The sequence below is a fragment of the Myiozetetes cayanensis genome, unplaced genomic scaffold (assembly GCF_022539395.1).
Source record: "Myiozetetes cayanensis isolate MyiCay16 unplaced genomic scaffold, myiCay2020 scf5-8, whole genome shotgun sequence".
NCBI lineage: Eukaryota > Metazoa > Chordata > Aves > Passeriformes > Tyrannidae > Myiozetetes > Myiozetetes cayanensis.
Genome location: NW_026087742.1, coordinates 23,743,675 through 23,887,399, shown reverse-complemented (window position 1 = coordinate 23,887,399; position 143,725 = coordinate 23,743,675). Strand labels below are relative to the sequence as shown.

Sequence of the window (143,725 nt, the reverse complement as noted above, 5' to 3'; positions counted from 1 at the left end):
ACCCTCAGTCTTGCTGTATATAGGCGATAAACATAACAGAGCCAGCTAATGGTAGTGCAGATGGGAGGACATGGCCACTTCCTTTGAGGACCTGCCTTCCTAACAGGGTTAACAAGGCCTCTGTTAGCACTGTAGAGTCACTGTCCTACTCATGGCTATTCCAGACTCAGCTGTTTGCCCACGAGCCAGAAAAGTGACAGCTCCACAGTTGTCGTCTCCCACCACTGGCGCTTGGACTTAGCTGTTCTGAACTGCAGGCTAAACTCATCACATGTGTTCCTTCACTCAGGTAACATGACAAGCAACAGGTACTGCGGGGTGCTGCTGCAGCTTCCTGATCCTAGCACTGCCCTCACAGGTACAAAGTGCTATCCATCAGGATCTGAGTATCCCTGTGCTGGACAGATGAGAAGAGATGGGCAGCATAAGCCTCAGATATAAATAAAAGATGCTGACTCCAAGTTTTTATTATAGTTCTTCATACTAAAAATGAGTCATGATAAGAGTCAGTGGGTGTACCCTACCTCCCCAAAACTGACTCAGAAAGAGGTTTGAGGATGCAAGGGTAGTTTTTGGCTCATATTGGAGTGTGCCCATGAAGATGAGAACTGTGGAAAACACATCTGTCTTTGCTACCTTTGGCTAGGATCTGCAGCCATAGAGTAACTGGAGCTCCCTTATCCTAAAACCTTGTCCTTTTAGCGAGGCTGCTACTTCCTGCAGTTGCTTGGCTTAGGTTTCCAGGCTTAGGACTGCTGCAATTTCTGAACAGGGAAGGAAGCAAAGGAACTGAAGGATCTCCTGCAGCACCTCTGCAGAGGGGCACAAACACCGCTCCTCTACCTCACTTTTCCCCTCCATCCCCCTTGTGTGTTGCCACATCTATGTGACATCTGTGTAGAACAGACTGATGGCCCTTTCCCTTGCCCTTCCGCAGAGGCAAGAGGCTGTCAACTGGCTGTGACAGACGTGCAAAAGGACAAGGTGAACGTCACAGGCAGCACCAAGAAAATCCATCCGAAACCCTGCTCCATATGGGAAAGAACAGTTCCAGCTGTTCAGCCTTTAGCCAGAGTAAGCTGGCTCTGAAGCTGCTGCTACCCTGGCTGTAATGCTAGGCAAGCACAGCCCCATCAGAGCTGGTGCACAGGGGAAAAGCAGCAGGGGTATCAACATCACACTGGTACAAGAAATCTCGTGATGCTGTTGCTCCCCATGATTATGCTGTTAACAGCCATGCAGGGTGGAGTTTAATGAGCAAAGGTAGATGAGAAAAGGAAAACAACTGAGACAAATGATGTTTAAATGTGATGGCTCATTAAACAAAAGCTCTCTGCCATGTTTCTTTCCTTCATAGCAACAAAAGGGACAATGGCCGTAAGTAAGAGGCAACCCACTGACAACAGGAAGGATTTATAGAAAGTAACACACTTAATTTAGCAGCTCCAGCACGAATGAGCAGAGATATTTTGCATCAAGTAACTCAACTGAAGGGTTTTGCAATGTCTTTGCTTGAGGCAGAAAGCTTTTTTCTGCGCAAACCTTAGAGCATCTCTTTGAATATCAAGGACCAGTCCTGCTTTTCTGCATATCTGGACTCCTGTTGTCTCCAGCAGATGTTTCAGAATGCAAAAGTCAGTGCAGTGTGTGCTGAGGGTCTCATACTAATGCATCCACCATCTTGTCTGGCCTGGTCTAATGATGCCTGCCTGTGAGGCTTTGATCCTGACCAGATACTGTAGTTTTTACTGAACTGTAGGCTTTAACAGATTTTGAGAAGTTATCCTAATCAATCCCCCTCCAAAAGGCAGGAACAGCTTCATAGTGCCCTTCCTGCCAGCTGTATAACCTCTTCCTAAAGCATCTGAGTGGTAGAGGCTTTGCATCCCTCCAAATGAGCAACTATTCCAGTGTTTCATTGTTGTTATCCTCCTTGTCAGTATATTGCCCTATTCAGTCAGAATATGGAGGACAAATTATTTCCTCCATCTTTGCCAAAGCCCTAGTATGGATTTTGTAGTAGACTGCCTTTCAGTTTTCCAACAACATGCGAGAAAAGATCTCCATAATTTGCATCTGTCTTGCAAGGCAAATGGCTACTCTGCATTCATATAAATAATGCAATTGTGTGTGATTTTCTGTCTGAAAAAAAAGATGCAATCTATCATACAGAAGTTTCTATTGTGTTATTTATGAAACTCATGAAGGCAATAGTCATCAGACATGAAATACGTTATCTCCCAGGAGCCCCAACAGTAAGCTCTTGAGCTGAGAAGTTGTCTCTGCAATCCAGCAAGACTGGAGGATGAGGCCCTGAACTTCTTTGCTCATTCAGAATATGTCAGGAATGAGAAAGACTGAGAACATGGTTACTTCTGATGTTAGGACATCTCTGATGTTAGGACATCTTGGGTAGCAAGAGAATGATATCTTAACTGCTCTTCTCTTATTTTCTGTATGGGCAACTTGGCCTTACCAGAGATTACATTGTCCAGCACTGGAAAATTCAGTCATTTGGATGCTGTAGAAAGTATGCTGCTAGATCTCTCCATAATTAGAAAAAAAAAAACCTTAGAAGCAGACGCAGAGAGATGAGATTTAAACACCCTATTCACTGGCCTTTTTGAAGGTCACGTGCCAAGGGACTAACACAGATTCTAGTATTCCTGTTGAAATGGTGGTGCACAACAGCAGTGGTTTTGTTGGTTGTGTGCTGCACATGACTGCACTGACATCGAAAACCACAGTAAAACAGATAACTTTGTTCTGACTGGTCTAACAGAAGGTCTTCTGTCTCCCAAATATCATTTGATCCAAGAGGGATTGAACTGATTTGAAAGCAGCTTTCATCAACACCCTCGCTGTTCCAAGTGAGAAGCTTGCACCGCTGGAACTGTCCATTCACAAATCTCACAGGAGGACAGCCAGCAAAATACAGTGCCCATACGGAAAGTGCTTATTGGTTAAGAGATGGCATCTCTGTGGACAAGAGGAATGCTGCTCAGACAATTTATCTGCAGTGAAGAGTTTAAATACTCAGTTCTCACTTCTGTACCACTGCATCTCCTGTTTAGTGGATGTCAAAATGTTGCAGTTGAGCAACATCTCATTTTGTACATAGAAATCAATGGTCTGATTGATTGCCCTCAGACTGATTTTTGTTCAAAATTGCTGAAGCCCCATTACCTGGATGACATGAGTCAGAGAAATTAAAGTCTCACTGATTATGATGTTATAAAGCAACCTGAGTCTGCAAAAGAATAACCTACATTTTGATATCTGGGCACGTTGTGTTTGCAGTTGACACTTTGAAGGCAGATACCTAATGTTAGTCAGAGCAATCTACAAGAAAAACAGAACACAATGATAAGGCAAGGCCAATTGGGCATGCAGTGACTGTAGCATGTTTCACCTTAGAATCTGGCAGTGAGTGAATTTCCAAAATTTATTACTGACAGCAAGATTTACATCCAACTGCATTGCTTATGTGTGGGAATGTGGAAAGGTATGATATTGCAGTCAGCAGAGATCCAATCAATACAGGCAGTGTAGTTTGGAGAATTGTGTTGCTCTTCCTGAAGCAGACACAGCTGATCAGCTGGATGACTCTCCAGAGCCTGCAGCCTGCATTGGCTTGTTTCCTGTTGACTGCGAGTAGATGTTTGGACCAAGTTCACATGTAGGTACCCACACTGCAGACAGCCACATCTCGCACTGGCTGTAAGTACATGTGGTTTGTTTCAGTCCTGAGCTGCAAACCTCACCTTGGTGTGCACCGTGTCAGTCAATAACAATAGCAAGAACTCCTAAAAGATGGTTGCCAAAACATAATCTTCAACTCCCTGGGAATATCAGCTTAGTATTTAAGACTGGTCCTTCCACTTAATTTCACACTGTAGGGATGTAGAAAGTATTTGGAAACTAAGTCCTGAATAGGAATGTCTTCTGAAGGGTATGTTCACAACACATTCAGTCCCAGAAGTCAAGAATATATAAATGTGTATATATATATATCCACAGACAGAAATGTATTCTATATGTATATATAAAAATGTCTTTCTCTTAAACCTTTCACCCACTGTGTCTATCTTATAAATGACTTCTTCTCAAGATTTGCTCTGATGGATTTCCTAGAACTTTCTTAGTTCTTTCCAGGTGGCCTCTCTCCAGTTTCATATCTACTGATGTCCACATTTTCTTCCTGTATCTGTTGAAGGCAGTAACCACTATATCTTTTCCAAAACAACTCCCCATGGACAGACCCAGGGGACTTCTGATGACAAACAACAATTTGATGTTCATACACATTATGCTGACATGTAAACCCACTGAGGATGGCCAGAACAAATGGGACCTGTCTTCATAAGTTTCCTTAAGTGCCTGGTGGGAGGCAGAACATGCTCTTGCCAGTGACCTCTGAGACTGCAGTATAAAATTAACCTAAAGCATTTAAAAAGCAACAAGAGGGGAAGGATGTATTTTATGTCAATTCAGTCAAAAAGTCCTCAGAATTAGTTGCCTGAAGTGTTTGGGAAAGCTGGCAGAGTATAATAGCACAGAGACTATTTTCTTGCTTCTCAGCAAAGACAGCATTAATCGTCTGGGCTTAATATAGCCTTCCACATGCCAACTGGGTGCAAAATTATGGCTGGTATTAGAAAACCACTTACCATGTGGACAGGCTTAAAATGCAATAAGCTGTGGGGTGTGGATGCAGATGGAGTATACCTAAGGACAAACAGTGACCTTGAGAATTATATGCCATGTCTCTGGAGATATAGTGCCTCTTCATTATAAACCCTGACAGAGATGGAGCTCTTCATCAGTGGTGGGACAAGGAAGGACTTAGATTTGAAGTCAGGCTTGAATTTTACAATCCAGGTATATGTAGAGGTGTCTGAACACAAGAGATTTACTGGAATTGGTTGTATACACTGTTATAATACTGTATTCGTAATACATAGGCCACTATGCATCAGGAGTGTGTCAGAGAGAGAATCCACAGCTCTGGATGTTTGCAAGAACACCATGTATAGAAAAAAACCCACTGACCACCAAGCTTTCTCTGTCCTCCTCTATACACAGTCTGTCTTGGCTGGAGTATTTTCTGCCAAATAGCTATGCTTATTTTGATAAAAAGGGAGCAGAAATATGGCTGGGTATCTCATCTGAGAGTCTGTCTTAGCACTTGAAGAATGCAGATTATATCAAACAAGGTCAAACCCTTTAACACCCTGCATTGTAACATCTGTACAACACAGCTTAGAGATTGTTGTTCTGGTATTACTACCTAGTAAAATGGGCTCAATGGCACAGTGCTTATATAATACCCTTTTTTTTTTTTTTCTGAATTGTGTCTCAATCTTGTTTTTATCCCAGTAGATTTTCTCAAAAAGTTATCAATAAACAATTTTAACTAATAAGTTACAGGTTTTGCTGTGCATTCTTTGTCATTCTGTCTGTAGTTGGCCTCCTTTGTTATACAGCAATCCCTCTTGGTGGTCTGTGATGAGAGGATTAATTTTGAGAGCATAATAATAAATATACTGTCGTTGAAGCCTTTTGGACAAATGTAAATCTTTGCTAAAATTAGAAGATATTCAGCCAAGCATTTCTGCAGTTATCCAGACACTGACATACAACAACATCACACAGAGTGAGTTGAGCAGAAAGCTGATTCATGGATCAGGATTTTTGATAATCAACCAACACTAGTATTTAGGTAATTATGTCTGTACATGTTGTTATGACATCTCTGTCTTACAGGTAGTACCACTTACTGAGACAGCTTCTTTTTATTACTAAAATATACCTTTCCTGCCTTAAAAAATTACGATAATTGTGGGAATTTCTCTTATTACTGAGCCACCTGCTGCTTGGTGAAAGTGACAGAGCTCAGCTTGTGTGAATTAATGCTGAGCTGAAAGCACAGACTATCTACTGCTCCTCATCCGACTGCTGGAAGCATGAAAGGCATGGCAGCAGGGCTGGAATTGAAAGAGGAAACTAAAATGAAGAAAGGGAGGTGAGAACATCCCAGCATTTCCTGCTGTCATCTTCTGGCGTTAGTGACCATGATGCCACTAAGATCCACTAAGCTGAGGGGCTGATCCATGTCTTGCTTTCCAGCTGGAAAAGGGGCCCCTGAGAAATGGCTGGATACTGTGCCACTGCTTGGCTATTTCAGCCCTCTGGAGGTGTGAGCATCCTTTACCACTGCATATGCTCTGGTGCAAACCCCTCTCCTGGCCACAGTCAGGAATGGAGAGTTGGCTTCACAAGAAGCAGCTACTGTGCCCTTGTGTCATCATTACCAGGTGTGTTGGTTGTTAGTTATATAGCTGTGCTCCTCATTGGTAGGCCACCATTTGGGCTGTGAGTGGAGGGTCAGCCCTGTCTCCAGACCACAGACACACGTTGATCTCTGACTCTCTCATAGGCACCCTTCCAATAAACTCTGTCCCATGTTCAGGTTTGTGGAGAAGTAACCTTAATTGCCTGCCAGACCTCCAATGCACACCTTGCAAAATCTATTGGGTCTATCTGAAGGACTAAATAACAAGGTGCAAAGTGCTTGCTCTGAGGCTGGAGTCCTGTAGCTGTGTTGGTGTTCCTCTGACAGTTCAAGGCTGCTCACTGTGCTCTTTCTGCTGAAAGATGCCTCACCATTCCTGCTTCCTTTTCCCTTTTCCCTTCCATCCCCATGGCAGGAAAGAGTCCTTGGCTTTTAGGTGGGGGCAGGTCATGGCAGATGTGTGTTCTCCTTTGAGACTTGCCCACTGCTTGGCTTAATTAATCCTGACACATTGCAGTTGCTGTTACGGAAGAAATGTCAAGAGAAATTAGACCAGCTGGTAGCATGAAAACTGGGGAAGTGCAGTGCCTCACTTTCCTGGAGAAATTTGATTTGCTTTCCTGGCAGGGCACTGTGGGGGACTGGATGGCTGAGCAGAAGAGGCTGAGCTGTGTCACCCACTTTTTCCACAATTCCCTTTCAGTGAGATCCTCTGAGGGGACATCAAGGAACTATTCCCCAAACAAGCCAAGCAGGAGCTCTAACAAGCAGCAACTGGCATGGCTGAGCTTTCGTGAGAGCTGGGACAGCCCTGGGATTTGGCTGTGAGGAGCTCTGGGGCTTTGTCAAACTCCTCAGGGAGCAGAGAAGCACTATTGCTTCTTTATCTTCTTTTATTCTATCTATGAGCACCTTTAGCAGCTGTTTCTCACCGTTTCCTTCACCTTTATATCTATTGACTTGAATGTTTTCATATACCAATCAATTTTGTGGGATTTATCAGCAGCTGTCGTGCTTTTTTTTTTCCTTCAAGCAAGCAACCTTCATATTTTGATGTTCCATTAGACCATCATATCTGAGCTCTTTCCTTTCTGCAGTGATCTGATTTAATAAAATGAGAAGCTAGTCTAATAATACACAGTGCAGCTGCACAATGTGGATGCATTGTAAATGTGTATTTCCCCCTGTATAAACATCTTCTCTGTGCTCTCCTGTGGCACAGGAGCTTGTAAATCGGCAGATGCCACAGGCCTGGAATGGAATTGCACTTGCAGAGAATTGGCTTTGACACTTAAATATCACCCAAAGTTCAGGAGCATTTTTTGTGTTGTCTTGGGATGCAAGCAACTACAATTTCACTTTTGCTGGATGATTGGCAAAGGAATCTCTTTGTTCTACCACACTGGCACTTACTTGCCAAAGGGATGTTACTCATATTTAAATATTAAGAACAAGACCTTGCCATGGCATTGTGTCTCTAGCTTGAGAAGCTCAGGAATAAGTCTGGCTTCTAGTAGTATGTAAGGAATATATTTCTCCTGTTTTGGTGACACAGATTGCACATCTCGTTGCAGGTGTTGGAGATCTCAATCCTGATTTCTGAGCTGGATTGCTGCACTGATTTCAGTGCAGGAATGCTTCTCTGGGACTCCTCCAGGGAGCAGATCATGAGCTGCACTGCACCAAGAAGCAGAGAAGAGACCAGGGATTCAGAGAGGAGAATGGAGAGGAGGAAAAAGAAGGATGGTTTTGTGAGGGCCCTGCCACTCCACAACGGACAAAGGCCCATCTGCAGCAGAAGTTTTGGTAGCTGTGATGAAAGTAGTTGCTCTGCACTGCCAGGCTCTTTGTACTGCACCAGCAAGCTCCGAGATCAGGGGCTGGTCTAGGCACTGGGCTGCCAAGGGCAGGAGGTTATAGGAGGCAGCAAGACAGTCATGGTCTCTTGCCCCGCTATACCTATTCGTGCAAAAGAAAGCTGGTCTGTTGCTGGACGGTGGCAGCCCTTCTAATCTGCAGTAATCACACACAAGTGCACACAGGGCCCCTTGGTGCTTCCATACTGAGCTCCATCTTGTGTGTCAGAGTATTTACCATGCAAGCAGGTGAGATGCAGAAATCATGGAACTCATAGCTGTCTCAGAGCTTCTCAGCCATGTCAGCAAGATCGCTTCAGGGTTAAAGGACTGAGGCTAGACCAGGACTTTCAGGCAGTCCTGCCATTGCTGTAGTGTTGGAAGCATTCATCTTTTGTTGCCTTGCACGTGGACAAGTCTGTATCCTGAAAGTCCTCCTTAAGCGCAGCAGCAGGCAGCCTGGGTCAGTGATTTGGCTTAGGTGAAGCAGGCAGTGGGATCATTGTCCTGTACTTTGCACCCCTTGGTCCAGCCTACTTGGCTCAAGAGCCAGGCACTGCACCTGATGGAAGCCCTCCTTCCTGTCCCTGCTGTTAGGCTGGGCACAGCAGGTGACAGGGCTGCAAGTGGTGGGGGCTGTCATGGCATCCAAACAGGTTTTGGTTGGGGTGTGATGACAGATAAGTGAAGGCATCTGTACTGATGGAAAGAATGGCTGTCCCAGCTCACTGGCACTGCTGCCCTGCTGTGGGAGTTGCCAGCCCTGAACAATCTGCCTGGGAAGCTGTTCAAGTTTCCCTCCTTCATCCAAGAGGGAGGGAGAGGAAGCTGAGGTACATCTGCTCTTCCACTGGCATGGCTGAACTTGAGGGAAGGCATCTCTTGATCGCCTGAGGCCTTTCTCACCCACCGCCTTACCCTGGGTTAGTTAAAGCAGCACAATCCTCTCCTTGAGCTCTCTCATGTCAGTATAAAAGTGTTTTACATCTGCTTTTTAATTCATAACTTTTTTACAGACTTAACTTGGATCATCATAAGCTTTTCTAAATTCTATGGAGTGTGAGAGAAGGTGGGGGGCGGGGGTTGGGGCTTCAACTATAAATGCATGTTATACCAGCACAATTTTATGGGTGGGCAAGCTCTGAGCAACGTGACTAAGGCATGTGAATATTCACAGCCATTAAAGTCAAAATGAATACAGCAGGTGTCCTAATAGATTCAAACAGTGAACACAGTAGCAGGAACTGCTGTCAGTGTCCATGAAAAAAGAAAGACAAAGTTCATTCAAAGAAATAAAAAAGTACATTCACTCTGCATTATTCACCAACCACAGCCTCTCAGGGAAACCAAACTGTTAATGGCTGGAATGGGAAAAGCAAAGCAAAAAGTGGAAAAGAAATGGAAACCAAACAATTTTTCTATATTTTACATTTTGGGGCTAAACTATTAAATTCATTTGCTCAGGAGGGAAGGATGTGGTGTCTGTGAGATGTGGAACCCTCAGGCAGGAACAGTGACACACAGAGATACCCCCAAGACTTTTCACTTTGGCTCTGAAAGGTGCTCTAAGGATGGCTTTTCACTTGACCTCCTCAAAGGACCCTTCACTGTGGGTCTGCAAGATACTATAGCAATGCAAGGGTTGACACCTGGCTGGGTCTGGAGGGAAGGCAGGAGGGACCTGAACAGACTGGAGAGTTGGGCTGATTCCAACGGGATGAAGTTCAACAAGGCCAAGTGCCGGGTCCTGCACTTTGGCCACAACAACCCCTGCAGCGCTACAGGCTGGACACAGAGTGGCTGGAGAGCAGCCAGGTGGAAAGGGATCCGGGGGTGCTGATCGACAGGAAGCTGAACATGAGCCAGCAGTGTGCCCAGGTGGCCAAGAAGGCCAATGGCATCCTGGCCTGCATCAAGAACAGTGTGGCCAGCAGGACTAGAGAAGTGATTCTTCCCCTTTACTCAGCACTGGTGAGGCTACACCTTGAGTGCTGTGTCCAGTTCTGGGCCCCTCAGTTCAGGAAGGATATTGAGGTGCTGGAGCAGGTCCAGAGAAGAGCAACGAGGCTGGTGAAGGGACTCAAACACAAGCCTTGTGAGGAGAGGCTGAGGGAGCTGGGGTTGTTTAGCCTGGACAAGAGGAGGCTCAGGGGAGACCTCATCACTCTCTACAGCTCCCTGAAAGGAGGTTGTAGTCAGGTGGGACTTGGTCTCTTCTCCTAGGCATCTATCAGTAAGACAAGAGGGCATGGTCTGAAGCTCTGCCAGGGGAGGTTTAGGTTGGATATTAGGAAGAAATTCTTTACAGAGAGGGTAATCAGGTATTGGAATGGGCTGCCCAGGGAATTGGTGGATTCTCTGTCCCTGGAGGTATTTAAAATATACTGAATGTGGCACTTAGTGCCATAGCCTAGTGACCACAGTGGTAGGGGATCAAGGGTTGGACTTCATGAACTCAGAGGTTCTTTTCAACCTGGCTGATTCTATGATTCTATGAAGACCTGCTGTTGGTTCTCCTGTCCTTCTACTAATGCACTTGAATAAACCACTAGAAGTTAGCTATCATTAGTGTCTCAACAAATTACAAAAATGTTTGGGGACCAGCTCCTCTGGGCACTTTAGTAAACCTGGACCTTATTAGACATCTTCCAGAAAGTCAGCAAAGTCCATGCATATTTGCTTCAATGTTATTAATTTACAAGGGCTACTCAATTAGGCGAGTCCACTAACTTGTAAAACTTTACTTACTTACACTGTTTCTTGGAGACGGATTTTCTCAAAGCGTGATGATGATAAGCTTAGGCATTACAAATCCTCTTGCTGCTTTTGTCAACAGGCAGCCTGAGAGCATTAATCAGAGAGAAGCACGCTACCCGGCAGTGGCTTCGCTCCAGCTCCTCACAGCTTCCCTGCTACTGCGTACGGCCCTGTGAGGAACCAGCTTCCCTCCAAGTGTGGAGGAGCTCTGCACACCGGCATTATTTTTTACCAGGGCTGGATACCCCATTTGAAAGGCAGCAGCAAATCAGGATGTTTCTTATGACCCCTTTTTTGGTAGCAGGCAAGACAAGGCTGTCTTTGCCTCAAAAGCGAAGTGATCTCCCTAAGGTGTGCATTTCAGCTCAGGGCAATTTTCTCACACCATACACATCTCCACTCCATGAAGCTTCATCAGGGCAAGATGCAGGGTACACTTGGGCTTCAAAGCATGCTCTGAATCACTTTCCAGACAAGTGAAAATTGCAGTTCAACTTACTGCTGTAGAGAAGGGAAATGGGAGTGCAGGATGAAGAGGACTGGGAGTGTTGTAACCTCCAAGGCCTCCAGATCACCTTTAGAGGTGTCCCAAATGCTCCTTGTTTGTCTAGGAACCTCCAAGTGATTTCAGTCCAAGCCAGTTATGCAGCTCTGTTTTATTCACAGATGTGGTAGGTAAATGCTGCTGCTCCTCCTGGGAGGTGCTGGTATATGTTATTGGTATGAGGAACCTGAAATTATTTCTGCCCTGCCTGAGCCCAGGGTGTTATTTTTCCCTGTGTCACTCCTGCAAGTGAGATTTAACAAAGATGAGTTTCTCATTCATGATAGTTACTGAGATTTTGCTCTGGGTGCTTGGTGAATCCTCATCTGCCTGGTGTGCAGACACTGTTTGTGCATGAAGTGTGAAGTTTCAACTGACCTGGTGGACTGGGACAAGTCCTTCCTCCCTGATGGATTCACTGAGACGGTGCTGGGGAAGGTAAACCAATGGACTAGCTGGTGTTGGCAAGAAAGCTGCTGTCTTGGGCAGTGAAGAAAAAAGGGGTAGCATCCATCTGCCTGAACAGGCAGATATTAAACACATAGATAGTTTGACACAGGTTGTGTAGAAGAGAATTATTGCATGTGTTGACCCTTTGCCCACTCTCTGCCTGTCTGGCTACTTGGACTTCTTTATGTGTTATTCAGAGCATTATGCTGTGTATTGACGTTTGCCTTCTTTGAAAGCTGCAGGGAGAGGATAACCCACTGCTTTCTTACATGGAAAATGCCAATAATGAAATCGGATACAGTGGGTTCTTCCTTCACTTAGAGCTCCATGGTTTCACAAGCATGTTATAAGCATGTTGGTAGCCTTTGCTGCCATGAATGGGTTTGCTTCTTGAAGTAAATTGATTTCTCCTCCAAATCAACATAAAAGCGAAGTTTTTCAGCTCTGACTATTCTACAGGTGCTTGTGCAAAATCTAATATATGTGCTAATGTGCATGCGAGGATGTTGCTAGGAGACTTGTGAGAGCTAAATGAGGAAATGCTGTTATTAGAGACAAGCGATAGGACCTCAAAAGTCTTCCCTTGCAGTCCTGCTGATGATCGTTATTACATAAACAGGGCCAGCTGTGACATGGGGTTGGGTCTTATGCTGGTGTCAGTGGGTCTGCTTAAATAGCAGGGGAAAAAAGAGGAAAAAAAGGCTTGACTCTTATGGTGGGGTTTGGATGTGCTTCCCTCCTAGATAAGTTTTACTACACTCTCTGCTTTTGGGAAGAATGGGTAAGTGCTTTCTCCCTTGATATGCTGGTAAGGACTCTGCTCTGCCTTGCTTCACTGTGCCTATTTGACACTCACTGGTGACCAATCTGAACCAGCCTGTTGCAGACCTGTCTAGGCCCCACGTTGAGGCAGTGCTTTCCCAGTCAGCCTGAAAAGTTTTGTAGTGTCTAAATCACTGAGGGATGTGACTTTTTGCCATTACTTTTGTCTGTCTCCAGTGCCTCTTTGAGTTTAATTCAGCTCAAAGGTGTTCTTGAATGAGAGGTTCTCCCCCCGTCTTTGTGGTGTTAAGATGCCTGTAGAACCCAAAGGATGCAAAGTTAGCAGGGACTGCTAATATCTTACATTTGGAAGAGACCAAAGAACTTTCAGCTCAGGTTGCCTGTGTGCACACTTATTGCATGGTCTTCCCAAGTTAACTCCTCTTACCTTCTCCTCCTAAAGGCACATTATTTCTGTAACAGGTGTTGCTCTTTCTGCCATTACTGACCTTGAGAAGCAACACATTTTTCTTCTTCCAAAGGTTAAGGAGTGCTGAGCTTGTTCTCTTTTGGAGAAACATTAAATTGTGTATGTTATGTACTTTCCAACTGCTGTGGAAGTTAGGGCTGGCCAGCAATCCTGGCTTGCTCCAAGCTGAAGCTGTGACACTCTGCTACTTTAGCTTCTCTCTCAGCTGCTTCAGTACATAATAATACTTTTCTTCCTGTCGTCACTTGTTGCATTAACGTTTATTTTTTACTTTTCAGAAACAGCTATGGAAAAACCCCCCAAACAACTAAAGAAAACAACAAAACTCCATCAGCAAAGGTTTTCCTTGGATATAACCATTTGTCCCTCAGCTGAGAGTGACCTGAAGGTGCCTGCTGTTAGCTGGAAAGCCTTTGCTGTGGCATGATGTGTGGATGAGAGCAAGTTGCATGCCAGGTAAGCTTTTTTTGGAATGAGTTGACAAGGGAGTTGTTCCTAATGTGTTCTGAAGTACAACTTGTTTATGTGGCTCATCCTGAAGAAGCCATGATAACTTTTTAGCCTACTGCATGCCAACTGCTGGGGAAAAAAAACAACACTGAAATAATGTAGTGAGCTTAAAATGTTTTTTGGAAGAGTTCTCTTCTCCTTGGCTCCCTAGTGTTCAGAACCAGAGATTTATTATTATTTTTTTTTAATCTTGGAGGCTTTGAGTGCCTAAAAATTGTCTGGTATATTTTTTTCATCTCTTAGCTGATCTAATAAAAATTAATTCCTTTCCTATAAACTTTAAGCGACAGCCTAAAGCGTTCACAACTACAACAATACTACTACTGTGAGCAAAGTTGCCTCCATTTCAGTGAATCCAACTGTGTAGAAATCAAAGGGAATTAACTGTGCAACCATTTAAAAATTACTCAAATGCATTTCTATGCAGAAAAAGTTATAGCATTAAAATCTCGAGTCTTTTCAGGACATGTGTCCCCTTTGTGCAGCTGGGAATTACCTTTCCTTAATAGCATGAAGCTCCTATTTCTATCCCTTCACTATCATCAGGCATTAAAGATGAGAGGGGTTTTGTTGTACAGGGATTTAATGCCTAGAAAAGCATCACTCACCCAAGGCTGAAGCTGAATCTTGTCTGTCCTGTGTGGGGATAGTTTGGGAAGAAATGCTTTTGAAAACGATGAGTTATTTTGTAACACTGGAATACATCTCGGTGAAGAAGAATTAATGGGTAAAGTATAGCTGAGCTGGTGAAAGGTACATGATTAATTCAGTTTTGACAGGACTGTATAATTTATAGCCTGGATCACACCTTCAATTAGGCATATCACATTCTTTATTTCTACAACTGTAGAGCCTAGGAATACCATGACTAAATGTCAGCCATAGAGTGCTTTGTGCTGTACAAACATAAATAAAGGTACAATGTGAAAGAGGAAGAGCACACCTGAATGTTGTTGAGACTATTTTGGAGGGCAATACTGCTCACCAGTGAAATATTGGAAATATTAAGCTTTCATGCTTAGTGACTTCCTCGCTATTTCCATGAATGTCCCAGTTTCTGTCTTTGCAGCCTCTTCAGGGAGGCCAAGTTTGATTCCAAAGAGAAATAAGTTGAGAGGGCAGGAGAAGCATTGCAAAGGTGGGTGCCCAGTGATGCTGTAGATGATAGGTTTTGGGTGCCAAGGTCACTGGAGTTTTGCCTATGAGGAATGTGTGGGTTCCTGCCTTCTGGTGAGATGAAACTATAACACAGGGCTATAGAAGAGAAAGGGAATTGGCCTGTAAGGGAAGAGGTCTTTCCCAGGCAGGAACAGGTTACTGTGCCTTGTCATAGGCACAACCAAGGTGATGAGGAAATCTATCTGGTCTGGAGCTTATGATTCTTGAAGGGCATTAGCTGTCCTTGCAGTGGGCCAAACTCTCAACTTCAAATAGCCTAGGGAAAGCAGGCTTAAACTGAACTGCTGCCCCTTTACACTGTGGGAAAGGACCCCCTACCAAATGACTGTGAAGTGGATGTCAGTCAAAACTCCATGCTGCTGTTGTGGCACTGAAGACTGCTGTGATACATCTATCTATAGGATTTGCGAGGCTGTTGTAGGAGCTCTGCCATTCACCTCTGTGTCACACCTTGGGGCTCCTGTTCACTGCACAGCTTATGCTTGCCTTGTTAGTGATTTAGGAAGTATCGCTGCATAAATCAATATGCAGGAAACTAGCTTGGCATCTCTGCCAGGTGTCTGTTTTCCTGTAGCCTTCCCCAGTATTTCAGACTGGATTAGTAATGAGCAGAGAGCTATATTTGTGCAGAAGTGAGATGCCGGCTCCTTAAGGATTCATTTATTGGGCTGCAGGCCAAGGCATATTTTGGCCCTTGATTGCACAGTACTTGCTGCATTTACTTAATCAGATGGGGAAGCTTTTAAATTTTCAATCCAACAACATGAATGCATTATTGTACGGTCCTCTGATTTTCTTACTAGCAACAGGTCAGTAATGAGAATGGGGCCAACGAATAAGAATCAACAGTAGTTGATTCTGTTGCTACCCAGTAGTTTGTCTGAGTAGGTTCTGGGCTCCAGGTATGGGTGAGATAAGGACTGTGTTCTCGTCTCTTTCATAACACCAAGATCCATTTTATGAGATGCCTCAGAAAAATCTAGTTTGGAGCTGTTTGATTTCCTAGAGAAAGCCAGCTGCTTTTTACTCTTTTGGGAAGAGGATTCATCCTTGGAGATGACACCTCCTGGAAATCATTATAGAAAATAGTATCCGTGGTAACTGGAGCTGATATTTCTATACTCAGAAGAAATCTGTGCCGTCTTAAACTGAGAGTTGATTGGCTGGGGGGAGGATAACTTCAGAAAAAAAACCACTTTGATTGACTAGGGAGAGGATCGGAGTCCATGTGAGGTGCCCAACACACAAATGTAAACCCAGTCCCAAATTCAGTAGTACTTGCATCACCTTTCAAATGGCAGTGTGTCCAGACAAATCCTTTGGACCTCTTCTGTCCTACATACTCTTTAAGTTATTTAACTGTTTTAGTGCAAATGCTACTCTGACCAAACTTGCTTTTGTTAGCATGGCCTGTTATCAGAAGGAGCTTGCTGTCATCCTCTACTGATTAAACTGGATCGAGCTCCAGTAGTGTTGCAGTGATGTAGAGACTTCCAGAGGATTCCCTACCTTATATGAAAACAAGGAGAAACTGAGAAAGGTGGGCTTCTTCAGCCTGGAGAAGAGAAGGGATAGGGGAACAGGCTCCTGTTTTCCAATATGTATACATAAAAGTCATCAGAGGGGGCAGACCCTTTTTTTTTTTTTTTCCCCTGAGGATAATTAACCAGAGGAGAAGCTCAGAGAAGTTTTGGAGTTCTTGTAGGTTTTGAAGAATTGACTGGTCAAAGCTCCAAGCAACCTAGTCCAAATTGAATGTTGTCTCTCCTGAAATTGTTAATTTGCTAATTATTTTTTAAGTGAAGGATGGGGTTTTTTGTTCTGTTTTTTTTTTAATTACTTCATTTGCTAAACTTAGTTGCCTTGTAGCCAACACTTTTAATTCAAAACCTTAAGAAAAAAACCCTTTAATTTTTTCCATATTTGAGAGGCTCAAATATAGAAACTCAGCTGGAATCTCTTGACAAAAGATGCAATGTGAAATAAAAACTGTCTTGGTAAAAATTCAGTTGAAAAACTTGGTTCTGGTCTATGCTCACTTTCAGATGTGTCTAGGCAACGTGAATAACACTGGGGACAGTAACCAGAACTAGAATTATTTCATATTCATATTCCAGTTGCACCCAAGGGCCCACTGATAATGAAGCCCCCCATAGGTTGGTCCACATGCCTTTGAAGAACATGCAGATGAAGAAAAAAGTGAATTTTTTATTAAGGGCTTAAATTAGCTAAATTGAGTTGAATCTATGCTACCACACTGAAAACTCTGAATGATTTCCTAAAAGTCTGATCCTCTGTAGTCCTCCAGCTGACTGACTGACCAACACTCAATTACTACTGCTTTGTATCTTTTTCCGAGACCCTGTTTTCAAAAAGACAAACTCAGTGGAGGTCACCTAGTCCCTGCTACTCATGGTGACACAGGATAGGTAAATGCAGGCATGGTGCAATTACAGAGGCCTTGAAAGGAGGGACAGAGGATGCAGTGCAGAGAAGAGGCATGGGGGGATGAGGAAAGAGGTGTGGGATACCAGTGTAGACCCCAGCTGTATAAACAGTTCATTGATATCAAATAAAGAAATATGGACATGAGAGCTGGACAAAACAGGTATTAAAAAAAAAAATAAAAATACTCCATATGTAGTAAATTTGGATGCAGTTCAGACTTGCAGACCAAGGAAAGAGGAGTGAAATAAAAAATGTTGCTAAAAAAAAGTATAAATCCAGCTCCACACAGATATTAGATGGAGTAGGAAGAATATATCAGTATTATGTTCCTCCCCGCAAAGAGAAAGATGGAATGTTTGCCAAGAAGCGTGAAAACCAATTTCAACTGTATTATTACTCAGACTTTTCCCAGATAATAGTCTTTATTTTTTTACCTCTAATAATTAAGTCTAGGCAAATAACATTTCCTGATTTGACTGTTAGGATTTCAGTTGCACTAAAGTAAATTCCTGGGTTTGCATATAAGGCCTGTTTCTGTATTGCATGTAAGTAAGAATTTAAGTGCAACTGTGGCACACAGCAGACTCACAGAATCATTTAGGTTTCAAAAGACCTCCAGGATCAAGTCCAACCTTTGACTGAACACCACCTTGTGAACTAAACCACAGCACAAAGTACGGTGTCCGGTATTTTCTAGAACACCTCCAAGGATGGTGACTCCACCACTTCCCTGGGCAGCCCATTCCAATGCTTGACAACCCTTTCTGTGAAGAAATTCTTCCTGATGTTCAGGCTCCCCTGACACAGCTTGAGGCTATGCCCTTTCATCCTGTCCCTGGTTGCCTGGGAGAAAAGACTGACCCTACCTGGATACAACCTCCATTCAGGTACTTGTAGAGAGTGATTAGGTGCCCCCAAGCCTCTTTTTCTCCAGGCTGAACATCCCCAGCTCCCTCAGTCACTCCTCATGTGATTTACTCTCTACCAGCTCCACTGCCCTTCTCTGGACACACTCCAGCACCTCAATGTCTTTCTTGTCATCAGGAGCCCAAAACTGAACATAGAACTGTTGGTGTGACCTCACCAGTGCTGAGTACAGAGGGACAGTCACTTCCCTGGTCCTGCTGCCTAATTATTTTTGATACAAGCCAGGATGCTATTGGCTTTCTTGGCCACCTGGGCATGCTGCTGCCTCATACTCAGCCAGTGTTGACCAGAACCCCCAACTCCTTTTCTGCTGGGCAGCTTTCCAGCCACTTATCCGGCAGCCTGTAGCGCTGCACAGGGTTGTTGTGACCCAAGGGCAGGACCTGGCACTTGGCCTTGTGAGCAGGTGAGTGACAGCCATGAAAAAATAAGAAAGAAACAAGGAATGGAAGAAGTAATAACTCCTTAGGCCTCCAGTATGGGACATTCTCCTGCCCTTAAAACTTGCTGTACTCCATGAGACAAAGCTCCTCTTGTGATGTTTTCTGGAGAAGCCAGCAAGTGAGAGATATCACAGACGCAAGTCAATTGGCACGAGGTGAAATTTTTCTCTAAGGCAGGAGTCAAGCAGACTTTTAAATTACTGCCTCTGCTAGTCCAGTCCTGAACTCAGGGCCCTGCTTGCTGCATCTTTCTTTCCTTTCTCTTAATGTGAAAGGGACCCCGTAATGATTCCTGGAGACTTGATTTCTGCATGCAGTGGCTATGCCTAGCCTTGGCTGTACTGCAGCAACAGCTACAAAACCCAGAAATGCTTTTGTCGGTGTGACCTGTTCTGTCCCAGACCATTTTGCTAAAATAAGCAAAAAGAAAGGCAACTGGTGTAGCAGGTTTTGTACTGCTGAGAGAGGCACCTTGCTGAGAACACAGCTCTCATTTCTCATACTGTAGCTGAATTGTTGTTTAAAGCATTGCCATTCACCTTTAGGAGTTTAATTTGCATAATCATTTTACTTGCAAGGCTTCAGAATTGGCTGATCTGGACTCTCCACTTCAAAATATCTTAACTCTGCTTTTCAATATGCACACAATGCTGTGAGCTAGAACAAAACGATCTTGTTGTGTTACCATAGAGACATCCAGGGTCTAAGAAGGGTTCCTGCTTGAAATCGGACTGTTAAAGGGACAAGGGCTGTTAAAATTTGACAGAGAGCTTAATTCTGGACCAGACACTGGTATAAATCAGTGCCATCAGGGTGAAATGAACTGGCAGTACCAATGTAGTGCTTTACAGACAGCACTCTTCAGTCCACCTGGCCCAAAGAGGCTGTTGTCTTGGTAGATTTAGGGGGGTGGAGGGGGAAATAAATAACTGAAAGTGGTGAGGGAAGTGGGGGAAAGGTCCAGGAAATTAACTTGGAAATGCTAAATCACTTTAAGCTTTTCCTTCATTTCCCCCTTTCTTTTGATTTGAATGCTAATTAAGAAGCTTTCCTTTGCACTTAGACAATTCAACTTTGCTTTTTAAGCATACATTTTTTAAGCACTGCTAAATGAAGGCAGGCATGCGGGAAGGTGCAGGGCAGACAACTCTGGAGACTGAGGCACTGCATTCACAATTGAAAACAAGCAGTTGGGCTACAGCTTCTCATTCCTGTATTGTCCTGGAGAAAACAAGATTTGCACTGAGAGGACACTATTTTCTATGACCTTGTTGAGTTTTAAGTCTTGGTACTGTATTTGCGAGCCATAATGACCGTTCTATGTGATGGAGGGAGAAGAAAATGTTTTGCTATGTACATAAAGGGAATCAGAACTTGCTTGAGAGTAGATTCAGCAGTAAGACCTTCTGGCACTTATCTTTAATTGGGACTACAGTGTCTGGGCTACCAATGTGAGCATCAAAAGGCTGCTTAAAAATCCTACTTGCCAAATTATTGAAAAGCTCTAGTACAGAATGGAAAGAGGGGCTGTACCTTGCACAATTTTATATAATTGGAGTTGACCTTGGAAATATAATCCCTAAATGAACATTAGAAAAGAGCACTGGTGAACACGTCTTGTAAATACTCCTTTTGTCATTGTCTGACAGTGCTGGGAGATGCAAATCTGCCTTTTATTATACATGGAGCTATTCTCCTCTTCAATAGTGACTGCTGATTCAGGCTCTTAGGACCTCCTGGCTCTTGAGTCTGGTGAAGGCAGAGTTTAATCCTTCCTGCTGTCCTTAAATCAGCTCCGATTACTTCTTCCTCTTCTTCCTTAATTCCTGGCTCTGATGGCCTCACCTGATGACTATTTCATTTTACAGAGAGCATGGGAGGGTCTCACGGAGAAGACAGTTCTGGTCTCTATCTTTTTGCTGTGAAACAAGTCCTTCCTGGCCCAGGCTAATGTGAATTATGGACACCCTGCTTTGCATAGGCAGCCGTGGCATATTGTGCCAAAGCCATATGTTCAGCAGAGCTAAGTTTGTGCACATCCAAGATACTATTAACTCTTCAGGTGCCATATACTCTGATAAATACTATGTGGCCCATGGCTAGCACTAAGCAACACCAGGCAATGCTGTCAATAATAGCTTGGAAACTTGCATTCCTGTCAGCAGTGATTTAGACAATGTTTTAGACTCCTTAAGGAATAGTTGAAAGGGAGATCAGCTGGCATGAGCTCTGGGCAGATTCCCAGCAGCATAGTAGATGCTGCAACAAGGAGAGGCTTGAATCTTAACTGGAATATGGACAACTAGAAATGTTAGCCAACAGGTTATATCAAAGTGCAAGCTTAGTTTTGTTCTTGTGTTACTTTCTTCTTCTGTTATTTCTAAACAGAAGGCTTCAAAATCCACATGGTTGTTGAGATTTTGGAGGATTCACCCTTGGGATGCAGTTGGCTCCCTGTCTTGAAGGATCAAGTTAGACTCAGAAGATGCTGAACACTTGTCCCATGAAAGCACTGACACACAGGGTGAGGAGCATCCTCTCCAAAATTTAATGGCCACTTCAGTGAGGTGGTAATAAGTAACATCATGCTTTATAGGTGGGAAACCTTACTCAAGCTGATCTTTAGGGCAACATTATGTATCCCCCTAAACATTGCCTGGGGCAGCTGTCTCATCCATGGATACACTGCACTGTGGAAACCAAAGATTTCCCTGCATCAATCCATCAGGGATACTTTGCTCAGCTTCGGAGATACACAGACAGTACTCCTGTCCCTGAGCCAAGGAACCATTCTGAACTGGGAGCAGCCATGAATGTGTTAGTACTGACATTGCTCTCTCGGCATGACAAAGTTGATGTTTGCTGAATGTAGAAGTTTCTGTCCTTTCTCTCCAGCCTGTCCTGTATATCCCCAGGACCTTTGTAGGTAATTTATTGGATTAAAATTTATTTTTTAAAGTTATTGATACAGGAACCATTATTGATACTAAGATTAAGTAAAGTGGCTCTATATCCACTGGCACGAGGATTTTAGCCTCTTATTTTCTTGGGATTCCTTATTCATTTTTAGTCCTCATAAGAAAAAGCAAATAAGTAGCCGAAAAACATTATGTGTGGTTATGAGTTGCCAATGAACATCAAAGAGTTAAGAAATGCAGAAAACTGCAATATCTTTTATTAGATCAGCAGATGTAATAAGGAAAAAAACAGATTAGTTTTCAAGCATGGAGGTTCTTCAGGTCAATGTGCCCAATGTGTGTGTTGGTATTTTCAGCTACATCAGTTGGTCTAGTAAAAGTTATTGTCTCTCTGTAGAAGTTACTGCACCCTACATATCTTTAGACCATCACAGCTGCAGCAGCACTGCTACTGAACAAGATTCTCAAGGACCCATTTTGTATCACAACTGGAGGAATATGTCCACATGAGTCCTAACTTTACTGTATTTCTTCTCAATTTTGTCATCTATTTTCTGTCACAGCTGTGTGTAATAAATTTCTTCAGCACTTCTGGGGGAAAAAAAGGAAGACTGATTGATTTCCATTTTCTGAGCTTTATGGGATGTGCTACTTATAAGTGTTGTCATTACCACCATTTGCTGGTGTTTAGTGAAAGATTTAATTCACCTACTGTAATGATTTGGCGAAATCTGTCAATGTACAATTTAGAAAGTTATTATGTAAATGGCAGCATTATGAAATGCTTTTATGTGGATGCAGCATCCACTCTTTGCTAACAGGGGTGGCAGCGTGTCTCTGACAGGATACAATGGACAGTTGTTAACCACAGAAAGAACACCATGTCCAAAGAAAAGATTTAGGAGAAGCCTTGGGGAGCAATTTGTTCCAAACATGTCTGCATGGACTGGATTTGGGAGTGAGTGGGAGAGATGAAGGATTTCAAAATGTTGAATAACAAGCTTTGGTTTTGTAGACACACATTAGAACACAGGGGGACTCTGGGCAGGAGGAAGAGGGAGAGGAGAAGACTTTGTAACTGAGTAGGTTTGCTGTGACTGTGGGAGCAGCCAAGGAAAACTCAGATGATGTAGAAATAGGCTGAGACTTGACAAGACTGTGGATTAGCTCAAAGTGCATTGACATGCTCCAGGATAGTCAGAAATTGAAGAGGTGGGGTGCATAGAAATGTATTTATTCCCCACGCTACTAAGGAAAGGAGCACCTTTTGGTGCGCTAAGGAAAATCAGTGTGTCACAGGTACTACAGGCACTGTGATGAAGAAACCAGACAAATCAGTGTGCCCGTGAGGGTGGAAAGGTCTGAGGGAAGCAGTCTCTCAGCCTAGGTCCTGGGTGCTTGTGGAGCTTGGCTATATGGCTCCCTGAAGTGGGGACAGCAGAGAGAGATGACTCTGGAGGTATGGGTAAAAGTGGCCTTGGAAAAAGAAACAACGTGGTGGCCTACTTCAGTGCTGAGAAGTTTGAAAGTACGCCTAATCCACCCAGGTTTCCATGGACACATCCGCTTCTGCCATCTGGCATCGAAGGAGTGCGGAAATTTGCTTGTTGTTTCAGGGCTGGTTTCACTCAGATATTCCTGAGGTATCACTACATGGGTGGCATGCAAGCACAGGTCATTGCTGTGACAGGGATCAGATTATCCTGACCCACATACGGACAGTGCTTGCCCGAAAGCCTAAGTTTTCCACACTTTGGATTCACAGAACCTGCACTGGACTGCACCTGAGACTAGGCAGTGAGGCAAATGAGAGTAAACTAATAAATATCCACCTCTCCTAGTGCTGATGCTCCTGCTTGTTCCAGTATTCAGGCTTTAAAGAACACAAATCTTGGGACACATTCCCACATAACCAACCCTTTGGCCAGGAGAAAAAAAATCTTCTGCAACAGATGAGTTGACAGGGGTAGCACTGTTTCTTCTTCTGGTTAGTGACCTCTGTTTTGTATACACAGGTGTTCAGTGAAATAAATCTAGGGGTTTGGTTTAATTTGTTTTATTGAAAAGGTACAGACATAGTTAATTGGGTGTATCTTTGAATGTCTGTCATATTTCTTCTCAGATAAGATTAAACCAGTTCAATCTGCAAACTCTATTTTCTCTGTCAAAAGGAGATAACCAATTCCACAGACTGAGGTTATTAATGATCAACTGAGTGAATTTTATCCATCTCTTTATATCTTGGAAGGACACCTCACTGAAGCTGATTTTGATCAATTTGTAAGCAATGTCACCTTCAATAAATTCCCATCTGACAGTAGATAACCCTGTAACAAGCTGGGAGACAGCAAAGGTGATGTAAGACTTGGCACCTATTGTAGTTCCTGAACCCAACTGCATCCCCACTGAACTTTTAGAGTCGCATCAAGGGAAAAGGGGGGAAAAAGTAGCATCATCCAGGAGAATAGCTTTCTTTTCAAATTTGATTCACAAAGATGTTTTTCCTTGAGACACGAGAATTGCATTACTTATCATAATTCTTTAAAAAGAAAAAGGTGGGAGTGGTTTCACGTTTTTTCCCTGTCCTTGCCCAGCCTAGCGCACACAGTCTTGGAAGTATCTTGGCCATTTAGTTTAAGGATCCTGTGTCTGTTCTTCTGAGCAATGTAACACAACTGTGACCACCTGCCAGCATCTGATGCTTGGGATATTGCAAAGCAACATCTTCTCTATCCATAATAGGTTCTCTTGGTGCCAAGGAAAAAGTATAGACACTCACTGGTGGGAAAACAGAGTGCTAGAGCAGCAAATATCTCTGTTCGTAGCTCTAGCATTCAACCATCTGGAGTGTGCTGCACTCGCTGAATAAATGGTTGGCATAAGCCTAATTTTTTGGGGAAGGCTCAAGGGCAAGTGAAGTAGAAATTCAGAGTTCCAGGAACAGTATCTCCTTGTCCACATCCTTTCTGTACAATCTGCAAGCTATTTTTGGAAGTGGTGATAAGGTGAAGAGGGAGCCAGAGTGAGAGGACTGACTGGTGCATCTGAAGATTATTATTCCCTGTGGCTGCTCCATCCTTCTGGAGTGTGGCCACAGATTGTTCTTTCAATTGCTGCAAGAAGCAGCTAAAGTCACTTGCTGTGTCACTGTGGTTTGTAGGTATGATACAGTATCTGCTGTGGTGACCAGAACCAAAAGCTGATTAAAATACTCCCCCCTGTTAGCAGCTTGCATCAGAAGGGAGTGATTTGAGTCCATTTTGGGCAGAAATGCTTTCTCTGATCACCAGGATCTAGATTCACATTATGCTCACTGCACTTTTTAGGAAGCACATTAATTCAGCCACTATACAGGGTGAACTGATCTTTGCTGTTTACCTGCCAGCTGATGCACAGCAGGATACAGGGAACAGTCCAAAGTGAGCTGGGGATGGCATTTGCTAAATGCACTGTGTCCTTATACTAAAAAACACACTCATTTCCATTAGGTCAAGACAGCTTCCAAGTCTTGGCAGATCAGGAAGCCACTGCAGCAGTCCTAAGGAGAATACACAATTTTTCTTATTTTCACTTGATTTGTCTTTGCATCTTTTCAGTCTTGGAAGTTATCTTAAGGGGTAAAGCCACTGGCAGGCCACTGTGCCCAGTGTGCTCTGTGCTCTCTGCCCTTGACTTCGGTGAGGGAGATTATATTTGGTAAGAAGCATTCATGGGCTTTCATTATAGGTAGACATATCCATATGTGTGGACATACCCATTGTATTCCTGCAGGTGGTCACTGTATGTACCCACAAGGATTGGAGTTTCCTAGAACTGCTTCTGATCAGTAATATCATTGTGTTTCTCTGTGCTTTTGCTAGAAGGAAAATACAGCAAGTCAACTGGAGGAAAGAGAAGTGGTCTGAGAGAGCGTGAGAAAACTTGAATTCCCATATTTCCAGAGAGTGAGGTAAAAAGCTGGGCTACGACTCTCCCTTCTATGCTCTTCTGAAGTGTTATGCTTCAGCTGCTTGAGCTTTTGCCAAGAGCTGGCACCTTAATGGAGCAAAACTCTTAGTCTGCCTGCCCATGGCAGGGCTGGAGTGGAGGGTGTTTTGCAAGAGTGCTAGAACTGTCAGGTATCCACATTGTCAGGCTTCATGCCTGAGGACATGCAGCAGGCACCTGACAAACCTGGAAGGAAATTGGGGGTACAGCCCCTGCATCCATCACCATCTGGTGCCTTCTTACCCCTCTGTGCCACCACTTGCTCAATGAAACTGCAGCCCATGAGGTAGTCAGCAATTTTGCTTCCTGATAAGGACATGTCAACCATTGCTCCTTATAAATAGAATTAGTAGTTTGTTTGGGTTTTTTTAGAACAAAAATAATTGGTAAACGTGGACTGCTGGGGTGACACTTTTACCTGGTCCTCTATTAGAAGTGTGCCAAAGCTTGATAGCAGAGCTAAACCTCAGCTGGTGAGATGGTAGCTAGTTTGCCACATACTGTTTTCATGGATACCAGCTTACTTTTTTCATGTTTCTTATAGTGGTTTCTCTTCTGCTACCCCTGATAATTTTCCTTGTCGTCCTGACTCCCAGATACAGCTTCCCCCCACCTCCTTCACAGTGGTAGTGCAGCCATGTAAAGGGTCAGTGCATCTTTTGTGGCAACTGAGGAGGCAGAAACCTGAGCAGTGCTGAGTAATAGGGTAGGCTGGGCATGGGGATGCTCCCAGACACTCTGACTGGGAAGGGAGGTAGTGAGAAGCTTCTGCCAGCAAGATGCAAAGGCTGCATGGCTGTGATTTGGTGGGGAGAAAACTTTGGGTAGGGAAGTGAAGCAACTGGACATTTGGCAGAATTGTTAGAGAATTTTCCTAGTGAAAATGCTTATTTTCACAAATCAAAACTACCATGGTCAGACTTGGACAGGGAGATGGATATGTGTGAGGAGTCAGTCTGTGTGAGTTTTCTGCTTCGATCCTTTCCCCAGATGACCACCCTAAATTCATAAAAGGCCCCTTTTCTCCCTTCCCACTCTCTACAGACATACTTGTTGTGTGCTGATTTTCAATTGATTAATTTTTCCATGTAGCCTTAAGGACTGCAATTACTTAAGCTTGTGACACAACTTGTTGGCGACTCTTGCGTTACACGGTATTGCAGTTCCCCAACTCCAAGAACTGCCTTGCTCCCTTCAGAGATACCTTGGTCGGATTCTTAGGAGAGCTGAATACCCGTGTTTCCCAGCCTCCTGAATGGCAGTTAGGGTGGCTCATACCTTTGCAGTGTTTATACTGTGCGCTGCAGCAATGACCGGTGCCATGCAGCCCATCTCAAATGTTTTGCTGTGGGCTGCTGCTGTCGTCTTCAATGCAGCTGTAGGCAGGCTCTGGAGAGAAGAAGCCCCCACGCTGCCGCGATGATCCGTAGAAGCAGTGGGGGTGCAATCTCCAGCCCTGTGCTGGACCGCACCTCCTCACCCTGGCCCGTGTTAGCATCCTTACGGATGCGGCGGCACCGGGTTGGCGAGGAAGGGGAGGAGGTGGGGGGGGGAACCCCCAGTTTGTGCGGAGAGAGGAGGAGGGTGGTGGGACGTGCCGCTGCGCGCCGGGACGGTGCCGTGCGGGGGGTGACAGCCGCAGCCCGGCGGGTTGCGGGGGCGGCTCGGGGCCGCCAGGCTGCGCTCTCGGTCCGGCCGCCGCGCCTGCCGCCCTCCCCGGGCGACCGGGGCTCGGGGCACGGCGGAGCCTCGCCGCGAGCGGGCGGTCCCGGGACGGCGGCGGCGGCGGCACCGGCGGCGGCACCTGCGGCGGCGGGGACAGGCAGGGCTCGGCGGCCCGTCCGCGCCCCTCGCCCGGCCCGGCATGACGCGGCGGCGCCCCGGCGGCGGCGGGAGGTGGGTGCCGGTAGCCCTGGCCGCGCTCCTGGCCCTGCGAGGTGAGTGCTGCTCGGGTGGAGCGGGGCGCGGTGCCCACGGACGGCGCATCGCCGTGCGGCCCTGGCTGGGGTCGCCCGCGCCGGTCCCGCGGCGATGCCCCGTCCGTGGGTAAGTTTTGATTGCGGTCCCGCCAGTGATGCTCGGGAATGCGGCGGCGGGCGAGTGCTTTTGCAGGCAGACGTGGGGAAGGAGCGCTGCTCCGCTCGGCTCCTTTTGCTGCCTCCGCTGCAGAATCCTTCCTACTGTTATTATATGTATACATATTTAATTTTTTTTTTTTACAGTGCTGTAAAACTTGCTTTAAACTGGGCTTCACGTTAGGCTCAGTTGTCTGGGCCTAGCCCCTTGGTAAGCTCACCTGGGTGGAAAACTCTGGTCTATCCCTCAGGCCCTGAGGCAGCAGGGAACTTTCTGCAGAGATGGTGACAGGCTGCCCGGAGCCCTCTGTGTCCCCCGAGGGTCCTTCCCTCTGCCTCCTCCTTCCAGGCGCACGGCACACTGCTTCATCTCTAAGATACGTGCCTGCCCCTGGGAATGCGGAGACGCACAAATCACTTCATCACCTCCCGCCCCCAAAGCCCTTCCGAAATAAGGTGTGTACCCTGGTCCCTGTGTGGAGAGGAAACAAATTGCATGTGACAGATGCTACTCACATCACTTAGTGCATTGCCGAAGAGCACCAGGAGGTGCTGTGATAAGGGCAACAGAAGAAATTACAAAGTGCAAGATGTTCAGACTCATCTGTTGATCAGGTGGTAATGACTTCTTTCAAGTAATGCCAAACTTTAGAGGAGGCCTGCTCGGTTATGGTTTACTGAGGTCTATAGGGCAATTTTCTGTTGATTTATCCAGAGCTCGGCTAAGTAGTTCTGCAGAGGTCTGCTCCGCAGTCTGTCTCCGCACAGCTTTGAGACAGCTGAGCACGGCTGCTGGCCACCTTCACTACTGGGACACTGTGGGACCTTCTGCAAGGGATCCCTGAGACTGGGAGGACAGTAAGAAATTACGAGATCTCTCATGAGAAGACCAGAGATGTCTCAGCAAGGTCTGGATGAAACCTCCTGACAGTCTGGATCTGGGTGGAGTCTGCTGCTTGGGCAGCTGTGCCTAGCTGTTACTGCCCTGCGAGGCACAACAGGCTATTCCCCTCTACCCAGGACCTACTGAGAAATAAGTCTTGTGATGGATAAGATCAACTTTTCACACATGCTTCAGCTTCAAAAGCACCCTGCGTCCTGTCCTCAGAAAATGTTTGGGACTCTGAGTGAGATGTATTAACTGGAAATTGCACCTGCTGGCTTCAAAGATATAAATTATGGGGGGAAAAAAATTGTTAGCATTTAATTGAAAGAAATCACATCAGCTTCCTTACTTCACACTATTTGTTTGCGTTTTTGTCCTTTTCTCATTTTGGAAAGGGAATTCAATTACTTTCAGGTTCTCAGTGCTACAGATTTTTTCTGCAGACATTGAAAAGGTGTAAATATCTAGAACGTTTCTGTGCTTACTGGATTTAGAGGCTTGTAGGTGGTGAAGTGCTTCTGTTGATGTGATATTGCTGCAAAAACATACAATGGTGATCAGATTTAAGGTTAAAATTAAAGGAGCATTTAATTATCTTTTTAAGCTCAAAGATTGACTCAATATCTAGTTTTCATTTTTGGTTGAGGGCATACGGGAGCAATGACATTGGACACAACTAGTTACGGAAACACACTTTTCCATTACATATTTCTCTGCAATAACGTAATGCTTTTTCTTGCACTTTCCTTCAAGACCTAAAGATTACCCAAATGAAACACTTGTGTCTCGAGCTTGGCTTTTTTCTTTTTGTCTTAGGAAAAGTCTTTAGAAGTTGGTGGTAGATGAAAATACCTGTGGTACACAGTTATTTCTGTGTTAGGTAGTGTGGTCATATTTTCAGTGGCTCTTGAATTTGAATAGAAAACCCTGCTAAGGGATAAGGAACACACACTCATGAAAGTTGAAATTAAATTGGGAGAGTTTTTTCCTAAACAACGTTTGCAGAAGGTTAGTAAGTATTTCTGCTCTGGGCTACCAAGCCTGGCTAAGAGAGGTGATTTCTGGTGTTTGTTTTGGTTTTTTGTGGGGTTTGTTTGGTTTTGTTTGGTTGGTTTTGGTTTGGGTTTTTTGTTTGTTTGTTTGTTTTTAGGTTTTAGATTGGTTTAGAATATAGAGAAGAAAAATGATCATATGCAAAGTGATATCTAAATGAAAGGCTTAAAAGTTAAAGGATCAGAAACTGTGAGAGTGTATAATCAGACAAAATACTTAATGCCAAACAAATGAAAAGTGTTGGGGAAAAAAGGACCTTTTCAGAATTCTCACACTTTATACCTATTATAAAATACAGTCAGACTTCATAGCAAAATTTAGATCAAGTATTACAGTCCCATTTTCTTATCTGCTTGTGCAATTTGTAGAATAGCAATGGTTTTGTAACTGGCACTAGATGTCTGCTTTCTGGGCCTGTTAAATCCATGGTTAATGGTCCTGGGGCAGGGGCAGCATCTATGTTTTCCCTCTAAAGCATTATGAGCTTAATAACTTTGGTGGAAATTTATATTTTTTCAAGCTCCCTTGGGAAGTTTAGGGAAAGATAGGAGGGAATTCTGTTTAGAGCTTTGAAACCAAACCTGTGAGTGCTAATTAATCCTGCTATGTAGCCAGAAATAGCATACTGCAAATTGTCAAATGTGGTAGAAATCACACATTGGGTACAGTTAGACTGCAGAACTGACTTTTTTTTTTTTTAACTGCATGATGTTTGGATCCTGTGACATAGTATTGCAACAGGGGATATTTCAGTGTGATATGGTCTGCCACAGCTGGATCTTGCAAGAGCAGGGTAGGGTGTGGGGGTGAGGGTGCCTGGCAGTAGTGTATTAGTCCAACAGCAAGTCCACAACTTTTCACATGACTCTTCTAGTCTTCACCTGAAGTCACCCTCCTGTCAGTCTGAGGTTCTCACAGCTGAAAGTGTTTTGGCCTTGCAGCACCCTTGTGCTAGTCCGCATATCCTTCCCAGCCCTGCACCAGGTCCTCAGCCCTTAGCAAGAGAATACTGTGTCAGTCCCTTGCCCTTCCACGCTTATGCAGTTTTTTTGGAACAGATTGCCATTTGTGTCAAGCTGTGTGGTTTTGTGACGTGTAGATAAATCATTTTGCTCACGACCTGACCTTGGTCCCCAGCGGTAAACACAGATGCATTAACTACTTCTTGCATCTCTGAAGTGGGCATCATTCCTTTATTCTGGAAACCGATGCTTTATCTCTATTTCTTCAGTATTGCCTAAACCACAATTTTCTTTTATAAGATTCCATTCTCAAGGGATCTCAAAGTGCCTCAAGAGCAGCTATATTTAGTTTCTCGGTACTAATATGGATATACAAAGAATGGTATAAACAACTCTTTAAGAAACTTAGGAATCCTTTTTCCTGACTTCATTGTGGAGTAGTGTTTTTATTCTTATATCAATCATACAGATGGAGAAAGTGAGACCCAGAGAGACCTCGTGACCCACTGAAGGTCAGCGGGTGCTGGTAGTAGTCTTGAGTGTCTTGGTACAAACTGTAACCACAGGAGAATGCTTAAATTTATGCAGCAGGTTAAGCAATAATGTAATGGTCCACTTTAGGGATGTTCACTACTAAATTGTGGTGAGTCATCTATATTTAGCAGGATGCTACTATCATCGTGCTTTTTAAGTAAAGTGCTTTTAACACAGTTATTTCAAGGAGAAGTGCATGCACTGAAAATCTGTTCTTTGAAGTTTTTTCCTTGTGGAGCACTAATGCTGCCTTCCCTTTTGTAAATGTTCAGAGAGAAATTTAGCTCCTGGTTGTTTAACAAATAGTGGTGTAACAAAGACTGTTCCCTGCTTAATACTACCTTGTGTTTGCACAGTCATTTACGAACATTAACTAATAGAGAGTCTCCAGACTTACTTTGTGAGGGCAGTCAGTTTGATTAATAGCACGGAAAACTGATGTGTGCAGAGATGAACTGATTTTCTTGCTGTCAGGTAGGGCATCTGCCTAGCCTCTCCTTTACAGAAGTCACAATTACAGGGCTTCTAGTCGTATGCCTCCCTACTTTTTTCTCACAAGTGTTTCATGTCTTGTGCACCAGGGAGAAAGCAGAGCATTTTTAACTGTGCACAGGGAACTCTTGTTTTGTTTTTTTTTTCTTACAAGTTTTCATCTTTTTGGTTTTGGAGGTCACTTGTGTCTTTTCTGGATTCTTCCTTTTTTTTTTTTCACTTCTTGAGCTGGGCTGAGAACAAATGCTCTGTTTCATCCGGATTGAGGAATTTGGCTTCATTCTAAACGGAAATAGAAGTCAAATGCTTTGATGGTTTTGAAAGGAAATTTTTTTAGAGAAATTCCATCTTAGGACACTGATAATGTGTCTCTTTCTCGAATTGTATTATTACAATACAGGAAAGTACCCTAAGCAAAAAGGTATTTTTATGTGAAAAGTCAAACTTTTCATCCCAAAGATGCTTAGGTTGGATGTTTCTGTATTTTTTTTCCCCGTTTTTTCTTTTGAAACATAGTTATGATTTTACAAAACATCCTATGTTTGATAAGTTTTGGTTTTGTGGAAGTTACTGCAGTAAAAGCCTTAGTGGTTGCTACTTTTTATTTCTATGGGGTATTTAAAAAGATTAGTGTTAAAAACCAACTTGCAATGGTAGTAGTGCACAGGCTCTGCCCATTATTTTTGCCATCTTGACACATCTGCAAACACCATATACATGTATGTGGAATTGCTGTTGTCCTTTCCTTATTCATTGTGCTGTAGAACATTGTCTGTACCAAAAGAGGCAGTTTATGGCATATGAGGTAAGGAAAGTTTCTATTTAAAAAATACAGTCCACTTGTTAATCTTTGTTTCCCCTTCTGAACAGTCAGTGCAGAAGTCAGTGCAGAAGTCAGTACTAGCAGTTCAAGCTCAGTCTCTTGTTATTAGTGCATGTGCAGAGCCACAGGTCTCCTCCTAGCAGCATAGCATACTTGTGCATTTGCATCTCTGCATGCAGTTAATTTCAAATGCAATTTTGGTATTGGACTGATCAGATTGCTTCCTCAGGGACAAAAACTTGTGCATTTATTTTCTCATACTCTCGTGAGCCAACCTAGCTATGAGAGCATGACCTTGTGTTTCACGAGTATCAGTGGGAGAAAGCCGATGTTGGGAGTTCACTTAGTTACGTCTGGGGTTCGGTTTTATTCGGAATGCTGAAGCCAGGAGTGTTGTTTGTGGGGAGGTGATGACACACTGTTTGCAATATGTGATGCATTTCTGCAGCAGCCTGTCTAAGGAGTGCTGGGTCAGGTCAGACCACTGGTCTGTGGTGGCATGGCAAAAGCTGGATGCTTCAATGGGAGGTGCCAAAACCTCCAGAGAGAGCAATTGGTACCAAACATTTAGCAAGGAGGAATCTGGTGTCGTGCCAGAGCCACAGGAATAGGCTGGAATAGTGTGTATTGCTCAGGATTTCAATGCCTACACAATTTTCTCTTAATTTCAGGGCATGTCCATACTCCACTTCCTTGCCATAATATGAATTAGGTCATATGTATTCCTTCTATCAATGTAAAGTGAAAAAAATGTCTGTGCCCTCCCCTTTCCTCAGAGAAGCCTCTTCCACTTGCAAAGCAAGAGACATAAAACTTCCCCCCTTGCCAGGAGCCAGGTTCAGCTGGGCTAAACAAGCCCCTTCTTGCAGCCTGTTCAGTTGGTGTTTGGAAGGGTTGCTGTGCAATCCCACTGGGCACTAACACTTCAGCCTCCCGAATAGAGTGAACTGCAGGCGGGCTGTCCATGTTTGGCTCTTCCTCTGCCTGACATATTAACAGCATCTGCCAGGAGCGAGTGGGTTAGTACACCCTCTCTGCATGCCCAGTGGGGAGACTACTTCCTAATCCCCATTAATTAGAAGTTGGCTAATGCCTAGAAGCATAAGGGTATAGTGCTGCTATGCTCTTTTCTTTCTATTTTTTCATTTTCAAAAAAATTTTCATTCTACCTGACATATCTGTGGGTGTTTCCAGTATCCTTATAAATGCACAGGCCTCTATGATTTCTGCTGAGCTCTTGACTTTACGATAACATGGACTAATCACTCCTGCTAATTAATTATTGCTCTATTTAGATTAAGCAGAAAAAGTAAAAACAGAAAAGGAAAATAATATTTTCATTACATCCAGTCATGTTTCCTGCTCTTCAGTTATGTTGAACAACCTTTCTTTTTTTTCTCTTGAAAAAACAAACAAACAAAAACATAGAGAAGCACATGTTTCACTTCTTCATTCCCATTTGATAATCTCTTTCTATCAAACTTGTCTCTAAATTTAATTGTCCGAGTTTTAACTGTGCTTGACCACTAAGTGTTTTTGACAAGTGAATGATGAAACCTTTCTCTGCCTTCTGCATTTTCAAAATGTGCCATCCAGAAGTAACCACAGCAGTTCCAGCTGAGGGTACACTGTCAGCGTTCATGGCGGCATTTGAATACTTCCAGCGTCCTTTTCAGCCTCCGCCTTCAGACATCCTAACAGCTTGCTTGCTTCTTTGACCACTGTTATATGTTGAACAGATGTTTTCATTTAGCTGTTCACAGTGATACCAAGATATTTTTCTCAAGTGATTACATTTGAATTAGAGCCCCATGGTATGTGAGTAGTTCAGATTATTCTCTCAAGTTCTTATTACTGTCCGTTTGGTAATGTTGAATTTCATCTTGCATTATGCTGCCCACTTGCTGAGCTTTGTCAGATCCCTTGGAAGTCTATCTCAATCTTCTTTTGTCTCAGCCAGCCCAAATCACTTTGCCAGCTTCCTGTCTCTCTTCCAGATATTAAGGAATAGATTAAACCACTCCAGAAGTGGTATGAAACCTGGGGGTAATCCTTTGTAATCAGGGACAGAGCAAGGACAGGGGGAGAGGGCTCCCACGCCTCTGAGCCTGGGCACTGAGTGGTGGGGCAGAAGCTCTGGACTCAGTCTGACCCTGAGTGGCCTGAACCCCACTGAGCGTGAAGCAAGGGGAGGAGTTCCCACACCAGGCAAGCAGGGGACAGGTCTGGCACTGAACTGGCATCCTGCCCAGAACAATTTAGCAGGTGCACTTTGAAGTGGCAGAAAATTAATCACTTAGTCCTGTCCTTTTCCTTCCAAAATTCAAGTGGATTGAAGGTTCACAAGTTCCCCTGAGCAGAAACCAAGCTGGTTTGTCTCCTGTTATGTACTTTTTGGGGCTTAGGGTATTGTCGTGGTTTAACCAAGCCCTGCCACAACTTCCAGGCTACCCTCTCTTAGGGGGAACATTGCTAACTTCAGGAACCACCGACTTAGAAAGAGCTTGCTTGTCTTTGCTAGCAGTACAGCCACTTGAGAAATTTCATTCTCCTCCTGTTCAGCACTTCTGGACCTGTCCTTTAAATGTACTGAAAGGGTTGTTTTTTGACTTTTGCTCTCAGTCCTACCTACCATTTTATGAAGCAACTGCTTAGACAGAATCAGTTCTTGTTCCTTTTGTTTGGCCACACAATGTGCTCCCTTGCTTTTCAGCCGTTTTTTGTTTAGGGGCACTAACTACCTTTTCAGTGTTGATGCTGAGATAAATTCAACACACCACTGTACAGAGTGTAACAACTTTAATTTTACTGCTTTTGGAGTTAGGTTGTTTTGACTGTTTCTACTTGTAATTGTTTTTTTCTAATATTCGAGAGGCACAGTGCAAAGTTCTGGTACCATTTTTCTCACAGGGATGTTAAATTTGATTATGTAGCAGTCTCTGTTTCTTTGTGTCTTTGCCACAGTTGCAGTTTTCATTGCTTAGCATCTTTGCATCAGTTGCAGTGGTTTAGATTCTGAGTGTCCTGGGACAGGTTGTTCCAAGTCCTACCTACATTCTTTAAGATGTTGCAGAATTGTAACCTGCTGTGACGCTTAGCTAATTCCTGAACATGTTGCTGAAGTCACTATATATTTGTTTACTTTGACTTTGTTCCTTCTCTCTCGCTCACATGGTGCAGTAGATATTCCTTACCTGATCAGCAGGCCATTGGTAAGTCCAGGTTGCTTTAGTGGGATTTGGCTTTTAGTTAGCTTTTCTGCCTCTTCAGCCTTGGCTATCTCAATGGGATTTGTGTATCACCCATCTTGCAGGTTGATGTCTCTGCCTTTTTACCCACTCTGGATTTCCAGGTGGGTCATTAGTCTGCGATAAATTCTGCAGCTGTGGGCACACAGACTACAAGACATGCTGGACACTGTTTTGGTTGGTTTGGCTGTATAAAGTGGATGTTGCCTCATGTCATAGGGAATGGTTCACTGCAGGCTTCAGCATCAAAACTTAAATGCTCCCTGGAGCCTTTTGCTCCAGCTTCACAACTGCCTGCTCTGACTTGTGTTCACATGTGGTCTGTCAGCATTAGCTGCACTCTATGAAATGTTTGGTTTATAGAAATGATATCTCAGAAAGTACAGCCCTGTTTCTTGGTTAAAAAGTCTTTGGGTGCTCCTGCAGGATGTGCTCTGAGTCCCTCCAGTTCTTGTGCATCCCTAGTTTTGCTGCCTCTCACTGCTTGTGCCAGTGAGTGGGGCCTGAAGCTCACCATGATCTTTGGGGAAGGAGAGAGGGGTGTGTGGAAGGCCCTGGTGTTTTAGTGAAAATGCATGAGAAAAAGTACCAGAGGGCTTCTGCAGGGCACTGCTTGGCTTGTGTGGATTCTGGGCTGCTTCCACAGCTGAGTGTGTTTCACTGTTTGATGGGGCTTGATGTCTGGATGTCTCCATTGGTTGTGGAGCTGCTAGGCTGCAAGCCTGCTTGGCTTCTGGACTGTGTGTTGCAAGCTAGTGGCTCAGAGAGGTTGGGAGGACCTTGGCTACTTGGCAGAGGGACAGAATAGCCTCTGTCTGTCTGCAAAATTATTGTGTCCTTGGCTTGTCAAGGGCAGCCCTTCCTTTTGCCCCTGAAACAGCTGGTGTGCCCTGGGCCCTTATTACGGGACTCATCCGCAGTCAGCGCCTCCCTGTTTTGCACTGAAAATGCCTTGGATACAGAGAGTAGGCTTGTGTTTCTCAGCTGCAGGGAGTTGCAGCAAGGCTGTGTTTTGCTTGTTCTTTGGGGAATGCCGTTATATTAGTTAGCTCTACAGTAGCTTTTTTGCATAGTTTCATCTGTTCTTGCTGCTTTCATCCCTATTCCCAGTGGCTGCTTTTCTTTTTTTTTTCCCTTTGTGAGACTGTATTTCAGCTGCCACATTGACAGCAGTTGTCTGTTTATCCACAGAATAGGTACAACGCAGGCAGGTTTCCCCCACCCCCTTAGTCCCCATCCTCCAGCCCTCCTGGACTACATCCCCCGTCCCCCACTGCTTCACCTTCACTGGGAGCTCCAGCTCTGAGCCAGAGGGCTCCAGTGGAGGGGACTGCTGCCGGTGAAGGGGGGGAGATGAGGCATCCCACCGCCACCGGCTTGTGTTGCATCCTAATTGCAAATAGCCCTTCCGGAGTCAGCAGTTTGTGGGAATAATTGACAGGAGGTGCCGGCGAGGTGCTGAGTCAGAGCGAGGTGTGCTTGCCAAGTCACTGCAGCAGAAGGAGTCCGCTCGCTTCGCGTGGAGGGAAGCCAATGGACGGTGGGTTTCCTAGCTGCCTTTTGGGCCTCTTTCTTTCCTTTCTCTGAGGCTGCAACTCAGCAGCGATGATGCTATGCATGTAAGGGAGAAACCAGGGGGGCGGGCGAGCTCTTTATTTTTTGCTTTTTCCTTTTTGTTTTGTTGGTGTTTTTTTGGTTTTTTTGGCTGTGAGTGCTGAGGATTAGGAAATGCGGGCTCCATTCCCACCTGCTGCCACTGGGTCTCTGTGCTGCCATTTCTATGCTTCAAACAAGTAGAAGGGGTAGAAAACACATATTGGGGTTAGAGTCGAGTGAGTGGCCCTAGTGAAAGACTGATCCCTCCTGAGAGGAAAAGCAGCATGTGACACCCTTAGCCAAGCAAGGGGGATAGCTATGCAGGCCAAAAAACTGCAAAATAAAATGACTGAAAAGATGTTTTGTCCTGTCCTTCCTGAGGGTTACTTCTGCTGCAGTGTCCTACCATTTGTTTAGGGGTTTGAAATTACTTGTTTGACATGCAGGAAGATGAGTGCTTGTCCTATATACGTCTAGCACCTGATGGACCTCGAGGTCAGGCTCGTGAGAGCTTTGCCATTTATTCATGACCTTCTTGAGTATGGCTAGCATCAGTGTTTATACTAGAGCTGAATCTGTCCCAGAGATCTGGATCCTTTCCTTGTTTCAGGGTGACTTCAGATGTCTTTGTCTTTCTCCCCCTCTATACCACCGGCTACCATGGACAAAAGTTGGTGTTCATTTGCACAGTGATCTAAATATATGTATCTGCTCTGTGCTGCCTTTGTAGGGAGAACATATTATTTTTGCTTTTAGCAACCACTCTGTAGAAGGAGATGAGGAGCATGAAGACAGAGGCCCATGTATTTTTCAGAACCTTTCATATCTATGCTTCACTCCACCCACCCACGTTTTTAATGTTAATCTTTGTATAATCTTTCTCTTCACTGACTCAGGTAACAGCCATGTTATCTAGATCATCATGCAGCTGATGGGGAAAACTGAGGCCCAGAGATGGGAATCTCCTGAGTGCCACCCCATGCCTTTCCCAAGGGACCATGCTGCCTGTCCACTGATTTAGTTAGTGGCCTGCTGAATAGTTTTGATCCTGAGTTTTTATGGCAGTGGCTTTTGAATGGTTATCAACTCTGAGCCTTTAAAGAAAATCTGCAGTGACTAAATTGAATGTGGCTCTTCCCTCATCCTTGTCTCGACCACCTTCATGATGAATATTGTGGACAGGACCCCCAGAGAGGTGGCCCTGGGGTCACTGGGGATGATGTCTCTCTTCCTTTACTCCACCTTGCTACCTATTCACATACTGGGTGCAGTCTGTAACACTGGTGGCAATCTTAAACCATCTGTGCCTCGAGGACCCTTTGGAGGAAATCTTTCCCCACTGGGTTCTTCTGTGAGATCTAGGGATCTTGATCTAAGGGATAGCTTAGAACTCAGGGCTGGTTTGGGAGGCCCAGGATGCTCTGCTATATGACTGGCCTGCCTTCAATTTGTGTTTCTGTGTGAGCTTTGCAATGGATGGTGGAGATGTGCTAGCCAGAGCACTGCTGTAGAGGAGTGGATCTGGTCCTCATGCATTTTGAATTGTCTTCGTTGCTCAAGGAAACTATAGTTTCCATCTGGTTTAACGCAGCCCTCTCTCCTTATCCACTTTCTATCCATGGTGTGGCTTCACTCTGGAAATGGAAAAAAAAAAATAGAGCACTGTCTGTTACAATTGGGATTTTATAAGGTACCTATGGGAATTAAGCGCTCAATTCCCCCAGGTTCCTTTTAAACAGCCTAGCTGATGTGAATTTATGTTGAAAATAAGCAAGGAGTGGAAGCAGTCTTGTCAGCAGATCCACAGCTATTCTCCCTGTGTTTGGCGTAGCAACTGCCATGGTAAAGCTTATTTAGATTTTAAGGTCTCTGGGTCAGGACTTAGGACTGGAGTCTTCAAGAGGTGTCTGATGTGAATGGACCCTATGTCCTTGCCTCCTCTGGCCCTGAGCTGAGGGTCTTTTAAAACACTCATAAGTACTGTGGAAATACTAGTGTGTAATAACACTGTGTGTAGGGCCTCTGTGCTGTGCTCGGGCTTGACAAATGCACCTGACATCCACTGGACTGAGTCTGCTATGAGTCAGTCCGGAATGGTGAAGCTCTGCAAAACCAACCCTTCTTCCATTTCCAAGGAGTAAAAATGTGTATGGATGGTGAGGTGTAGCATTTCATTGCAACTCACTGCAAATAGCAGCAATAGAATTCGCTTTGCAGATAAGAGATTCTTTCTACAACTGCAAGAATCTTTTTTTATTCTCTTCCTCCATAACCAAAGAACGACGCCTTGCATCAGCTTTCTACAAATGGAGAAATTCAGTGACAATCATCATACTTTTAATTAAAAGTAAACAGTTATGATATTAAGAAAATAAAACAACTGCTGGAGACCAAACAATTAGTGGAGCATAGCTGTCACTTAGAACAAGGCAGGACACAAACAAGATGAAAAGGCTGCCTTCATCCTTGCTTATGAGTAAGAATTCTTCATGGATTTTGTTTTCATGGCTAAAATGAATTTCATAGAGTATTTTAGGTTTTTTTCCTGGAATTTGTTGCTCTGGCCATATAGCCAGGGCACAGGTGGCAGCTTGTCTTGTACCTTCAGAAGGGGAAAAGTGATTCAGGTGGGTATGCTGCCGACCCTGTGAGCCAGTGCAGAGCCAGCAGGTCTCAGAAAGCCACTGTTTTCCCTTAACAGTGATCTTCTTCTAGATCTTCCTCTTCCCTTGGCTCTCTGATGCATCTCCTGCATCTCTCACCTTTATGAAAGAGTTCAATATGTTGCTTGATGGACACAAAGAAATGTCCAGCCCTCACTGTGAATTTATGTGAAATGGGCCCAAGTTGTGTAAATCTCATTAAATTAGCCAACTGTGTAAGACTTCCATTTGTTTTGGCTTTGCTCAGAGAACAGCTTGGTTTGTTCTCTCAGATTTGAAGAGTTATTCAGCTTTGGAGCTCAAAATCAAATCACGGTCTAAAATCAGACCAGGTCTCCTTAGCTCAACTTTTAAAACAGAAACGTATTACACTCAAAGTCCATTAAAGTCAAAAGGCTGTCTTAGTGCGTGTGTATATATATAATATATAATAATGCATATATAACTCGGCAGCCAAAATAAAGCAGCACTGGGAAATGCAGATGTTAATGATGCCTTGTTATGTATCCTCTATCATTTATGGCACGAATCCTGTATCTTTTATGGAATGAATTTTATAGTCTAAGTGGTAGTAAGATTAGAGGTAGGTGAATAATTTATAGCAAATAATTTATTTAATGAATTCCTCTTCCATTTCTATTTGCAAATTGTTTGTGAACATCCTGTGGTTTCTTTGCATTTTACTTATTTGAGATTACTTACTGAATAGCTTCTACAAATAATATTTGACATACTGCAAGCTTGTGAGCAGGTTTGGTGGTTTTTTTTACTGTTTGTAGGAGGGGTAGCAGCATTTCAGCTCCAGGTTTGGTTGCTCAGCAGTGATACAGAGCAAAAGTTCATGCCTTAGTGTTTCACTATCCTGACAAAGTAATTGTTAGAATTCAGCAGTTTCTGAAAGGTATCAAGAATAAGCTATTACTTTTTAATAATTATTCAGACTGTTTGCATGGATAGGCAAATTCAAAATTCACTTTTGTCAGCGAGTGCTAAAATTGCTCAAAATGTGTTACTTCCTTTTACATTCACGTCACTGAATTAGAATAGTTGCAGAAATGAACAGAACGCTGTAAGGTCCACAGTGTGCTGTGCATATGCCTGACTTCAGGCATATTCTTGAGTAGATGCATAAGTGGTAGAGTGGCAATTCATGAACTTCAGCATATGTTTAAGTGGTTTTCTGAACTAGGGACCAAAATAGAGGAAAAAAACAAATTTATCTTTCATGAAAGTGAACATGCAAGAGAATTTTGTTTCCTCATCTGCAATTATGGGGCATGGCATCTTTTGGATGGGGAAGGGGGGAGGGGGAAACAATGATTTAAATACTGCATTAACTTGCAGTATTTCTGATTTCATCAAATACAAGGCAGTTAATCTGAAGTTTCCCACACATGTCATTTTGAGTATTTTTCCCCCTTAAATATTGGAGGAATTAACATGAAGAATTGAAAAAAAACCCAAACAAATAAAAAACCCTCTCCCAAAATCCTCAGCCATTAGTTTCAGTTGCTATTTTATTTATATCTTAATTTTTAAAGATTTCTCATATTTTAGAATATTTTCCATGTTCTTTTATCCACTTATCATGACTCTAAAAAAATCATTTGGAAATATTAAATATTGTTTGATAAAAGTGACCATCAGAGACACGATAACTTTGTCTGGGCCTGCAAGGAACAGGTATGAGTTACTCTAACATCTTAAAGAGCTGCCATAACAATGTAAACTGCTAAAGGTTTACATTCTTCTGTACAACTTTTGAAAGGTACACATTGAGGAAAGCAGCTTCTGAAGTTGTGTGATACATCCTTCAGCTTTGTAACACAGGTGGTGTTTCACTGGCCTGCTGGAAAGACGCAGTTGAAGAGTTGATTTTGTGGGTTTGTGAACCAGTGAGACCTCATGTTCTTCCCATTTGTGCCTTCAGGCTGAACTTTGTGGGGTCTCTTATGTCTAACAGAGGGTCAAGCATAGCACTGAGTACCTCCCCTGTACCTGCCCATCTAATTTCATGAATCCTATGGAAAGACAAGTAATACCTTTAAGGCCTTTTCTCTTCTGTTAGAGGGATGGGTGCAGGGGCCTTGTGTCCCGAGGAAACAATCGTTTCTGGGCCACAATGCCCATGAACATATTGAGTCTAAGTAGCTAGCAGAAGACCAGAGATGGCTCAGGCCAGTGTGGTCTGGAATCTGGGAAGGGAGAAAGCCATCTGTAGGTGATGAATGATGTGTGGGATGCAACTGCAGAAAGAGGCAGTCAATTTTGGTTGAAGAACAGTGACTGTTCCTGCTGACTTGCAAGGGCTGAAACGACCTCTTTGGAGCAGAGAGTCAAAGGAGTAAGGTGTTGTTTCTTATGCCAGTGATCAGAAATGCACCCAAGCCATGCTCTGCACCGAAGCCCCAGACGAGACATATCACAGGGACAAGTCTGCAAAACGTGGTCATCGATGTCCACCAATGTTTATATCTAAGTGACTTGCACCATGTACATGAGAAGAGGGCTTTTCCCAAAAGGAGAGTTTTTGGACCTCTGTACACGTCTTGCCCTTTAGGAGATGGTCTAGATCCCAAGCTTGCACACATAGAAATCAACAGCTTTGTGTAGCTGGGAAGGTGAGGAAACTTTTGTCAAGAAGAAGAAAGGAGTGCTGGAGCTGCACTAGGAGTGTGTGCTGCAGGGAGGACTGTGGAGTCCCTGGACTGTGTGTTCCCCAATCTATATTACTATTTATCGATCCATGCTCCTCACCCACTGTCCTCCTCCATGTTCTGTCCTGTGATTCCAGCCCCAGGGCTGGAGAGCATCCTGTAAGGAAAAGCTGACAGTGGAATTCCAAATTTTGCACCAACAGTCTTCTTTCCTCTTTCTAAGGCTTTCTGAACATTAATCACAGAAAATTTATCCATGCTTATTGCTCATCCTTGGCACCTTTTATGACCTCAGCGATGAACACTGTGAAATGGTCCCAACAGTCTGCCACGTTTCCTGTCACACTACAGGAATGCCTTTAGCAGCAAAACAAGTAGCACTGCATTAGGTTTAAAGGGGCAGTGATGCTATATCTTGCAAGGGCTGTGGGTACTTGTATCTATGACTGGAAAAGCATCAACAGACTGACTACTTGAAGTAATTCCATCCTCATTATTTTGGGATCAGAGCCTGGTCAGCTCAGGAAAGTGGGAGATCAAAGGTTGCTTTTGAATTTAGCTTGGGCTCACTTTCATAGAACCTTGAGATGAAAATGGCAGAGGAGGTTAGTTTGCAAAGAAGTGTGGCTATGTCTCCATCCAGTGGCTAGTGCCACTGCTAGTGAGTCAGCATCCCACAGAAATCCAGCTTTATTTGGGGAACTGTCCCAAAAGAAGGATGTGGCAGAGGGGAGGCTGTCTTCTTAAAACTGACTTTTATACAGGTCTAAGATGTGTTTTATCTTGTCTTGTGCCTTTCTGTCATCCTGTGTCCAGTGTTATAGACATAGACTTATTGATAGCATCAATAAACATATAATATTATAATATAATAATAATTATTATTATTAACTATTTTACACTAGCTTGGGAAAGATCCTGGCTATGCCAACTGGTTCTGCTGTGATTCCAATGGGATGGTGCACAGTTTCATACCTAAATGGCTGTGGCCATACATCAGGTTCACTCTCTGTCTCTCACAGTCAGCCAGGACAAGTTGAAACAGGCAAAAGGAAAGAAAATAGACAAATTTCCGCATCCATAGCAGCTGGAGTGAACGCCAAACAGATGGGCTCTTCCACCCCGATTATCCTAACCTCCTAAATATAGAAATACAGGCTTTTTTTTCCTTCTTCTCTTCTATTTTTTTTTATAAATTTAAATTACCCGAGGGGGTGGTGTTAGCTCACGCTAGGGCAGTGTTAACGAGTGCAAATAGAAGTCATCTGCTGACAGAGTCAGATCATGGCTTCTGCTCATGACTATCCCCTCACCCTGCCCCCACACATTTTTCCCGTTGGTAATGTGGGGGTGAGTAGGGGCTGAAGCCATTATCTCTGTGGGGTAGGGAAATTTGTATTTCCCTATGTGCATGAACCAGCCCTCATTTCAAATCCTGTCTGTGATTATGCAGATACACAGAGTAAATGAGCACCAAAGAAAATGGTTAAGAACTACATGTCCTCCTCACCTCCTCCTGCAGATGGTTTGATAAGTAGATGGGGCAGCTGTAGTCAAGTCACTGGAGGAGTTCACAGCTATTTTGGTTATCGTTGCACAAGCACGCTGATAGATGTAGAGTAGAAAGGTGCAGGGTCTGCTTTTTGTCATGTCCCAACCTATGGTTTTATGGAGCGTGCAGAGAGATTGAAGGGATGTCTTCTGGCAGCAGGCTGGTTGTGCCTGAACAACCTCACCCTTTTTGTTCTGCAGTGGTTGACACCAGCAAAACAACAGCAGGGCAATGCTTTATGTGATTTCTTTGGACTTCTTTTGCTGTACTGAGGGCTTGGGTAGGAAAACTCTAGTATTTTGGTTTTTTCTCCAGTGGGGAAACACAAGACCTCACCAGTGCTGTGTTTTCCATTCATCTTCCAGATAACTTGCGCTCTTTCTTGCCTGGGGGCTGAATTTCCTACCTGTTTTCAGGCTTTTATTCCCTGACCAGCCTTGGGAAGCAGGTGGCAAGAGGAGGTGCTGCCTGCATAAAGTGGCAGAGGACTATAAGGCTGTGTGTCTTCCCCCTGCTATCTTTTAAACTTGCACAGTGGAGAGTGCGTACACCTGGGTCTTGCTTTCCCCACCTCTAGGAAGGGAATGAATGACAAGGGTTTGTCTGAGAAAAAGCATGTGGGTGCTGTATTACTGTTCCCACCATAACCATGAACTAAGACATGTAAAGAGGATAAAGGTTAGGAACAAAACTGCACTGACTTGGGGCCCAGCCAGGCAGAACTGCGATGTTTTTCCCTTGTCATTATGTACAAGGGTGTGTTGTGCTCTGTGAATGTATCTACGCTGCCATCAGTGCAGATATACAAATAGACCATGTATAGACTTCAGAGACTCTGTGAAGAAGTTCTTTATCTTATGGGCTGCTCTCCATGTAAGGATGTCTGTAGTTTATTAAAGCTCTCAGGGCTCATTTTGCTTGTGTGCTCACGCTCTCCTGCAGAAACTCAAACAGTTTTATCCTTAACCCCAGGTGCCAGAGTGCCATATGTACTCTTGGCTTCTATAGGATCTGCATCTTCCTTGGAGGTGTCTCACATGCAGGAGAGGTCGACAACTTTTGGAGGAGGCTGGCTGGGGAAGGTGTGGAGTTTGCACAGTGGAAGAGGGCCTCTAGGAATAAGTTCATCCAGCAGCTGGCAGGGTGACAGAACTGCAGGAAATCCTGCCTTGAGGCAGGAGGATGAAGCTGGTGATTTCCTGAGGGTTGCTGTGCAGGGAATTGTTACCTCTGGTCTTTCCAGGGTAGAGTGCTTCTCTTGTTACACTGAGGTCATGCAGAGTAGCGTTGTCTGGACCGTGAAGCACACAGATGCTATAGATACTGGGTAGTGAGGCGAAAGCGAATACATCTGGAAGCTTCCCCTGGAAACAGTCTGTGTTTGGCATGGCAGGGGTCATTCCACCGACAATAAGACCTCCTGGGGCCATGCTTATATTTGCACTGTGTTCCCCAGAGCCTGGGTCAGGAGAGGGCTTTGCAGCCTGGACGCAGCGCCAGACCTGTGCTAGCTTCCATGTTTTTCCTTAGGAGTCAGGATGAGCTCTCGCAGATACTGCATATAATGGATCACAGTGAAGAGGCACCTAATTGGCTTTGCAGGAGAGGAGTTTTTGGCATGGTTTATTCACTCTGATTCACGAGTGGCTGTATCAAACCTGGCTGGCACAGCGCAGGGTCACTCGAGCGTCTCTGTGCTGTGCACTTGAGTACTTCTGACCAGCAGCAGCTCAGGGGTGCAGGCACACCCGTGCTGGCTCCTCCACACGCTGCCTGCTTGGCAGAGCTGCCTCACTCAGGCTTTGAGCCACTGCGCGCCTGATCCGCCTCTCGCAGCGGCTTCGCCTCATTCATGCTGCGCAGAGCCAGGGCTCGTCGGCCAGCCGGACCTGCATAACCCTGACGGGAACCACCACCGTATTTCTGCACCAACATCACGGCTAATCGACAACCTGCTCAGGTCCTCTCTATGGACACTAACAGTATTTTTAGGATTTAAAAGAATAGTGATACCTCAAGGAGAGACTGGTTGTGGTGCTCGTGTTTAAGGATGCCTGGTATTTTCAGTTATGCTTTTCATCCTTTCTTGCCTCAGTTTTACTTTTGGTAAATGGGGGTTAACAATCCCCCTGATTACAGTTGTTGCCCCCCTTAGTAACCATGGTAGTCATTATTGTTGTCCTATCTTTGCTTTGAGACACTTAACTATCTTGCCAGGTTTGAAAGACATGGCCTGGAATTTTCCTGTCCCTGGATTCTAGTTCAGACTGGCTTTGGATGGAAATTTTTACCCTCTTCTCTCCTACTTTTGAGAATAAGATTGAGGGGGAAAATGGGTTCCTGCATGTTTGAAAATGAAAATATTTTCTTTTGAATGCTGTCTTTCAGCCATGTTGTGCAGCCAGACCTCGAAATGCAACAGATGAGTGTTCTGTGTGACATAGGTGTGCCTTCTGTCACCTTTGAGAAAATCTACCTGAATTAGGCTAGATCAAGAGCCTTTGAAAAATCAGATATGATCATCCACATGCTCAGCAGAGGCAACAGAGAATTCAGCAATGAAAAAGCCCTTGATTTTTCACCCTTTGCAGCTTGTTTGTGTGCTAGGGACGTGCATCATGCTTCCCCCCAGCACACAAACCATGCTGAGAGGTACTGGGACAAAGCCAGTGCTCCCCTGCAGATGCCATGAGCTGAGCTAGGGCTGATCTTTGTCAGTAGGAGCAGGGTATAGGTCTGGGTCTCCCTTACCTGCCGAGGGGATTTCCTTTGTCATACTTGGAGGTGATGGAGAAGCAAGCCACCTTGTTCATGTTCAAGGAAAGAGGGAGCTGGTCAGGGAGGTGACCAAGGCAGGGGTGCCTGGGGATAAAGGGGCATGATGAGAGTGGGAACACACCAAAGAACTGGGGGTGGGAAGAAGAGAGGAAGTGGAGCCATATGGGACTGGATGGAGTGGACTCACTGGGAGTGAGTCACGTTAATGGGCTGCCCCCAAGCCTTCTCTTGTTCAGGCTACACTAGCTCTCTCAGCCTCTCCTGTGGGAGACAATGGTCACGCAGACGGATTAAGACTGGGAGTGGGTTCTTCTTTGTGAGGGACCCTTTGGCCTGATGATGCTCAGAGGATAGGGATATGATGAGATAAGACTGGCTGGGCAAGAAGACCAGTGTCCCATTCCAGAGAATCTGAAAAACTAGAAGAACTGAGCACTCTAAAACCTTCCCCAGGGATTCAGCAATTCTATCTTCTGGCTGGGACTTGAAGAAATACCACAAAGATAACCTGCAGTCACACATTTAGTGTAAAGTCAGTAAGCCAGAGAATTAAATATATGCTCAGTTTCTGTCTGTCCTGGAGGTCGAAAGAAACAGGAACAAAGTGATTTATTTATTTGTTTGTTTGTTTTAGTACATGATCAGCAGTGCCAATGGATATGACATCTGTTGCTGTTGCTTTTCTGGCAGCATCTGGGCTGAATACCTGAGCTGTGTTGATACTTGAGTGATTAGACAGTGTGCTTATAAACTACCTTGATGAAGTCTGGTACTTGTACAACAGGGGTTTAAAACGAGATGAATTAACATAATAAGAAGGTTATAACTATTAATAATTGCTATACTAGTAACAATAAGCAGCAATTAATTTTAAAAATCTGGATAGTTTAAATTTCTGCTAAGTAGATTACCCCTTTCTCCGTTCCTTGCAGGTATGTTATGTTTCTGAAATTTCTCCTGTCACTTCTGTGTTGAGAACTCATTGGTGTGGTGACCATTCACTGTTTTATGTTTCCTGCTGTTCCACTGATGAGGAGAAGAGTTTTAGTGCAGGAAACATCCAGGAAAACATGGTGTGGGACTTCTGCAGTAAAAGTATTTCATCATCATTGCTGGCAGTATGGGCATAATCTGTTTCTTCTTTTGGGAAGAAAACTGAGATGGAAAAGGAGAGAGATGATTCTACTGTAAAGTAAATGGCTTCAGTTAATGATTTAAAATGTAGAGAGGCTGCCAGACAATAGGGATAGGCACGTAATTTCCCCAGGAGTTGCACATGCTGAGCAGCACACATTTGTTAGCCAAGTGGGGGAATTGTAGCTGGAGTCTCTGGCAGCAAGGATTGCCAGGAGTGATGGGTGAGCTCACATATGCCATGTTACCTGCACATCTAGTCTCTCCCCACCATGGAACCATCAGGGGAAGAGGAGCCGCTGAGTGAAGTGGGGACACAGCAGTCAAAAGATGCTTTGGGGGCAATAGTGCTCTGCCCTGTTTTTGTTAGTATTCAAAAGAGTGGAAGTTGAGGACAAAATGGTCTCTTGGCTGAATGTGATGTGTATTTTGTAGAGGCTGTCTAACTCAGCCTTTTGCATGGAAGTGGCTCACAGTACCTGAACTTGGGCCCCTGACCCACACTAACTTAGTAGGTTTTTGCTCAGCAGCCATCACTCAGAAACAAGTTAAATGGTGGTGTTTTTCAGGGCTTGGGCAGAGAGATATCTGTATAGCATGAGGGACCAAACAGGAGGGAGACCAAAGTTCCCAGAGCACCTCCCTCCCGTCTCTCATGGTACCTGGCATTGCAGCAAGTTGACTGGAAGGACAAGGTGAAGCTGATCAAACATGGTGCTAATAACAGTTGATGGCGTAGCTTTCTCCCTCCCTTCCCTCTTGCACTTCTCCATCGTAATGGAAAGACACTAAGGCCTGTCAAACGTATGCCAAGATCACCATGGCTTATCAGCTCCAGTGAGCTGGGTCCTGCTGCAGAGTGGGGTTTGTAAATACTCCTTATTTGCAGTGAAGCTGTGGGGTTCGGCTGTCCTCATCTGCTTGCTCCTAAGTCTTTGTACAGGCAGGTTCAGTTGCGTAAGTGTTTGGGAGATGGCTGTTTGCTGCATGGGCATTCCTGGGAGCAAGTAGGAAAATTTTCTACATGGATTTTCTGGTTTCTTGCTCTCAGGTTGTGACAACACACAACAACACCCTGTGGTGTAAGTCACTGGCCACATGAAGAGCTGGTGCAAGCAGACTCTCTCAAACAGAAAGGGTTTCTTTCCTTAAATCATTCACCAGGTGATTGCAAATAGAGAGTAAATCATTTTCAAATGGATCATGAATTGAGAGTAAATAATTTTTTTAACCATGTGTTGTGAAGCAATCACAGATAAGTAAGAGGGCTGAAATGGACACAAGGCATTGCCTGGAGAGTAACTGAACTGCTTTCTCCTACAAAAATCAATGGCAACAAGAGAGCCTCCTCCCTTTCCCTGCCCTCTGATCTCCAGGTGTTTTACCTGCGGAAAAGTATCTACTGAATATACGAGTGGTGTTGTGAGAAGCCTGCAGGTAGTGGCTCTTAATTCCTAGGGGTGATACACATCTGGAGAGAGGGTTCATTTCTCTGCAAAATGTGTTAGTCTTTCCCAGTGTGGAAGTATAGCTTTTTAATTAAAGCAATCTCCCTCCCACCTTGGTGATCCTTGAAAAGATGTATTTCGTTCTGTCTGTCCACAGCACTTTGTGCTTTATCTTAATGGTTTAGATACAGGTTTCCTTACCTTCTGGGGCAGTTTGGAGACTGTCAGGTTTCTGGGCAAATGAAGCCTTCCCGTGTTTCTCCATAGTTTTGTTTCTAAGTATGTTCCTGTTTTCTATTAGTTAAACAACAGAGCAAATGAGAAATACTGTGAGCAATTACTTTCTAAAGTGAGGGGTGAAGGTGGGCAGGACACACACGTTTAATTTTTTCCTTTGTTCCTTTCATTTCACACTTTTTTTCTGGAATACTTTTGCTGTGGATGACTCAGGGGGTTCCTGGGAAGCCCAGTTAAAAACAAAGTCCAGTGTATAATTTCTTTTTTCTTGTCACCTGTGATCTTGCCTTGTAATAATTGAACTTTGGAGTAAGTCCCAGTCAATTACTCTGAAACTGCAGCTTTGTTATCCCATTAGCAACACCAAAACCCAAAACCAATCCCCAAGTTTTTGTTTTTTTCTCCCGCTTGAGAAAGGAATATGCCAACTAAAGGTTGTTTTTAGGTTCTGTCTTTTTCCAGTGCCCTGCATAGACAAACCATGTGTGGGAAAAGGATGCCATTAAGACTGGGGGAAGAGATGTTTCCCTTCCTGGTCAAGCCTGATCCAGGCTGGAGACTGGGATGAGGAGAGAGATCTGGACCTCAAGTGCTGGGCTCTGCAGGGCAGTTACTGTTTCCCAGGCTCTTGTTGGGGTCGTTCAGCCTGGAGAAGAAAAGGTTCCATGGAGACCTTATAGCACCTTTCAATACCTGAAGGGGGCTAAGAAAGAACTGGGGAGAGACTTCTTACAAGGGCACATAGTGACAGGACAAGAGGCAATGTCTTCAAACTGAAAGAGGGTAGGTTCAGATAAGATGTTAGGAAGCAATTCTTTACTGTGAGGGTGGTGAGGAACTGCAACAGGCTGCCTAGAAAAGTTGTAGATGCTGTAGATCCCTGGAAGTGTTCAAGGCCGGGGTGGATGGGGCTTTGAGCAACCTTGTCTAGTGGAAGGTGTCCCTGCCCATGGCAGGGAGACTGAAAATAGATAATCTTTAGGTCCCTTCCAACTCAAACCATTCTGTGATTCTACCTAGAATTAATTTCAGTTGAGCACCACAGGGTAGCAGAAGCACAGCTGTGAAAATAAAGCCACAGGTCGATTTGTAGAATTTCCTGTGATTGAAGTCATAATGTCTCCTCTTAATTAATTTAATTCAGGTTTAATTTATTGAGAGTTTGCCTTGATTTATTCCACTGCTCTCTCAGACAGCTTGTGTGAAGAGCTGCTGCATTTTCTTGCAGACTGGAAAGGCGTGTTATCATGTCATGATCTAGCACAAGTTCTTGATGATACTACCCCCATCCTCTTGCCTTGTCCACCCCTCCATCAGGGGGAAAAGAAATTGTAAAGGAAGGGATGCATTCACAGGTTCTGCTGTTGAAAGAGGAGTGAGAAATTTCTTAGGACTTGATAACCATTTTTGCATGGCGTTATCAGCATGTCTTTGCACCAGGCTTGCTACAAGTCCCATGGGCACAAGTCCTTAATCCTCGGGGCTGTTATTTCTCCTTTTGTGGCTCATTTGTATTTGAGATGTCCTTTTGGGATCATGGGCATGTTAGACGGCCAGCCTTACCCAATTTGCTTTTCACCGGGCAAGTTACACTGAGCGCCTCCCTCGCCTTCGCTGGAAGGCTGGATTCCCTTTATTCCCCCACCACAGGGCTTTGTTCTCCCCCTTCCAGCATGCACTTGTGCCCTCTGTGTGCTGGAGAGCGTCTCCCCCTCTCCATCCCCTTCCCCCTGTATCCTTCTCCCTATCCAAAGTCTCCTAGCAATCTTCTTGTTGTTTGTGAGGAGACAGCAATCCTCCTCCTCCTTCTCCTCCTGGCTGGGTGCAAGGCCCTGATTTCCATTTGAATAGCAGGCTTTCTGCTGAGGCTTCCCCACCGCCCAGGCGAGTGAACAAGGAGCCCACTGTTCAGGGATGGGATGTTCAGCCAGCCCTGACGTCCCTGCTGTCCTCAATGCGGCTTTTCAGCCCCTCCACTGAAGCCCGGGGCGCCGGGCTGGTGGGGGACAGGATCCCGGCCCTGGGCAACATGCCACTCATTTTAAGCAGCCCCAGCCTGTTCCCACTTCGGGCTTTATGGTGTATCAGAGGCCTGTTTGAGTCGCAGCTGGTTTTCGTGCGGCACCAGGGTAATAAAAAAGGGAGGGATAAGTCAAACTGGAGTGGTAGCGAGGGATGGGGAAGAGATAGGGTCCTTTGCCAAAGGTTGAATGATGAGTGGTTGCCTGCATGGGGGTGACCACGCGTTGTGGCCAGGACTTCTGTCTCACTAGCTCATGCTGACACCTCAGATCAAAGCTGACCTGTGCCTTGTGCCTGAAATATCCTTCTAAAAAACACATCCTGCCATGCAGGTAGCTGTCTGTATTGGCATTCGTTTGCAGACATGCAGGTGCACCTTCCCATCTCCAGGGTTTCAAGGGTAAAGGCAGGACAGAGGAGCAACATCTAACCTCCTGCCCTGGGACTTCTGAGCCTGAGCAAATCAAACCCTCCTGTGCCATCCCACCACTCAGAGCATGTTGTGAGGGCTGACCCTGCAGTGAACTGGTTGTGTTTGAAGCACTGGAGTCTTGTTAATACAGTCAGATGTGGATGAGGGCTGACAGCCCTCTCTGCTAATTTTTTTTGAGTTTTCCCTCCAGATGATGCTGGTGCAGGTATTGTGACAGATTGGTCTCCACCATGGGGAAGCTCCCCTTTCCAGTGAGGTGTGAAGGAACTTAACTACTTCTACTGCTTTCAGCATCCAAGGGGCTCTAGGTGGCATGAGAAATCCCAACTGGCAAGCCACGAAGGAGCTCCTAATGTTGTGATGTGCCAGCCTGACTGTGGGTGCTTCTTTTCGGAACCAGTTTCCTTTTTTATTTTTTTTTTTCTGTGGGCAGAGGTATGGGACTCCGGGTTTGTTTGTGTTTTCCCCCAAGTAGTGTCACACTGATGACATTTAAATTCAGTGGAGCAGGCACAGAAGGGGCAGCAGCAGAGCAGGCTTCCCTCTCTGCTGCTGTAGGAAGAGCCAGCTGGAGCGTGGGGACAGTGATGAGGCCAGGCAGACCTCTGCCAGGGCTGGCAGCAAACAAAGCCCACTAAAACAGGTTACAATGTGTTAAATCGCTAGTTCACAGCAGACAAGGAGAAACCTTTCTCTTCTGTCAGTATGGGTAAATTGCTCATAAGAAAAGATAATGATTTCTTTTGGTAACTGCTTAAAATTTTAGTCTGTCTGCACCTCTTTTTACCTTTCTTGGTTTATCTGCTCAGTGTTGTTCATTTGTCACTTGGATGCTGAGCTCTTGCAGTCCTGATTTCTGTCTTTTGATGAATACATCAGTTCAAACAAGCTATACCCCTTGGCAGCACTCAGATAACAGAGCATGTACAGAGCCCTGGGGGTCTTGCCTTCACCTCCTCCGCTTGTATCTCAGCTCTGGCAGCAAGGTAGGACTGGTGGTGCGAGGGTGGCACTGAATCCTGCAAGCAGTGTGGGGCTCATTCAGGTTGGTGGTGGAGGCTTGGAGCACAACAGATACTGCTTCTTTACTGCCAACCAAAATCCAGCATTCCCTGTTCCCCGGGGCAGGTGCCCTGAATGATGCTCTTTGGCTACTCCAATGCTCTTGCCACAGAGTCAGCCCTGTGTGAAGGACAGGCTGTTGTGGCTTCCTGTTTGTGACCATGGGTGAAGGGGCAGAAGAGAGAGTAAGAGACAGATCTGCAGAGGTGTGGAGGCTCTTAGCTGCTGTTCTAGCCTTTACTGACTTTGTTGGGAATTAGGTACTGAAATTTTCTTGGCACCTGGACATAATAAGTGGAGACTTTGAGCAACTTGGTGGCAGTACCTGGGAGAGGTACTGACACCTTCCCAGCTCAGTGGTATAATCTCAGGATGATTCCTTCTCCTGCAAGCAGTCTCCTGGCTGCCCATATCAGCCCTGGGAATGTCATTGCACTCTCAGATTTCATGCACCTGTGACTAGTAAGAAGGGCTTTCTTTTTCCCAGCACACTCTGCCTGCCATGCTGGAGTGGGAACTGGGAAGCTCTGGTGGACTGGCCCTTCCAAGTATTCATCAGTAAAGTCAATTATTCCAGTAGAAGCTATTTCATTCCCCACAGCACTTTCCTGTCTGTTTTGCAGAGAGATGCTGTGGCAGCAGCCACAGCTGCACCTCGGCAAGTCTGTGCAGATAACTCGCAGCAAGTCACAGAAAATGTATTCTTTCCGCAGGGGTTTAATTGGGCGGGGAATCACATTAGCAGGGAGGGCACACTTACGGTGCCATACGGTGGACATCACTCAAGCTGGGCATGAAAGGGCAGGCACTGCAGGGTGTGCAGCAGAGACCGAGCCATCCTGACTCCGTTCCCTGAGACTTGCAAAGGCTGAATAAACACAACACTTACAGTGGGGCACCTCAACTGAGCCTGGTTGCAGGAAGCACTACCAGAACTGTGCAGGGACCTCCAGAGATGTGAGTGCTCTGGCAGAGAATCCTTGCAGAGGGGGCAGTGTGTGTGTGCCTGTGCTGCTGTGTGTACTTGTGTTGTGGCCAGGATGTGTTTTAAAGGTGTGTGAGGAAATGTTGTGTTGGAAATGTTGCTTTGACTCTGTGAGTGGGCTCCAAGTTGCCCTCTGAGCCTCTGTTGGAAGACTGCTAAATATTGTGCTGCTAAATTAAATTGCCTCATAAGCAGGATAGTGGGGATACAGCTGGGCAGGAAAGGGGGACATTGGCTGAACTATGTCTCTTTTCTTGCTCTTTACTTTGTCATTCTTCACAAAGAGTTGAAATTGGATGACAAAATAGGAATCCGATCCTCCCCAAAATGTCATCCTCAAACCTAGCAGTGATTGGAAGGAAGACAGTATGCATAAACTTAGAGTGTGCAGGAAAGGACCTGGACTGGTTTAGTCCATGCCTGAAGCCTGAGCAAGCAGCTGGTGAGTCAAATCATATACATGTGCACACACACACACACACACACAGACAAACATGGAGCTCTACATTTATCAGTAACAGTGGAATAGCATGGTCTCTGCATGTGAAAGATCATGTCTGTGCTAAAGGTGCATCATCCAGGGAGGGTCATGCTGTCAGGGACTGCAAAGGAGAAAATCATTGATATATATTGCTGGAAGACCTAAAAGGTTACAGAAGCAGAACTAACTGTGCTGTTTAGGCTTCTTTTTTACATTTTTATTTATTAAAATGCTCTGGATGCAGAGTAGCTTCTCTCATTATTTATAAGTGTCGCTACCGCCTTGAAATGGAACTGCAGGCACTTTGATGAATGTGGTGAAAGCTTGTCTGGTGTCCCTGCCACTTCTCTAAAGTGCCTCCTGCGTCCTCTGCTGAATTGCTGTTTCATCAGTTTGGACAGCAGTGTTCCTCAGCAAATTGCAGTAAAAGTCTGGTTGCATCATCCCATGCTAATGGAAATGGAGCAGGAGGGAGTGAGCGTCCTGTAAGTTCCAGGCAGAGGAGGGACAGGAGGAAGAAGACAGACCTGCAGAGCCCCACTCACTTCTCCATCCTGGGAAGTTTAGTGGGATAGAGGTTCCTGTTCAGTACTGCTGTGAGTGTGCTTCTCTTCTGCCTTGTGCTGACAGCTAGCAGTGGCATCCCTGTTCAAATTGCCTGTGCCACAAAGCAGAAATTAGGTTGCTCCAGCCTCAGCCTCTGCTTCTGATCATTATAATGCCTATGTCTGGGAACAGTCAACTGATGGGCTGTACATGGAGCTGTCCTGATAGCTGAGTGCAGGGAGCTTCTAAAGGGCTTGAGGAACTCCTTTGGGGTCACAGAAGGCCAAAATACTGACATGGAAAAATCCAGTGACCAAAATGAAGGGAGAAGGTTTGTTTACAACACACAAACAACCACCAGACTGACCAACAAAAAACCAATCAACAACAATAAAGAGGCAACCTCTCAAAAACCTTGACTTCTCCTTTGGGCAGAGGGAATTGCTCTTAGCTCATCTTGCTAAGCAGAAGCTGCACTTGCACTGAAGCAAGTGCCTGTCAGGATGATGAGGCAACAGAAAGCTTGTCTTACAAGGGGAGATTAGAAGAGCTTGGACGGTTTAGCCTGAGGAAAATGGTAGGGGGAGTATGAGAATGCTCTGTAAGTATGTCAGCAGGTAAACAGTGTGAAGCAGGAAGACTTTTTTGAGGCTAAGGGAAGATGTTTGCATCAGTACAGGCTCCTGTAAATCAGTTGATGGAATCTAGTCTAGGAATTAAAACACAATTTCAAACTGTTAAGTCAAGGAAGTTTGGGAAGCAGCTTCCAAGCAGAGCAACGGGATCAAAACTCCCAGATAGGCTTTAAGATGAGTCTTGATCTGTCTGTGAAGGGGATTGTATTAAGAGGGCCAGGCTCTGTGTACCAATGGCTTCTATTCCTATGCTGCTTCCTATGTTTCTAGTCCCACATTAACCATTCAGGCTTTGTGCATGAGATTTCCTTAAATAAGAATCATACATGAAACTGAATGGTTTGCAACTTCAAACTCATCTGCTGGTTTGTGGTGGTTTTTTAATTGTTTGGTTTTGTTTGTTTGGTTGGGGTTTTTTATGGCTCCTTTCAGGGTGTCCTTTTGACCTGAATATGCCGCAGCAGCATTTCACCCAGTGCCCAGGTTTCCCCTTCCTCGTCCTCAAGCCGTCTCACTTTTGTGTGAGCTGTTGCCACCAATGAATAGCACAACTCAGCACTTCTAGGGGCTGAAAGCTATTTACCAGCTAAGAGGGCAGGAGTACAAAACTATTTCCAGCACTGTGACCCACCTCGGCCAATTGGATTGTGTCTGGTAATCCTATTTGGTGGAGATGGGTTCACGTAACCTGAAATAGTTTCTACTCTTTGCCTTCACCTTCAGCTCCTGTGTCTACACAGCAACTGGTTTGTGGTGTCTGTGCTGTAATACCTGACCTCCAGAGGGGAGAAGAGCAGTGTGAGGGGTTGGGCTGAAGCTCCTGCTCCCTGTCAGGACGTTGCCCCTTTCTCCCCACCGATGCCCCGTAGCGCAGTGTCCTCATTCCACGATGTGAGGTTGCTCTCTACCCCTCTGGAGCCAGACACAGATGTGTCTAGCTCTGACTTTCTGATAACAGCCCAGGCACCAGCCTAAACCTTGGCTTGTACCTAAGGTTTTGGTGGGGAGTAGTACTTTGGATTGCCACTACAGCACTTTCTTTCTTGCCTGCACTCCCACCTCCTAATAGTCACGTGTATCCTGGGGTGGGCAGGCAAGGTTCAGGAATCAATTCAGGTGAAGAAAAAAACATCAATATTGTCTTATACAACTCACTTAAAATGTGTAAAATATTTCAAAGTCATGGAAAATCTATTGCTCAAATGAAGCCAAGAATGGAAAAGGCTGTTTAGCCCAAACTTTCCTTTCCAGACATGATTTGAAGCTCTAGGGTTTTTATTGGTGCAGTAACTAAACAGTGAACTTGCAGGATCCATTTTTTAGCCCAGTTTTACTGTGAGGAAAGAATTGTGAAGCTGCACTGTCTACTTCATCCTTATAGCTTTGTAGCTCGTTGGCCAGTTTTAACCCTGTTTGACAGGAGTCTCCAAAATGCAGCATTTGCCAGAAGTCATCAAAACATACAGCCAGATTAAGAAAGGAAGCCATACTAAGGAAAAGGAGGCCTAAAATGTGAATTTAGGTAGATTATTAGGCATAAGAAAACCCAAGCCAGCAGGGCACTGAATCTAGGCTTCAGTCCTGCTACTCGGAGATTCCTTGACTATTTGGGATCGGAGTGGGTGTGTACACTTAATGTCTCTGAGCTTGTACAAGACTGCACAGCAGGAATGTTGCTGAGTTTTGTAGTTACCCGTTATAGCTCAGGTCAGATGAGGCATTTTCTGGCCTTGATTGCTGAAACTTTCAGCCCTGTGACTGACAGAGGGTATCGTGCAAACTGAGCTGGGCTCACATGCCTGCCTTCTCTCTCATCAAAAATGAACAACTGTGGGCTAATCCCCTGGGCAGCCCCAATGGCAATGAGAGATCCTCTGCCCTCCCTTGAGGGGTAAGATGAGATGCTCCCTCTGGCCCCGGCACAGGACCATACCATGGGTCAGTGCTGCTTCTGGCTTGCGCCCTGTGCTCAGCAAAGCCATCCCACTTATTTCAAGGCATAAAACTTGGAATGGCAGAAGTATGTTCTCTGGAGGAGTGGAAGTAAGCAGGCTGTCTGAGGATGAGGTGCAGTCTGCTATGAGAGAATTTTGCATTTTCCTAGCAAAAGCATAAACTGGAGCTTGTGGTGTGTCATTAAACCCAGTATCAACTCAGGCATGGGTCTTTAGTTGCCATGGGTGCTGGACTGGGCTGAGCCTCACCCCCAATGCTGTGTGTGGTGAGCCTTTGTCTGCCCTGTGATGCAGAGAAACAGTTGGCAAGTGTTAGAAACCAGTGTATGATGCAGTGCTTTGCACTGCTTTAGACAGTGCTTTCATCATGGGCCATTGCAGACGCTGAGTTAAGCCTGGCAAGAAAGCCAGGAGGTGGGTCAAGTGTGCTACAAGCTGGGGGAGCATGTGGAGTCACACTTATGGAGTCACGGGATGGGCAGAGTGGGGTGGATTCCTGGCAGCCTTCCTTTCTTTGCAGCAGTCAAACTATCAGCATTCATTGCATGTTGGCTTGATCACTCCAACCTGCAGCTTCTCCCTCAGCTGCTCTTCAGGTCTGTGCAGCAGCAGCAGCTGCTGCATGGGAGTAAAGTGCTTTTCCTGCTACACAAACATCCAATGCTGCAAAATTAGGCTGCATTTTCTCCCTTTCACCCCATCCCAATATCCTTGTTCCTCTGTCTCTGAAGGGATGATGTGAGCTCTCCCAGAGATATTCAGCAGTGCCATGTGATTTATTGTGGTTTCTTTTTCTGCCTTCTCACAAAGTAAAACCTTTTTCTTGTTTCAGTGTTGGCAACTGCAGGGGCATTGGATTTGGATCCAGCACGAAGATGAGCAGCCAGCATAAAACCTGGGCAGGATTTTGGAGTAAATAATACACCCAATTCATCTCACTATGTCATTTGCACTAGGTGTCTTGGAAACAGGAGCCTCAGTTGGACAGGAAAGCCTGCACCAACTGGAGTTGAAAGGATCTTTCCAGCCTGAGTGCTGGCATCCCTGGAGGGATTTCCTTCTAGGCTTTCTCAGTTTACCTGGACAATACTCATAAGCTTAGCCTTTCTTGCACATGCTTTAATCTCATGTTTCAGACTGTCTGTTAGTCATCTGTAGGGTCAGTAGGGCATTTCTCCCTCTGATCAGCATGGCAGATCTGCTGTAATCTGGTTGGGTTTTTTCCTCTTCTCTATATTTTGGGTCACGCTTCCCTTTTTCAAATTACTGGGCACTTTTGCCCAATAAATTCTTCCCGATGGTGAAGCAGAGCCTTGCAGGGTGTTAGTGTCATGCTTCCTCTGCCTTCCTGTCCCTGGGCACTGCAGTTACAGCTTTGGGTCTCCTATTGTCAGGGGCACAGAGCATTGGGAGGAGGGTGAAGTTACTCTTCGTGGGACCTTTCCGTATCAAAGTGCCCATTGCCAGACTGCCAGGAATTGCAGTACGTTTCCAGTCCTTCCTTTCTGGAATCACTCTGGAGTGTGATTCATGTAAGGACTGGCAGGACACTTGCAGTCCATGGCGGGAATCAGGCTTCCTCAGTGACTGCCACAAAGTTTTTCTGCATCCTAATCCAAGTGCAGCCTGTGTCCTCATGTTGCTCAGATCTGAGGGCTGCTGTGCTCCTCCTCCCTCCCTCTCTCCCCTTTGAATTTTGTTGTTCATTTAGCTCAGAATTGCAGCAGTCGGGGTATTAAAAAAAAAAAAAAATCTATCAATAATCTGCGTTTAGAAACAGGGCTCCAGGGTGTTTAATTAAACCCAGTGTGATGGGAGGCAGCCAAAAGGCATGTGTGGTGTGTGTGTGCACAGACAGCTGGCCGTGGGGGAGCAAGTGTGTACGTGTGGGTGAGAGAGGGAATAAAAGATCTGGTTAAATAGATCCTTTCTATCCGTGCTCCAAATATAATGTTCTTAAATGTGTAACCCACAAGAAAACAGCAATCCCCTCTTGAAATATGTGGAGAGGCTTGTGCCAGGAAAAGGTCAGCAGCACAGCTTCGCATGGCTAGCGCAGCCGTGGTTTGGGGCAGCTGAGGGTTTTTGTGGGGAAGAGATGTCCCAGCCAATCCTCTCCTGGCATGGGGGCTGGATTTTCCTGCTAACATCAAGCTGGAGGGCTGATGACTCTCACCTAGTTTGAAAGAGACAAAAGGCAGGCCCAGAGAGGGATGTGTGGGCTGCTGTTTTACAGCAAGGAGCAGGTGCATTACTTTACCTAGGCATTGGATGCTGACAGAGAAGGCGTGAAAGGTGGAATGGAAACAGTGTTCTGAGTTTCAGCTCCTGTTTTGTCCCTAGCATCCATAACCTTTATGTCTCTTTCCTTCATGAACTAATTACCACATGGATGTCATAAGGAACTGATTTTATTTTCTTCCTCAGTTATGTTGGAAGAGAGGAACAGAGAAACCTGGGTGTACTGGAGGAAATAAATCAGTGCTAGTAGACCTGCCTTTTCTTTTAAAATCATTTTCGCGGAATCACCTATGTGCTTTGTCCATTTTTTTCTGCTTGAGTTCTCTATTTGCCAAAAATACTTGGCTTCTCCTTCCCTTTCATTGCCCTGCGGAGTCCCTCCTCATCTCCCTGCCCCAGAAATGGGAGGTGCAGGACTCTGGTGCCTGGTAGCTTTTCCCAGTGAGCAGGCAGGAGCCCTCGAGCACAGCTGCCCTTTTCTGGGCAGCTGAGCATGTAAACGGGGCATGTGCCTCCCTAGCTGAGCGCCTGCCACAGTGGGTCCCTCAGCAAGTGGTTTTCCTGCTGCCAGTGGTACAGGGTGCGGGTGCTACAGCTGTGTGCGAAGGCAGCATCATTCTCGCGTGCCTGGTGCTCGTTTAAAAACAAGGGGACACAAAAAAAGGCTTTCTGTTTTCCAGCTGAAATCGTTTCAACAAGTCACGGGCACCATCCCTGTAAATGCCACTGTTGTCTGTGGCCCCAGGATGACTGACTCTGTTGTGCTGGTCCCCAGGCGGACGTCAGGCCTACAGGAGCTCCTTGGAGCTGGGAGCTGGCGACAGCCACAAGATGTGGTGGTGGGAGAGAATCACCACAAGTGTGGTCTGTCTCCCTTTGCAAATAACCCAGCAGCTGAGAGGTTTGCCGTGTATGAGGTGTAGCTGCTGCTGCTGCTGAGCTTTTTAGCCATATAAGAGCAGTGCTTGCAGTGCTACTTGAAATAAAAGGAATACTGCATCAAGGTGTTACCCAACAATGGTAGCTTTGCAGTCTGTGATGCCTGCAGTCCTGTATCTTCCCTGAAATTCAGGATGGTGAAAAGAATTAAGGTGGAAGGGCCCATCTAGTCCACCCACAGGCAGAGCAGTGCAACATGTAACTTTACTTTAAGGACTTTCAGCTGCATTTTTGCTGTTAGGGTTGGTGACTGCACTACCTTCCTCTTGGTTTCCAGTGATCTCTAGATGGCCTCAATGTGTGTGGAGCTGTTGTATGTGTTGGGCCATCAGGGGAGAATGGCTGCTCTATCAGGCTCCTGGTTCAAGCTGCTCCTCCATGATGGCATTTTTGTGTCACAGCAGGTCATGCAGGTTCTCATTGGCTCTGATTAATGCTTCTGGCAGTGATGACAAGTGGCCCACATGAGTGTAAATCTAGTTTAAGAAGACTAAGAAGCCAAAAGAAAAAAAAAGAAAAAGAAAGCCTTCTAACCTGATCATTATGCTCAGGCCAAAGGATCAGCAAAATGATCAAGTGAGGAAGAGAAACAGCTTCTGGCTACTAGATTTTGCATCCCTATCCAGGCCAAGTGCTGAGGGTAACTATTAATGATTGTACCACAGTGAACATCAATCTTGTAACAAGCTTGGATAATACCTTCTGGTGAATTAACAAGGACTGCTGATATCTAAGTGCTTTTCAGCTGTGTGTTGCCAGGAATAAGTCTCAATTCTGGGGGGCCTGAGTCTCTCCTCAATCTGAATTTAATTCCCTCCCATCTGCTGTCTGCATTTCCCGACGATCCTCACCCAAGTAGGGCACAGCGTGCGTTTTGAGGGGAGCAGGGACATGCTGAGCTCTCTATAGGCTGAAATTTCCCAGGCAGAGGATTTCTGCTGTGTGTGGGTATCCAGGGTCTGTTGTGGTCTTTGTGCCCCCGCATGAGCAACAGGGTGCTGCCTCAGCAAATTCATCCTGGGAGCCTCCTTGAAGGTGGCTCTGCTGATGGAACAAAACTGTCTGAGCTGGTGCAGTCTGGAGTAGTGGACAAAGGCGGTCTCATTCCCACCATTGCTGGGAATAATGGGGATAATTGTCTCATTATTCCTGCAGCCTCCACAGCTCCCAAAGAAAGAGTAGCTGGTGTGCAACAATGGCTCTGCTGTAAATAACGCCCTCAGCACATTCCACTGAAGCAGAAGACAGAGGTATAAAGTGCTGTCTGCCCTCAGACCACGCTCAGATTCACCACTTGGACTTTGGTCCACTGAGTTTTAAGTTTTGGGTTGTTTCTTTGTTGTTGTTTTGGTTTTTGTGTGTGTGTGGTTTTTTGTTTTGTTTGTTTGGTGGGGTTTTTTGTTTGTTTGGTGGTTTTTTTGTTTGGTGGGTTTTTGTTTGTTTGGTGGGTTTTTGTTTGTTTGGTGGGTTTTTGTTTGTTTGGTGGCTTTTTGTTTGTTTGGTGGCTTTTTGTTTGTTTGGTGGCTTTTTGTTTGTTTGGTGGGTTTTTTGGTTTTGTTTTTTTTTTTTTTTTTAATGGGGGCAGGAAGAACTGTGTGGGCTTTCTAGTGTTTTATTTATTAAGTTAAGGACATGGAGGCATGTTTGGTTTGCAATTGTTGGTGCAGGAAGCCCGCTGCTGTGCAAGAAGCCTGTGTCAACCTTGTCCTGGACGTGACTGGCAACATCATGGAGTGGGCAGGAAGAGGGACTTGTGTCCTGTGCAAAATTAGGGGGGTTCACTTGTTCCTATCTGAACCTATCAAAATAAATTTTCATCTGTAGGCCTCAAAAATGTCCCCAAGTTCCTTGTTTGGCAGCAGGCAAGACTAGGGGGTAGGAAAGAGAGAGGTTTTATCAAGGTTTGTGCAGCCTGGAGAAAGCCAAGAGCAGAAACAGGTGCCATGACTACGATTTATTCACTTTGCCTTGTTTAAAAGGTGTCACATAAAAAGAAAAATATGCTGCCATTAGAAGCAGAGAAGTTTCTTTTGTCAGACTTCTGCATGTTTCACTGATCCATTGCTGGTTTGTAGAGGTTACTGCAGTGCTGCTGATGCCTGTGCCATTATCCATGGGTGTCTGAAATCTCCTGGAGTACGTTTTTTCCTCAGCTTGATATTCACATATGAAATATCAGGAAGCTGTCTCCCAGGTTTTCCTGGAGGGTTTCTGAAGGATTGGAAAGGTGTATCATGAAGTTACTTCATCCTTCTCTGAAAACTGCATTGGCTTTCAGGAAAACAGTTTTCTCTCACACCATTTGTCAGGCAACTGGTTTAATTAAGTGTTAACATAAAGCAGAGGGTGAATTTTCAACGGTTCTTTCAGTTTCCTGGCTCAAGCTTCTGTTCTGTTTCTTGAGATGTGACTATTTCATTTGCTCACTGGAGATGTCTTTGGCAAACAAAAAAAGGAAACTAATATCTCTAATGTGTCTTTAAAAAGAACTGAAAGAACAGATGTAAAAAAAAATCCATATGTGAATTTTCACCTAAGTCTCAGTCGATTGCAAACCTATGAAAACAAAAATCCAAACACCGAAGCATCCTTCTCTTGCAGCCCCCCTAGGAATGAAGCTGGTACTGGCTGGCATATGAGCTTTCTCTGTGCCACTGCTGGGCCCCAGCTGGGCTCAGAGCAGGGGCAGAGCAAGAGGGGTGTGGTTTGTCCCAGGTTCTGACTCTGACTTGCTGCAAAATTTGAGTGTCTCCTTTTCCAGCACGAAAACTGGGAAGGGATACAGTTGCTTGTAGCGAGGGGAGGCAGTACTCAAATTAATAGGGGTTGTGCTCGTGCCTCTGGAAAGTGCTGGAGGGATGTAGAATGTCTTTATTCCTGATCTGGTCCCAAACCAAAAGCCCTGTGAGGCTGTGCAAAGGAAGGATCCCTCTTCCTTGCAGCACATCTGCAAACCTTCCTTCCAGCAGCCTCTGCTGCTCCCACACTGAGCCAGCATCTCACTGGGATGGTGTGGCTGACTGGCCCTGAGCGAGTGGCGGCTTACACGGGGGTGGAGCTTTCTGAAATCCTGGACGTAACCTTGGGAAGTACAGGCTGCAGCCAAGCAATAAGACTTCTCCTTCTTTGCAACACCATCTGTCTCCTCGAACTTTCTGTAATCCTTCAGCTGCTGGATTAGAAATTATCACTGTGCAGTGCTGGGCTAAATCTTAGGCAGGTTTCCTGCTTCGAGTGACTCAGGAGAGGAAAGCCTCACTGAAACGTGATGTCTTTCCCCTCCATCTCAGGGCCCTACAGGGTTGCCACCTGGCCAGCTTGGGGCATCCTGGAGTGGTAGAGCTGGATTTCTGCTTTGCATCTTTTCATCTTCTTCCATGTTGAGGTGTACAGGGGATGGCACTCACAGTTTAGCGGGATCAGTGTTGGGAGAGGAGCACAACTGCTTGTTCCTCCTCTAGTCTTGTCTTTGCTAAACAACGTGTTCAATGCCAGTGTGTATGTAGGAGAAATCCTGGGTCCTGACTTGCTCATTATCGGTCCGATTCCCTGGAGACAAAGGAGAAATTCATCTTGCCTGTGCATTTTTGCAAGACAAAATGTTTTGAGGAGGGTGACAAAATACTCCTTCCCATGCACTGTTTCTCACATCCATGTTACCACTGTGGCATGCCTACAGTTGTCAGATGTTTCCTTGCTACTTAAAACGTTTCACCCCTTCTTCTGGCACTGATGGCATCATTTCCACGGCGGACACAAAATGAGGTGGTAAAGCTCAGCACGTAGTGACTGGAGCATGACGTTCCCAGTGTCACCCAGCCACTGGAGCAGACTCAGTGCCTTTGTGCCACCAACAAAGGCAGGGCTGTGAGACACAAGAAGGCATCTTTCCTGCTCTTATCTTAGTGTTGGTAATGTCAGTTTTAGCAGGGTGAGTGCTGTGAGCTTTTCCTTGATGCTTCCCAGTTGTATCTGGAAGAGGATTTAGGGACCTGTGGCTTAAGCATCTGTCAGTGACACTGAGGTTATGACACTTGCCTGCCTGCAGAAGTGCTGCCATGCCAAGGGGCACAGCACGTGCCCGGAGTCCATCAGTCTGAAGCAGTCAGTGTGCTGGCTGGATTGGTGGGGAAGGACGCAGTGAGCCATCTCACTTGGAGGACCTGGGGAGATGCCTGGTTCCTCATGCCACGGCATGATCCAGCAGCATTGTATAAGGGCTGCCTGGTGCTGCTGGTTGTAGGCAGGTTGGTTTTAGGACGTGTTTTATGAATGTTGAAATTTGAACCAGAAGAGGAACAGCTCAGTTGGTTATGCAGTACCAGAAGGAATAAGGAGCCATTAAAATGTATCTGGGTGAGCAAAGCTGGGCGCGTGGGTGCACACAGAGGCAGCAGGTCTCGGCAGTGAGAAAGGGGTCCTTCGGTAACAGCTATTTTTCTGACAGAAGCTGCACTTTTGTTGCTGCTCCATGAGGTGCAGTGGAGAAAGGATGACTGCCTGGAGGGTGCTCCTGGGAGGTGAAGCTGGTGCAGTTCCCTTAGGGAAGCAGCAGTTTCCTTTGTGAACCAGCCCTCTGTGGGTGTGCATGTTAGTGGTGATGAGTTGCCACTCAGTGTCATCTGTCCCTGCCTCCCAAAAGAACCTGCACTACGAAAAAGAACAGAGAGGGGGAAAAGGAGAGATGAGGAGCAGGGGATTTATAGCCTCGCAAGGGAGGTGATGTGGGCAATGCCTCCACGATATATTGCAGTCAGAAGTAAGCTCACTTGACCTTCTATCCGAGCCGGTGGATGCAAGCCAGCGCTGGTCTGAAAGCCATGAGATTGCTTCAGTGCAGCCCTTGGTATGAGCTAATGCACCTTGCCTCTCAGCACACTAACCACAGCTATGCAGCTTTATCCAGGCTTGCTTCTGCCTGCAAAACACCAGGTAAATGTACCCGTGGCTTTGCGGATGCCATTTTCTTCTTATAAACCCTGCTTCTCCCAAAGTGCAGCCTGCTTCCAACTGCATGTTTTAAGATAAGGCTGCTCAGTCTGCCCCCTAAATAAGTAAAACGGCTCTAATGTGCACCAGCTGGTCCCATCTCCTTCAGATGTAATTGTTTAATGTGCAGCAACTTGACAGTCATGTTGTGGTTCACACAAGGATTCCAAATATCACAATGCAACATTACAACATCACCATTAGTCTTGAACTGTACCTTTAAAAATAACAGTTAGTCTGAAGCTCCCAATTTCTGTTTCACCTCTGGTGTCCTAGCAGATGGCCTTCAGAGTGCCAATGTTTGGGAAGTCATTTGCTTCAGTGGTTGGAGGATTAAGTTGGGATGCAGTGATTTTGCCCTGAGGAAAGATTCCCAAAATTGCTGGTTTGGAGAGTCCCTTCTATACACTGTTGTTGTTTACGTACAAACCTATCTGCTCCTGGGATTTGCTGTTTCTATGGAAGAGAACAGATAAAGACTCTTCTGCAATTTCAGTGCAAACCAGGGAGCTTTTAGGCATGCAGAGCAGCTACTGGCCTCCCTGTCCCTCTACTGAAGAAATGGGGTAACTCCTGACAGAGATGTGAGGTGTCACTGGCCCTTTTCATCCAAGGGATGAAAAGCATTTTACAGGCATTTAAGCTTTAAAAAATCCCCCTGCAAGGTGTAGGAGGAATTCTTTAGAGATGGAGAAACCGAGACTAAATGCCTTGCTGCTTCTTGATCCATTCTTGAATTACTGAAAAAACTGGGGACAGAAGTTAGGACACCTATTCAGAGCACTGACCACAAAGTCCTCTCTCCCTGTCACCTTGGGAGGGACATAACCCACGCAGCAGCGCTCCTGGGAAGACTGTCTGCTTTGCTCAGGAGACTATTTTGCAAATGCATCTCTTCCATTCTTGCAACTGCATGGTGTCTGACCTATACTACTTATGGCTGTCTTGTTTAACCAGCATATTGCAGGTATGCCAGCCTATAAGACCCATCTGCTTGTCATTCCCCATCCCTCCTTCCTTTCAATCTATGCTAGTACATTGCTTACTTGAATCACAAAAACTCTCACCTTGTGTGGGCTTTTTTTTATCTCCCGGTGGCTTCATGCTCCCCCTTCCATGTTGCCTGCCAGCCATGGCGCAAACAAAACTTGTCTGTGGGGGAAGGGAGCAGGTTGGGAATGCCCGTCCTCTCGGGGACATGTCTGGTCCTGCATGTTGTGAATGAGAGATGCTACTCCATCCTCCCTTCCTCTTCCCTGCAGTGAGCTGACCATCTGCTTACCTTAATGGACTAGAGATTAGCCTGGGGGTTAAGTTATCAACATAATTAACCTAGATTTCTCCTCTACGGCTGAGGCAATTTTTACTTATGTACTGCTCAGGTGATGTTGCAAAATTCAGACAGCTCTCGAGGAACAACAGAAACTGGAGCAAGTGCAGGGGAAGACTTTCAAAGTTTGAAACTACCTTTAAGCCCCCAAGGCACAGAGATGAGAGATGATGAAGCTTGTGCAGTGTCACGTATGTTCTCAGCTATGAGAACAGTATTGCAGAGAAGTCTGATATATTATTAATATTGCCTGCTGCTTATTTGGAAGGCTTTTCAGATCTGTGTCTCAAACCAGGCAAGATTCATTTTCTCTGTTTTATGGAAATTTGTTACTGGAATGTATGCAGAAAGTCAACAAATTGAAAATATGACATCCCTGTGTTTCTGTCCGGATGACTATGGTAGTCTACCTGCAGGCATTTCCCATCCTGTGCTCTGGGATAAACCACTGAACCAGTGGTTCAGTGACAGGCTATTGCACATGATTGTGGTCATATAGCACTAGATTCGCTTTTCATTCTGACTTAGTATGCTAGAGCTAATGTGCCTCTACAGCCACGTGTGGGTGGCTTTTATGCTGCCTTTTCTTTGACAGTAAAAGACTGTAGTTACCACTTCAGAGCATCCTTAGCTGCCTTTCCTGCCCTAGATTCAGGCTGGATTTGGGGATAGTGCTTGGATTGGACTTGTGCACAGGCAGTCTTCCTTGGCAGGGCCAGAGATGGCAAGTCAGTCTCCTAAGTTTTAGAGGGCACGAAGTTCCTCCATACACCCCCTGAGACTCTTCTGTCTGTGGTCACGTCATTCAGGCCACGTGCCTTTGCTCTTGTATTCATTCAGCTTGCTGTGGGTGGACATCCCTTGCAGAGTTTGTGAGCGTGGGAGCACTGTCTGACCCATCCCTGCGGGCACTTCCCGTGCCAGAGGACATGCCACTCAAACGATCATTGTAATTACCGTCCTGAAAGCTTTTAATCCCTTGGTTAAATAAAACCAACAAATGATAGGGAGAGTAGGAAACTGCAGCCGGCTGGAGGACAGCCGCGCCAGGAGCAATGAACAAACACCCGCATCCTGCCAGAGACACCTAATCTTCCTAATGATGAAATTAGCATGCAGCTTCGGTCAGATCCCACCCACACCTCGGTGCTCAGCTCAGACATCTCATTGTCACAGAGCAGGCAAGTTAGAAGGAGTTAAAGAATAACAACAATGTTTAGGGTGCTGGAGAGGAGCTGAGATACGAGGAAAGATTAAAGCAACTAATTGTGTTTATCATGGGTAATTGGTAATTAAGAGGGGAAACCTAACAGTCTTCCTGTAATTTGAAGGGTGTGAACTAGAGGTAGAGGAGCTGCTCGGAGGGGTAGCAGGAGGTATATAAGTAGGAGTGATGTGAGATAGCTCAGGGAACGAAATGTAGGTAGAATATCAAGAAAACTCTGAATAGACATTTTTTGGTCTGGCTTAGGAATGATAATGGTAAGAACATAGTCTTTTGGGATGCATATATATACACAGAAAAATGCTGGATGAGACCCCCTACGGGTAAATTATTATGTACAAACAGGGCTTGACTGCCTGAGACAACATATGTTTTGTCCCCTTTTCTGCATCTTTTTTTTTTTCTTTACATATATATATATATATGAGGAAACAAACAGCACTAGCACTACTTGTGATTTTTAGTGGAGACATGTTGCAAATGTTACATTTTCCAGTAACACTTTACCCCACATTGTCACTGTTAAATCTGTCTGCTGTCAAACTGTAGTGGGGTGTCAGTACTCACGTCTCTTTGATAAAGTCTGGGAAGGATTTAGCGGACATTAGCAGCTCCAGAACACCCCCAGACTCTTCTGAGAGCAGCTGTCCTCAGTGAAAAGGGGGGAGCCCTTGTGGTGCTGAGTTGCTTGACGATAGAAAAGCCTCAGACTATGCCTGTGTTGATTTTGTATGCACTGCTTGGTGTGCACTGCCAAATCAGTGTGCCTGTCATGCTGTTGGGCTTGCACTCTGCTTTTCTATAAGGCTTAAAAATTGTAGACCTGTCCTTTTGGGTGGCAGAGCCCCAGTCACAGTGTAGGGAGGTTCTCCCTTATCTTGGGCAGGAAAGATCTGAGTTTCTTTAGGAGGGGTTTGCATACCCAGTCTGTGCTCTTGGAGGCATTCAGAGGACCTGTAGCTGAAGCACACTGACAATCATCTAATGTGTTTATCCTTTGTCCCATGGTTGTGTTCATGCAGAAAAAGCTGGTTCCGTTTTGTGATAGGCGAAACATCAACTTGAGTGATTCTAGTGATGGCTGTGCTGCAGACTTCTTACTAATTAATTATACCCCAACACCCCTCTCAGTATTAAACCTGCCTGTGTACTGGCTAGGGATTGCTTCCCATATATAGGTGATCCATATTCTTACACATCCACCCCACCTATACAGCTGCCTGCATGTTTTCCATAGAGTTTGCAGAGTTTTTGCTGTCAGGAAACGCTGCTTAGAATGGGTTCCAATTGCAAGCATCTCACCTCAATAATCTCCAAAACAATACGTTTACCAAGCTTTACCCATGGAGGCCTATCTGTAAAGCACAAAAATTCTTCACCTTTATCTGATCTGTTTTCCTGCTTCTTTCTGCCTTTCTCTCCAAACCTGCAAGACATCCCTCTGAATGTGTTCTGTTTCGCACACCAGCTGCCCGAGGGCTGTGACACCAGTACTAGCATGGCAAACACTGTGACTTAGTGCCCATGCTCTGCCGTGGTTCTTACCTGGGGCGGCTGCTCCCCATCTTTATCATCTTAACACAGAGTGACTCGGCTTGAATGCCCCTGCAGTAACCTGCCTGGCCATAAATTACAGACTTTTACAGCTGAAGGTTTGCCTCTAAAAATATTTTTTTGGCTTACTCAGTATAATCCTCTACTCTACGACTGCTCGCAGACACCGTTGCAAGTTTTGTTTCCAAAGCAGAGTGGATTGTAATTAAGAGGCCCAAAAATGAACTCAGCCCATCAATAACAAAGCATAATAAAATGAACTCCTAACAAGACTGATAGGAGAACAGTCAAGCTGTTTCAGCATTCACACAGACATTTTACCTGACAGAATAATAGCAAGTTTCTTTCAGCTGTAAAGTCCACCTTCTCTGTTGGAGTCTGACAGCAGCTGTCACCTCAGGAACCACCAACAAAGGGGTGCACCCTTGTCTTTCCAGGGAGGTGACAGCACCAGCTAAGAGGTAAATGCTTCCCTCCTGGAAGATTTCAAGGCACCTCTAGAGAGGAAAATCCTGCCACTGGCAGACACTGACCATAAAACCAAATAATGCAAATGATGGCAACTCCAGGATTGATCCATTGCCTCCTCCCTTCAGGCAGGTAATTCTGAATAGCTGCAGTCCATGACAGTAGCAGGAAATCAAGGTCTACAAACCCTGATGATGTTGGCATTATGTAGACAAAGACATCCAAATTTTGAGATCTGCTGTCTTGATAAATTAGAGGCATCTTTCTCTCAAGCAGAGTTCTATCAGCTATTTCATAGCCAATAGGTACTCGCTACCTACTACAGTGTTTGCTGACTTGCAGCAGCCTGTTGGGCTGGGGGCTCCCTCTCTCCATGTTATGGCCCACTTCTGGTACAGCCTGGTCTTAGCTTACTTCAAGACATATGATTGAGCTGCTGGTCCTGGCTTCAGCAATGCGCTCAGTCAGCTGGCCTGGACAAAGTTTGGCTGGGTCTTGTTACTGGGCCTTGCCTTCCTAGTCAGATGAGGTCTAGTGAAAAGCTGCTTGCTTGTCATCATGTCATAGTCATCCTGTGTCTATGAGAGAAGGCAGATGATTGCTTAAAGATCAAAGAATCCTGGAACCCAGCAAAAGTCTAAACTTTTTGCCCAGGCAAAGGTTGAGACTGTTTCTTGGAGGCATCCCAAACCCACAGGATCTTGTGGGACAATGTGAGACAACAGCTTGTCGGCTGACAGATGGTATAGAACAAGTGTAGTCTTTCCTCTCTGTCCAATCCCTTGTCAGCTCGGAGAGCCATTTGCTGCCTTCTTTGGTGAGGCTGGTCAGGGTGGTAACACAGCGGAGAGGACGTGTGTGTCAGCAGAGAGCAACCCTGGACTGACGCTGCACCAGGGAACAGATGTGCACAGAGACAGTCCTGCTCTGCTTTTCACCTGCTGCAGGAGATGAGGCAACTCCTTGACTGGGTCCTTCTTGCAGGCAGCTTCAGATGCAGGGAGTAGGTTGGTGGCTGGTGTCATGCCGGAGGGAGGTGGCAGTCCTGGCAGGGATGTGGGGCCAGGAGGGAGAGTTGTGTTGCAGGATAGTGCACTTGTGCAAGTGGCTGTCAGTCTCCTGGCATCTCCAGAGTGCTTGACAGCTGGGCAAAAAATGCAGGCACACTTATGCAAAAGGAAGTGACAGCAAGGAAATGGAAACGTCTGGAAGCATACCAGGGAGTGAAGCCTCGTCACAATATACCCCCAGGCCAGATCAGAATTACTTTAATGCAACGATACATTATTTTTTTTCCTCTGCTTTTCTCTCAATGAGAAGGTGCTATTGCTGAGTATGTAAAATGTCATGTTGCACAGTTGAAGGAGATACTGGCCAAGTAAAATACGATGCCTGCACAGAAGAGCTATCTTCAGTGCGAGTTTTCAGGATAGCAGAGCCTTGGCTTTTTGGAATCAGCTTGGCTTAGGGTTTTCTTAATTTTGCGGAAGGGGCCCAGGTACTCTGGGGCTTTGGCTGGCCAATGAAAAAGTCCAGGAAGAAGTTTTCCCTACCTGCTCATTTACCCATGTAAATTTACATTTGATATTGGGGGAGTTTGTACTTTCACCAGAAACAGACTGACTTTTTTATAACAATGTAGGATGTTGCCTTCCTTTAATATAGCCTGGATGCCATGGAGATGTGGTAGACCATCTCTCTCTTCCTTTTTACCATACTGAGAGAAAAACAGCATCTGCTATTGATTTTCACTTTGCCTTGAGAGGGAAGAGAAGAGATGGGAGGAAAAAGCACACTTGGACATGTATAGTGCCACAACTGCCATTAGGGAACTTTTGAGGCCAGTGGGCATCCCTGGCTGGTGGGTCATATCATGACTGGGGACCAACATTTGCCCACAGTGGTGCTATGACAGCCAAACAGCTTTTTTTTTTCATCTGCATCATGATCTAAATTAATCTCATAGAGCAGAAGGTAGTTATGATCATTTATCATTTGATGAGCTTCAGCTTTGTGTCTGGCAGATACTAATGGAGAAAATGTTGTCATCCAAACTTAAGAAGCCTTCAGCTGGATTTAAATTACAGCACTGTTAAAGAGCTCCAGATCTGAGACAGAAAATAATAACAGGTGGACAGATTATTAAAATACAATGGAGACAATACCTGGAGGGTAAATATAATCAGCTTTGAGATGATGATGAAATCTGAGGAGCATTTTGACAGCAGAGAAGACTGGTATACATGTGCCTTCACAGTGAGGACTTCTGGTTACACAGCTGGAGAGCTGATATCTTTATTTTAGCAACTTGTTTTCCATCATAGAGGAGTGCTACTTGTACGTGATATCTCACAGGCAGCCCGGATGCATCTTATTTTGCCGTGTTTCACAGTAGGCTTCCTGCAGCATCCCAGAAACCAGAAATATCTTGCTGCAAAAGTAAGTGTTGTGACAGGCATTGCAGAGATGAAACCAGCCCTGGGTTGCATGGCTCACCACTGTGTGGCTATGAGCACAAGCAACACCAGCCTTGCCCACCCCTTATTCCAAAGGAACAGTTTCACTTCTTTGGATTCGGGTGGCTTCTCTCTCCTGGTCAGGTGTGCTTCCTTCTCCACCTCACACAGAGGCTCACTGGCACATTCCCGGCCTCCTGCCCCATGTATCATGCAAGCTTTTTGCTCTGTCTGTCCTGCACGCGTTTCAGTTGTTTGTTCTACCATACATTTACTTCAGTAGGCTGTCTGGGGAAGACATATTCACGCCAATAAAACTGATAAATTGCCAGAGAGAGCGAGATACAGTTTTAGTAACTGGCATAACAGTGAATTTGCTGACCTGGCACAGGGAGGGGAAAGGGGAAGGCTTGTGAATTAATTACAGCACTGAAGCAGTGCTGAGGAGAGCCTGGCTTGTGTTGGAAGTGGTTCAGTTACTTGGCTTGAGATAGATGTCCAACTGTTGTACACCTGAGGAGGTAACAAATGCATGAAGCTGAGATTCAGGGCTGCACAAGGCATGGGTCTGTTTTGTGTAAGCTGTTTTGAGCCCATGCTTCAACCCTCTGCCTGCACATCCGTGACTTCCCACCAGCTCCCCTGGACTGGAACTTTAAATTGCACCCCAGGAAGAGGAGGAGCACTCAAACACTCATCTCTCAGCACTGCTGGTTTCTCTCCTGCCCTTCTTCCCAGGCACCAGCTTGGGGAAAACTACAGGGTTTGTGATGGAGTGTTGAATGAGGTGGCTCCAGTCTTCCCAGTTTTCTGAGAAATTTCAGAGAAATGTACAGAGGGTGAGCAAACTTGCTACCCTTAGGAGGCTTGGAGGCTCTGAGGCTCAGCAGTGGGTGAGATAGGCAACGTGTTGAACAAAATTTCCAGAGATTTCAAGTTTCATGAGTCTAGAAGGAATAGAGTCACTTCTGAAAGGTGTGACTAAAAGTAAAATAATTTTTTACTATATTGGTGTGATAATTACCCCTCATGTTTACAAATCCTTGTTGCCAAAGGAAAAAGATTTCAATACATTGTGAATACAGGTTGTCTCCTTAGGTGCCACCTAATCTGTGATGTGTGACTGATAACTTGGCCAAGCAAAGGTTATTGCAAGGAATAGACTTGACCTTTTAGGCATACAATTGATATTTGCAGCAGTAGAGAGCACTGCACTTTCTAAATGAATGTGTTAGCAGGCACTGAAAGCAGAAGAGTGTATCTAATTAAAAATGTATGTCAAAGAAAATAGATGGAATAATAGAAGATAAACAAATATTAGAAAAGATAAACATATTGTCACAACAGAAGTTAAAGCCAGCCAGCAGAGAGAGGGAAGAGTCCTATGTGGAACAAAAGCAGCCATTTTGAGAGCTATGCTTAGCATTAAATTGCAAAGAAATACAAAAATAAAATGCAATTATGACTATACAGCTGGAGGACAAAGCTATTATGATGATGGTGCAGAGCCATTGGTAACCGTACGATGAGAAAATGCAAAAAAAAATCTTTCTGCCATCTGGTCAAGGCTAGTACTTACATAGTTCTCATTGCTAATGGTCCTCACATCAAGTATGTATTGTAAGACTGCATCCTTAGCAATATTTTAAGGCTGGATATATAGCAATAGGACATATGATCAGACATGTAATCAAATGAACATAAAACTCTAAATTTCTCATCAGCTTTTTAAGAGAACATCCAGCCTGGTAGGCGGCTTAAATACTTTTTTTGCTTATCTGCATTTGTCAAAGTCTCTTTGGCTTCCAATACCTCTCAGCATAGTCTTCCCTGAGCTTGGCTTGCTGCTTTTGCTGTGCCTCCTCTGTAAAATGAATGTAGGTTATTGATCAAGTATTGGCTTACTATTACTTCATCCTTTGGAGGGGTAATAGGGGGATTAAGCTAGGGAGCATGTAATCACCTGAGCTAGAATTTAACCTTGACACTGGCTTATCACTTTAATATTATTAAAAAATAGGAGCACAGGATCTGTAATGGCTAGAAGTGGTTGGGTCCTCAGCTTTATCGTTGGCCTGAAAGCCCAGGTCTCCAAAGGCATGGCTTTTCTGTGGGAGAGGTTGCTCTGCCAGCCTGGGCTTGGCACAGAGAACAACCTTCTGACAACTCACCTTGGGCAGCTTTTTTTTCCCCATGAAGGTATCCTTGCTTTCCTATAGGCTTTTGACTGTTCAGGCTCAATGAGTATGAGAGCAGGGACAGCGGGAGCCTGGTTCTGTCAAGGCTACTAAGGAAGGGTGGTTATAGGTTTCTGGTGTTTACAGGGATGATAACTTCTGACATCTCTTTTGGTGCATCTCTGTTTGTGGAGGACTGGAGAGAGACATGACATCAGAGAAGAGAGAATTGAATGTGGGTTGGAGCAAAGCAGCTCTGTGATCTTGAAGGTGTTGTAACCCTTATTGCTGTTGTTAAGAGCTTTGAGGCAGAGCAGTGGTTGGTTTCAGTCACAGCATCTTTGTGTATCTCAGTGAGATGCCCATTCGCAGATGCACTATTCCCTAGAATGGTCTGACCTCTGCGGACCCTGCTGAAGAAGGCTGAGGGTGTGCAGTGGAGGGATGTTCTAGATCGTGTAAGCACTTTTGAGTCAAAGTGATGGTTGCCCAGTGGAAGTTAACACAAAAGTGCTCTCTGGCCACCATTGCCTCAGCTGTTCCCAGGGGTGTTGCGAAAGGAGGTGGATCGAAGTCATGTGTTCAGTCCACGGGTACCTGCTCTCAGCCTCAGCAGGTGCCCCAGCCCCTGTGGTATGGCAGGGGCACAGCTACTCTGAAAGGGTCACTACCTTCTCCTGCTGTGCTGGCAGCTCTGTCGGCTGTGTACCGGGGGCACGGGAGGAAGATGAACTAACAGTTTTCGTTGACAAGGCTGTCTTAATACCTGTGTAGATCTATAGGCAGAGTTGCCTCAGGAAAGATGAAAAATTAATGGGGACATTTTCACCCTGGCTGGCTCACATGCCATTTTAATCCTGCTACCAACATGATGGGCGTTTCTGCCTGAGAAGTGCTGAGTGAAATCCAAATCGTTTGACAAGGAGCAAAAACAGCTACTGATGGGGCCTGGGGCAATAAATCAGTTTGTAAACATTCTGCAGTTTGAGGATGGGCTATACACAGAGCTTGTTTCTGTGATATCTTGGGCCAAGGTCTAAACACCTCTGAGGTGTGGACTGTCTTCAACGGGAGGCAGTGTCTGCTGCAAATGGGGAGAAATGGGGTGGTAGTGAGGAACAGGCATAGCATTCGGGGAAGTCTGCTTTATTCCAGATGATTAAGACTTAGTCTACGTGGAGAGTAGTTCCTATGTAATGGGAGTTAAAGTGTGCAAATCTTTTGTCAGTTCCTTTGGTTGAAACTTCACCTTTGGTTGGTAGGTAGCATGCACAGTGACAGCTAATGTCGAGGGAAGCAAGGGCTGCTGTATTTCAGATAGAAATGCTGAACAATGTGGTAAGCTCAAAACCTGGGATGAAGTAGAGAATTAATTGCTTCTGGGGAGCAAGGACAGTGGGATGTATAGGTGCAAGAAAGTTAGAACAAGAATTATTAATTTATTCAAGGTTTGTCCAGGCTGTGCAATTCAGGGTCCAACACCATCTCCCAGGGTTCTCTACATGGGAGCTGTGGGGTGAGCAATCAGTGAGTGCACCTCAGGGCTCAGGATGAGAAGGGACGCTCTGCCATCCATGTAGTCCTCCAGCAGCCACTGCGTTATCACAACTCATTCTTTGTAAGCCAGGCAAAAGGACTCATCCTCTTTCTAGAGAGATCAAGCCTGACATGTAAAAATAGTCCGATTTGGACAGGAGCTTAAACCTAAAGTGATTACATGACTTCTATTAAAGCAAAAAGCAAACAAACAAACCCTATTTTCCACTGGTGATTACATAACTCACAAATCAGATGAATGGACAGTCTTCAAAGCTATCACCAGAGGAAAACACCTGTACAACTCAAACCCAGTGGCTGTGTGCTGTGAGGACTGGAGGCTAAGCTTCGGAAGCAGCATTCTTGCCCTGCACATACCTTGCAGCTTGCTGCTCCTCCTTTGCAAGGGGATGTGTGCCTTTTCCCAGCTATGTTTTGTGGCCTCATAACCTGTCCGTCAGTGTGGCACTTCTTATAGCACTGCTGTCCCTGTGCTGCAGGGTATAGAGCTGCTCTGTCAGGCCCTTGGGACTTGGAGCACTGCTAGCCAGCTGGTTTTGCCAGTATCTGTCAGCAGCGTGGGCAGCAAGGAAGGTGTGTGTTGTCCTGGGAGAGGTATGAACAGCAAAAGAGGTTACATTTACAGATCCTGTCTACACATAGGGCACACTGTACACACACTGCAATGTACATACTCCTGAGGAGCCTCATAGACAGTTGATCTGAATGGCAGACCAGGATTTCATTGCAAAAAACTTCAATCAAAACTTGTGTAAATCAGTACCTGCTGGACCCCCTGCTGTGGAGATTTTTCCATAGTACAGGGAAGTTTACTTAAGTACAGCTTACATTCCCCAAATGATGGGTTTTTTTGGATCAGCAGCCGTTGAGAGATAGCTGCATGCTGTGGCTTTTGCTCTGGGTGATTTCTCAGGTGCCTTTGTCGTCACTGCTGGTCATCAGTCAGTCTCTCAGCTGGAAGTTGCTGCTGAGCATGCTACGAGTTTTTGTAAATGCTGAGGCTGAAGGATATGGTCTTTCATCTTTTTGATACATAGCTTGGGCTTTGAATTTTTCCTGACCTGGAATCCTGATGGAAACCTTGCGTAAGGCCATCATACAGTGGCAGATCTGAGTGCAAATCTCTGAACTCAAGACCCTCCAGGCCATAGGCTGAGTGTCCAGCAGGTCCCTGGCCCCTTCACATGCTAAGGCGGTAGCAGAGGAAGAGAATGATTTCCCATCAGCTTCCTTTGCCTGCTTCTCTGGAAGTGAAGTGTTAATGTGGGGAACAGCATTGCAAAACGCGGTCTTTAAGGGCAGGTTTGGGGAAGACAGACTTGTAGGAGATAATGGATGTGCTGGGAGTGTATAGATAAGGCAGGAAGTTGTCATGTCAGTAGAGTTATGGGCAGAATCAGGAGAATCCCCCGCCCACACTACTGGATATGTAGGGTTATTTGCAGGAGTGGAACCAGCACATGGGCTTTGACCTCTAGCAAGGACCTGGCTCACATACTAGGTCCAAAATGCGTGCGTGTGTGAGTTGGAGCAACAGCCATAGAAAAGCTAAGGATAACCTTGCAGTGAAGATACTTGTCGGGGGGTAGGGCAGGAGGGGGAAGGAAGGAGCTCTGGTCTTTCCTAAGCAGCTGGGTGATTGAGTCTGAGGCACCGAAATAGAAAGCTGAAGCAGTCTAACATGCAGCCCTGCATGCTGGTGATTGTAAGAGCCTTTTGCCCTGTGCTGCTGTCCTTTTCATAGGGTTTCTTTCTTGCACTTCAACCTCTTGGATTGGTATCCTCAGGCTGTTTGCTTTGCACAAAGGTTATCAGTATTCACTCCTAAGAACAGAGTATGATTGTCTCCTGTCCAGGGAGAGTTCACAGTCAGAACTAGTTAGAAACAGGAGCTTGTGCTCCTTTATGTGAGGGCACTGGGCATCCTACTTCGAGCAAAATGGCCAGTGCCTCATACTTTGTAGGAAGGCCCCACTGCCAACTCGCTTGCCTGCATGTCACAGCATAGACAGAGGAGGGAATAGCACACCTCAGAGACAGAGCTGGATGTCTGAGGATGTGGTGGGAGGCTCCAAGTTTGCAGCAGGTTTTCTGCAAGAGTTGCAAAAGGTGTTTGCAATGGTTGCTGCAGAAGGGCAAGAAGCCTTGTTAGTCCAGACAGGGGTGACCTAAACCCCAAAATGTTGGTGGAGTTATGTCCTTAATCACTCCTTGATAATATCCAGCAAATACGTGAATACCCGAAGCCTTAACAGCCTCTAACATATTGCAGAAGTGTGAAGAGCCCTCTTGTCTCATGCTCTGCTGCTACAGCATCCTGACAGCTCCTCTGCTTCAGAGACTTCTTGTAAAGTCATTGATAGTTACAACGTGTGTGGGAGAAATAGAGGAAGGAGCCAAAGTAAAGCACATTTTATATAAAAGCAGTTAAGATAGATACTGCATCCCTGAGTGTGCGATTCACGCTGCATTCTATTTGCTTAAAACTTGCATTTAGGTGGCATGGCTGCTGCCCGTGTCAACATGCTCTCATGGCTCTCAGTTGCTGCAGAGTACACTGGTTCTGCCCCATGCAGTTTGGCACCTCTAAGCCACGAGACTGGTGAAGCTTTGAAGCTGCCTGTGAAGGGAAACTGCCTGTGGAGAGCATCTGGTGAAATTTAGACATAATCCTGTTTCCTGAAAACCTATCTATGAAAAGGACTGTGTTTCTCTAAAATAAGGCGGTGCCAGCAAACCAAGGTGCTCAGTCTAGGCACTAAAATTTCTTGTTCTCGAGGTATCTAAAGAATCCTGCGTTATTGATCGTGATAACCGCAGGTCTAGTTTCTCTAGAAAACTTGATTGCTCCAGCAATCTCTATTGATTGCACTTATTGCCACATTAGCAAAGGCTGTTTGTTTTTTTCCTGAATAGCTCTCCCTAAGTCTATACCACCTTATACCAAATGTTGCATGTCTCATTTTCTGTGTCTGAAATGCACTGCACAAGTGACACCTTGATTGTGTTCTTCCAGGTTATTGGTGGTTTTCTCCTTCTCCTGCTCCCCCATATTTCTGGATTGCTCTGTTGTATAAGTGAAAGTGCATTCTGTTATGTTAGACCTACACCAGCCACTGGGTAGTGGAGCAGATCCATTTCTCTGCTGAGTCTGGTACATCACACACAAATTATATCTAGAGTTACCTCCTTAGAGTCTTACAGCTTTTTTGCTTGTTTGTTTGTTTTCCCCATTCATGGTCTCATTGCCTTTTTATGCATCAGTGGTCTATCCCAAGGTAATGCAGAGCAGCTGCATCAAAAGGGCTGCAACCACAGGTGAGCTCTGTCTCTTGCAGAGCAGATGTAACACAGGATTCTGGCCTGAACTGTGATGGGGTGTCGTGCCATAATCAGAGCTCCCCGTGAAAGGTGAAGCATCAAAGCCCAGACCTGAGACTGAATGCCCCAAGACTCCTTGACTGAGGACTCCAGACCACCAAACTGGGCCTTTCACCAGCCCTCCCCAGTGTGCTGAATCTGACAGATCTTATATCTGATAGGTCTCTGTAGTCCCACTGCCTTGCACACTGTTCTGCCATCCTGCCTGTGCTGTGTGCCTTGCTCACCATGATGCTGTGCCATGCTGCGAGAGCTGCACAGGTAGGGTAGCCCTCTGACCTGTTCTCTTGAGTTCTGCTCTAGAAATGCCTCATCTGCTCAGGCAGAGGGAGGATTGTTTTTTTTTTCCTAGTACATCATTGGTCTCATAAAATACTAAGTGACTCAGTCCAGTGGTGCAGAAAAATGGACTCTGTGTTTTCTGCCTAGTGGCTGTTGCTTGTTTTTAGTTTTCTCTGAGACTCATTCTTTCTCTGTGTCCACCCTGGTCTCCTAATTCCTCCCACTCCAAGCCGTGCACAAACAGAGACTCTTACAATTGTTCCTGCATTCTTCCACCACTTACCTCCATGCTCCTCCTGTTCTTTTGGTCATGTGTCTTCACCCAGTGTCTGGGGCAGGATGCTTGAGGACAGTGGCTCCTTTTTCAGCCATGCCTGTCCAAGAAGTCTGGCCATCTCCCAGGCTTTGTCATGTTCATCTGCCAGCCCTGGGCTACCCTCACTTCCTCACCCTCTGTGAGCTCTGAGCATCCCTTCCCTCCCAGCAGTGGCTCCTTGGGTGCCCTGCACACACCCAGCCACTGAGTCTGTGTGGACATGGCAGAGCTTGTACACTCAGTTTCTCTTTACCTGTGATGTGGCACTAGTCTTACCCTTTGTGAGCTGTATTCCAGCAGTAATGCTGACTTTGCTGGCCTGGAGCCCCTATGGCAGACCCAGGCTGCCCACCCCACGAGCACACAACAGGCAACACATGTGAGTAATGCCTGCCAACGCAGCTAAAGGGCTCCTGGCACACTTGGCCTGCCTTGCAGGTAGTAGTTTAGTCCATATTTGCTGTGTTTTTTGAAATCTTTTGGGAAGGGCAGAATGAAATCTGTTGGGTTTGGCAACAGGCTTTCTTGGCCCTTTCTTCTGCTCAGAGGAGGGGTGAAGTCCATGTATTTATATCTCCACTTCGGTGCTGAATTCCATGTCTTTATTTGGCTCGCTGTCTCTGTCCCTCTGCCAGGATGCCTCTGGCTGTACCTGGTTATATCCAGCCCTTAGGCATCCATGTGGGGATTCTTATGAGGGTGCTGGCCACCCCCTCCTTCTCCACCTGTTACAAAGATCTGGGGATAGGGTGGGGATAAGGAGTTGGGCAGCAGTTTTGTCTGGTGGATGGATTTAATCTGTGGAGTCTTGAGCATCTCCTGTTTTGCTGGCCCGCTTGGTTTCATGCCTCCAGCCCCTGCCTTGTTGGGGTAGGGTTACTGAAGATGTAGGGGGGTGGGAGCCATGGGGTGAGAATGTCTATTCTGAGGAGCTGTCTTTGGTTACCACTACAAACTCTTGGCATGCCAGAGATGCTTGGGTAGTGCTGGCAAGGAGCCGTGTGGTACTGGGGCAGGGGGGCAGGAGCTGCAAGATGGGAGTAGGAGAGGATGGCCAAGGACCTGCAAGGCTTTGTGACTCGTTTTGTTGGTTTTTTTTTTCACCAAGATAATTAGAGAGATAAAATGTGTCAGAGACCAGGAAGTAGTGGCACTGAAAGAGCATAGAGGAGTTAATCTAGTAAACCTAAATTATTCCTCCTCTTGAACTCCCCACTACTGTGCCTCCTTAGCAGTGGGGAAGAAGATACAGGTCTGCCTTTTGCATGAATAGGCAAATATAGTGACTTGTCTGAGGTGGGGGGTGGGTTGTGGTGCAGGGATGACCAAAGCTTGGATCACAGATGGCCTGGTAGATCTGTAGCTTATCTGCTAGATGGTAATGCATGTTGCAGAGATTGCTTGTAGATACACAGTTTTTCTGGATATCTACAGATACTGATCAGGCATCATTCACATGTAAAGTGCTGTTCTACGTGTTATTTAAGCCCCTGAGGTACAAAAGCTCAGTTTGGAAATAGAGGCAAAAGACTTCATGACCTTAGGAGCAGGGCACCAGGCAGGGATATGATGAGTAAGTGTACTCAGCTTGGCTTGCTTTGATTTCTCTGTGCTTGCTGGCGACATATGGGTGAATGAGGACAGTGCTGCACATAAATGTGTAGCTACTGTCACTGTGCAGTGTGTGGGCATGCCTAGAAGGAGCTGGCTTACACTGATTTGCATCTGTACCTACCTGGTACCTGGTACTTGTCCCTGTTTTATAGACCTTTAAAGAAAATGGTATTTTCAACTGCTGACACAGAAAGAAAAGCTCATTTGGGAAGTTTGGCTGCCTGCAGGTTCTGTCCTACATCCTCACACTCCTGCAATGCTATCTTCTTCTGCTGACATTCCCAGGATCAAGCACCACAGCATTTGCAGAGAGTCCACATATCTTCAGGCACCTCATGCTCTGCCAAAGCTTTCCACACCACCACCCCTGCCCCTGCCCAAACTGGTAACACTGGACATCTTCCTACATCTCTTTTGACCTTTGCAAATATCTTTTATGTTCTCCTGTCCTTCCTGTTTACTTGACCAGGTACTGGTCTGGCATGCACTTGGCTTTGTGATCTATGTATGGTGATTGACTGCCTGTCAGGAGAAACCAGGCAGCTGTCTGTTGAGTTGTTATGAGAATTTGTCACAACACAAATTTACCCATCTCCTCAGTGTCACAAAACTTACAGGAACTTATATCTTGGAGATGTCTACTGCTTTGTTAAATTTTCTGACCAGCAGGTTTGAAAACTGCGTGGGTGACAAAATACTGACGTACACCCACACAAACTCACGGTGTGATCTCAAGAAGCGACATAAGTGTTGTATATATAGACAGTAATCATAGATTTTTGGCTTAAAACCAAGTCCACATCTCTCGTTTCATTACCAATCAAATTTTTGTCATTTTTCCTTCTGAATTATCTGTGCAAACTTCCTCGGTCTTTTCTGAACTTCTCTGTGGCAGATATTTTGTGGGCAGTTATACCTGGACCAGGGTCCATGTCTCAGTGCTGCTATGATCCTCTGGCTTGAAGACTCCAGACATCCTATCTTTTCAGAGCTAGAGTCCCAATAAGCCAGCCCCCTACCCATTTCCCAGGCACATTCCCTGTGTGTGTATGCTCAGAAGCTCATGGCAAAATATCTGTGCCTGTTTGTCTTTGTTCCCTGCTTGGCACTGCATGTGAAATTCCCATTGAAGAGAGGTGTAGTAGACCCTTATGGGAAAGCATAGCACTGCTTCATGAATAAAAGGGTATTTACAAAACAACAGGGTTTGTTATGGCTACATGCAGACTTTATACCAGACAGTGATGCCAGCATTCCTAAGAATCAGCAAGCAGAAAGACTATTCACAGCCATAGTCAGCTGATTAATTTATTCACTAACAATGATTTTTATGGACAAGCATTTTGAAAAATTGTATTTAGGAAATAAAATCAATAGTCCTTTTTAAGAATTGCAGAGCTATTAGGGAAGGGAAGTAAAGTTGCTTCATACTTTTCATTATGTGATGCTTGATAAAGCACAGAGGAATCATATTCTCTCTGTCTGAGCATTTTTTGTATGCATTGCCACAGTAACCAGAACCAGTGCCTGCTGTCTTGCAGCTATTACTTATTGTGCTGTTTCAACTGATAGGTTCAGCTCTTACTGCATCTTTGCCTGCAGTCTATCCAAGTTTCATATTTTTTCCTTCAGATTTTCACCTGTAACTTTATACATGTGCCCTCACTATGAGCACTTTTTTTTTCCTGCGGGGTGCTACTCTCCTGTCCCCTGTTCTCTAAAACTTCTGTTCTTGGTTTTAAAGCTTTCCTACTTTAGCCCCTCATTCATGCTTTTACCTTTTTGTGTTCTTTCCCTCCAGTACCTCACCATCTCTCCATCCAATCATATTTTATTACAGCCTCAGGCACCAGTTCTGCCTGCAGATATCTCCCTTTACAGTTTCTTCTGTTCGCAGTGGGTTTTCTTTTCAGTCGTGATAGAGCTGCTTCCTTGCCCTCCTTTTTCTTCCAGGTCTGTGCTCCAGTGTCTTACATTAACCTGTTGTGCCCTGTTTTAGCTTAAGACCTTCTTGGAATCATATTTTACTCTTAATGCTGCCAAAGACATTGGTTCCATGGGGTCCTTAAGTGCTACTGTAGTACCAATACATATTTAAAATTCATCATCTTGCTAGGGCACATTTCTGATATCCTAACCTAGCAATTTCCTTGCTCTTAGTGCGTGGGTTTTTCAAATAAGGTGATAGAGAAGTATACTGTTGTCACTTAGCAACCAGAACTGGCTTTTTGAGAGCAAAACCGTTTTGTTTTGTAATTTTGCTTTCTGGAACCTTAACATTAACAATTGCATGCTCAGGAAATCAGTGAAGTGTTTGCAGGGTTGCAGAATGAAGACACCCTGTTGGTTTATATGCTTGCTTGCATGCTTGTGTGTGTGCCTGCTTACTTGCTTGCTCTCTTTGGTTATAGATGGGACGGTGTTTTTGCTTGTTCTCTTCTTTTGCACCTGATTTTTGGGAGCATTGTTGAACTTCACTTAACGGTCAGTAGGAACTTTGGTGATCAAAAATCTGGAAAAATCCATTCCTTTTCTGCAGACACAGGCTGCCTCCAATGCATCCCCAGCTGTGAAAAGTTCCAACTGCCCTTTATTCAACAGCCAGCGCTTCCAGCTTTGTCCCTGGCAAACTCTGCAATGCAGCTCCGAGTGATCAATGCAAAAGACTTTGGCATAAGAAAACTAAAAGTGTGGGGACAGCACAAAGTAAATTGAATTGCAAAATAAAAGAGCACAGGCAATACTCTTGATTGTATTACTCAGCTTCACATTTATTTAATTAAAGCCAGGCATTTTCTAATTAAAACCCAGCCCCTGCAGAATTTCCCGTTTGCTGCCTGCGGGGGGAAATGCGGCGGGCAGGGCTCGGGGGAACCTGTCCCGGGGATTAGGAGGTGGCCTCCTCCTTTGACGAAGATGCTGAGGGACAGCCGGGGAGACACCCTGCTCGAGGGGTGCCCGTGGCCCTGGCCCAGGGGTGGGGGACACACACGCATCCCGCTTCCAAGGCAGCGCACTGCCCTCTAATGTTGCTCCCAGGTAGTGGAGGAGGGAAGCCCTCCGGAGGGTGCCCTTTCGAGGCTTAGGGGAGAAAAGGGGCTTTTTCGGTCCTCCCCGGGGAGAGGGAGAAGCAGGGCATGGTTTGGGGGGAAACCACGAGCCCAGCACAGATGTCAGACCCGTAGTTTTGCATCTCCATCTCTTGGCGTGCCTGGTGCTGCAGCCTTACAGGTGCTCCAGCCTTATAGAGGAGCTGCTGCGGTGCCTTCTGTACTCGGCATGGGCTTTTCTTTTTGGAGTAAACTTCTCCCAAAATTTGCTGTAAATGAGCAGGTCAGAAATGTTGCCCCAGGGCTTTATATTTAGCTGTGACCTGTCTTAGGTGAGGCTGTGGCTTGAGCTGCTGCAGAGACAACGCTGCCCTTTGTCAGTGCTGCCCTTTTTCCTTTCCCTGTGCTTCAGAGAGGCATGTCCAAGCTGCGCATTGCAGTTATATCAGAGATGTCAAAAATTACCATATCTTGCAGATCTTGTAGGGGGAATTTCCATCCCTTGAGCTGGTGTCTAAACAGAGGAGCAAGATTTGCTCCTTCTGCTTCCTGGAAGTGAATGCTTGGAGGTGTGTTAGCCTTTACTTTCTTTGCCAGGATGCCATTGGGAAGGGGCTCTGGTGACCCTGACAGTGGGTTCACCTTTCTTAATCACGTTTCCCCATAGGCAAATAAATCAATGCAGCAGAAAGTGCTGGTGTTTTAGATGCTGGCCTGTGGAAACCAGGCTGCAGCACAGTAGGGGCTCAATGCAGCCATGGTGCTTGAAAGGGTGGGCTGGAGGAAGGCTGCAGAGGTGGGTGGCTGCTGCGCCTCATGTGTGGGGTGACCTCTTTGCGGACCAGTAAGGAGACTGGTGTGGGGCGGAAAGCATCTGCCAATAATGGAGTTCACTGTTTTCCTGACCTGAGGGCAATTGGGTATGAAGCTTGGCTGGGAATGGCTCATCATAAGACTGTCATCAGTTGGTTTAAGTCGATACCAATTACAAGGTTATTAATTAAAAAAATGTGACTGCTGTGAATAATGATCGTAACCCTTTATTTTCCAGATAGTCACATTGCAAATATCTAGCCTGAATTGGAGCTCTCTACATGTACTGACGGGTAAAGGCTGTGCTCCATTAAACATGTCTTTTAAATGTCATAATAACATCATTTTAAGTGTTAGCACTGATGTTTTTTCCTTCAGAAGTGACTTTCTCCAGCCTTCAGGAATCTTCTGTCATTTGAGACTCTCTATTCATGCATCTCTTGCTATCTGAGAAAACATAAAAGTTCTCTTAAACACAGCCCATCACGAAAGGGTAAATGTTCAATCAGGCATGGAAACCCGCCTGATGTCATCTCTTGTTCCCAAGAAACTTTTCTAGCATTCCACTAAGTGTTCCCATGCTTTGATCTGTGGGAAAGAGATACTAGAGTAGGCACCATTCTCTGCTAGCACTGAGATAAGAGCTCTGCTGCTCATATTATTGCATGTAGGTTGTCTTCTGGGGTCAGCCTCCTGACTGACTGGTTGCCATGTCCTGGAGGACAGAGCTTGGAGCTGGCTGGCTCACACAAGGGCTGGAGTGTTTGGTCAAGCAATTACTGTGTTAGACCCACACCTCTGATAGTTTTCAGAGTAGCCTGTTGGACCCCTTTCTGTGTTCACAGGGGGGCACAGCTTCCAGGGGAAGAGAGGAGTAGAGGGAGGCAGTGAGAGAACTACCTGTACACTGTAGTTTACCTTGTGAAGCATGGCTTTAATCTGGCACTGCCTTATTTCTGTTCTGCACCTGAGGCACAAGAGCAAAGAGCTTCCTGGCTTTGGTTTATGGTTCACCAGCCAAATTTAGAGACAGCACTAAAACGAGTGCCTCCTAAAACCCCTGCCTCCAAATCTCCCCTCTCCCTATGGGTTGAAGGCAAACTCAAAGCCTTACAGTGCCATTCAGCTGTGCCCAAAAAAAATTGCAATCCCCACCCTTGCTGACACACAACTTAATGGATTTGGGGGCATGAATCCTTCTCGGGGACGCACGTAGCCCTGGCTCCATCACCGCTGGGCAGGACAGATGTGAATCCACGTGCATTGGTGACGCAGGCAAACTGGATTTGGCCAGCTGCCGGGGCTTTGAATGTTCATTTTCGGGGAGGGAGGGAAGGAAGAAGGACAGAGGAGGGGAAAACCTGCCCTCTGCCTGCTTCTGGTGCTGAGGTGCCTGAGGAGGGAGTGGAGGCTATTGCAGAGGAGGAGCCAGGGCAGGGCTGCTGCTTTGCCAGGAGGTCCTTTCCCCATTTGGTGGGAGACACATAATATTGCAGGGCCAGTGCACAGAAACCTGGCTGGAGCTGTTTGTCCTTTTTTTTTTGCATCCAATGGATTTGCGTGCGCCTGTGTGTGTTGCTTTGTTTTTCCACCCTGTGTTTTTTAGTAATAATCCCCTCCAAGGTTACAGAGATATCATTTGTCAGGCAAGCCGACAGAGCTCTTTCTTACTATGGGATTACATAAGAGAACACAGGCTTTATTACCATTTTAGGATGTATTAGCATTGTGGATTATTTCCATAGAGACTGAGCACAGTGACAGCTTTCACTCTGGGTTCCCTCATGTTTCCTCCCCCCACATTTTTCATTTTAAAAATTACATTAATTGGCAAACAAACAAGCAAGAAGCGTCCTGTGAAGCCTGGTCCATGATCAGTGTTGTATGTGGAGGGCTGACACAAGTGTCAAGAGTGCATTGCAAGACTGCAGTCAGAAGGAGGGATTTCAAAAAGATAAGGCAGAGAAGTAAGAAAGCAGATGTGCCTTCTTCATTCCTGCTTGCCAATGTGCCTTCTTGGGAGGCTAGGGAGGGCTGCTGCCCCTTTTTTGGTTGTTCAGGTTTGGATTGTTCATGTGAGATCATGGGCAGGTCAAGCCAATGCCTTGTGTCTCAGTTTAACAGTTTATAAAATGGGGGGGTTAGTTATACTAGGGTATTGTGTTGGCCAGAGTAATGTACATGAGACTGTGATTTATTCACAGCATCTTTTCTGTGACAAAGGCCGATCCCAGAACAGCTGTCTCATGCTGGCTGTGCATCTTTTGAGCTACTGGGAGAGTAGGAAAATAGTGTGGAGCATTGCTGTAAATAAATTAAACTGCACATTCCTTCCTTGGAAAAGCATCTTGCCATACATTTAAGCCCTGCATTTCTGATGTGTGCTGTAACCAGGCTGTGGTGGGATCTCCTCCACGGATGGACTAGCGAGGGATATTTTAGGTCTTTCCTCTTTTCCAACAAAACTTGTGGAGAGCAGAAATGTTCTGCCTCAGCAGGTCTAAGGGATCACTGAACTGTAAAATTTGGAAGCTGATTTTCTCCTCTTGGCTGTGCCTCTGCTACAGCACAAAGTGTTGGCATTTCTCATGGCCTGGCAGACTTGGTAATGGACAATTTTTGGCCTGTTATATGAAGCGGTTCATTGTGAATCTTAAACTGTATCGTGCAAAGCTGATAGACACAACTGCCAAGGCAGATGCCAGTTCACTTGTCAGTGACTGGTCTTCATGGCTGGAAAGGATTCTTTTGTTTTGCTTTTTCCTGGTCTTTTCAGGGATCATAAGTCATCTAATTAGTGTTTCTTCTCCCGATGCTGCTCATATATTACCAGTAACATGAAAGTTGTACTAGATCCTGAGTAACTCCCAGCTTAGGGAACACCTGAAATGTTTGTACTGCAGTCATATGTCACAACTGTCCCCCAGGGCCAGTTTTACAAGACAGCAATCAGAGAGCTAACTGTGTCCAAGAAAGAGCCTGCTGCTCTGTTTCTTGAATGCTTCTGTTCCGACTTGTGCCTTGGTGGGAGCTGCGTGTGAACACCTCTTCTCTACCAGTGAAACCAACAGCCTCTGGGTAGCAAATACACTCCAGGGGCAAAACAGACCTGTGCAGAAGAGGCTCCAGGAGGAGCAAGAGCTAAACAAAAAGTCAGTGAGGACCAGTCATTCATGAGTAACTTGTTGAAGAAAGCCAGGGAACTTGGGTGGGAAGGTATTATTCAGTTCTTCAGTGGCTGTGATAGAAACTCAGATGGGTTCCTGAACACCTGGGAAGCCACATACCAGACAGTCGTAGGAAATCAGACTTCACATATTCTTCTCATGAAGCTTTTGGTTCCTCTTGGAAAGAATAAGTTTAATCAGAGCACTCAGAAAGTAACTGTCCTGTTGTGAACCTGGCAGTTGAATTATTTCTATGCTTTACCAGCACAATGCATGATCATTAATTGCATCCTTACCTGGAATGGTACTCTGAAAACCTTGAGCTTTACCTGTAGGTTAATTGCACCTGAGTTTTGGCATCTTTTCTGTAATTTCAAAATATTAGGTATATTTTTTTGCACATAAACATTCTCTTTGCTGCTCTAGGCAAGTATGTCTAAGAGAGGGGAGATAAAAAAAGGTAAATTCTTATTTTTGTGACCTGCTTTGACTTACCACCCTTGTGTTCTCTCATGTGCTAGTCTTATGTTTTCTTCTCAGCAAAAAGGCCTAAAGACCCACTAAAGCCTCTGAGAGATACAAGTTTCTAGCAAAGACTTGTGGCTGTGTATGTAACAGAATACTTTGCTCATTGTAGAACAGGTTTGAATCTTTTAAGATTTTGAGTTGGATTCCTCATCGAGCCCTAGGACACTGGTTGGCCAACAGAAACTGCCCTATGATCTTTACTTTCTAGAGGAGGGACAGGTGTGATGTTTAGAAGGCTGATCTCAGTCCTTAGAGAAGTCCATTTACAGAAATCCTCATAATCTCAGATGTCTTATCCTAGCTGAAGTGGGCTACTACCACAAACCCCAGTGATGCAAACTTGTTTGTGGGAAACAGCTAAGGAAAACCTGTTAGGGCTGGAACAAAACTCCATATGATTGAACTACTGAGACCTATCTACAGTGTCAGCAACACATGTCCTCACTGCCCACCCTGCTTACTGCTGCTTGTGGTGTCAACATTGAAGGGATTCACGTGTGTCAGGACATGAAGCTGTCACTCCTGGTGGCTGGAAACCTTTCCCTGAGATATGACTTGGCCTCAACTGAAAACAAGGCAGCGAGGAAGAGATTGCTTAAGTTAAATTTGGTCCAGTTCAAAAAAAAAAAAAGTTCTAGAATGTTCTTATCAGGTTGAAGAAATCATTAGGGAATCCCTTAAGCATTAGATCCTTGACAGAACGGTCTGTGGGGCTTAGGGCACACAGTTTTCTTCATGGCAACTAAACCAGCATCCATACACTGAAACACAACATGCACTCTTCCAGGAGCCTCAGGGAAGGGCACACATCTGAATGCTGGACCATCTGTGGAAGCTTATTGGTATCTATTTATCACAGCTAATGTGAAAGCAGGATAGCAGATAAATAAAATGGAGAAGGCCCTTCTTTCTGCCACATCAGTTCCAGGAGTGCTTTCACCTCATACTTGCTCGTTCATGTGGCACAAATCAACTTTCCTTGATGCTTAACTGGACTGCATCTGCAAAATTACAGGGAGATGAGCAGGCATCATTTTTGTCTCTTGTGATCCCCAAATGCTCCTTGATTCTCTAGTTTCCACAGCTGCTGAAGATGCAGGAAGACATCCATCTCAAACCTCACTACCTTGTGTTTTGCCTAAGGCATCTGCTGACTTTGTTGCAGTGGGAACCCTGCAAAAATGTTTGTCAGTGATGAAGTGTAATCAGCTGGGGAAGTCCCATTAACCTCTGCCAGAGCCTATCCTGCCCAGGAGCCCTGTGCACACAAGCCTTGGGAGCCAGAGGTGTAACTTAATTCTTGCTACTCCTTGTTTCTGTTTGAGAGATCCCTCACCAAAGTAAAAGTGCATGAAGGCTTGGGGTGTATCAGGTGGGCTGCACTGATGGCTGTTTCCTTCACAGAAATAGCACAGTAAAACTGAGGGTGTCCAAGCTGCAAGCAGCCTTGCATGGGCTGTGGGCAAAATTGTTCTTTTTGTAAGTCATCAGGCTATGCCTGCACAGGGCTGATGAAGTCTAAAAAGACTATGACCATAGCCAAATTTGTTTCTTTTTGCTTTCCCAGTTTTTTGAGATTAAAAAAAAAAGAATTTTTTGAGAGGCACCTGGTCATGCAGCAGTCCTGTGGGTATTGCATTGGTGTGACCCATGTTTGGCTCATGAGATATTCTGCAAATTCAGGGAAGCCTTATCCAATATGCAATTCCTTATCTACTGACTCTGTGTGGTCCTGCCTTTATCTCCATGGTAGAAGACCTCTTAGGGACTTTAGCAGCTAATGTGGATCTGTTTTGCATATCTGTTCCAAACAACTATGGCTGTGATATCAAACTCCCCGTGCCTGCATTGTACTGAGACCCTAATGTTCTTAAAAATTGCATTTGCTCTTATTTAGTGTAGTATTTGAGCATTATATCTATGGTGCATTTATACTCACTGCACCCCTAAGAGTTGCTTTATTGTCCAAACTGTTTGTGCTTCAGTCTGTGAAATGAAGATTATTAGTCACCTCAGGACAAATTATATGGTATTTGGTCATCTGAATTTCACTTTGCATGGGCTTGCCTCTGTCTTGAGATCTTCTGAACTGTTCCTGAGTTTGCAGCCTTGAGTAGGAGGTGTGACTGCTCTTCCAAGTGACTGCCAGGGTCACATATATTACTTGTAGAATAGAAAGCAGGAACCAGAAGATCAACCTTTAATCTCAAAAAAACACCATTATTTCATAGTTATCCTCCATTGCCAGGTAGCCTGACACCAATATTTCCAGTTAGTCTTGCAGCAAGAAGAAAAACACCCTTTGACTTATAAATTGAGCACATTTAACGGGGAGCAACACAGGAGCAGTCATTATTAATAATTATTTGCATAACAATAGCCTTTCTTCCATAGATCTCGCAAAGCTGGGCAAACATGAATTAATTCAACCTGAAACTACCCACATGGGAGGACGAAAGGTATCATTATCCACATGAACAGTTTCTCTGCATGATTTTGCTAATTATAGTATAGCACTTAGGTGTTGTTATATGTGCTGTATAAGAAGGTAAATAGCATTTTGCAGAGAGGACCAAAGGGTGTTTCTCACCCAATCAGACTCTCTTTCCAGCACTCGAACTGTATTGTCTCTAGCAATAGGCACAATTATTCTGGCAGAAGGTGGAGGAAATGGGTCATCAACGGGCAGCATGGGCAGAGCTATAAATAGGTGAAATGCCTTGTTTACACCCACAGGAGTGGCCTTTCAAAGAGGTGGATCTAGATAGTAACCCAAGTTGCACAACCTCCACCAGAACAGCTTTCACCTTTCCTTGTTACTCGGATGAATCTCCTTCCTAATCCAAAGCAAGCGTAATGCAACCTTCCCAAAAAGACTGAGCTGTTCCAGTAACACTCCCTCAAGAAGTTACTGGGCTGGTCCAATGAGACGTGAGAGCACTTTCTGCTTTATGATGCTTTGAGCATTAGGGAAGCAACTTCTGGCTGAAAGCCCTGGGGAAGGGCCGCTGAAATACTTCCAGCTACCTGGAAACCTGTGGGTATTCCTCCTTCCTGGCATCTGAGGCTTCTAGCAGGGCCTTTGCGGTGCTTTCCCCCCTGCTAAGCTCATGGAAAATAGCTGGCTCTAGGTTTTCCTGAGGACAGCCCAGCAACTGGGCATGGCGGTGTCTGAAATAAATATAGTTTTGGAGTAGAGTTCATTTCCCCTGAATTAATGCAGCCTGACACAGAGCGCGGGAGCATGTGCCATCTGGTCAGATCTGCCTTGATTTTCTGAACAAGGGGGAGGGTAACCGATACTTTTATGAACTGCAGTTGCTGCACAGGCGAAAACAGTAATCCCCTAGGTACTGAAAATGAGAGATGCTAATCTGAAATTAAAATGGGTAAACGCACACAGGCCCAGTAAGGTCGTGAAGATCAAAACCTTGTTCTCTCAGGAAATGAGCATTTTTATCTTGAGAAGCCCTAGGCATAGCCGTGCAGTCCATCAGTTTAATAGGAAGTGGTGGGGTAGCATGTTGCTCTTTTCTTTCAGAGCCAAGCTTGTTCCCTGCACATATTCTATGATGTATGTATGTTCTCTGCAGAGATTTTACTCCTCTATTACCCATCCATGACCCCTGCCCCACCTTGGGCCTGTTTTGCCATTGCCTTTTGATGCTGCTGTATAAATTGGGCTGGACTATGTCCCTCTCATTCCTCCTCAGCTAGAGAGCAGATATCTAATTCTACGCTTTCCTGTAGTCCTGCCGAGCATGTAATGAAATGGCCAAATTCCGTGGATTCTCCCTGGGAGGGAGTCAGAAACAGTTCAGTGGTATGTTCTGACACAAGCTGTGATGGCCAGGAACCTGGAGGAGATCCTCATCTCTGTGCTTGCGCTGCCTGTGAGAGCAGGGCTTGCATGTTTGCGAGTGATGGGCGAGGATTCTGCACAAGCTGCCCGAGAGTTCCAGACAGCCACGTGCGCCCCACAGCAATGGCTAGGAAGTCACGGTTGGCCGTGACTTTGGTACAGGACAGGCTCTTAAGGCCTGCTGCGCTGGCCTTAATTTAGCAAATAATGGCTGAGTAACCCAGAGGCATGTGTAAGGCAGGAACAGAAAGTGTTTGCCTTGATCTCCTAACAAAATTGTGCTCTGGCTGTGTGCCTTTCAGTTTTTCAGCCATCATTCTGCAGTTCAAAATAGCAGTGAGGGTTCTGAAGCTTCTCTGCAGGTCAGGTGAGGCAGGCCTGCAGTGCCACCAAGAGCAAAGGGGATAGCGGGGAGGTGCTGAAAAGCTGCTTTCATATGCAGCAAAACAGTGAGAGAATCTGTCAGAGTGCAGGGTGAGATGCAAGTAATAAGTAATAACCTTCTCTTACCTCCCTGAAGTTTGTAGTGTCTGCTGCTCAGGGATAAAACCTGCCAATCTTTCCTGTCTGCTTGGGATGAAGCAGAGTCGTGGGCTGACAGAGCAACAAAATTGGGGTGTGGGAATGACAGATGTGGCCATTGCATTTCTTCTGGGGGTGTATGCACACATTCATGCCCAAAGCCTCTGTCATCCTGGAATTTGTTTCACCAAAACACAGCCCTGCATCTCGCACCCAAGGGGGTAATTTGCTGCAATTAGGTCTTCCCTTGCTGCTGTGGGTTCAGCCCCTTGGTGAGCAGTGGGCAAGAGCACAGAGCCAGCGTGCACCACTTGGTGTTGGGGCCAGCAGCGATTCACACGGAGGTGAGCACTGCAAGAAGGACAAAAATCAGGAGGCATGTTTTCTGTGTGGTTAGCTCAGGAGAATATTGCAGTTCTTTTATCCAGGAAAGATGCATGGGGAGAGGATGTTTTCCCGTGGTAGCTTGGTTGTCTTTTTTCCCAGTGAAAAGCAAAAGCAGCACTTTGATGCATTCCTCCCTTTCTCAGATGGAGTAAAACTTGCCTGGCTTTTTAGGGGGAGGCACATTGCAATGTTTGGGTAAAAGATGCTACAAAACAGGGTGAAGGTTTATCTGGCCTGCAAAGCCCAGATAAAGGGTCAAGATTTAGGTTTAATTCATGACAGAGAGATTCTGGCCCAGAAATTTCCATCAGTTTCAGGAGGGCTGAACTGTGATCATCTGTGCAAGGGGCACATTTCTGTAAAGAATCTGTATTTGTTTTTCTCCTGCCCCCTCCCCACTATCTTTTCTCTTATACCTCCAAAATCAGGGAACTTTAAATACCTCTTCTCCTTCACCTTTTTTTCTTTTGTTCCCAATCTTGGTTTTGTTTCTGGACTAAAATGCCCGATACAATCACGCAAAGGTCTTTTATTTATGTTTGGCTGGGAGCTGACCAGATGCCCCAGCCTGTGAAATAATCACCATCTGTTGATTGTAATTGCAAGGCAAAAGCCAAAAGCCTGGAAGGTTTTTTCAATGATGTATTCAAAGAACTACAGCTTGACTTTTCTGAATAAAAACAAAAGCTTCTGCTTTGGGTCAGACCTTTTTTTTTTTTAATACCTCCCCACATGCTGAATGCCTATGAATAGCTCTGCTACTCATTCCATCCTTATCAGAAGCGATTTGGCTTCATGCTTTCTGGATTTTTTCATTCCTGTCAGAGAGGGTGGCACCATCGCTGGGCCCTGGTGCATTGCGTCCGTCCTGCAGCTCGACACTTCAGTGGGGAACACGCTTGTCGGAGGTCCCCCACAAACTGAGTTTCTTCTCTTCCTCTTTTTCTCTCTCTGACATCTTGCCATTCTCACATCAGTCAAAGATGTCCCTGGGGAAGAAGGACAATGCCTAATACTGCAGGTGCAGTGAGAATCAATAATTCATTTAATCATAAATTAATAAATGATGATGCTGCTTGGGGAGAAGGGGAGGAAAAGAAAGAACATTAATAAAGTGGTTTCCAGATCAATTCCACAACTCTGAGAGACTGAAGGAAGGCTCCAGAGGGCCTGAACTTGATAATTGTCAAGATCTGCAGGAGTCCCTCACTACCATCATTGCTGCTGCCTGAGTTTAATTCAGCTGTTACCTACCCCTCTGCTCTGGAACTTAGAAGCTGCAGAACGTTGGTATTTGCAGGATGCTGAGCAAAATGCCTCTGGGTGGGGCAAGTGAGCTGTATAGAAGTTTTTCTGCTTGCTGGATAAAAGTATTGCAGTTCAAGTGCTTCTGCTAGGCATAAGGAGGAAAGCAGGTCTCTAGTGTTAGCCCCCCAACAGCTGTGTTTGATTCTCTGGGAACATGGGATACAACTGAATATTGTTGCAACTGGGTGACCTGGAAACTTTGGTGTTGTGCTGGCCCTACCCAAAATACATGGGGGAGAATGCACATGTGCATTCCATCTGCTTGACACTACAGCATATGAAGGCAGGGCAAGCCAGGATTGAACCATCAGAAAATGAGGAATAAATTTAATAAGGATGTTGAGTGTATTAACCTCCAGAAAAAGCCTCTCAGGCAGGCAATGCCTTTTTATTCCAGTAAGTGGACAGACTCCCAAAGTCCCTATCACAGCACTCCATCCTGCAGTAGTGGGCGTAGCAGGTAGCCAAATTTGTCAAAACTGCCACCAAGCAGAACGTTTCTCTCTGGTGTGCTCTGTCTTTGCCTGTGCCTGCAGTAGTGCAGAGCTTTCACAGCAGCTTAGATGAAGGTCCTCGGGGCTACTGAGCACTATTACTCTGTTTTTCACCTTCGTTGGCTCTTAAGTAACAGACATGGACATCTCCTGACATGGGGGTTGGATTTGTCTTTTTGAAAATATGTATGACTCATGTTTGTTTCTCCCTGGATTTAGTGTGCTGTGGGTGTACCTGCAGTTTGAGCTGGCTTAAATTTCTGTGAGAGATAAAAATGTTCATTTTTGAATGTTCTTGTAGTACCTGCTTTCTGTGCCCCTTCTTTCCTGTTTGTAATTTTCACTGATGCAGAAGCAGAACCAGACCAACTTATTTCATAGAATCATACATTCTGAGTTAGAAGGGACTCAACTGAATCATCGAGTCCAGTTCCTGGCCCTGCACAGGACACCCCAAGAGTCACACCATGTGCTTGACAGGGTTGTCCCAAATGCTTCTTGAACTCAGACAGGCTTGGTGCTGAGACCACTTCCCTGAGGAGCCTGTTCCAGAGCCCAGACACTCTCTGGGTGGAGAACTTTTTCCTGATATCCAACCTAAACCTCCCCCAACTCAGCTGCATACCACTTCCTCCAATTCTGTCACTGGTCACTAAAGAGATTGGTACTTGCCCCTTCACTTCCCCTCATTTCCTGGTATAAGGACTATTTTTTTTTTTTCCTTCTAGTTTAATCTCATAACTCCTAGTTATTACCTCCTCTCAGTCTGCAGTGTTCAAATGCATCAAGTATATTTTACAGTTTACTTCCTTAGGTTTGTTCCTTAATGAACTGAACTGTACACATTTAACTCTTCTCGGTCTCCTTTATATATTCTTCCATGTCTGTTTATCAACCATCTCTGATTTTTTTCTAGTTTGCTGCTCATCTACTACTTATGAGGAAAAACTGATGGAACTAATTAAATTGCATCATTGGACTGATTGCATTGAAATGGTGCAGAAGCTCTTCCCTCTCTCCTTCCTTTTGCCGTGATGAGATGCCCCTCTGTTTTTTTTGCCACCCAAAACTGCAAAAACCTGTTTTGCTAATATAGCACATCAAGATTTTTTATTTGCTTCTTTTCTGCAACCTCAAGTCTCAAAGAGCATAAGAGTTTCCATGCTATCTCCCTCTTTTGGATTTTTGCTCTTCAGGGACATTACGTGATTTTTTCCTATTTTGTTGAGTTCAGCTTGTGTCTTTGATGAGTCTAGATTCAGTCATCCTCTCTCCCACTCCTGCTACTCTCTGCTTTAACTTTCAGACCATTACCCTCACGTGCTTACGTTTAAGGAGCTCTGTGTTTGTCAAGGGCCTCTGTTTTTGTCTTCCATTATAGTTGCAATTTCTCTGTAGGGTGACAGCTGCAAATTTCATGGACAGTTAGTGTTGTTTTCCTGTGACACCAGTTTAATATGGCCAACATGGATGCAAACTCTTTGGCACGTCATTTGTCATTTCCCAGTCCAGCAAAGCATATTTTCTTTTGGTACCTCTGGACAGTTTTTGATCCATGGACTGATGGTTGTAGTGAAACTGATGCAGTGGAGCAGTGTCAAATCCCTCAATTCCTAAGGCTTCGAATTCTCTTTACTTCCTTTCTTCTGTGTGTTAATTGTGCTGTGTATTAAAAGGCAAAAGACTTTCACTTGTATATTTCATGTGATTTTATTCTTTAGATTCTTAGTGACCCTTCATATTCGTTTCATTATTTCACTAGGCATAGATATCGACTTAGAATTAAATATTGCCTGCTCTATTCCTTATTGAAAATCTTTATTATGTTTGCTTTTTGGTTGGTTGTGTGGAGCCTCCCTAGCTCAATGTAAATTGTCAGATTATTTGTCACTGGGATAACACGTTTGTCAATGCCTCACCGTAACAAATTAGGCTCCTGATCCTGCATACATTTATGCAGGTGCTTATATGTATAGATTGCTTAACGTTCAGCCCTGTATTAGTTCTGTTGAAGTGAAAAATACTTTTAAAAAATGTCTCTGTCTTTTCTGGATTAACTTCTAGGATGTTGCTTGCTTTATTTCATTTGTGGACATATAATTCTTCACGTTCTTTTTGCTTTTTCTTTTTTTAAACTTGCTTTTTTTCATCCTTTCTAGTCCAAACTTCCTCTCGTTATTCTTCTGGCTAGAGACAGATTTTAAAAAGCTGCTGAACCATTTCTGAACTATTAATTTCATCCTCATCCTCATTTATTAATGAACCCACCTTCTTTCTGGTGCTGTTTCTCCTCCTGATGAATTTGTAAATCCCTTCTTATTCTCTTCAGTGCCTTAGGCAACATAAATTCATTTGCTTTTTTTTCCCCTTGCCCTTATTTTTTCCCTACATCCTTATCTGACTCTGTATACTCATGTTTAGTCCCAATCTGTACTTTCATTTGCAGCATAGGACTTTTCTTGTGGATTTTCTTAATGAAAAGGCATCAGTAGGAAAACACCGTGCTGTTGTACATTACTATACACTATACTATAAACTGAAATGTTTCTTTTAAAAGTTGTGTGTTGTGGAGCTTTCTCGTAGTCCGTTTATGTTAGGAGCAGTCACTCCATGGTAAAACCAGTGGTTTAGTTTTAGAATATCTTTTGCTCAATTTTAAAGCTCTCACCATGGCTTGAGTAGGGCAAGACAGGCAGCTCAGGAAATGGGAATTTCTCTACTTTTTGAGAGGTTTCATCCACTGTGCTGTGCTGACTGTTCATTTAAGGGCTGTTTTCCTTTCCAGTGGGAGATATTAAAAAAGCTCCCTTTTTAAGGGGAGTTTGTCTAACCCAATGGGGGCAGTGGGGATCTGTGAGTGTTTCAGCCACTTGTTGCTCAGAAGGCAGACAGAGAGGAGGAAACCCAGCCTGAAGCACTGACTGTAAAAGGGGAGAAGAGGCAGGAGGTCTTTCCATTCTTCCAAGCTCTGCTTTAACACAGGTTGGCAACAGTGCCATGCTTTAAGACAGGCATGGTCTCAGGTCTATCAGCATGTTAGGCGGGCAGAAACGTCCCATGACCCTTGTGGCTGTTGCTACTAGAGATGGTAATCCTGATCTTGGGGAGCAAGGCTGGAGAATGTCTGGTGGAGGAGATGCTTCACAAGGTCTGGAAAAAAAAAACAAACCCTAGAGGCTAAATTTAGAGACTCTTTGGAGAAAACCCATTCAGCAAAGGCTGATCATGTGGCCTGGAAAAATGCCTGTGACTCAGCTCATGTGAATGGGGCTGTGCCACTGACTTGCCTTCTAACCTTGGAGCAGCCTCTGCTGTGCTCAGTTTCCCCATCTCTAAAACAGGGACAGTGACACAGGGTTGCAGGGGTTTGGCCGACTCCTGACTATGAAATGCTTCAAGAAACTGAGTTAAAATGTAAATGTTTCTTTCTTGTAGAGTCAGAGTGAAGGTTTTGGTGGAGTGGGGCAGGAAGAAGTGGATTGTACTTAGTGGTTCTCACCACCTCTTTTGGGAGTGCTCTTACCCACATTTCTCCCTCCCTCCCTCCCTATATGGGTACCAGGGAGAGCAGCTATGGATAAGTAAAACATAATGAGATCAAGAGTTCTCGTGACTCTGGGATCAGAAGCCATTGTACCTTCATCTTCCCCTATCACTCTTGGCATCTTTCATGCACTTCCTGAGGATTGACAAGTCAGGAGTCAAGCAGAGTCCTGAGGAGGTGAAAAAAAAAAAAAAGGCATAGAATAGGCTTAAAAATAGAGATTACCTCCACAGACCCATACTTTCCCCCTTCTGTGCCCCATAGTGTTGGGCTACATGAGGGCAGGGAGTCTGCTGGAGTTCTGGTCAGTATGCTGGTTGTTTGTTCAGAGGAAATGTCTTTTTGTTTACATGGGGGAGAGAGAAGCTTAGAGAAGAAACCTGGCACAGAGCAGTTGGGATTTGGTTAATCTGCTTAGAAATACATTAATCGGAGGATCAGATGCTGTCAACAATACTCTTTCCCCTTACTCTCTTCCCCTTTTAGTACCTTCCTCATCACTGCTCCCACTACTCTGCACCCTCCTCCCACTGCGTCTTCTCTCCCCTGCTGTGAAGCCAGGGAGTAATGAAGGACAAGGAGATTAAAGCAAATTAACAAATAAAATATAAATCCTAGATCTAAATGAAAATTAAAAATGGATCTTCATCTGTTTATTTGTTTCTCTAAAAATAGCCTTGTAGCCCAGCCAAAATAAATGTAGTCAGGATTTCCCTGTAAAGTTCTGGGGAAAATAATCAGGTCCCCAAAGATGAGCAACTAGTGGAAATAGTGTCTGTCTGCTTTCCCCTCTGGCTCCATCCATCTATCCCCACGTCCACTGGGGCCTGGAGGAGAAGCTGTGGGGCCAAACTGAGATATGGCATTATCATGGCATTGTGACAGTGACTGGAGAAAGGACTACTTCAAACTGCCAGCCCTCATTGCCTTCAGCAGCAACAGCAGGTACTCAGCTTCTGGCTGTCACCTCTTGTCTAAAGATGGGCATCCATAATTGTCAGCAGTGACAATTTAGTGGGTGCTCTGATTAGAACTGGAGCCAGGCAGTTCAGTTTCTCTTTTGGGCAGCTGGGATAATACTACACACAAGGACATTACCTGTGTGGGGAGAGAAACTCTGAAAGAAGGTGTCACTGTTAATGGCACATTCATCAGCATCTTGTTGCTTTCCTGCCTGGTCTCTGGTGAGTTGGAAAGGAGGCTCAAAGGTGGAGCCAAGGTTGAGTCTGAGTTTGCTTCTCTCTGAGCTGTGTTGTTGTAGAATAACTGTTGTCAGAGGAGCTTTTGTTCTACATGCACTGTCTTCTAACATTTTTGTTTTATGAATTTTTCAAGAAAAGCACAAGAACAAAAAGCATTGCCGTGAACAAGCTATCAGTACCAACTAGGGGATAAAGAAAGACGTAGATAGCTACTGTTATCTACTCTTAATATTTGCTTTGCACACACGGTCTTTCATATTCCTGGATTTTGTTCTCAGATGTGCAGCACTCTGTTTCATTCTCTGTATGAAGGTATAATCATAGGCAATGCAGGATGTGTGGTGTGGCTTACCTAATTTCAGGGAAAACTTTTAAGTTAGGGATCTCCTGACCTTTGAGCCATTGTTTTAACAGCATTACAGTTGCATTAATTTTGGAGATTTTGCAATCCCATATTAATCCAAATTCCATTGAAGTCAGTACACAGACACCCATTTTCTTAAGCTGGGGTTGGTTCAGGTCATTGCTTTTCAAACTGTGCTGAGGGAAAGGATGAGAATAAAGAGAAGGATGCAGTGTTATATCAGAGCTCAGCTTCTTTTTGTGCTTTCATGAGTGAAGCAAGGGCTGTCTAAGAAGAAAACTGAGGTGGTAAATGTTTTTACAGGAGAATTAGGGTTTTTTTTGAGAGAGCAGGAGGCATGAGGAGAACGCAAGCCTGCTGCCTAAGGGTGCAGCAGTACTTACTCAAAAAGGGAGCAGCAGAGTGCTTTGGCAGTAGAGTTCTCAGTCCATCATCCCTTCCACAGGAAGACGTGTCCTTGTGCCAGTTTCCCTGATTGTGCCAGGTTCCCTCGTGCTAGAACACTGCACTGAAGAAAAGTGAGAACCCACCTCTGGTTCAGCTCAATTTGCTTTAGAGGAAGATCCAGAGGAAACGGTGCCGTTCCCCTGTGCATACACGTGTGCAGTTGCACACAGCTATCTGAGGACATGTGGACCCCTTAAAGTTGGTGCACCCCATCTCTGCTTGGCCTGCCTCCTGTATTTCCCCAGCCACTGAGGTGCACTGTGACCCAGCTGCCCGCTAAGTATGGCTGTCAGGGTGAGTGGTGGTGTCTGCTGGCTGTGCCCTGTGGGTGCTTCACAGGCCTCTTTTTCCTAAGGAATTATTTGTAGTGCTGATCTCATGAGCTGTACTATAGTGTGAACAAACTGCTTATACTCTGGAGCAACAGCTTCAAAAGATCTGAGTTTGAGTGTAGGACTTACAACCAACAAGTGGTCGTAAGACTTTCCTGAAGGTTGTGTCCAGACCTTGTGTCAGTAAGGCAGAAATGTTGAGTTAGCACACTCACAAATTCCTGTGTCTTGGCTTCCTCCCAGCAAGTGGGAGATAGGGAGCCAATAAACCTCTCAGAGATGTGTCTTTGACAGCAGCCCCATACACATGAACTGCTCTATTGCTCCTGGTTGGGAGCTGGGGCTTTGATTCCTGCTGGATGAGATTATAGCACTGAATCAGTGCATTTAGGGATTTTGTCTGTCTGAGCAAAGGACGGTGTGATAGCATTACTGGATCCATTCTGTTCAGCATGAGTAAGAGTCAGAGGTACGATGTGGTAGCACGGATCTTGCTGTGAGCTGCTATCAGGAAAATACACAGTGTTCTTTCCAGCATGGCATTACTGCTGGTTTTACCCTGGTAGCAGGATTAAACCTAGTATAGACATATGCTGTGTCTGGATTTTGCTGAGGGCAGATACTTGAGGGTTTGGGGCTAGCCTACATCTCCAAAATGTTATGGGGAGCTGGTCCATGTTTTTACTTGATAGTCACTTTATTAGCCATGATTTTTCTCTGTCTGAGATCAACCTCTGCTTTTTAACTCTTCTTAATAGCAGTGGCTTTGCTGGGTCTTGCCTCAGGCCCCATAACTGGGCTACTGGTTGGAATCTGGATTGCAGCAGATATTCAAATACAGAAGACCTTCAAGGAGCATCTTTTCCCATGTACTTTCTCCCTGGAGTGTCATGAAGGAGGTATGAAAGAAGAATTGCTTCCTACTAGCCTCTTCCCCTGCCCAGGGTGTTGCCACTGGCTTCCTTGCTTGTAACCAAGACCTGAAACAACAGCAGTTCACAGCCTGGTGTGCTCCATCTCAGGCTCAGTGTTGTATGTTGGTGTGGGTGGTGGACAGTCTGTTGGTGGACTGAGAAGGGGTTTGGAAGCACTGGGGGGTTGTCCATTCTAGTGTGGCTACATACAACACATGCACTAAAGCTGAGCAAGCTATAGGTCCCTGTGGGCAAATGGGCTTCCTACACATCTTTTTTTCTCCTGTGACCTCCTTCACATTTCCTGGAGTCTGTCCTCGCAGTTGAAGCATGTATTGCTGCAGAAGCTTGAGATCTTGGGACATCTTTTAGGCCAGTGACATGTGGACTGTGGTCTGGGAGACTGAGGTGAGCACTATGTAAGCAAACTGTATCATTAAATAGGAACTTTGAGAAACTCAGTGATTTCATGCAGCTACTCTCCAAAAATCAGAGTCGATTGTGGGCCTTAAAGTTCAAGCACCACCTATCTGGTCTGTGTCCTGCTCAGGCAGAATACCTGCTTAACTCTCAGTCAGCTCTACGCCCTGCATTTAAAAGCTGCTTGAGGTGGAGTTTTCACAGCCTCCACGGAGCAGTTTGTTTCAGAGCTTGCTGTTGTCACAGCTAGATAGCTAGTCTGAGACCTCGCTGCAAATTTTGTTGCTAATAAAGATGATTGGTGGGGAAAAGAGAACTATTTTTCTCATGCAAATTAAAAGCATACTACATTTATCTTTTAGCTTTTTTCTATCTATTTTTCTTCTGTTTCTTTTCTGTCCCTGTGATGTATCTCCCTATCTCTATCTCATTTCCTACATCCCTTCCTCCACGATGATCACTTTCTCCTTTCACAGGGAGCAGAAAGAAGCTCTGCTGTGCTTTCTGGGTTCCTACTTAATCCTGCCTGATCTCCCACTGCTAGAAGGCTCCTTTCTCTCTGCTACTTTTGTGTGTGGTACAGATGAGTATGGCAGAATCCTGCAGAGGGTCCTGTGCTTTCAGGATGCCTCCCAGCCAGCGCCTCCAGCCCCGTCTCCTTCCTCTCTTAACGCAAAAAGTTTGTGCTCAGATGCTCATGAGTTATCACTCATTTCTTCTAGCATGGTGATGCCTGGAGCTTTCAAATATGTTCATTAATTAGGCCTCCTGGGGTGTATTCCCTCCTGCCCACTATGTTTACATATGTGGAGCTGGCAGAGGGGAGGAGAGGGCACGCCTGGCTCTGGAGCATACGCTGTGCATCCTGCCACTTTGCAGGCTCGCTTCAGCAGTTGGTCATTCCTTAAAGCCTCATCCCCCTGCAGAACTAGAGAGAGCCTGGGATGCCTTAGAGGGGCAAAGAGACGCAATCGGGTTTGACAGGATTTGCACCACAAATTAAGTGCTGAGTGTTCACGTTTGACACTCCAGCTCCATGGAGCTTTTGGGTAGCCCTTCGCTGAGAAATCTGTCAGAAACCCAAGGATCCAGAAAGCAGGTGAAAAACCACTCTGTCACCTCCTGTTTTTCACTTCTCAGAGGATGCAAACCACCAAATTGGTGCTGCATGGCCTTGTCAGCTCCAGCGAGCACCCTGACTCCATTGCACTGGGTAGGAAGGTACTCCAATGGCCGGGAGCTTGCATGCTGCCACCCGTCATCCCACACCTCCATGTCTGGTGTCTAATTTTAGATGTAATGGGGGTGTGGAAAGAGCACCACCATTCCTCTTGATTGATTAAAAGAAAAAAGTATGAACCAAATCCATTTAATTATGTAGAGCCAAGGAAGTTCTTGCCAAAAGACTAACACAACTTGATTTCATCTGATAGATTTCTACTTTCCAAAGGTAGCAAAATTTATTCATCTGTCCTCTCTGTGGTTGTGTATTCTTACTGCATGTGCTATCTGAAGCAATGCTGTCTTCCAGCCTAGCAGAAATGCTTTAGTCCATTGTTGTATTGCTTCCTAGAACCTGTGAAAGACTTTAATGTTTTGTGACATGAGTACAGAAATACATATCAGTAGCTCCTACTATAATGAGAGCTCAGCAAACCATTCTAAAAAGCTGTTCCTTTGATGAAAGTCATCCCTGGATGGGCAGCAGCCTTGTGCCAGTCTCAGTACAGCACAACTTCCCACAATACCACCTTGTCATTTGAGCTGAATTCCTTCCCTATGGACTGTGTTTACTGTGAGCATACCTAGCATCCCTGCGGCAGCATCAAAAGACAACTCCTGAGCTTCTAGGAATTACCCAGTGTAGTCCTGTTGTTTCTCCAACTCTTGGTTTCTCCTGCTCACAGACTACTCTTGTCCTGCTGTATTGTTCTTCAGCCATTCCACATCCTGTTTAGAGATAACTAAATTAGCTGTGGAGATATGAGGCTCTTACAGAGGCATTCAGCGGGCAGCCTTTCCACCTATCTCTGTGGGGTGTGTATTTTAAGCCAGGCTGATTTAACTCCACAATCTCTCTCTGAGTAGCCATCAAGTGTACACTGTTGCATTTATTGCTCTGCTTTTCAAGGAATGTTTTCCCCGGGGTCATATTCTAGTTTGCGATCTATTGCTTTGAGTATTTATTGCTTTCAAATGGCATCTAGGCCTCAGAGTATGGTTTCTATTCCTTCCATTGGTCTCTCTGCTTGTTCCTCTGCTTTCCTTTGATACCACATGCCCAAGCAGCACAAAGCACTCCTGGGGTGAGGGGACACTGCCCCAGTTCCTAGCCAGGCAAGTGGAGGCAGGGGGCGAGGTGGCAGTCAAATGTACTGCCTGGACTGCTGCTGAGGTGGTTGGAGAGGTCAGAGGTTGTCCCTGCTCCCCTTTCCCTGCCAGAGGTTACTGTCAGTTCACGCTGTCAGCATGGCTGCCTGCCTTCTTGCTCTTGAGCCTGATTCTCTCAGTGTGACCAACAGTGGAAAAAAATGCGCTCTTACCCACTAACGAGGATCTGTTTGCCAGAGCTGTGTGGGAGAGCTATTACACCAGCAGTTATGCTGGCAGGTCTGAGTGGGATACAGTGGGATGAGGAGTGGGAGGGATGCTTACCTTTGCCTTGGGGGTAACCAGCTGCAGGAGCAAGTATGGCCTCAGCACAAGCTACTACCCTTTTTTTTTTTCCAGCAGGTCCGAACTGCAGAGCCCAGGATTCAAACCCACATACAGGTATTTTGGTGGCAGGCCAGACTTTGATGAAGTAAGCTTTAGCTTTCTGACTTCAGGTTGGTTTATGTTAGCTGGTTTTTATGGAGTCCAAGAGGCAGCCTGCAATACTTGAAAGATTGCAGCAGGGGCTGGAAACCTCTCCTCCACCAGGTGAAACCACCTTCATGTTTATGCGAGCGTGTGCAGCAGATTCTCCTTCATGCTGTCATTTTTGAACTGGGGAGAGCTGGTGTGAGCACTTGCAGAAGGCAAGGAAACCAGGTCGGATGAATACGGTTGAAGCAAACTCAGGCTTATTATTCAAACAGATGTTCATGAATATATTTTGCCATACTTGCAGAGTCTTAATTGTAATCTGACTTGATGGGCACATGAGTTTAAAAGCAGAAGTCTGAATTTATGGAAGGAGAAATGATTTGGGAGATGAACTATCAAGCTGGGTTCTGGAGAGTGAGGGTTCATGTCTGGCTCTGCACAAGCATGGGCAGGTCACTGGGGTTTATTGTACCTTGCCTCCCCTGGATCCCAGGGGTGCTCAGATCCTACTGGCAGAACACATCTGCCTCCTGAGCAGGACTCTTTGTGTGCTGAATTCCATATTCATTCATAATTGTTGTTTTCTTTGCTTTCCGCTCTTGAAAATATAGTGGAGATTTGCTACCTTTTTATCCTTCTGCCTTTATCCTCCCTCCCCTGTCCCCAAGTGGAAACCTCTCCTCCATTCCTCTCCTGTTTTCCCAGCTTCCATGGGAAGCTGTTAAAACCTTTCTTGGTGGTGCTTCTCCTGCAAAACCAGGTCTCTGTGAAGTTTTGGTGATACAATGACTTCACTGCCTGGTGAACAAGAGAATCTGGGAAAGAAGTCAAAGTACAATGACTAGTATTATTTCCATTTACAGATATAGCAGGAAAAGTAATGATAAACAAGGGAAAGATAAGTGCAATTTGTATGTAAACAAGGGAAAGATAAGTGCAATTTGTATGTATTTAAACTCTTCTGTGCATTTTTTTCCTTTTATTTCTTTTTATTTCTGAATACAAGTACTGCTTTAAAACTAGGAACAGATTGCTTCTTTTTTCACCCAGAGTCTGGTGATACCAGGGCTGCCCACTGTGTGAGGCAACACAGCATATTCATTCTCACACAGTACCTACCACACAGCAGGTAGCAGTCTCGACTTCAAATGAGATGTCCTCTCCTCTGACGGCATCTAGAGGGTCAGAGAGGCATCAGCACCTCCCTGAGGGGGACACCCCCCTCCAAAAGCTGTGCTGGCTGCCCAAGAATCTTCCTCACCCAGGAGGTGCATGAGCAGTGCTCACCTCGGCTGGCACAGTGGTTCATCTGGCGTGGACCCAGCTGGCTGCAGGTGAAGGCACCCTCCTGAGGATGGTCTCAGGTGGAGAATTTGGAAGGAAATGAGCCTGAGAGTGCAAAAAAGGGGGTAGCAGAAAGGCTGCTTTGTGATAGTAACTGCTAGCATAACTGCTGAGGCAGCTGTTAAAAACAGTGATGCTCAAAAAGAAGGTTTTACCCCTTATGGTAAACAACGTGGTACCATAGACTCTAGAGATGGAAACCTCCTGCTCAGCCTACTGCAGACCTGTAAGACAGCAGCTGGTAAGAGAGCAAATGACTCCAAAAATACTTGTAAAAGCTGCAACACCTCTGCACATGCTGCCTGGTCCCTTGGTTCCCCCTCCAGGCGAACAAAATGGGAGCACAGAAAACTAAGGAAAATTGAGGGCTCAGCTTCGTGCTCTGTGTTTCTAAATGAGAACCTTTGTATCAGGGTGGCACAGAGCAGTTTGGGAACAATTCTTCCTTCCATGATGCAAAATATTTTGGTGAATCCTCTGAAACAGTTGCTCTGCCACAGTGAGTTGTGGTAGCCCAGATCATGTCAAGCACAGACTGTTCTTTTCTCAGGGCTGTGCCTCCCACATCACTGTTAAAACTGGGGGTGTTTGCAGGCACAAACAAGCTCGACACTGGGGCTTACCTGCAGATTTGGTGTGAGTCCTTGCCAGCATTTCCAAGGCACTTGGATGAAGGTTGAGGCCAGTGATATTTTTGATGCCTGTGAATAAGATTAAGTTTCAGAAAGGTACAGCTGGGCAAGTTGAGCCAAGCTATGACCTTGCCCCACTGGCTAAGCCCAGCTAAACAAGGAAGTGCTGTTTGCAAGTCTCCTACTTGTTCCCACTTGCTCTAGGTTTGCTCCCCAGGACCACAGAGAGAGTGGTACTACTCTGAAATGGGACCCAGAGAGTTCCAGCATGAGCCTTTCCCAGCTGCTGGGAACCAAAACATGGTTTCTCTGAGCTTTAAGAATACATGGGGAGAGCAGTGAGTACCTGCTTTTGGCTTCAAGAGAAAAGAAAGAGTTTGGGGAGACTTCTTTATGCAGAGTAGCACTGATCTGAGCTTTTAATAATGCAGTGAACTTGTAACTGTTCCAAACTGTGAGATTTTCAAATTAATTTTTAATCCATGGTTTAACATTAAAGATTAACATCTGTGTTTCAAATTTCAGAAAGGGAATTTACCCCCGAAAGGTTAAAACTTCCTGCAGTGGCTTCTTATGTTTTGTTCTATTTTACATGCTCTTCTTTTTTTTTTTTTTAAATCTCCCCCTGGGTACACAAAACAAACAAACAAAGCAACAACAACACTAACAAAAAAACACCACCCCCCAGAAAAGTAAAGGGAAAACCCACCATACAGGCTGTGCTTGGGGAATTTTCAACTTGTTGTTAAACCGGTGTCCAAGTGGGCTCTTTCATATTAATGCTGCTCTGTGTGCTCTTAGACTGGTAGGAGAAACAACATCTGTGTGAAAAACTGAGCCAGCTGTGTTGAAAAAAAATGTTAGTTCAGAGCAGTTGTGTACTTTGCTACTTGGTCATAAGCAACTTCTTGCATCTGTTACAGAGGGAAAATTTGCAAAGTGTTTTCCTGAGACTTTAACTATAAAAGACAAGGGAAGCTTGTAGCAGTTTTATGTTTGCAAAAGTTAGCAGCTGTTGGAAAAGGTAATTTAGGACATCATGGGAGGGGAAGAAGAGAGGGCAAGCATAAAATCAGACAGCACTGTGAGGCTTGGTCACCTGCCGTTAACTCAGATCTTGGCATGAGAAAATAAGGTGCCAAGGAGAGAAGCACGTTGTCATGTACAGCAACAGCAGTATCTGCATTTGCAAAGTCTCTTTTCTGTATTTCAAGCATGTTATGATGGTACTCCATGTTATTTGAAAAGCTACTTAACAACTTTGAAGTATTTGACATGTCCTTGAGGGTGCCTGCTCTGTGCCTCCCAGCCTGGAGACCTTTGGGGCAGGGCCGCTTGCAGAAAATATTTGCTCTTAGAATCATGTTGGCCTCCAATAGAGCTGAACATAGTGAAACTTCTTGGCTATTTTTTTTCTCCTTGATAAGATGTGTGTGTGTTAATTTGAAATCAATACTAATACTTGGTACAGTGGTGGAGAGAGTGATTAATAGGCAGAGCAGGGGCCATGAATCAGGTGCTGAAGTCCTGTTCCTGTCTCACCATTGACCTGCTGCTTGGTGTTTAGGTGAGTTATACCCTCTCTCCTTCTTGGTTTTCTGTGCTGCAAAATGGAGACTGCATTGCCCCAGTGCTTTACCTCCTGTCATGTTTTAGAGCTACCAGTGCAACTTTCTACACTTGAGTTTTGTCAGCATGATGTTGGGTACCCAACTAGGGTGCCTGAGGGCTGGCACTGGCTGGAGGTGAAAATGCACAGCATTTGTGAAAAGTTAGGCTCAGTGATCTTAGCTTGGGTGCTTAGAGCTGCAGATGTTTCAAGCCTGGGAGCCTGAAGCATGAGCAGGGAGGGCCTCCCAGCTTTGGGACTCGTTTCCCTTTGTACATGCCGAAAGGACACACTGCAGATGGACAACAGATTTGTATTAATCTGACTGTGTACATTTCATCTATTTGTCCTGCTTCCACCATACAATGTGAGAATGAACAGCCCAAGTGGCTGGAGAATCAGGAATGGATTTAGTCAGCAACACTTGCACCAAAGCTTTGGGTTTTGGTGTAGGGAGGTGGGGAAGATGGCACTTCCAGAGGACAGGGAGGATGGAGTGACTCTCATTCTGGAAAAGGACTGCAAAGTGCTTAAAATAAATGTGTTAGTGTGGCTTACGTGTGGAGGTCTCTGTGATTGACGCTGGCCACTTGAGCAACATGAGGACTAAACTTCACATGGAAACATCCACACCTCCAGAGCTCTGGGTGTTCCTGTGAGAAGACCGTGATGGAGTTGTTTGTACCTAAAGCTGCTAACAAACTGGACATCTATTCTAGGCAAGTCCTAATGTACCCTCTCTGTTTCATTTCACATCACAGTGAGAGTCCAGATCTTTTAATAGGACCAAAAATCAGGGGAAATTTCCACTGGGAAAAGATACTATTCATATGATGTTGAAAAGGCCCTAGCATATTAAGTATGCATGTATGTATACACTGTATTGTTACTGCATAAAATTATGCAAAGTCAGAATTTATGTAGTATCTAAATATATGGCAAAAGTTTAAATGGATTGAAATAAAGTATTTTTACCTTATTGAACTCAAGTGTGCCAATATTACCATAATTAAATGGGGAAATAAAAGTAATTCATTTTGTCTTCACTCACTGAAAATGTCATCAAAGTTGATATTCTTACAAGCTATTTTGATTTTAATGAAAAATCTTCTTTTCCCAGTGGAAAATTGTCCTTTTACAACCTCTTTCAGACAGCTCAACTCATAATCTGAAACATTCAATTACTGACCTGACATTTGCCAGAGCAAAAGACAAATTTGGGTTTTCGTTTCTTTCCAATTTAAATGAAAAAGAGCCTGCCTTTTTTGTTTCCTTTCTGTTTGCTTGTTTTTAATAATTTTAATAATTTTAAATTCAAAGTAGTTTGGGATTAATGAAGTTTAAGGTATGGAAGTCTAATGTCTTTGAATATGCCCATGAAAAATAGTTTCAATCTGACTGCTTTTGGACACTTTGACCGCTTTTGTCAGTCTTGTTTGGAGCATCATGTATAAGACAGGGAAGTTCCATTGTGATTTTGCACACTGTCACTTAAAGGCTCTCTCTCCTACCAGCAGGCTGCAGGAGTTTTTTTATTAAAATGGATGCAAATGTGATTAGACCTTTAAGCCCCAATTTGGCAAGATACTTAAACATGTGCTTAGTTTTTAAACATTAAATATATTTCCACTGAGTTAACTGCCTTTAGTGGAATTTCTAGGACGTATCAAATCCACTTGGGCATTACTGTCTGGCCGAGCAGCGCCAGCTCCATGCGGGCAGTCTGCTGGCCATGCAGGTGGCAGCCTTGGTGAAGCAGGACTCACAGTCAAGTCCCAGAGCAGGAAAATTTTTAGGGAGCTCAAAGACATGGTGAACAACAAAGACCATTGGCCAAGTATCTTTTCACTTGCAAAGCTTGTGAACTCTACAGGATGAGAGCATTTCATGCACAAGACACAAACCAGGTAGCCAACATGTTGGCATTGCCTCAGCTAAAACTTGGGGGTTGCTGGACCAGATCCTTTAAGAACCTGACACTCATTCTGAGGACAGTCCTTCCTGACTTCAAGGAGAATAAGATCAGTCTATAAATGAAAACTTTTCTTCTCAGAAAGGGCTTCTTTCTGTCTCCTTGGGGGTTGTTTTTATTTCCAGTTATTTATTTTTATTTTGTCCTGTCTTAGGCAACCCTTTGTTAAGGAACCAGCCCATCATAATACCCCATAGGACATCATCATAAGCAATCATGGGGTGATGATGATGCTGGAATATCCTGGTAACAGGGCAAGACAAGGTAAGGTGGGTACCACAGGAATTATTTTGGGGAGCAACCCTGCATTTGTCTTGGAGAAGTGAGAACATTTTTTGGGAATTATTTCCTATCCTCAAACCCCACTGTCCATGATCCCCTAAACTTCCTTAACCCCAATCCCAGCTCCCATACTGCTACCGCAGCTCCACAGTCCCCTCCCTGGGCCTTTACTTCCAGGAGCTGCCCTCAGCTCTTCTCCAACCTGGTCTAGGTCTGGCCCAGCCTTCACTCTCCCCCTTGCAGGGCAGCTTGCCTTCATAGGAAGTTCCAGCTTCTTGGAGTCCTCATTGCTGATCCAAGCCCTGCTGTGGCCTCAGTAGCTTTGTGTCATACAGCACCCCGCGTGCGTGGGTGCACTCCTGTTTGTTGTGGAGTGCATCAGCATCTGGATAGATGGATGTATTGTCTTTACATTGTTTTGCTGCCTTGTTATATCTGGAAGATGCAGCAGCACCAGCAAGCCCTGGGTTTCCTGTGGCCACCTAAGGTTCCTGGAGGACTCCCATGTGATGTCAGTGGTGCCGTCAGGGAGGGAGACACAACGCAGCATGTCCCAGGATCTTAACCCTGTTGTGCGTAATAGGGAAAGCTATGTCTCTTTTTTGTCAATCACCCTCTGCTCTTCCTCCTTTTGGATGAGGCTGAACATAGCTCTTGGTGCTTTGGATAAAAGTAGTTGGTTGAACCATAGGTTGGTACTATTTGCACTGGAATTTGACATAACAGTGGTTGTCTCAGGCAGCTGCACTCCATGCTCCTTCTTCTCCCCACCACACAAGAGTTGTGTATTCCAGCCTGCACACCCATTCATCCTGCCTTCCCCTGTGCCAGCTCCCCTTATTGGACTTTAATCTTATTCCTTATGGGCTCTGTCCTTCCCATTCAATATACCATTGAACATATTTAAACCTTGAGCTGTTTTCCCTTATTAAGCAGTTTATCACTGTTGCAACTTTTTTTTTTTTTTTTTTACCCAGCAGAGAAGGAAGAAATTTATTCTTTTGACCATAAATCATTTACAAAGCTGCTGGGCTGTTAATGTATTTTTTATGTCTCGGCAAATAGAAAATAGAAGTGTGTGTCTTAGTAGAGCTTTGCCGACCTGTTTTAATTTCAGCTTCCTAACCCTGACTCTCTGTTCCCCAGTCTTGGGAGCAGATACATTTCTCTTGCAGAGGCACCAGTGGATACCTTCTCCCGAAGGAGACAACTTTGCTGTGTCAGCAATGTCACGTGCTGTTGCCAGCACTTGGCACTGATCCGCAGCGTGACACATCTCTGCTGACTGGGCTGTGCTGGGAGAATACTAGCAAAGAAACGGGATGAGAGAGGGGGGGAACTTGAGCCTATTTTTGCTTTTAGATCCTGAGAAGAGCTCTAATTAGGCTCACGCTCTGGGGTAAGCAAATTACATCCAGCTCTCAATTCATCCCATGCATCCTCATCCTGTATTTTTCATGTTTGGGCTCATCTGTCCTCAGATGTGGTTACAGATACCTATGGGGATGCTTGAGGATGGTTTCAGAGACAATGACTGGCCATGGTGGTGCTTTCCAAATGTTAAGAGCTGGCTCTTTTGAGGTTTTCCAACCTGCTTCAGGAAAATGAAGCCAATGTATGCCTTTGCTGCTCTCAGTCAATTCTGTACCTTTTTCCTCTTTTAGGAAATGTAGGTAAAAATCTTTGTGTAAAAGGTGCATTTTCCTTTCTGGTGTGCTGTGACAAGCAGTAAGATAATTAAGAGGAGGGATGTGGGAGGTTTAAGTTGGCATTTGAGCTAGATGAATGGGAAAGTCTGCAGCTCTGAGCTATTGCTGCAGGCTTTTTGCAAACTCAAGCCGAGCTTCTCACCTTAAATGTGCTTATATGAACATTTGATAAGCTTTCATCTCCAAGTCACTTCAGCTAAAGTAACTGGCTGTGGTCCTCTAAAATGCTTCCATCCCTCGACATTCATTACTGTTGGATGATGCCTTCACTACAGCAGTGAGCAGAACAGGACAGTGTGTCTGCAATGCAGCTTTCCCCTTTCACAGCAAAGCAAGTTAACCTGTCCCTACACCTTCCTCAGCAGGTTATGCTGCTTTGTGCCTGGCTGTGAGAGGGAGGCACAGCTTCCTTTCTGCTTTTGCTGGCTTTGGGGCAAAATAACCTTGTGGTGAGCAACAAGGAAAATAGCAGAGGATGACAACATATTAAGTTATTGCAGAAGGATTCCTCAGAGCTGAGCTATGACAGGACTAGGGGTGAAGGAGAAGGAACTGTGTTTGCCAGTCTCAGCTTTGTAGAAGACAAAGAATAAGAAGATACCTTTCTGTGCCCAGCTAAACTTTTGCTTTCCCCCTTGTCCATGCCTGTGATTTGGAAAATGGTGCTTCAGGCATCTCTGGAGGACCTAAGCAGGGAAGGAAATGACTGGCACCCTGTTGCAAGGACACACCACTCTGTACTTTGGGTATGTTGTCTCATTGTGGCCTTTAGCCACCTTCTGTAGACAGATTGCATGCTCCTGATTTATCCACCTCAGTCCCAGAGGTATGAGTCACTGATGGCTCCAGTTCTGGGCACAGCTAGGAATGGACAAAATTGACACCAAATGGTCCCACAGAATGGGCTGAAATAGGTTTATGTATCCCTCTACTCTCAATTCAGGGAAGCTATGAGCAAGCACTTGAGTTTCTGTTCCCCCTTGAGTCCCCTCTGGCCTTGCTCATCTACTAAAGCAAAAAATTCCCCATCCTCAGTAGTGCAGCTGCTTCTTGAGTCCTCTGTGAATGCCGTACATTCAAGGACTGCCAGCTCAGATCGCAGCAGTTTCTGTTTCCAGCCAGTGCTGCATGCATCGGCAGGAAGTGTTAAACTTCCCATAATGTACTTAATTGTGCAACACTAAACCATGGAAAGGGGATTAATGCATGCCCAGAGCACAGCGATTGATTAGTTTTATCCTAGGTAATGTCATTGTTGACGCTATTTTTGTTCCCATCAATGTCCCTTTGTATTTTTATAATCTTGCTATAATACAATGCAGTTGTTTTTCTGCCTCTAACTTGCCTGCAGTACTGCACTTGGGGCAGCAAAGATGTAAGGCATCCATCCCAGCTAGCAGGAGCTGTGAAGAAGGCAGCTCCCCTGGCAGCTTCAGCAACGCTTGATAGAAACACGTACGAGAAGCCTGTACTGGGAGCACAGCAGGAATCCAGAATTGGAAAAGACCATTTGGGTCATTGGCCCCCTGACACTGCATCTGTAAACCAGATTTGGGTTCTTGTTCCCACTCAGCACATATTAGCAAGCTGCTCTAACATTATGTTCTTCTCACACTTCAGAAAACTCTTTTGCAGTTCAAGACTGTGACTAATTAAACAGAACCATTAAGATCTGATGGAAAAGCACCATTCAGATGCTCGGAGAGCTTAACATTGTGTGATCTCTGCTACCTGGAGAGCACAGCCCCTCTTGATTTCCCTAGCAGGTTTGAGTGCTCAGCAGTTCAGCAAATCAAACTCTTGCAGGTCTAAACCTGAACACATGAGGACCTCACACTAATGGGGACCCACTGAGGATACCTGAAGCTGACTGGCTTGCTCAGCAGGACCCAGGGAGTCTGTGCCAGAAATGGAAAAGGAATCCAATCCCTCAGTGTGTCATGAGAGCCCTTTTTCTACCCTTGCAATAGCTGGTCCAGCTCCTCTGACAAGGACATGGAAGGGAACTGGAATCATTCTTGAAGTATGTACAGCTGAAAGCTTTCCTGCCTTTTTTTGGTTTCAAGTCCAGTTTTCATCCTGCCTATGGCTGCAGGTTAGGGAGGTCAGCACAGGGAGATATGCTTTATGTCATCTCAGTCAGCGATTTGTTTGAAATCATCCTCCCAACAGGCCTGCAGAGAAAAACCTATTTCTAAAAGGGAAGATGGCAGGGGTGGTAGTGACTGCTGCTCACCAGGTCAACAGCTGAGGTCAGAGTGGAGTGATCAGCAGGATGTTTCCCTGCTAGTTTTCTGTCTATTTCAGATGAGATTATAAATGGCAAGGAAGAAGGGTCAGTGTTACCAGTTTTATGCGTAGCCAGATCACTTGGTCTGGTTCTTGGCAAGAAATGCTGCAGGGCTCAAGTTCCAGATATGTGCTCCATTTGAGTGCTTGGTGATGTCAGTTCTACAAGCAGGGTGGAGTCTACTGCAAGCTGCCTTCAGATACTAGACTAGATAAACACTGCATTTGGTTAGATAGATTCTGAACTAGCAACTGTAGCACATCTGGAATGAAGTAGGATGCTCAGTCCCTGGTGAGAATGGGCAAGACCAGTATTCAAGCAGCTTGATGAGCAGCCGGTTTGAATGCTGTCATATCAGGCTGGATAACTTCAGTGTTATCAGTGCTTGCAACTGCAAGCCAGGCTCCTTCAGGGGCTTTTGAATGGTTGCTGCACAAGCAGGTCCTGTGACAGAAGTATTGCCAACATCTGTCACTGTCTTCTGCAGCTGTGAATCTCTCCTTTCTGGACTGTAGATTTTGCTGCTGCTCAGTGTGTTGAGTCGGCAATGAACCTCAGCTTATTTGGGGTGGGAGATATTCCTCTACTTTGGCACAGGAGGTATCTTTGCTCCCAGACTCAAAGATTCTATGTGAGGCAGGCCAAAGGCACAGCTACTTGTGTTTTCTTTTCATCTCAGGAATGAGACTGCTCTGCAGTTTCTCCCTCCATAGCCTGCAGTTGCCAGATGGAACATTGTGTTTCTACCCTTTTCTTGTAACTTTTGTGTGACCTCATCTTTACCTCTCTAATGAGGGACCTATAATGTCATATTGCCAAAGGTATCTTCCCCAGCATGTGGCAACAGGATTGCTAATTGCACTGGGACAGGGGGGAGTCATTCCAGCCATTCCCTGGGTTTCAGATGCAAACTGGTAGAGCTTGAATCTTTATTCTCATTTCCCCCCCCAGCCACACACGTTTCTGCATGTTTTCCCTTGAAGTCTGGAGATGCAGAATGGACACAGCTGAGGGGTTTTTTTATCCCTTTCACACCTTCTTCCCTCCTTCCTCCCTTGCCTGTTTGCTTCCCTGACCTGACAGCACAGCAGAGTGAACCTGTACTCCAGCCTCTACCTTTGAGTATCAGGAGTTTGCTGCTATCAGGTGCCAAAAGCTGCTGACTTACCAACAATTCTAGGGGGTACTTGCAAAGTAGAGAGTGTCCTTCAGAAGGTGAGGCAAGGCAGGAACTTGACTTTCATGATATGAATGATCCTAAAAAAAAACTTCTATTTTTCTGAGGTCCTGGAAGATGAACACTCTGAAGATAAATATAGTGGGGGAAGACAGTCTCTACTGCACTATACTGCAACCCAGCCAGTGGTGACCATATTTGCCTCTAAAAACCAGGTGCTGGGTGTGATCCAGTAGTACAGGAGGACTTGCCCTTAGCACAGCTTCAACAGGGTGAAGAAGCCACAGTGATTCCTGAAGGCAAAGTCTCAGCCTTGTGGGCCTTGTGGTTTGCGACCATCTTGCTGTCATGGTGATATGGACTGGTGATTGTGCATTGGCTGTTCATGTTACAATCTGGCCTAGTGATGTGATTACGGTGGAAGTCCTTATTTCATTCATGGGGCTGTCAGCCAAGGTAACTTGCTGGTCTTGCTGATGATCTCTGGCAGAGAGATGTGGCAGTGAGCAGAAGCAGAGAACATTTTCAGCCAAATTAGAAGGAGTCAAGTGCTAAGATGTGCCTGTGCCATTCAGTTTCACTGTGTCTGGTATATTCCTAAGGTTCTGAGGCTTGCAACCCTTATAAGGCAGATAGCAAACATGTGGCAACATCTGACTCTTTATACCCAGCAGGGAGGCAAATGGTCATGGTGGGACTGTGTCCTACATGCTTGTGTCATGTTGTATGAACTAACTACGTGGACTCCTCCATGGAGGCAGGGAAGGGAACTGAGTGTGCCACTTGGAAAAGCAGAGGTGAGCCATCAAAAATGAAATCACAGTGATCTGTTGCCAGAATAATACTTGATCCTGGAAATATGAAGAAATTCTAAAAGTGCCTTTGCAGCCAAAACATTGTTCTGCTGACTGCTTCCCTGAGAGGGGACAGAAAAATGGAGCATCTGTTCTAATTAGTGATGGGAGCTTGCTGCCTTGGGATCAAAGGAGAACATCATTTGCTGAATCAAGCTAAGATCAAAGTGTCCTACGTACAGGAAGGGCCCATTCCTCTTTCTGCTGACAATGGTGTACCCTGCTCTTCCTCCAGGCATGCTGGTTACAGGGGTGCTTAATTACTAAGTAAGAAGGAGACTGCATATACAGGAGAGGGTATAATGGCCATTGTAATCCAATTCTGAGAGACGATTTGGTGGTGATCGATTCCTTGTCTCTCAAAAGTCATTAAACTTCTGAATGCTTAGAAAATATCTGGATTGTGTAACTATGCAAATGGAGACCCTTTGCAACATCCTTTGCTTGATTTTTCTGACCTCTTATGTGTAATTTGACTCAGTAGACTGGGCTGTATGTGTGTGCATATATCTATATTTGCATTTATATCTACTCAAGGGAATTCAACTTCTCATTCCTTAGGCTGCATTGAAAAATCCTTATCCTAATAGATATGCTAAGTTTGAAATATCTTCCTCCCTCTCTTCCCTGCCTCCCTCCTCTTGCATTAATGTAAAGCCACGTTTTTGCAACTCCTAATTTTGAAATGTTTGAACATGTATCATTTGGCTGAATTTTTCTACTAGGTGTCTCCCCAGGCATTCAGGTTTATAAGTGTATGTGCCTTTGTGTGCATCCATCTGTGTTTTGGGCCATGAGTATTGGTGTAGAAGGATGCAGTCACGCAGATACTTGCATAGATGGACAAGTGCACGTGTAAATGTGTTAGATTTTCTAGTAGTCTTGAGATGCTGTTGCTTTTGAAGAAGATTTGATCTTTGCTCTTTCAGCTGTCTCCCTGGGAGACAAGTCGTGTCACAGTACTGCCCCCGCAGTGCTGTGTTAACACACCAGCCACCTCCCTGTTTATGCTGGTGGAAGAGGACTTTGCCTACATTTGGTCTCCTGACTCTCCCGTTCCCTTGTCTAAGCTTACTTGTCAGAAGTGGTTGTGTGTGTTTTCCCCAGCCATAGCCCTGCAGGTGCCACTTAGCGTAACAAAACGAGTCCTTTTTTTTTAGGTGCCGCCTGCCTTGTGTACATCCCAGGCCAAAGAACAACCCTGGGATGCACGAGGCAAAGGTAAGTCTGAGGAGCTGGTTTGCCAGCTGCTTTGAGAAGACATAGACAGGACAGCATGGTGTGTGTGTGGATGTGTCCATCCTGCAAACCAGGTTCAAAGCAGCTCCCCTTGGCAAAAGAAATTAATGGAGACCTCAGCTCTTCCTTACTACTCCCTTGCTCCATGCCATTTAAATTAAAAGGGATGTTGTGGTGCTTTGAAAGGGGGAGAAGATTATGGGGTGTTGCAGGATGAGAGCAGGGTACTGGCAGAGCAAAAGGAATATGTGCTTTCTTTCCTTCTTTTTTTTTTTTTTTTTTAATTGTTCATAAGTAGATTGGGAAGTCCTCAAATGTATTGAAAATTATTTTTACAGTGATTAAATTATGTATGTTCTATTTTAGTGTTTTTATTATCCTGCAGGATGTTTACAATCAACTAATAATAAATATTAGGAGTAGCAAGCGGATGATTAGGTATGAAAATCTCATCATCTTGATGATTGAGTGATTGATGTAACTAACCCTGCAAAGCTAGCTATAAAGTCTAACTTTTCCAGTAAATTATTCCTAGTGAATACTCACATTTAAGTATTACCTTCTTTGAATGACAAGATTTTGAATGTGTGGCTTTTTCTTAGAGGGTAGAAAAAGAAAGGAATAAGGGATGGGGCTGAAGAACACATATTACTGTTCCAAATCAGATGAGAATATAATTTTCCTCTCGTGGATAGCTTCTCATTAAATCTATGCCAAAAATGGCAGAAGAGCTTTCTGCACCGTGTTGGTGAGAGAGGTTAATCCAATGAGTGTTCAAAACATTGTGAATCCCTGCACACTGTTTAGCACATGGATGATGCCAGACTGGATGAGTAGTCATGGCAATACTTCCTTCAGATTTAGACCTGCAGAAAACAATTCCTTATCAGGGTCATATTCAGTAAGAAACATCTCCAAAGTTGCCATGGATCACTTCTGGGCTTTGGGCTACTGCCACTGCCTGGCCAGCCATAAGAAAATGAGGAGTCCAAATCCATTCCCAGAATGTTGCCCACAGATGCAACTGGAAGGCAGGTGTCTTGTAATAAGGGTGATGGTTATTACTGGCCCTTCAAGTTATTTACTTCTTGTTGCTGAGAGCCTTGCATAGGAGATTGATGGATTAAGGTTTCACCAGCTGTTCCTCATCCAGCCACCTAATTCTCTGAGATGTTATCAGTGGCAATGAAATGTTTCCCTGCAAATTTCCAAAATGAAAGTAAGAAACCTGTGAATTTCACTTGGAGATATTGAAGTGGAATTTTGTCTGGCTCTATTCTGAAGCATTTTTGAGCCTCCCTGAACTGCCTGGGGCTGTGGAGGTGGGAGACATGGAGGAAGGAATAGAAGTTCAGAGGAGGTGGTTGAGTATTCACAAAGTACTTGCAGCTCCAGAGCAGTCAGTGCAAAGCTGGAACACATTGTAGGCTGTTCAAGTGCTAGAAAATTTTATTTGTAGCGTCTGAAGGTCTGCACTTCCAGCCTCTGACAACCCCACCTCTTTAAGGTAGTGTGGGAAGGATCTCAGCAGACAAGCATGGGGGAGACCACTCAGCTTTTTCTCAGACATTAGTCTGTTCAATTTCTTTGTAGTTCAGATAGAAAACTATTCTCATGAAAACTTGCACCTTCAGCAAACCAGTGCGTCTTGGCAGAAAATAAAAACTTTGCTGGCAGCCCTTCCTGGAGTCAGCAAGAGGATAGGGTCGTCCACAGACTGCACCTGGGTGTTTGCAGTATTCTGATATTGTCTTGGAGCTTAAAAACTCCTTGCCTTCTCCTCCAGTAGCCTTTCACATGCTTTGAACAAGAAGATGGTGAGCTATCATATAAAGTCATAGTTTTTGTAGTCTGTATTTTGATTTTGTGGGGAAAAATATTTTACAGAATTTTGGTGCTACTCAAAATGGTGGTGGAAACTCCTTGGTTCATTTGATACAATTTTGATGTTAGGAAAAGACAGATTTTCCTGTGTGACTTGCAATCTTAAAACTGCAGGCTTGAGCTGATGTACTGAGTAGCTGGGACTATCAGGCTTTGAGCTCTGTCCAGATTGTGTGGAAAGCAAAGATGTGAATGGTGGAAATGTTGGGAAAATTAATGAGATTTGATGAGTTCCTCCACGAGTAGTCATTTTTCAGCAGCTAAATAGAAATACCTGGACTGGAAAATATTTTGGCTTTTAATCCTTTAAATTAAAAATATCACTAAAATACTTCTGGTCATGCTGGACTTTACGAGGCATAGAAGTCAGGGAAGAACTGTGTTTCTTCTTACACCTTGGTGAGGACTGCAGTTTCCTTTTCTGTTTCACTGATATTAGGTATCATGAAGATTGATGGACTTGAAAACATATTTCATTATCTCTTAGCCACAGCTTAGCTGCTCTTCTGCCTCTTTCCCTGTCACCAGAGCCAAACCAATTGTTTTCATAGACTCTAAAGTGCTCTTACTTTAAAGGATCACCTATCTACATTTGCCTGTGAAAAAGGTCTGTATGAGAGCAGCCTGATCTGTGAGGAAGGAATATAATTATTTTTAGCCTTAAGTAGCTGGTAAGGTACAGTTGTGTAAGAACAGGATGCCGATGTCGCGACCTGCAAGTGTATGGGGCCACCTGCAGTGCTTTGAACTGTGTGTCTGTCTCTTGAAACGCTTGAACTGGGTGTCCTTCTCTTTCCAGGTCTGGTGTGTCCTCTGGAGGTTTCCGTCAGTTCAGGGAGTATCCAGGTTGCCCGAGGCCAGACAGCAGTGTTGCCCTGCACCTTCACCACTAACGCTGCTCTCACCAACCTTAATGTCATCTGGATGGTCATTCCTCTTTCTAATGCCAACCAACCTCAACAGGTAGGTCCTTTCTTACTGGAGCATGTATTTCTTTGAGGCTTTCCTGTTCCCTACCCTTTTCTGGATGTATACACTTCACAATGCTGAGTCTCTGGCTGTCCCAGAATTTCATTATCCCTTCATTGCTGAACATACCCTCCGGATCTTACATGAATCTGATTTCTTTGATACTTTGTTAATGGATGCACATTGTGTCCTTGGCTGCCTTGGCTGCGTGTACAACTGGGGCAGGTGTATGTGATACTGTATTGCTGCCCTGGATTTCTAGTGGGTTGTGTGTTCAAAAGAGCACAGGGGAAGTAAACCAGGTCTTTGGAGGACCTGGGAGCAGATGCAGCCTTCAACCTGTGAAATCAATGTGAGATGTCCCGTAACACATAACCTTGCATAGGACTCATCACCCCTTTAACTTTCCTTATTTTCTCACTGTCTGTTGCTTATGCAAGTCCATTCTTATGAACATGAGCAAATGAGAGTGTATCATGGTATGCACAAGAATCATAACCTGAGATCTGCTGGCCTGTTTTTTGCCCACATACTCTGAAGAATGCCATTTCTCTGAAATACATCTGTCTTGGGTCACACTGCCCTCCTTGTATTTTGTATTCAGTGTGAGAACCAGCGCTGAAGAGTACTTGCTCCTCAGGGATTTGGTCTGAGTACAGTCTGACTGGTGAAGGCTGTGCAGGTTCAAAGGTTGCAATGCCTGTCATTCAGTTCATCCCAAAGATCTTCAGTAAGTAGTGTCAAATCATGGCAGGATGTTACTGACTGAGACTCAAAATGATACTGTCCACTGTGCAGATGCTTTTCAGCAAAGTACTCACTGACCTGCAGAGGGTCTCTATTTCTGTACATCAACCCTGACCAGATGGGTAGTGACTATTTTATGAAGTAGACTGGTATTACCAATCCAGCTATGTCAGAAGATTTGGGTATCCTTCTGGCCTGTTACCTTTGTGAACATTTTTATTGACATAAAATGGGCTACAGAGTGTGTTCCACTTTTGGAAAAAAACACCTCTTCTGGGATGTATATTGAGGTCTGTTTATTCAGAGATCTTTTAGTAACTTGTCCTTTTGGCTTTGGAAGCCCGTGTTTTGCTTGCTGTTCTTCCTCCTTGCTCAGCTCCTGCAGAGTGTTGTTTGAGCCTTCCTTTCTTTTCTAGGTTATTCTCTACCAAGGGGGTCAGATCTTTGGTGGTGCACCTCAGTTCTATGGGCGAGTGGGGTTTGCTGTGACAATGCCAACCACCAGTGCCTCCATCTTCATCAACAACACTCAGCTATCGGATACTGGCACATACCAGTGTTTGGTCAACAATCTTCCCGACCGAGGCGTCAGGAATATTGGAGTCATTGGACTTACTGTCTTGGGTGTGTTTATTGGTATTATGGGGGAGAGGGGAGGAACAGCGACAAGGGGATCCTCTGTGCATGGCAGTGTATCATAACAGAGCAATATGGTAGTGTATGTACTGGAGCCCATAGACACCCTGTGGTGAGGGATGGGCTGCCTTTTGGGTACTATGTGAGTTTGTAGGGCATATAGACTTCATATGCGGGTAGCACATAATGAAGTTTTAAAATAAGGTGGAGAGAGTTTTTGTGGTGGAATTGTGATATGGAGTTGCGAAGAAGCATGAAAAAAGTACAAGGGCATCCTGAACAGCTGAAGGGACTGTAAGAGTTTTGTGCATAGCAACAGGAGAAGATGATTACTTTAGATCTTTGCTTCCTTTTCATGAAAGCAGTTGGTTCTGGATACTCCCTTTGATTTTAAATACTTCAGAGTGAGTGCCATTTAAGGGATATGAAGGCAAAACCCACCCACAGTAAATGTTGTCTGAAGCTCTGTTAGCTCTCACCATCCTTATTGTCTCAAAGACAGAAATGATCACCTTTTTCTCAAGGGAGAGATCTAAGAGAGCTGGGTCCTGTGAAAGTCTGTAACCTTGATGGGCTGGTGGGTCAGGAATCTTTGTGTGAATTGTCACCCCCTAAACCTTAATGGGTTCTTGTCTGCTGCCTCAGTCTTGTCCCTTTGTCAACTCGTGCCAGTGTCCTTGCTTTTCCCAGCAGCACGTGTCCAGAGTGAGCCTGCACTCCACTGTTTGGTTATATTTCCTGATATGCTATCACCTTCCCCTCTTCTCTCGCAGTTCCTCCTTCTGCCCCGCTTTGCAGAATCCAGGGGTCCCTGGACGTGGGCAGCGATATCACACTGACCTGCAACTCAGAAGAAGGCATTCCCCGGCCAACATACCTCTGGGAGAAACTGGACAATGTTCCCAAGTTGCCCCCAACTGCCACACAAGGTGCTCATTCTGTTGATTATCCTCTTATTTCCCAGGTGACAGCCTGGGCTTTCCTTTGTCTTCGCTGCCAGAGGTGGCATGGCTCACAGAGCGTCTGCCATCATTTGCATGCTCATTTTATCAGAACGAAGATTCCTAAAGCCCATAGTGGACTAGGTACCCTACAGAGGCCACTTAAATGATCACGGGGGTTTTCTGTACAGAAACATGTTACCCACTGAAGAACGAGGATTGAGTTGGATGGGAGAGAGAGAAAGTGGTTTCTAGATGTTGGCATGTGGCTGGAAATTTCGGCTGCCAACTCACTTGCATTTTAAACCAAATGAAAGGCTCACAGAATGGAAACTGGAAGAAGAGAGGCAGAATCATCTCAGGAAAATACTGACAGCTTCTTACACTGAGGCCACCGTTCTCCAATAAATTACTGCCAGAGCTGCTTTTCAGATGTGTGTAAAAGCAAGGCTCTGATCAAACTGGTATTTCCCAGCCTCAAGTCCCATCCATAAAATTTCTTAGCCTAGGTGTCCTGATCAAGTGATAGCTGTACTTTTGCCCTTTATCTGACTGTATTTTAAGAATATGCAAGCTTTCAGTTTTATGTAATTCAGGAATGAGGAAAATTAGCAGAGCAGGGGGTGGGTAGCCCAGGGATGGGAGAGCAGGGGTTCTGCAGAGCAAGATTGAATTTAGCTAGTAGACATGGGTATATACATGTATATATATATATATATATGTATTTCACATCTCTTTCTTCCCTGTTCTCACACAATACTGAGAATGCCAAGCTTTCATTTGCAGAAATTCATCTGTCAGAAGAAAAAGAAACATCTAGTGTAAGCTCCTTAAGACCTAATCTTGTCTCTGTGTGTGTCTGTGCACGCACAATGCTTCCATCTCAAAGTTATTTCCTAATTTATTTCTCTCTTAAGAGTCTCACATAGAAATTCTCTATTTGCTGGCTTTGCCTTTTCATGGTTTTCCTCAAGGGGGGGAGGGATTTAAATCCTTCTTTTCTCTCTGACTAGACCAAGTCCAGGGCACTGTCACTCTCCGAAATATCAGCACTGTGTCCTCAGGTCTTTACCAATGTGTGGCTTCAAATGCCATTGGAACCAGCACTTGCCTTCTGGACCTGCAAGTTATTGCACGTAAGTATTTTGCCAGGGGAGGCTTGGCCACCAGCTTCTGTCTTGAGACAGTAAAGTGTGTAACAATGTTTGCTGTGAGCCACCATGTGCCTCTCTATCAGAAGATAACTGTGCCCTGGAATGGGAACATTGCCTTTCCCCCCTCCCAAGCCACAGTAGCTTCAAATACTCATGGATGGCCACAGCCTATCCCTGATTTCTTCTCCATGCTCTGTTCAATCATTTCCACAGCCCACCCACGGAGTATCGGCCTGATTGCAGGAGCGGTGGCCACGGGCGCCGTTGTGCTTGTTGTTTGCATCGTGTTGGTGGCTGTGGCACTGTTCTACTGGAAAAATAAACACAAAGAAGAAGAAGAGGAGGAAATTCCCAATGAGATAAGGTAAGGGTGGGGGAAAGTTGGTGGCAGGGGACCTCTGATCATGCAGCAAAAGCTATAGCTGACAGGGAGGAAATTGTAAATCTCATTCTTGCTAATCCTGGGCATGTTGCCCTGGGTCAGGGGAAGATGTCCATATATGTCCAGAAAATTGAGAGAGAAAATGAAGAATGGTAACAACACATCTTGTTTTCAGTATTGCTTTCAATGAGAGCTTGGCTTCATAGAATCACATGTGTTGGAAGGAACTTTAAAAATCATCTAATTCCAATCCCTCTGCCAGCAACAGGGAGAGGACTTGATGTTGTGAGCTCCATAGGAGAGTGACATGGTTGAAATCCTGACCCACAACACCAGACAGTGATAGCTGAAAAGCTCTGGAGATACAGCTGTGATATTCTCTGGAGTTACAGTCACAGGCTTTCCCTCTGGTAGCATCCTGAAGCTCCCTTGAGGATCAGCTTCATTGATTGTACAGTCATACTGACTGCCTGTGAAGTACCAGTGGCTGTGACAACCACTGTTTTTTTTGCCCCTAGACACATGGCCATGGGTCACTTGTCTCAGTGATAGTCATGTGAAGCAATTAATGTGCACGGAGGTGGGTCCTGCGTAGAGGGATGAGCAAACAGGTCAAGGAGCAACACTTGATTCACACTGGTGCTGTCCTTCACCTCAGCATTGTGGTGGTGGGGGTGGTGTTGGGCAAGTGAGGCAGCATCCTCTGTGTGCTCTCACACCTTCTCTTTCCCAGGGAGGATGACCTGCCGCCCAAATGCTCCTCTGCTGCAAAGACGTTCCATGCTGATGCGTCCTCATCAGAGAACGACACCCTCACCTCCTCCAACACCTACAACAGCCGCTACTGGAATGACCCCAAAGCCAACCACGCCACAGACTCCTTCACCCGCTTCAGCAACAGCAATGATGCTCACCAGCCCCCCTTCTCCCGCTCAGGGAGCACGAGTGCCCGCCCCGTCTATGCCAATGGCGGCCACCCATCCCCGGCTCCCCCTAAGACACTGGTGGTGACGGCCAGCACAGCGCCGTCCCCTCAGGAGGTGATCCGGAGCAATGGCTCAGTCAGCAGGAAGCCACGGCTGCCACACACCCGTTCCTATGCAGTCAGTCAGGCCACGCTGGAGCGGATCGGGGCTGTTCCCGTCATGGTGCCCGCCCAGAGCCGGGCTGGCTCCCTTGTGTAGGACCGTGTCAGCTGCTGAGAGCTGAGCAGGGAGCCTCTCATACCTGGTGGGGCGAAGAGACCCTACTCCTTCCTGAAAGGCAGCGAGGCAGCAGGGGGGCACACACTTACCTCTCCACCCTGTCCTCCCCTCTCGAGGCCGCTGCCAGCTGGTGGGACAGCCCTGTCCAAGCTGCTTTCCCTACAGCTGTTGGAGCTCCTTGTGCTGATGGACACCACAGATGTGCCAAGGCCAGAGTAGCAGAGAGGTTGGGGCATGCTCCCTGGCTGCTGGGCCCCAGCTGGGATGTGTTCCTGAACCTGACCTTGGGGGAACTTTTGCTTTTATTTCCTGTTGGTTTTGTTGGGGACTGATTCCATCCATTTGGGTCTTTCAGGGAGGTTCGGGGAGATATATATATATATTAATTTTTTTCTGTTGTTGTTGCTATTTTTGTTCCAAGAGGACGACAGCCTGCGTTTGGGCAGGGAAAGCTGAGCAGCCCCAGTGCCCTCTCCATGGTCTTGGCTCTGCCTGTGAGATTAGGGAGAATAGTGAACTGGGGCCAGATTCGAGGGGGCATAGGAGACAGGCTGGAGGGGCGAGATGAAGGCACAGCCACCAGCCTGGCCAAGCGGATGGTTGGGTGAGGGCATGGACTGGGGAGAATTTGTCTTTATTTTTTGCAGTTCTTCTCCCACCTCAATATACACGCAGACAAACACACACACACACACACACATACACAGATACATGCAGGTCCTTCTCAGGCTGGGTGCTTTTCCTGCATAAGGTTGGGGTGCCACCAGAGCCCTATTTATAGCTGTGGAAGATGAAGCCATGTGAGCATCTTTCCTTGAGACACTCCGTGTGTCACTGCTGCTGCTGCTGCTGCTGTAGGGCTTGCATCTCTTTTTATTTTTCTTGGGGTGTTGCTGGGGTTATTCAGGAGGCAGAGAGGAGCAGGGTGGTGTGGTAGAGCACCAGGCAGGTTCATGAGGCATCTGCTCCCCTGGGCTGCTCTGTTTTAGGTGAAGTGACTTCAAACCCCACAGCTTTGCTGTTTGCCTGGTGGGTTTTGCTCATCGGGGCATCCAGGGCTGGCAAGCATGAAGGGCACATGGCAGGCTTGGGACCTTCAGAGGCATCAGAGATTTCATTTCTGCTCTTCCATGTGCACAGACAGGCTGGCAGGATTTGTATCCAAAAACCTTTCTTTAGAAAGCAGAGGCTTAATGGAGGCCCACATGCTATATCTCTGCCTCCCCTTCTTCCCTCAATGTCCCGGGACTTGGTACTGGTGGCATCTGCCAGTGGCTCTGCCATCTCCTTCCAATCAGGCAGGTGGTTGTGGCTGGCATCTCTACTTTTTTCTATTGCAACTTAATAGCCTTAATCAAAGCCAAGAGTTGAAACCTCTGAAGGAATCTGACGCCATTTGGAGGGCTGGACTAAGGGCTGGGATTTTGCCTCCTAGAGATCACTGGCTCAAAGAGGCCATGTCTGGATGGATGTCTTGGCCCTCCTACGTAACACCAACCCTTGCACGGGAAAAAGCAATGATCACCTCCAAAAGCACCAGAGCCCTCACAGGTCTGCTCTTGGAAAAGCAATGTGGGGAGTCACAGGTGACTTTCGATAGTTCTCACATTAGAAAAAGGGTCTGTTTAAACCAACAGATTCTTCCTCATTCTCACTTTCCTTGTTCTGGCACAGCTTTACTTTCCCTAGCAGTGCACAAACCTTGGGCAGGGCCTTCTACCTGAGTAGTACTTTTCAAATGAAAGCACAGACGCTGAGGAGGAGGAGGGAGAGGTGAGGGCTGGGTTCCCATATGGACACACTGGCTTTTTGGGAGGTTGGGAGCTCCCAAGCAACACTAGGTTTGAAACTTGGCTGAGATTTTGTGCCTTCTTTGCTTAAAAAAAAAAAAAAAAAAAAAAGGAAGAAAAAAAAAAAGAAAAAGAGAGAGAGAAAAATCCAACTTCCCTTCCTTCCCCCTCTACACAGCTCCATCCAGAATGTGTGCAAACCTCCATAGTGGTGCAGGCAGGCAGTTGCTCTCTGTGTGCACACACATTTCACTGGAGCAGTCCTCTTTCCTGCCTGTCTGCTCACTTTGCTGCTGGGTGGTAAGATTAACGGGGGAAGAAGAATGGCTTTAGAAACCCTAATGTGGGAGGGGAAAAAAAAAAAACAACAAAGAAAAGCTCAGACACATTCTCTCTGCTTTTGTAACAACCCCTGTGTGACATTTACAGGAACACTGCCCTCAGCAGGTGCCCTCCTCTACTGGGAAAGCTCTTCTGGTTCCTACCCTCCATGAGACTGTTTGCTCCTCTTTCTTTGTTCTTTCTAATTGTATAAAATTCAATAAAACTTTATTCATATAAAAAAAGGACTTCTGACTGCCTGCTGCTGCTTTTTTCCTTCCCCTATCGGATTTTGTAACTACAACGAATTCGGCTATTAATACTCATCCTTGATTTAACTGGCAGTGAGCAGTGACCATGCAACTAAGAGCTGCATGTTATTGGGCCAACCAGTTTGGTGGTGAGCCCAGGTACTACAGACTTGTTTTTCTCATTCATAATAGTCTGACACATTGCCCTTGAAGGTACAGTTTCCCAGATGTGGAAGGTCTCTACTCCTCTAGACAAAGGTAAGTTTTATTTTCTGTCATTTGGCAGGGGAGACCCTTTGCTGCTTTGAGTGATGTCAGAAGATTTTTTTTTTTTAAATGCCTAACTTTTGCTTGTATATTGATTTTCCAATCTTAAAAATGGCATGTCCATACCAGGTTCAAAATCTAAGGCAGTTACTGACTTTCTTGGGCTTTTGGATAAGTTTGATGGGGGGAACCATCAGGAATTTAACAGAAGTGCTGATCCCCATAGAGAGAGCATGGGAGGTTTCAGTGTCTAAGCATTCACACTTCCAGGGCATAAGGGGACTGGCAAGCACACACTTCTTAGTCTGTATCAACAGCTGCTAACAGAAGGTTATTATTAGTTAGGGCAACCTGATGTTTTGCCAAAGATTTAGCATTTTTCTCTCTTTTCATTTTCCCTGCTTCTTTTCTAAAATCCCCCAGGTATTCAGAGAGTGATTATTAAAAGAAGAAACCTACAGATCCAACAGCAATGGTAATTCAGCCCTGCTGCACATGCACTGTGTTTTCATTTTTCAACATCTACTTTAAAATACTCTTGTAAATTTGTTTTCAGCTATGGACCTTACTGTAAATAAGATGACTGTGTTGCCATTTTCAGAAAGTTGTCATAGGAATCTTAGTGTTTCCATTGTTCATGTTTTGATTATGCGATCTTGATGTGACATTAAGAGCATCTTTATATTTTATTCCCATGATAGCACTGTCAGTATTCTACTATACTATCCATTCTTTGCCACTGGTTTGCCCCTTACATCATTCTTCTGCACGTCTCTGTTGATCTATAGCAGAATTTCCTAAGATGCAAGATAGTTTACTAGGTTTGTGCAGTACCTGGTATGATGGAATTTTAATCTGTAAGTTGTACCTAGTGAGGCATTGCTGCAATACAAATATCTAGAAAAACAAATAAACAAACAAAAAACAGTTAGATAACTTGGTAGTGCTCCAGAGTTTTAATTTATCATTAAAAATCAAACAAAGGTTCAAGCTATTAGAGCTGTAAGTGGAAGTCACTACTGAAATGCTTGAGTTTGCTGACAGTCTTCAACCCCAGCTGTGTAGTAGAAATTGTCCACATCAGTGGGTGCCATGGATGTTATTTTAAATATTGGTACCTGTCAGTTATACCAACTTCCACCAAAGAATATCAGAGGGGAACTTGTTCTAACACAAGGGTTAACTGTACATTTGAGTGCTGAGACAGAAATAACTATGAGAGGATGCTTCACACTTTAGAAGTGGACATCTTTTTAGAGGTTGTTGTAGAGGAGAGATCAATTTAAAATATTTGGGAAATGTATTCTGTAGACTGCCAGAAGTTTTTTTTAACTTACACAGCTTTTGGACTTGTATCTGCTGATTCATCTGAACTAAAAAAAAATAAAATTACTCAGATGCATGCACTTCAACACAGTCTTGCTGGAACACAGATGAGTTTCCAGCAGAACCCAGTCTAACAGATGGTGTCCTGTCCAAGACTGCCTGGTTTCCCCATGAGGACAGGGAATGCTCAGGAGATTAATCCTCCTTACGTCATGGTTTAGGCACTCACGAAGAGTACCTCAAATCAGGGTACCTCAGAGGACACCCAGGTCCAAGGTAACTGGATGATCAATTTGAAACTGGGTAGAGGAAATAAAATAAATGTTTTTTATATTGGAGGAATGATCAGTATAATCAGGGTTTTGTCAAGTACGTTGGTAAGTTTTTTGCAGTTTACTGGATTTTTCTTAGAAGAACATTTTGCATCCCAGTCTCATATACTTCAGGCACGCAAGTGCCTTCCTGTGTCTTCACTCCAACCAGGATCTTCCCAGCCATGGCACCACTAGTTTGCGAGCAAGTGGATGAGCCTGTGTGTGTGTCTGCCAACACAAAGTGAACCCAAAATGGTTTAGCAGATTTTCTTATGAGGGTCTTGAACATTTCCACGACAGGAAAAACTGAGGAAGCATGTGCCTTTCAGAATTTCACTTCTGAGCAAACCCAGAAGGCCCTCACATTAACTCATAACTAACATATGGCCTCTGTTAAAGGGAGACCTGGAGCAGAGCTGTTTTCAGGTATCTTGATCTTCTCCCTGTGCTTTTTCCAAATGCTGCTGGCCATACTGCCTGCAGCTTGTTCTCCTGATGCCAGCAAAGCTGGGATTCTGTCACTGTTCCCTTGTTACAGTTCTGCTCTTGCCGCAAGAAAGGCAAGATGTGCTGAAGAGGATCAGGAATATGGGTGTTGACATAAAGAATGCAATGTCACTGGCCTCACTGAGCTGTCTCTCCTTGGTTGGGGAGCAGGTGAACATCGGGGACAAAGCAAGCCTTGAAAGCAAGGAAAGTGAAAGGCTGTGGCTCTTTTTTTCCACACTGCACTCGTTCATGTCTGCCTCTGTGCAGTGCAAGTGCCAGAGGGGAGTTACCGAGAATCACCATGTCTATGAACTCCTAAGCAAGGGAGTGCACGTGTAAGGCATTTCCTGAGGTTTAGTACCAGCTCAGAGCTCTTGTCAGCTGGTGGGCAGTGCAGAGAAAGGTTTCCTTAGGTCACCTATGCAGCCATGGAGGGGGACTGGGAGATAATACGTGGCAAGAGCTTCGGGCATGAATTAGTGAATGCAGATTTTTTAGGAAGAGAAACTTGGTAGTCTTGGGACTTCCTGACTCTGGGGCTGTGAGGTATTTTTTCTTTGATTTGTTACCATAGATGAAGGCAGCTAAAAAAGCACTTTCCCTGTGGTAGAGAGTACTGCTGATGTGCGGGAATGGGGCCGTGCGCATGGCTAAGGATCAGACTCTTCACTAAGCCTTCTAATGCCATTTTCTGCTTGTTGTTTGTTCCTAATTTCCTCCTTCCTCCCACTTCCTCTGTAACATGTTTGAATGAGAAAGTGGGTTGGCAGGAAATTTAATCTATCCATGTATAAAACAAGCAAAAAAACCCCCCACACCCTCTAGAAACAAATAGCGGCAAAGAAGAGAGATTAAGATGCAGCTTGCATGGATGGCTGGCAAGTGATTCTTTAGGACTGGATGCAGTCTGGGTCAGGTCCTGGATTTGGACTCATTAAATCATACTTGGGAAGGGATGATGACTTTAATGATACACTTAATTGTAATGATACACTTAATGATGTCTTAATTGATACACTTTAATGGGAAAACTGATGTGGTGCATGCACAAAGACAAACATCGAACTGATACAGCAAAGCCCAGAGGCTCTGTGGTTTGCCTTGCTTGTATCTAAACTTAATGTGTTTGATACAGGGGCTGATCTGTACAGTCTGCCTTCCTGGATACTACCAATATTTGCAGAGTTTCTCTCAGGTAAAGCTATTTTTCTTGAAAGATTTCAAGACCCTTTGGCAAGCAATCACCAGGTTGTTGTCTGTGCGGTCATCTGAGATGGGGAAAAGGTGTGTGATTTGGGTTGCAGCAGCAGTTTCTTTAAGTTGTGGTAGTTTCTAAGGTTGCACAGTAGCCTACAGACTCTTCTTTAGTGCTCAGCATCACTGGTGCAGCCTTTCCATTTGGGATTCTCTGCTCTTTTTCTTAGACTGAGCCTTGTGGCAAAGGCATGTATGCCCCTGTGCCCCACATGGAGGACCAAAAGCGGCAGGGCCTAGAATTAGCTCAGAAGAAAAGCCAGTGTGACTTTAGATTGTCAAAGTTAAAATGCCTCATTAGAAATAGAAACTATTATAGAAATATACCATGAACATCATCAGTGCTTCTTTCTTTTTGCTGTGGTTTGCTGTTGGGACAAATATGTACAAAATCAAAGACTACCTTTTTGTGACACAAACAACAGGAATGGGTGAACAGGGCGATGAAGCTCATAGATCTCTCACCAGTGCTTTCCTGGGTGCACTTGCTCAAGGCTGCAGAATGCAGTCTGCTCCTGCTATCTGTGAACATAACCTCCATGTTCATAGTTTTGTTAGCTCACCTTCCTTGTGTGTGAATGCATCCTTCACATGCCCATCCATGCTCAGGGACACCGAAACAGGTTGAAAGCAGGATTGTAAATCATGTTAAAGCCCCACGCCTTTGCTCAGTCAAGTCACGTAGAGCACACATTCTGTTTATTTTCCAGGCTAACCTGTTGCATATCTCCCAAATTACTGCCGGTTTCGCCGCTCCTCCTCTCCTTCCACCAGTTTCACACTGGCTAGAGGAAATGCGTTACTTCTGGGAAAGTAAGCAGGGAAGTTTGGGGCTATTGTCCGAAGAGCGGCTGCAGGTTAGTCATTTACTCACTCTCCCGCCAGATTTGGGTCACAAAGATCGCCCTTTTTGGTGGCTCTACGATGACATCCTCTGGAGGGATGAAGAACTACATCAACTCCCGTTCACTTGCTCAGTTAGGCTGCACCAGGATGCACCTCCTTACTAGCTCGTAGGTTGTTTTTTTCCCTTGTAGTCCTGTAAGAACAAAGTGCTCTGCCCCCTTGAGTATGAACATCTCTTCCTTTTTATCTCCTATGATTGTTACTTAGGATCTGCCCTCAGTCCTGTGGTATCTGCTATGCCATGGCAAAGAGGCTTGAGTACTTCGTGTCCCAGTCTGCGTTTAGCTTCCCTGCTCCTCCTCTTGTTATGATGGTCTGTGGTTCAAAGGCAGGGGGAGTGGGGAATGGGATGGGACATGGGCAACACTAGGGAACTCACAGGACAAAAACTGTGTAAAGAGCTGCTGCCTCCTTATTTAACTGTATCCATCAGTTCAACTGACTTCAACCTAATGTCTTAAATTTGTTCTACTGCCCTGCAGAGGCTGAGAGGAGCTGCCTGGATGAGTTTTCTAGCGCCTCCACATCAGGGCAGTGCTTCATATCTTAGAAGAGCACCCAGTGGAAGAGCCACTGCAAACCAACTCTTACGTGCCTGCCAGCCAGCTCTGAGGATTCAAGGCTGCACTGACCTTGTGAAACCAGCAACCATGTCCACGCTCATTAATGGGTCCAAATTAGTTGCAACATCAAGGTCATGCAGAATTTGAGGTCAGATATGAGAGCAAAGTACTTGCTCATGCAAGACTGGCAAGGCTTTGGTTCAAAAGGCAAGGTGATTAAATGCAAACCTCCCAAGTTTGATTTTCTTTTCAGCTACATGTTGATGGGAAATAGGAAACATGACTCTAATAGATTTTGGATGTGACTAAGATTCTGAAGCTTTTCACTTTTCAAAGAACCACCTCCAGCCCCAGGAAGTGGACTCCTGGGATATCACAAATCAGAGCTTGGTTCCAGATTTGTGTTTACTAAAGATGGTGTATGAAATGGTCCAAACCATAGTTCAAAGTTCAGCTACTCAACAAATACTGTTTTCCTTTGAAATGCAGCTCATAATGAGGATTTCCATGTCATGCCCTCATTTCCACTCTTGTCAGTCAAATCAAGAACGTACAGCCCATGGGACATTTCTGGTAGCCTTTCAGCTGAGTTTTGATATAAACCTTGTGGCTCCATCTCTCCCCAGCTCATGCCAGATACACAGTATGTCTAACCTTTCTTTCAAGCGACATGAAGTTCCTTGTCCTCTGGCTGGGAAGGAGCTGCAGTGCCTGATGGCTGTGTCATATTTCTGAGCACGGAGTTCAAGGTCTGCATTAAAATTGATCAAATCAGTCTCTGCCAGTTTTAAATTATTTTTGTTGGCCACAAAGGATTCTTGGATTGTAGATTTATGTTTTCTTTTCTTTTCCAAAGGATTTTGGAAGTTGTCAGTGACTGTCTGTCTTGTACATGTAATGGCCATACACCTTTGCATCGTATTTCAGTTCTCATAAACTGAAGTCTCAGTATTAGGCTTTTGTTATTCAGAGCAAACCCATTGCTTGTTAGAGTGAAGTACAGAGGAAAGGGAATAGTCCTCACGCAAATGCAACTGCTGCACAAGGTAGTAATGTGAGAGAATAGTTGCTAAGTTGTTTAGAAGATGGTTACTATGAGTTTTCCCAATGTATTAATTTCTTTCATGTCCTTTTCATTATTCCTTTAAAACGTCTGGTGGTGTTTCTGCTGCTAAGCTGTACTTAATAAGCAGGAAGAGTATTCCTTTTCCCACTAACAGATTACCTTTAACACTTGCTACTGTCAATGCTATTCCATTGGGAATGGCTCCACTCCTGCATTTCCTCCCCCAGTCTTTATCAGCAATAAGATCAGGGACAAAATGAAATTGTGGTGTGACTCAGAGAAGTAAAAAGAAACTTCTGTTACCTTGTCTCCACCTGAGAGTGGCACACAATGAAATGGAGTTGTTAAACTGATTGAGTTAAGTTGAGGCAAAGCCTGATGTGTGCGTGTGTGAGCATTTGGGGCTGGGAGCAGCGTAGTTTGATTTAGGGGAAATGAATGAAGGCAGTATTAAGTTAACTTGCAGCAAGGGTATTCACCCACAGTAGCACCCCAGTGTATGGAACACTGGTTTGCAGGCCAGCTGGTATTGAAGCCATAAAACATCTTCATGTAGTGAAGCCAAGTTATATTCACCAACCAGTCACATCTCAGCCGCTAGGGAGTTAAATTCAAACTCCTTTTTGAGCTTAAATATAAATGTTCTTTAAATAATTCTTTACTTTGTAGGTATGTGATTTATATCCTTTAAGGGAAGGAAATTACTCAAGAGGATAGAAAAAATAGCACATTAAATGAAGACAAATACACCGGCTGCTCATGAACCAGCAAACGTGCTGCTGGGGTCCTAGTCAGACCTGGGTTTCACTCTCATCTTGTCACTGACTTGCTGCATTACCTGAGGTAAGTAGACGCCCATCCTGGGGGGCCACAGCTGGATGCATGGAGTGCATGTCAGAGACAGACCTAATGGTTGATCTGAATGTAGGAGCCTGAGAGTGAAAATACTAGCTTTAGTTTCACTGAGACTTTTGCTTCCTACCTGGAAAATTGATATAATCATAAAGAACAGGCTTGAGGATGACTTAAAAAAATCCCCATCTAATCTACACGCACATGTGTACACACAACCCCCACCAGGTCTGACCTAAGAAGTCCACCTATATTTAATCCCTTGCTGAAAGATGGTTACCTTGCTCTTAAAGATCTCTGCTCAGAGAGTCCACAGTCTTACTAGGCACAGGGATAAAAGGGAATGCTTCCAACACTGGTTTTGACTGAATGCCTTGTAAGAGTTTTATGTTTAAGGATAATCTATGTATTTCTCCTTATGCACATTGCCAGCCCCAAGTGTTAACTTTACCAGATGCTGCAGAGAGCATATGCAAGGAATATACAGACCCTGTACTTCTCATTAACTTGTGTCCAGAGACTAGGATTTTCCTTAGTCCTAACCTACATTTTCAAGGAACTGAACTAATTTGTTCACCTCATCTCTGCTGGCATTGCAGCTCTTTAAAGTAGGTGACCAGGCACATTCAAAGGTGCTCTTACAAGATGCAGGGGTTACTTCAGTCCAGTAACCCTTGCAAACCTGGTGGCTTCATCCAGGGAACAGGAAAGGGGGCCTGGTTTTACCAAGCAAACCCAGTCCCAGGTGAGTTCCCTGAGCACAGGAGAGTGTATTACCTCCACAGGCAGAGCTGTGGTTAGTGTACATCTGGCTAGCAGTCTTATCACTCCTAGGTGTGGCTCCCAGCTAACCCCAGAGCCCTCTTCAAGCCTGAATGGAAAGATAAACCTTTTTTGCTAATTGGAGAAAAAGAGAAGCTTTGGGTTTCATGTTTCCGGTGCTCCCTATAGAAAATAGAGAGCTTTGGTTGCCATGACCTTGAAATACGCATCATCCAATCAATGGGTTTGGAGAGCAGCAGAAGGTTTTTAAGACTTGCCCCACTGACTGAAGGAGCATTACTGCTCTATGGAATGGCACAAAAACCAGTCTTCCCTGTAAACCAGTGTGAAGACTTTGTCAGTGCTGCACTGGTGGTACAGCTGCCTTTCAGCATACCAGGTAGAAACATCAGCTCTGTTGCCTGAGCTGTTCCTGACAGGGTGGCTGCAGATTCCCAGCATGTTGGTTACTTGCAGTTGTGGAGCGTGTTCAGAGGTGGGCTGGTGAAAACAGCTGTTGAGAGCCCTCACAGTGAATGTAGTTCCTTTGCACAGTGACAGCCACAGCACAGACAGGGGCAACTGCATCTTCCTCTGTGTGTCCCTCCTCATATACTTCATTCCCAAAACAGCTGTCTTTTCAAACCAAGTCCCAGAGGCACGGTGTCCTACTCCCTTAGCCTCCTGCTCTCAGGCCTCTCTGGTTTTCTCCACCTCTTCCTCCCTTCCATCTACTTATCCTCTCCGAGCTATTTCCTCTCTTGGTGTTTGCCTTAAAGAGGACTTTTCTCTTATCCCCCACCTCTGTTTTGCCTCTCTTACTGCTGACATTTATATTCCCTCTCTGTGCAGTCTATTCCTTCTCTTCCAAACCTCACCCTTTTTTTAACCTGTCCCCTACCATCTTTAGCCCTGTCCTTACCATTTTTAGCTGTGTCCCTTCCTAGCCCATGTGGCTGAAGCCTCTTGTCCAGTTTCCTTTTCCTCACTCTGGCTTTCAACTCTGTGGGCTTTACCTCACCCATCCTTCCTCTGTTCTTCCATCTTCTGTCTCCTACCAATTACTTCTATCTCTCCCCATGTTCCCAGTTTCATGTTGAGGTTCAGTTAGCCCCAATGTGAGTCCCTGAGGGAACTCAGAGGGCTAGCTGTCAGACTGTAAATGGTGAGATGCTCAAAGCCCCATCCAGCCTAGCCTTGAACACAGCCAGGGGTGGTTCCACATCTTCTATGGGCAATCTGTTTTAGTGTCTCACCACCCTCATAGTGAAGAATTTCTTCCTAATATATAATTTGGTTCTACCCTCTTTCAGTTTAAAGCCATTCCCCTTTGTCTTATCACGACCTTGTAAAAAGACCCTCTCCATCTTTCCTGTAGACCCGTTTAAGTACTGGAAGGCTGCTATAAGATCTTCCTGGAGCTTTCTCTTCTCCAGGCTAAACAACCCCAATTCTTTCAGCCTGACTTCATAGGAGAGGTGTTCTAGCCCTCTGATCATCTTTGTGGCCCTCCCTGGACTTGCTCCAACAGGTCCACATCCTTCTTATGTTGGGGGTCACAAAGCTGGATACAGTAGTCCAGGTGTGATATCACAAGAGCAGAGAGGCAGAATCACATCCCTTGACCAAATGTTGATAACAAGACCCAAATGATGAAACCTACAGCCAATTTTTCTCCTCTCTAAAGGCAAGGACATGAAATATAAATAGCCTTCATGTCAGCTGTAGTTCATCAAGGATAGTAAACAAAATGAGTAATGAAAAGAGCCTGACCTCCCCTGCCAGCAGGTTTAGCAAGGAGGCCAGGCAGGATATGGAGACTAGTTGTCCTTGTGAGCTGGTACAGTGTCTTTTTGCTACACAGAGTGTTAGCTGAGTGGGCAGGGTTTGGAAGAAGCTAGCCATGATACTATGTGGACAGACTGTACTATGTGGATACCTTGTGGACAGAGAGCTTTGGTCTCCCAAGCTGCCAAGGTAGCAGCTTCAACCATCAACACATATCGTTGCTGCAAGGTATCAAAACCAGATCTTGATGTTCAGCTGCCAGATGAAGTTTGAGAGTTCGGAAAAAAAAAAATATATATCTTTGGACAGAAAATAAATCTCAGTGACAGGGAATAAATGGAGAGCACCGAGTTGTCATTTTTAATAGACCATGACTGCACTCAAAACGATTGAAAATGACGATTTCTCTCGGGGTCACCTCTGCTGCCCCGCGGTTCGCTGGCCTGGCCGCTGTGCCTCTCGGCCCCCGGCGCTGGGGGCAGAGGAGCCGCTCCCATCCCGGTCTGAGCCGCCGGAGCCGGGACCAGGCGCCGCTTGCCGGGAGGGACCGTCGGGGGGCAGCAGCACCCAGCGCTTCGCAGCCCCGCTCCAGAAACCTTCCGGCGTCCTCCTGACTGACAGAGCGCTGCACCTGATCGTCTCCGGGCCCCGGCTGCCTTCCAAACTCCGGTCGCATCGGGCTGCGTGGCGGTGACACTTTAACATGCAGCATATGCATCTCATTTCCCTATTCACTGGGCTATTTGTAAACCTAATTTAAGCGAAATCTCTCCCCTACTCTTATCGTTTCACATAGCTCCGAAGGAAAGGGTTGGAGGGGAAAAATAAAATCAAATAAGAGAGGTGCCAGCAATGCACTTTTTTTACCTTCGCCTTCCAGTACAATAGCTTTGTAATCATTCATTTGCTGCGTAGGAAGAACCGGCACCCTTGGGTGCAACCTTCCTGTCTTACGAGGCCAGTGTCAGAGAGGAAAGATGCCCTGGGTTTCCTGGGGAGGGGTGAAGGAGTCTGAGTAGCAGGTGCACTTCCAGCTGGGATCCATCACCGTCCTGCTTTGGTAGGGAGAAGGGCTTGCCTTGGTGAAGGGCTGTGCTGAGCTGCTCCAAGGCTGGGGTGGCAGCAGGCAGTACACAGAGAGAGAAGCAGTGATATTTTGAGGGAATGCACAATTTCTTCCAAGTTATTAAAAAAATGTAATTTGTTTTGTTTGCAGATTAATTTGTTTTGTTTTTGACAAGACTCACAGCTATGACCTGGGTGGGTGTCATGGTGTCCCAGCAAGTAAACCCCATGAATTTGATGAAATTTTACAGTTATAAAGGTAAAATATTTACCTCCATAAATTCCTACCAAAGTAGTTTTAACCAGCCACAGGCTTTTCCCTCTCATTCTTCCCTGCTGAGATGCAGCTTTGCTGTTCACTGTTTAACAGCTGCTGCTGCAATACAAAGCGGCATCTAATTTTCATCCTAGGTGAAGTACTGCTTATTTTTATTTTTGTTTGTTGGATTTTTTTGTTTGTTTGTTTCTTATCATGATAAAAGTGGTAGGAACTTTTAAAGATAGAAAAAGGCCATGGCAGTTGTTCCAAGGAGTTTAGAGTCTGCTTTTCTGAAGGATGCAAGAAGACTGACAGTAAGAAGAGTGAGAGGGCACATTTCACGTGTACCTTTGTAGTTTCCTGTTCAGTGACATCTGTGTGTTTAGAAGAGCAGAGGAATGCTTGCAGGTGTCTGAGGGAAGACCTTGGAAAGTCAAATCTCATCGAGGGAGAGACTTGTAGAATGGCAAGAACAGCTTCACAGAAGAGATCAGGGATGCATCTTTGGTCACAGGACCCCTTTGGAAGAGGTGAGAGACTGTCTACTAAAAAGGCTGCAGCAAAGGTGCTACTAGAAAGCTGAATGAAGACACAGGTGCAGGGAAGTGGGTGGAAGATGGGTTGTCAAGGGCAAAATGCTTGAAATGGACAGCAAAGGGGAAAGAGAACTGGTGAAGGATGCATGTGGGAGCATTTTGAGCAAAAGGTGTTGGAGAGGATAATGGCAGCAGCATCTTGGATAGACTGAGGCTCAGTGTGTTTCATGGTCAAAGCTCAAGGTAATACAGGTCTAGATATATTTTATTTATACTGTATGCTTTCTGAGGGGTCTGCATTGTGGCTTTTCTTGTACAGTGAATGCAAATATCTTTCAAATGGAAGCTTGAAAATGTTTATAACTTATTCAGCCTCGAGTAGACCTTTGAAACTGTTTGGCAAAAAAAGGAAGGATGGTAAAAAGATCATATGAAATTTTCATGCAGTATTTTCACAGCAAAGGTATGCTTTTCATGGGAAAGAACAAACATTTTTCATCATAAAATGAAAAGCTTTCAGGTCTGGCATTTGTTTACTGGGTTTGGCTATTTTTTTCCCTCCTTCTCCCCATCAACTTGTTTTATTTGTTCTGGTTTTGAGTTTCTCAACATAAAGTTAATATTTTCTCCAGCTTGAGACATTTGCTATTCTCTCCTAGCTGTCGATGTATTTATCTGAAATCTCAACTGAAAAGGCCTCTAGATTTGCTTCTCCATTATGAATACAGCCACATAGACAAACCTCAGAAATAAGAGAAATCTCACAATGTTGTATCAGCCTGCAAAATTTTTTCTGAAGGGCACACCAGTGGTACTGAGAGACACACATAATCCCTGTCATTAATTACCAGAGAATTTTAGGGTGTTGCTACCCTGTCATGCTGCTGATGAAGAAGCAGGACAGGCAGGTGCATCTGGGTGGCTGTTGTCAGTACTGGTATCAGCACTCTGCAACACGATGATTTGGTGAAAAGAACGTCTGCTGGAGACAGATAACAGGACAAGAGGAGCCTGCAGACTTCTTGAATGGTAGCTCAAGCTTCAAGCTACTGTTCGTAACACACTACAGTCTTCTCCAGGGAGGTGAAGGATGCTTACAAACACCTTGGAAATATACTGTACGGACTAGCCCACTGGAAAGCAGATCGGCAAGAAAAAACTAGGTCTGGATGTAACTCAGAACTTACCTATGTTACTGCATTATGAGAATGCTAAGGAGGAAGCACCCATCTTTCTTGAGTAACAGTAGAACTTGTGTATCCTTGTGCATACATTTATGTGCATCACATAAAGTACATACACTGTAGATGTGGCCATCATCCTAATTATGTCTGGTGGTCACCCTTCAGGAAAGAGTGAGGACACCAGCTCTGACACTTCACAGCTGTCCAGTGAAGTATTCCCATCCTGCCTTTATTAAGAACAATTTCTAATGGACATCACTCTGCTCCTTTCCTGGTCTATTGTGCTGATGTGGACAGCTTAACCATCCCTGTTATACTGACTAGGCTGATTCCTCCCAGGGCTAAGTGAACAGAGGGATAAATTCACTGTGAATACTGGTTCATATATGGAAGTGAATTTTCATTCAGAACAGAGACGCATCCACATGACTGCTGCAGCTAAACTAACCAAGCATTGAATTGAGGCTATTCATAACAAACTGTCCATGAATGGCCTGCAGGGCAAAAACTATCTGCAGGAAAAATTCATGGGCAATTTTGACTAATGAATGAATCTGGGAATTTGGCTTGCAGTTTGCAGACAATTCACAAATAGATAAAAGAAAAATATGAAATTTATTGAATAAATGATTTATAGTGAAATATTTGTTCAGCTTTAATCTCTGTAACATGTATAGTTTATGGTGTTAGAAAGCATTTTAAGATTAGCTGTAGGAGCTATATGTCAGTGAATAGTCTGTGGAAAGAAACCCACATTTCTTTCAGAACAAATATATGGAAAATGTTAATGTCACCTGCTGCAGAGAGAGCCTGGTAAAGGCCTTGTGCTTGGAAAAAGACTATTGGATTCCAGCAGTATCCCTGATCTCCTCAGAGCAGAAGTTAAGGCTTCAAATCAGCCATTCTTGCTGATTGCTGTAACTGAGAACAAAAGGGGTGAAGGGCTTATGCATGGCAGTCATATAAGAAAGCCATTTTGCTTCTGCAATGATATTCACTGAGAGACTGAGCTGTAATCGATTTTTTTCACCAAGGCTTTAAGAAACATAACTCAAACCTTGTTATATAACAAAGGTATTTATATATTCACGGTACTAAATGTTCATCTTCCTGGAAGTTCCTTGCAGCCAGGTACAGCATGACTTTATTCCTTTATTCCATTGCATTTTACATGGTGCCAATACTAACAAGA

At 45.1% G+C, this 143,725-nt stretch overlaps 1 protein-coding gene across 2 annotated transcripts; it reads left to right on the top strand.

Moving 5' to 3' along the window:
- Positions 1-27,339: 27,339 nt before the first annotated feature.
- Positions 27,340-129,899, top strand: IGSF11 (immunoglobulin superfamily member 11). 2 transcript variants are annotated; one of them, XM_050332147.1, is made up of 7 exons: positions 27,340-27,503; positions 122,306-122,469; positions 123,639-123,846; positions 124,632-124,787; positions 125,813-125,935; positions 126,167-126,317; positions 127,069-129,899. In XM_050332147.1, the coding sequence occupies exons 1-7, from the start codon at positions 27,431-27,433 to the stop codon at positions 127,517-127,519; spliced, it is 1,326 nt and encodes a 441-aa protein (XP_050188104.1). In that variant the 5' UTR covers positions 27,340-27,430; the 3' UTR covers positions 127,520-129,899. The 2 variants fall into 2 exon arrangements, with proteins under 2 accessions (XP_050188104.1, XP_050188105.1); XM_050332148.1 differs by lacking the exon at positions 27,340-27,503 and adding an exon at positions 37,114-37,179.
- Positions 129,900-143,725: the final 13,826 nt, after the last annotated feature.

Coding starts and splice junctions, on each gene's coding strand:
- IGSF11 (XM_050332147.1), top strand. CDS start 27,431: ATGACGCGGCGGCGCCCCGGCGGCGGCGGGAGGTGGGTGCCGGTAGCC. Junction 123,847..124,631: donor CATTGGACTTACTGTCTTGG/GTGTGTTTATTG, acceptor CTTCTCTCGCAG/TTCCTCCTTCTGCCCCGCTT. Junction 126,318..127,068: donor GAAATTCCCAATGAGATAAG/GTAAGGGTGGGG, acceptor TCTCTTTCCCAG/GGAGGATGACCTGCCGCCCA.